Genomic DNA, 106,722 nt, shown 5'->3' with positions numbered 1-106,722 from the left:
CATCTACCTGCCTTCTGGAGGTCCTAGGGATAGCATTCTGTTGAGCAAACACTCTCTGAAGCATTGAATATGGGTCGGATTCTTCACAGCCACAACTTGGGCATTTCCAGACTCTCTCTATAGCAGATCTGTTCCTTGTCAATGAAACGACTGGGTCTTGATGCGGGCTCTGGGATATCCTATGTCCGAGAGCCATTTTCCCCATTCTAGAAGCATCATCTAATTGTTGTGAAGACTTCGTTCTTTTTCCAGGATTGTGAGCAACAGATAGCATGTCGACATAGGGCTCTTTCAGGTAGCTGAGGCTACTATCTTCTGTGGGACTGGGCATGCGGGAAAGAGAAGAAGTGGAGGTCACATCAGTGCTTGGAAGGGGCCCTTGGCCATGCAGTCGTTTCCGAATTTTGCTGTCTTGGCCCGTTGTCAAGGGGTAGTCTTTGGAATAGAGGTCAGTTGTCCAAGATAACTCTCCACTCTTGGTTGTGTGCTTAGGACATCTTCTCCCCATAAAACCTTCTTGCCACAAACTCACATCAGAGGTAGTTTGGAAGTGATATCCACTCTGGTGGGACTCTTCTCTCTTGGGAGAGGTCTTGTAAGTGGTGGCTTTTTCTCTCTCTATCTTCATGGCACTTCCATCAGGAAAATCTATGTGGACCAAGGCTTGTGGGGTCTGCATCTCAGGGTAGGAAGCCTTTCGGTCCAACGGAGTATCAATACGCTTCATGCAAACTGGGGGGTGGAGAAATGAAAGGGGTAGGGCGTGAAAAACACAAACTCTGCATCACAGCTACGGATGACGTCCCAAATTGTGTTTTACATTCGGCGGTGTCTTTGTTGGGCTGAAGTTTTCTTGCTCATCAGTTATGGGGCAGTAGCTAAGGGAGGGGCTGTAGAGCACATGATCCCCAGCACCAGGTAAGGGTGGAAAATTCCTATCTGAAACCCTAAAGGGCTAATAATAATAATAATATTTATTTCTTGCCCGCCTCTCCATTTTGATCGGCGGGTAACAACAATAAACGATAAAATACATAACACTCAATTAAAACGTAATATACAATGTTAAAAACATTCTAAAAAACATCCTAAAAACATTTTAAACACATCTTAAAATTCCACTGGATAGGCCTGCCAGAAGAGATCAGTCTTTATAGCTTTCTTGAATGCTAGTAGACTGTTAAGTTGACGAGTCTCCTCCGGCAGGCCATTCCACAGTCTGAGAGCAGCAGAAGAGAAGGTCCTCTGGGTAACAGGTGTCAATCTAGTTTTGGCTAGCTGAAATAGGTTTTTCCCAGAGGACCTGAGTGTGCGGGGTGGATTGTACGGGAGAAGGCGATCCCGCAGGTAGCCATGTAGGGCTTTAAAGGTGATAACCAACACTTTATACTTTGCCCGGAAAATAAATTGGCAGCCAGTGAAGAGATTTTAAAACTGGTGTAATGTGGTCCCTCCTAGGTGTACCAGTGACCGGTCAGTGTTGACGACGCTAGGCTCAATGGACCAACGGTCAGACTCTATAGAAGGCAGATCCCTATGTTCCTAACCATCTATAACGGACTCAAATGGGATGCAAACTCTGGGATGCTACACCGGGGGGCTTACATCTCTATCATATGTTACAATTATTGTTTACACAGTGCCACAAATCAAAGGATTCTATCCCCCCAAAATTTTTTGTAGTGTGTTTGCATTGTGTGCCAAAAAGCAAGCTGGATGCCATGGTTCATATGAGTAGATCAGGATTCTTTTTGTGTCAATTTTTACTGATGTACATGTGCATCAATACAATTAAATTCAGAAATTACAGAGGGGACCTGCAACAAAATGTTGTAGTGTGGAGTTCTTCTGTTTGTTGTTCAGGTCAATCAGTCATGACACTCCATTTCATTTCTCCTCACCCAGTACTCCATTACCCATCTTAACAGTCAGTCAGTCTCCCACCCTAGAGGCCTTCAAGAGGCAGCTGGACAGCCATCTGTCAGGAATACTTTAAGGTGGATTCCTGCATTGAGCAGGGGGTTGGACTAGATGGCCTTATAGGACCCTTCCAACTCTACTATTCTATGATTCTATGATCTCTTTCTTGTGTGGGGATGGTGCCATTTTGACTACATAGATTAGCACTCATTCCTGAAGATGGGAGACAGAGGGATTTATTGATTTATTGTTAGAAAATATCCTCATGGAACTGGAATTCAGGAAGAGTGGGATACATAGCCGAATCAGTGGACAAAGGAATGGAGAAATTATCTCGACAAGCCAACATCGCCTGTTTAAGCCAGAAAAATCTGCTTGGAAAGACAGAATACAACCAACGCACAGGATTCTTTGATGGCTTTTCATTCTGTCCTGTCCACTCACCGCATTCTGTTCTCTCAGTCCGATTGGATGCTGTCTGCTGTACACATGGGCTACCGATTCCATGGTCTCTGTCGGCAAAACATTGCTCTCGGTTGCCGCAGGCTCCGGTGCACCCAGGGGCCTCACTCACCCTGCCACTACTTCCCCTCTGACCGCGCAGTCGACCCAAGATTGGGCATTTCATTTCATTTCCTCTCTCCATCACGACAGTTTGACCTGCGGCGTTTACTGATAACTGGGCAACCAGCGGCCTCTGGAACCCAGATCTCATCTGTTCCACTTTGCATATTCTAGAGGCTTTACTTCTACAGCCACAGCAGGTCCCCCCTGCCACGTTGCCCAGGTCAACACCGGTTGTCATATTCTCCGTAACTGGAAAGCTGCAAAGGCTCTGCGGCTCTGCACGCGAGGTCCTCGTTTCGCTCAAGGACGATTCAGCCAGCTTGTTCGGAAAGATTTGCTTATTCTCCGTCTGGTTTGCACAGTGCGTGCAGCGGCAGTGTTTCAGACAGCAGCGAAAGCCGATCAGACACACCAATAAACCAAGGAGGAGCCCTCCTGGACACATGGAGAAAAAGAAGATAATCCATGTCAATGATTATTTGTTTGATTCTATTTTTATCTTCCCTTTCTTCCAAAGAGCTCAAGGTGGCAAAACTTAGGGCAGCTTTCTCCAACCTGGGGGCCTCCTGTTGTATTTATTGATTGATTGATTGATTGATTACATGTTTATACCGCCCAATAGCCGAAGCTCTCTGGGCGGTTCACAAAAGTTAAAACCATAATAAAACAACCAACATGTTAAAAGCACAATTACAAAATACAGTATAAAAAGCACAACCAGGATAAAACCACGCAGCAAAATTGATATAAGATTAAAATACAGAGTTAGAACAGTAAAATTTTAAATTTAAGTTAAAATGAAGTGTTAAAATACTGAGAGAATAAAAAGGTCTTCAGCTGGCGACAAAAGCAGTACAGTGTAGGCGCCAGGCGGACCTCTCTGGGGAGCTCATTCCACAACCGGGGTGCCACAGCAGAGAAAGCCCTGCTCCTAGTAGCCACCTGCCCCCCTTTGGCTCACGGAGAAGGGCCCCTGTAGATTGTATTGGACTACAAGTTCCATAATCCCCCATTTTAGTCCAACACACTTGAAGGGCACCAGGTTGTGGAAATAATAATAATAATAATAATAATAATAATAATAATAATAATAATTTGTTACCCGCCTTTTCCTCTGGATCGAGGCGGGGTACAACACAAATGCAAGCACCATAAAATAATATAACTAATTAAAACATATAAAACCAATACATGGTTAAAATAACAGCCAGACTTCTTAAAATTCGACTTGAGTAGGCCTGCCGGAAGAGATCAGTCTTTATAGCCTTTTTTTATATTCAGAAGACTGTTGAGTTGGTGGATCTCTCCCGGCAGGCCATTCCACAGTCTGAGAGCGGCAGAAGAGAAGGTCCCTCTGGGTAATGGTTGTCAATCTAGTTTTGGCTGGCTGAAGGAAGTTCTTCCCAGAGGACCTGAGTGTGTGGGGCGGATTGTACGGGAGAAGGCGATCCCGCATGTAGCCTGGACCCAAACCATGTAGGGCTTTAAAGGTAATGACCAACGCTTTATACTTTGCCCGGAAACTAATTGGTAGCCAGTGGAGTGCACAGCTCCAGCCAGGCTGGGAAGAGGAGCCTTGTTCATGGCTCGTAGTGGTGATGGGACAGTTTGGGCAGGAGGAGAAAACAGGGCCTTCGTTTCCTTTCCCACCCTCCTGAAAACTTCTCATTCTGTGCTACACAGCACTAACAGTGCAATCCAGCTTCCTTCAGATGTTTGGGATGACATCTCCCATTAGCTCAACCAAAAGGTGTCCACAAGTTATTGTTGATTTAAGTCAATATAGCGTGTCACTTTGGTTCTAGAGACATGTTTTCAAGCATTTACCTAGCAATCCATAAAGCAAGCTGAGGTTCAATGTGCTGGATGGTGAAGGGTGTGCAGCTGAGAACGAGGATGAACTCAGAGATGAAGATGAAGAAGCAGAGGAAGATCGAGGTGCACAACCTTCCAGGTTGACGCTCACCACTTGGCGTCCTGCAAGGCCGGGAGGTCTACTGCAAATGACTGTAGCAGGAGACTGGATTGTAGCTATCAGGGGCTCCATGGAGTTTACCAGCTGGCAGTTGCACTCCCATGGGTTTTCATGAAGATATAGGAAGGTGATGGAACCCGGAAGGATGGGCAAAATGGTCAACATGTTTTGAAACAACAGAAGGAACTTCAGTGCTTGCAAAGGCTGGAAGACCTCGTGGTTGATAAACAGGATTTTGTTGCTTGATAAGTCCAATTTGGTTAACAAGGGCAACCCATAAAACGTGTCCATGGAGAGATATTGGATGAAGTTGTTATGCACAACCAGTTCGTCCAGTTTGGCTAATCTTTCAAATGCCCTTGGAGGGAGGTATCCAATTCTGTTAACCCCAAGGAAGAGTTTTCTGAGTACCGGCATCTCTGAGAACCACGACCTTCTCAAGAGATCCAAGCTATTGTTCGTTAGAATCAACTCATCCAGGAACAGAAGGCCCGAGAATGCCATTGGTTCAATCATGCAGCTGAACAGATGGTTATTGCTGAGATCTAATATTCTCAGGCCGTTGACGTGATTTGTGGAAAACGTGAGGTCAGTCAGTGACAAAACCAGGAATCCAGTGATTGACAAGAAATGAAGGTTGGAGAACTTTGTGAAGGACATGGGAGGTATCTCACTGAGGTTCCCATACTGCAGGACTATCTTCTCGGTGGAACTTGACAAACCTTCTAAGACTAGAGGTGGAGAGGAGGAAATATTTAGAAAGTAAAATATAAGCAAAAGCAATACATGGGCTCCTGAAAGATTATTGGAAAAGTATGGAGCAGGGCTGTGTGTATTCTTGTTTTATTGATTATATTGGTATTCCTCCCTTCCCCTGTGCAACCCAGGGTCATGTATATTGCTTCTCCCACCTACCTATGTTTCTGGTACATGGTTGCCCAGGGAGCTTTGTGGTTGAGTGCAGATTTGAATCTGGGTCTCCCAGTCTTGGTCCAACAATCTAATCCAGATTTCCCCAACTTGGTGTCCTCCAGACATTTTGGACTACACCTCCTAACATTCCTGTCCATTGGCCAAGCTGGCTGGGGTTGCTAGGAGTTGAATTCCAAAACATCTGGAGGCTACCAAGTTGGGGGAGTCTGCTCAAACCACTACACCACACTAGCATTCATAGTAATAATTATAAAAGGAAATGTAAATAAACACATTAAGTTTGTAATCCTAAACAAGGAACGAGTAAATCCCATTGAATTTAGTGGGGCTGATTTTTGAATAAAGCTCGATTGAAGTGTATCCACTATTTCAGAATTTAAAGAACAACACACACACGCTCACACACTGAGCTTCTCTACATGAGTGATTTATTGCATGCTCATGATTGGCCTCCCACAGATGTTTGTGGGTTTTTACATGACTGTCAACCTCCAGGACATCTCACGGGCTTTCCCCCCAGTAACTTCGCTTTTTACAAAAACGGAAATAATGCGGTATTTAATTATTGTGGGATTTCCCCAGCATGTAAAGTCAGCGTAGTGCTATACTTTTGCCACTAGATGGCACTGTTTTATTTAACAGAATAGCTTTGCCCAGAGAAGTTTTCAGTTCAAAATCAGGTGGTTACCATGGGTCACTGCCTAAAGAAGCCCGTAGTGAACACGGAAAGACCCAAGAAAAAGAAAGACTGGTAAGGAGGCGGGTTTTTCCTTTAATGTAGAGACACCCATTGGCTCTCTTTTGCATAATATATTCTAATTTTATTTGTATTTTTTTTACCATTTTGCATTATTCGTATTGCCAGCTATGCACGGAGTAAAACACCTATACAGGGTACTGACCACTAGAAATCTTTGACAACTCCCCTGGCTTCTGAAATATCAGTAGGCACTGTCACATATTTCAAACCATGTTTGCCCTCTTTCTTTCTTGTTTTTTAAAAAAGAATGCTTTTCCAGCTCATCTGTGGAATTGCAGCACACACACAAGCCGATATATGAGCACCCGCCTTTCACTGCAGTGTCTTATGAAGGTCTATTCAAAAGTCAGTTCCATTTGTTCAATGGGATTTACTCACCAGTCAGTCAGTGTAGGATGACCAGCACCAGCACCTGGCATTGTTGGGCGGGTGCCAGTGCTAAGGTGTCAGACTGGGAGTCAGGAGATCCAGGTTCTAGTCCCCAGTCAGCCATGGAAAACCACTGGGTGACTTGGGGCCAGTCACACACTCTCAGCCCAACCTACCTCGCAGGGTTGTTGTGAGAATAACATGGAAAGGAGGATTATGTATGCTGCCTTGGGTTCCTTGGAGGAAAAAAGGCAGGATATAAATGTAATAAATAAATAAATAAAACTGATGCCTGCCCTTGGTTACCTTTTTATATCCCTTCCTCCCCCTAGTCTGGTGCTCTGAGCAGCACCAGGCAGGTGAGTCTAGCTGCTAATTTTCCACAACCCTCCTCATGTAACATCACTCTGGGGCGTTGTGGGTAATTAAAATGGCACCACCCAGCCACTGCTTCTACCAGCCTTCATAGCCACAAAGTAGGCCTTTCAGGTCCACTTTCCCCACGGCCAACAAAACTGGACCCTGTGGTTTTGAATTGCAACTTTTACATTTTCTTCTCTTCTGCCCTCCCAGCGCCCCAAGATAAGGGAGGGAAAAGAAGCCTCCCAAACCAGAGATGGCTTTTCCCGAGGCTGAGACGTGATGGGAGTGGGGAGAATGGTAAACCAAAATGGAGAGCCAGTGTGGTGTAGTGGCTAAAGTGTTGGACTGGGAGTCGGGAGATCTGGGTTCTAGTCCCCCACTTGGCCATGGAAACCCACTGGGAGACTTTGGGCCAGTCACAGACTCTCAGCCCAGCCTACCTCACAGGGTTGTTGTTGTGAGGATAAAAATAGAGTGGAGGAGGAGGAGGATTATGTACGCCGCCTTGGGCACCGAAATGTAACAAATGCCGAAAATGTGGTATTTCAACCCCAAATCTTCAAGTTGCAAATGCAGGCTGGTGCGTTGTGCGACGTCTCCACGGAGACAATTGCTACAGGAAAGCTCACCATCAGCAAGAGAAGAGACCTGTTCGCATTCTGCGGTATATTCTGAGCACAGTTGACACATGAGAGGACAGGGCTGGGCTGTTCCCATGGAATGAAGGAGCAGAGCAGCGAAAATTGACATACCTGTTGAATACAAAACACAGAGGGTGTCCATCTCATTTGGAACCTCTCCAAAGGGTCGGTGGGGATCCCATGAGTGGTGATGCTAGTGTGAGTAGGAGCTGCCAGATACGCTGCCCACGATGGGGCGTTGGATTTTACTGAGCATTAGCAGCACGGAAGTGCATTATGTGGGAAAATTCCCTGCATGTTGAAAAACAGCACAACAGGGGAAAAGCTGGGTAAGAACCTTTCTCCCTGGTGTGCTAAGTCTCTGTTTGCAGGGATTTGTTCATTTTTTTTTTATTATGGTGAAGCATTCAATCGACTTCCCCATGGTTCTGTATATTCTGTCTCCTCAACGGTCTGCCATCTCATTCATAGGCATTTGTAGACCGAGCCTTGTACTCATGGGACTTTACAATGAATCCTGCCATCCGCAGACACACCCATTTGCAGATGTTTCAGGAGTTTTATCTTGGATTAAACGCTATGTACAGTTTTTATACAGATCCTGGTGTGTGCATTTCCTAGTCCAAAACAAAGAACTCCCTTAGCTCTTTCAAATAATATAAAAAGTTGTGGATTTTTTTTTCTCTCTTGAAAAAAATTACGACCTGAAAATAACTTACATTTTTTTCTCAGAACTGTCCTTGACTTGGCCATTTCAAACTTCCCCTTTGCTTGACCAAGGAGATATACTGGTTGCCGGAATATGCGTGCCTCTCTGAGCCTCAGATCATAGTTCAACAAGTGGGCTGCTTGTCCAGATCAGAGACATGTTATAGAAGAACAATTTCCTGAGTAAACCAGACGCTATAATACTAAAATGAGATAAATTGGAGATAATGGGTCAGATCCAGGCATAGTCATGCTTACAGCCGACCCACTGAACTCAATGGGACTTAAGTTAGGCATGACTAATTTGTACCACTGATTTAGAAGGATGTCTGAAGGTGCTTCCAGGTGGAGGCATGCTTGTGGCCCCAATCCAAAGAGCTATTCTGTCTTTTCCTACTTAACAGGTTTTTTTAAAATGTGGAACGAAAAAAAAGATGGAAGTACAACAGTTAAAGCTGCAAGAGCCCTGCCCTCTTTTGTATCTGATAAAGTTAGGCAGGGCTCCTGCAGCTTTAACTGTTGTGATGAAAAGGGAATTTCACTGAGTGCTGCATGCATAAAAATGACACCTGCTCAATGCAACTGTTAAAGATACAGAAGCCCTGCCTAGCGTGATCAGATACAAAAGAGGGCAGGTTCCTGTGTCCTCTTTTTCAAATGGCACCGTAGCATAAGAGGGGTTCCTAAATGAAGCAGGGCTGGTAGATCACATCTTGATTCACCTTACTATCTAAAGGCTTCGGAGACAATTAAGTCCAGAGTCTAAAATTACCTACCTGCACCACTGACTACAAAATGCAACTTCGGGACAGTGAGTTAAATGAGATAACAAGCCAAAATTCATGCACCCATCCTCCAGTCCTAGGTGGATGGATTTGTTTTAACATCGTCCTCATTCCGTTTAGGATGAGAAAAGACGGAAAGGAAGAAATTTGCAGCCTTTAAAAAAACACCAAACATGAGTCAGAATGCCGGTGATGAGTATTACATGTTCCTTGCTATTTTTTATTAAACCAATGAGTTTGTCTCCTCGCAGATTTTATAACATAGAAATACACTTGTAACAGTTTAGACTTCAATATGAAAGCATGCTAAGAGATACAGATCAAACCTAAAATATGCGTTGAATCAACAGACATTATTAAAATACCAAGTAGATAAGCTACGCTGATTCCTATGTACATAAGGGACAAAAAAATAAGGATTCAGTTTTCCGCAGGGGAAGAAAACGGAACGGAGAACAACAGTCAATATTACAAGAAGAGTATTTGTAATCAGGATTACTGTGAACAAGGATTTCTGATGATACAGCCCATCAACTACAGCACAGTAAATAATTTAATAATTGCCAACAATATCATTTACAAAAATTTAACTGTCATGTCAACATAAATCAAAGAAGCCAACTGTGCAAGCTAAATAAAAGTTTCCATGGCTTTCTGGTTGTACAACTTGCCTCTAGCTAACCTTTTTTAAAAATGTAAATATTAGCCATTTTGCGAATATGTGTATTTCCTGGCTTCAGGATATAAATCTTGGGGACTTTTACTGCTCACCTCAAATCTGCCCAAGGTACTGTAGTTGCATCCGTCATTATTTACCTTGGGACTGAGCAGCAGGCGGGACAATGTCCTCCAAGGTCCCTTCCATCTCTAAAACTCTATGATTCTATTGAGGGAAGCATTATGTCCTCCAAGGTCCCTTCTATCTCTAAAACTCTATGATTCTATTGAGGGAAGCATTATGGGCACCCAGTTCTTTGCACACTCTGACTTTCATCTGAGTCAGAGAAAAATCCAAATCTTTCCCACCTTCCCGTCACCCAGATCCCAAACGAAGAAATATGTGAAATGCATAAAAGCATTTCATATATCTGTTGTTTTAAAAACTTAAATAACAGCCTTGAGCATGGGACACTAAGGCCATGACATCTAGATGCAAGGAGGCTAACCGTTTCCCCTCAAGCCATGGTCATAAGAACATAAGAATGTAAGAAGAACCATGGTGGATCAGACCAAGGGTCCATCTAGTCCAGCACTCTGTTCACCCAGTGGCCAACCAGCCATCGGCCAGGGATGAACAAGCAGGACATGGTGCAACAGCACCCTCCCACCCATGTTCCCCAGCAACTGGTGCACACAGGCTTACTGCCTCGAATGCTGGAGGTAGCACACAACCGTCAGGGCTAGTAGCCATTGATGGCCTCACCCTCCAGGAATTTATCCAACTCCCTTTTAAAGACATCCAAACGGGTGGCCATCACTATATCTTGTAGTAGCAAGTTCCGTAATTTAACTATGCACTGTGAGAAGAAGGACTTCCTTTTATTTATCCTGGATCTCCCACCCATCAGCTTCAAGGGATGACCCCTTTGGGTTCTAGTATTTTGAGAGAGGGAGAAAAATTTCTCCCTCTCCACATTCTCCACACCAGGCATGATTTTGTACACCTCTCTCATGTCTCCCCTCAGCCTCCTTTTCTCCAAGCTAAAAAATCCCAGTTGATGTAACCTTCCCTCATAGGGGAGATGCGCCAGCCCCTTCATCATTTGAGTTGCCCTTTTCTGCCCTTTTTCCAGCTCTATGATATCCTTTGGTCCTGAGGGGTGGAGGGAAATCCAGACTCCTAAGGTGTTATTCACTCTGGGAGGGGGATGCCATTGACACCAACTTTGGAAGTAGCAGGTGCTCAGCGCCAATGATGATATTGTGTTTGGCACATTGTGTGAATTTGCATGAACCATTGGGTGATGGATGCTAAAGTGCCCCCTCACTTAGCACAACTCAAGCCCACCACCCCTTGCTTTTTAAAAGCACCTAGTAATGATCTCCAGTGATGGTCCTTCTTGTCTGTCCCCACACCAAAGAAGTCATTGGTGGCTGCTGTAATTGGCAAGTGAGATAAGCAACTGTCCATCGTTCAGTAATTCCTGCGGAAGACAGGCATGTCCCCAAAACATATTTGAAGAACATCGCTCTACATCAGCGTTCCCCAACCGGGTGCCTTCCAGATGTGATAGACTATAATTCCCAACGGCCATGGTGGCAGGATTTGACGGGAGCTGAAGTCCAACCCATCTGGAGACCACCAGGATGGGGAAGGTTGCTCTACATCAAGGTTGGCCAAACCTCACTTTCCATTCCCAAGTTAATTTTGGAAGGATGCATGGTGAAAGGTAGAGTCTCCCAGAAGGCAGAAGACTGCGTCCCCGAAAAAGGTCATTTAGGATGTCCGGCACACAACTTCTCACCTTCAGAATGTGGCTTCAGAATATGCCCAAGACATTCTAGAATGGCATTGTGAGGAATTGTGCATTTGCTTCTTCAGTGCCAGTTTCTCTAAAGCCGCCAACGTCAAGAATCAGCTTTCAAGAAACCTCTTTGTTTTAAAAGCATTGTTTTGGAGTACACAGATTAGTACTTGAAGCATTACATTGGCATTTGATGAGGTCTACTTGGATTTGTTCAACTGATTAATTGCATGGATTCGATGAGTCTGTCTCCATCTCTCCCTGGTCCACCTCCCACGATTCTCCACAACTTCATGCAATAGATTGATGTAGTTATTATCGTTATTTTCCAGTAAGACAACATTGTCTTCGTATGGAGAACTTGTGAGAGCAACGTTAGCGGATGGCGGTGGAGATGGAGGGATTTCACGGCCAACTCCAGACTGAGAAGATACTGGTTTTGACGGCTGTTTATTTTTTACATCACTAGCGTATTTGGTTGCTTTGATTCCAGATTGTGAGGTGTATACACATCTACTAGCAATTGCTACCTTAGATTCTTTCTGAAGTGGACACTTCGGTTCGTTGGTTGGATCTTCTTCTGTGTTTAATTCGGTTCTGTCATCCTTTCTCGAACATTTAGAGAGATCACACTGCCTTTGTGGTTCTTCATTGAATTGCGATTTTTTGACGTCTGTTGACTCCCCATCAGCTTCTACATTTGATTCACTCTTAGACGGAGGCCCGGTTTCTTTGGCTAATTTTGCCACTTCGTTTAACTCGGGTTCACCAACGGTGCATAGCTGGTGCTCCTTCCTGGGAGGTATATGTAACCATTGCTCATTGGGCCCTGGTTTCCAGGCATCTAGTGACTCATCAAGGTGAAAAGTGGGCACAAAGTACTGTGCTATGAAAGATGCTCGAACACTGAGCACATTGGACCTTTGGCCCATGACCTCTGGCCATGTGAAAGTTCGCTTCAAAGAGACCAAGTGGTTTCCATCTGTTTTAGTAAGCACATCATTTTCGAATTGAGCATCAACTTGTTTTTCAGTTACGGTAGCAACACTTAAATATAAGAAGGGTTCGGAATTTTCAACGCTGTTGTAGCCTTTAACATCCTCCACCTCAAGTGTTTCTGAACTCCTACTATCCTGAAGTATTTGCTTTGTCGCTTCCGAAGGCACCTTGACCCTTGGTTTTTCTATACATACTTCGGTTAGGAAAGACTCAGCATCGCTGTGAGTTTGAAATTTCTTTTCCTCGCACTCCTTTGGTTTCTGAGAATGCCACAGCTCCATAAATTGGTGCAAGTCCTCACTGCCGTCAGGGACTTTGTCATTCAGTGACACGTAAGGCATTGTCAGTTTTGCATCAACCAAACCAGTGTTCTGCGGTTGTTCCTGGCGGAACGCTGCTCGCAACAGGATGGCAGAGGCAGAGTTGGCACGAGGTTTCAGCATTCTGGTTTCAGAAGCCGTGCCCATCTCCGTGGCTCTGATTTTTTCATCGGACTGTTGACACTCCGACATGGAATCCGCCTGGCTACTTGGTTTTGTGCGGATGCTTCGATCCGCAGCTTCTTTGCTCGGTTGAACTTGCTTAATATTGTGTTTCATCAGCCAGATCCAAAACAGCAATACAATGAAAGAAATGAACACTGCCCATAAAAAAGAAAAAGAAGTAAAAATCAAAACAGCTCAAAAACATGCATACATCCCCATAGAAGCAGCAATACAGTGACAATTTTCCAATAGGAAAAGATATCATGGAATACTCCAATCACTTTTATACTAGGAAAACTCAGATAACTTTTATACCCCAGAGTGTGCCCGCAATCAGCTTTTCTCCACCTCTGTTAAAGTCAATAGAGCAATCTCACTCCATTGATAGAGGTTGGAAAAAGGGTGCCCTGATAAAAAGTGGTCTGGGTAAGGTGCCCACCCACTACCAAGGGCCCTTGGGACAACACCACTTAGGCTAAAGTCCAGGGTCGCCTCCACTCTGGTCGGTTCCATGACCAACTGTTCTAGGGCACAGTCATTTAGGACATCAAGAAATTTAACCTCTTTGTCACGACTGGAATGTGCATTTATCCAGTCAATGTGAGGATAACTGAAGGCAGCCATTATTACAACACTTCCTCGTTTGGAGGTCTCCCTGATTTCGTTTTCCATCTCAAGGTCACCCTGAGCATTTTGGTCTGGGGGAACGATAGCATGTTCCTAGCACTACATTAGTTTTGGGGCCCTGTATTGTCACCCACAGCACTTCTGTGGAAGAGTCTTCCCTGTTTAGGTGCTCTAATCTACTTGACATTATACCCTCTTTGACGTACAGAGCAACACACACACACCCAGTACAGCCTTCCCTGTCCTTCCAGCACTGTTTATATCCAGAGATGACTGTATCCCACTGGTTCTCTCCATTCCACCAGGTTTCTGTAACGCCTACTATGTCCAGGTTCTCCTTTGAAACCAAGTACTCCAATTCTCCCATTTTGGCTCGGAGGCTTCTAGCATTTGCATAAGAACATCAGAAGAGCCCTGCTGGATCAGACCAAGGGTCCATCTAATCCAGCACTCTGTTCACACAGTGGCCAACCAGCCATCGGCCAGGGATGAACAAGCAAGACATGGTGCAACAGCACCCTCCCGCCCATGTTCCCCAGCAACTGGTGCACACAGAAACACTTATACACGGTGCCCCTCCCCAGATGTCTCTGCCGTATCCCTTTTTCACCATTGCACTTTAGCCTTTTGGATTGGCTACCATGTTCTATCCTGGACACATGGCCTATTTTCTCCCCTTCTCTTCTGGGACAATCTAAACCATTTTCATATTTATCTCCTTCAAATGATTTAACCCGAACCTGAACCGGATCCTTCCCAGCTACGGTCGGCTTGGGAAAACCCAACGTGTCCAGCATTAGATGTCTTCAGAGTTCTGTTAACCAAGTACAATTAATAAACATACCTAAACAGGCTAGCAAAGTGGGCAATCCGACTTTATGGAAGCTGTTCCCAACAGCTGATGTCACGATGTCTGGTGGGCAGTTCAAGTCTGAGATGTTCCAGACTTGAACTCCTTCCAGCCTTGGTGGACTGTGGCACACAACGGATGTAGCATCTTCAAGTAATGATGCATTGATCAGCTCTGGAAAAAAAATAACAACATACAACATAAAGATGGCAATACACTGAATGTTTGCAGCTATTCATTTGTGAACCCTGTGACGTTTCTCTAGACTTATTTATGCTTTCTGTGGCTTATTTAAAATGCTGGTATTGACCTCTACCACCTTAAACCAGCCTTCTCAAACATGGCACCCTCCAACATCTGTCTTGCTGCCTGGGGATGATGGAAACTGTAGTCTAACACATCTGGAGGGTACCAGGTTGGAAAAGGATGCTTAAACAGTTTGGGACCTAGTTAGCTGAAGACCTGTGTTCATCCCTATCAGTCTGCCTATATCCTACAAAAACAAGCCAGTTAGTGGCCTCATCAGATCACATCAGTGGCCTCATGTTTGTGGAATGTGGTACCGATTGGTTGGTGTTAGGTACTCCCATAGGAGCAGGATTTTATGTTTAAAGAAAAATTAAACAAATGCTTACATCTGCGTAAACTTTAAAGATAAAGACATCAAAATTGGCACAGTAATAGATATTAAGGAGAGCTTTAAGCATACCAAATTTGAATCAGATCGGGTCATCCATCGATTTTTTAATGATTTTTTTTTTACATTTCCCCCCTTAAACTTTTTGCAAAAGATCTTAGGAGCGCTGCCGCCTGTGATGTGATTTAGCAACAACAACACCAGCTTAGCGCTGTAGGGGATAATTCGAGGGAAACAGGTACATGGGATGAAGCTATTGGATAGCAGGCGGCTAGCATGATGGTAAAGCACATCAACAGTGAGTTGTTGTGTCTCTGCCTTTGGGAGCAGTCCTATGGGCCCTTGGAGGGTGACAGATTTCCTACATGGACAAACAGGACACCCATTCCATAGACCCAGAATTAAAACAGTGATCGCCAGCGCATTTACCTTGGAGGAACAATCCAAAATCCCGAAGTTCGCAGGAGCAGTTCCATGGATTGCCGCCAAGTTTCATCGCTGGGGGCGTCAGCGGCCCACGGAACGCGTCTCTTGTCAATGTCGTTAAACGGTTGCTAGAAAGGTCAATCAATCTTAGCTTGGACAAGCCCTTAAAACTCCCGCCGACGATCTGATCGATTTGATTGCTGGCCAGATTCAGCGTCGAAAGGTTGGAGAAGCCGGAGAATGTGTTTGGGTCTATTTTAGCAATGAGGTTTTGAGCTGCTGTTAAGTTTTCTAAACGCCCCGGGTTCGAAAGCCAGGATGCCATCACATTAGTTAGACTGTTCTGATACAGGCTGAGTTTGGTGAGGCTTTGGAAAGCGTGGAACGCTCCAGGTTCGATGTTTGTGATGCCGCTGTTTGCTAGAGCGAGGCTGGTGACCGACGCCAGGCTTGGGCTACTGAAGACAGTTGAGTTGATCACTCCAAGATTGGTTACCACAAACAGGACGGAAGTCAGCCCTTCTGGAAAGTCTAGAAGGGAAAAATTGCTTGAGGGTTATTATTTAATAGAGCCTCGTGTGGCGCAGAGTGGTAAAGCAGCAGTTTCTGCAGCTGAAACTCTCCCCACGGCCTGAGTTCGATCCCAGCGGAAGCTGGTTTCAGGCAGCCGGCTCGGGTCGACTCAGCCTTCCATCCTTCTGAGGTCGGTAAAATGAGTACCCAGTTAGCTGGGGGAAAGGTAATAATGGCCGGGGAAGGCAACGGCAAACCACCCCGCTATAAGGCCTGCCAAGAAAACGTCAGCGAAAGCTGGCGTCCCTCCAAGAGTCAGTAATGACTCAGTGCATGCACGAGAGGTTCCTTTCCTTCCTTTCTTCTTTATTATTTAATAGTCCTGATGCAATTGACAGAGCCCTTTCAAGGTCAGGTTTAAAATGCATGTAATGCATTTATTTCAAAGGTCAAGGTCCTGCCCCCTTTTTATTCTCACATCCACAGAAACCTTTTCCTTCCGGTTAAAAAAAAGTATGGATCTCTTACACGGAGGGTTTCATAGTATGCTGCTGAATAGATGTTCTGCTGGAAAGGATTGTTGTTTCACTGGTGGTCTGCAAAGAGGCATCTGACTAGCCACCATTCGAAATGGAACGCTGGACTAGTCGGACTTATGAGTTGGAAGGGGTTTTGAAGATCATTTAGTCTAACCCCCTGCGCGGTACAGGCTCTGCAATGCAAGATGCAGCCCAAACATTCTTGACAGATGGCCATCCAGTATTTTATAAGACATCCAGTAACTCCAATGATACCTAAAGCTGTCTGTTCCATGATCAGGCAGCTCTTATCATCCGGAAAGCTATCCTAAAGTTTAACTGAAATCTGCTTCCCTGCCATTTCCACCCCTTGGTTCTGGCTCCTGCACTGTGGACCAATAGAGAACAAACCTGCTCCGTCTTCCAAATGATGCACATCAGATATTTGGAGATCACTATCACGTCTTCCCTTCTCTCAAATACTTAAAAGGTTGTCACACAGAGGAGGGCCAGGATCTCTTCTCGATCCTCCCAGAGTGCAGGACACCGAATAATGGGCTGAAGTTAGAGGAAGTCAGATTCCGGATGGACATCAGGAAAAACTTCCTGACTGTTTAAGCAGTATGACAATGGAACCAGTTACCTAGGGAGGTTGTGGGCTCTCCCACACTAGAGGCCTTCAAGAGGCAGCTGGACAACCATCTGTCAGGGATGCTTTAAGGTGGATTCCTGCATTGAGCAGGGGGGTGGACTCTACTATTCTATGATTCTCTTCTCCAGGCTAAACATACCAAGCTCTTTCAACCATTCCTCACAGGACTTAGTTCTCAAACTTCTCACTACCTTGGTGACTCTTTTCTGGACACACTCCAGTGTCTCAGTGTCCTTCTTATAAAGGAATATATCGTGGCTGGGGAACATGTGGCCCACCAGATTTTGTTGGCTACTACCACCACAAAACAGAAGAGAATTTCTCAGGTGCCCGAACAAAATATTTTATTCTGCCCGACACATTGCGAAAGAAATGTCCTTCTTCGTGGGTTTCTTGAAGAACCTTCTTATTTATCTTCTATCTTGAGATACTCAAGATAAAAAGATACATAGGAAGTATTCTATTTGTGATATGTTCATGCCTTCATCTCTTGCTCTTTCTTGGCTACTGCTACCATCACCCCTGATAATCAGCCATGCTAGGTGGGGCTGATGGGAATTGTAGACCAATGACATCCAGAGAACCACAGAGTTCCCAGCCTTGGAATAGATTTATTCTTAGGAAATGTGAACCACGAGAGCCAAGAATAGAACTTCCATGTGCAGAGTACATCTTTCAGTGCACAATCTATGCACGTGGGGATATGTGGGAGCGTCTGTTGCCTTCATGGCCTGCTTCTGGCTTGTGGCTGCTTTGCAAAACGGAAGCTGGATTGGATGGCCCTTTGGTCACATGAGATGGGAATTCCTCCAGAATTTTCTCATAGGAACATAGGCAGACCATTGGTTCTTACATCAAATCAGACCATTGCTTCATCTATCTCAAGGGTGGGCAGAAGGTAGTTCCAGATCTATTGGTGAGTCACTGGATGATTTCCAGTAGATCAACAAGGACAGCCTTCTCCACCCTGGTAGTCCAGATGTTTTGGATTACCACTCCTAGTATACTTATCCATTAGCTATGATGGAAGTTGAAGTCCATATGGAGGTCACCAAGATGAGGAAAACCGAGCAAGGAATTATGACTCTGAATTGTTCAACAATAAGGAGAAAAGAGGGGGTCCCCCTTCTAAATCAGGCTGCTAGAATCTCTGATCAGCTGTAGATTTGTACTTATATACGGACTGGATATCATCCCAGCGTCTGGCTCATAGGATGCACTGGGGAAACGGTGGTACACCATGACTCCACCCATTTTCCAACTCCAGTTGGGAATCTTTGGATCCAATTTTTTTAAAAGTAGATCCCAGAAGCCTGACTAGCAGTGTTCTCTCCAGGGTCTCAAAGAGGCGTTTCCCCCACCCCTAACTGGGGATGCCGGGGATGGAACCTGGACCTTCTCAATGTAAAGCCACTGGGCTACACCCCTCCCACTATCAAGTTCAAACACACCATTTGGAATGGAAGAGCAGAAGAACTCCGTTTCGAGAACGCACTGAGATGCAGCAAGCTGGATTGACGCCCAAAGCCAAGCAAGTCTAAAGATCACTGCAACACCAAAGAGAGGCTTGTGTTAGTTCAGTACACTGAGAATGCACTTACTTCTTTAAAGAATTTTTTTCTCCCACTCTGCAGCCAAAGGAAGGCTCACAGAGCCTTCAATCAGCAGAAAAAACAGTCCCTATCCATAGGCGTTCAATCTAAAAAGACGCTACATAGGCCTATGGGGTGCAGGATCTCCAACTGGAGCAGGCCCTTTTATTTCCTTTGCCTGTCTCTTTCACTAAGGAAGTATTTCTGCACACAGCGCATAGCTGAACTATGGAACTCACTACCACAAGATGTCATGATGGCCACCCATTTGGATGGCTTTCAAAGGGGGTTGGATCAATTCCTGGAGGAGAAGGCTATCCAAGGCTACTAGCCCTGATGGTTGTGTGCTACCTCCAGTATTCGAGGCAGTAAGAGCCTGTGTGCACCAGCTGCTGGGGAACATGGGTGGGAGGGTGCTGTTGCACCATGTCCTGCTTTATTGGTCCCTGGTTGACAGCTGTTTGGCCGCTGTGTGAGCAAAACTTCGTGCAAAACTTTGGAGCAAATTTAGCTCTCTCGGGAGAATTTGGGAAATTAGACTTGAGCGATTTCAAAGCAAGCTCAAACAGGATTTGGCCAATACTGGTTGAAAACGATGGATTCTTGTTTGTCTTCAGCTAGTTATCTCAACAAACTTTCTCGCTCATCCTCTCTAACACAATATTAGAAACAAGTGGGACCTTCAACATGTCACAGTCTTGAATACTCTAGTTCAGTGTCCCAGTTGGCCAGCTAGACAGACATGACTTATTTTATAAGACATTCCATTCTCCCCACCCAAATTTCCAATTTTTCTTCCTCAATAGAAACTCAACCTCCTGTCACCACTGAGTTTGCTCAATCCTCATTGGGCTGTTTTGGGGGTTATTGATTTGGGGCTGTGTCTGGTTTTGCCCCATAGGGATTTTTCCTCTCTAAAACAACTTCCCCCAACCTGGTGCCTTCCAGAAGTTTTTGACTACAACTCCCATCAACCCTGTCCATTTGCCATGTTGGTTGGTGCTGATGGGACTTGTAGTTCAAAACAACATGGTGGAGGGCCTGAAGCCATTCATTCATCCATCCATCTATCTATCTATCTATCTATCTATCAATCTAGCAAAACTTGGGAGATTTTCCCCAGTCGTGCTATTTGCTCCAGCTATTGGGCGGTATAGAAATGTAATAAATAAATAAATAAATAAATAAATTTACCTTCCATTTACATCTCAGTAACCCTGTTTTGGCTATGTAGCGCTTGACGCTCAGCACCCAACTTTGCTATTAGTATATCCGATAAGTGTAATATCGCACAACTTACATTTCATGTTGGGCACAGTCTGCCTTCCATTCAGAGAGAAAGAAGTCCGCGCTGGCTTCTTTTGCAACACACTAAGAACGTTGCAAGAAAGATGGCATGTCATAAGTTGTAGGCTTGATGCTGCCTGCCTCTGTTCAGCCGCCAGACAAGTCAAAACCTGTTGTGTGTTGATTTGTCCCCTTCTAAAGGTGAAGGGGAGTCCCAATTTTCCACTGTGGCCACATATATCTCCATAGCATTACCATGGTGCTTCCCCATTAGTAGTGAATATGTTAACCATTTTACAGGATCAGCGTTAAGGGAGCACAGAGAGTCGTAAAAATAAGACAGTTGCTTCATTTCTCCCAGCCTTCTTTCCAGCTCTATCAGCTGATGTTGTACAGAATTATAAGAATTTGTCTGGTCTTAGAATGGAGCTATTAAACTCGGCACCAGCACCTTTCAAAACTTGCTCTTTGTAGAAATCAGTGTCAGACATACTGACACCCATACCGTCACCTAAACAACTGGGCATGTTTAGCCTGGAGAAGAGAAGATTGAGGGGAGACATGATAGCACTCTTCAAATACTTGAAAGGTTGTCACACAGAGGAGGGCCTGGATCTCTTCTCGATCCTCCCAGAGTGCAGGGCACGGAACAACAGGCTTAAGTGACAGGAAGCGAGATTCCAGCTGGACATCAGGAAAAACTTCCTGACTGTTAGAGCGGTACGACAATGGAACCAATGACCTAGGGAGGTGGTGGGCTCTCCCACATGAGAGGCCTTCAAGAAGCAGCTGGACAACCATCTGTCAGGGATGCTTTAGGGTGGGTTCCTGCATTGAGCAGGGAGTTGGACTCGATGGCCCCTTCCAACTCTACTGTTCTATGATTCCATGATGTTTGGCAAGGCATTTATTAAAAGGGAAAGGAAGTGACCCTCTAGTTAAGTTGAGGAACACCACCACCCTGCAAAGAGTCTGCCATTATAAAGTCCTTATGCAAAATGATACCGAATAACTTGAAAATTGTGGCTCACGAACTGTAAAGATCCCACCCACTTTCTCCTGCAGGTCAGCTGATTAGCTGGATGGTGGGTAGGTGGGTTTAGGAGGGGGGGAGAGAACACTGGTGATAAGAGCTGGCTTTCCTTGGACTCCCAAGTGTCCCTCTCCTGCAGTCCATCAGATAAGCTGGGCTGCTGAGGGAAAGTGGGCAGTGACCCCATGGCTCTGCAACCACATCTGGAGCAACCAATGACCACATGTCTGTTGGACCGCCATTTTAATTTTGTACCTCTATGCGTATGTATGTATGTACTTGTGCAGCTCCCGGCCTCTTAGCCAATAGCAGACCCTCTGGGCTGAAATGGTTATGCACCCCTGATCCAACAAAGAGTTAGATACAGACTTGGTTACGCTTAGAGTAGACCCATTTAAATCAGTGGGATTTCAGTGGTTCTACTCTAAGCATGCCCTAAGTTGATTAAAAAATTGCAAAAGAAAAAATGATTCCAAAGGAAACATTGGGTTCCATTGGGATCCAACCCAATGGAAGAATGTTTTCTTTGGGGTTTATTTTTTCATTTACAAATTTTAATCCATTAATTGGCAAGCTTGCACGACGAACTCACCAAGATTTCGTTAAGCAGATGGCAGCCTGAATAATTTCTTTTTCATTCCATATCCCTTGTAGATTGTAAGATTTGGGCATGGGCCTATATTGGTGGGCTGATTTTGCTAGGAAATGAGTGCATGAGAAATGTCCCCCTTGCACACCCATTTCCCAGCAGAATTGGGCTTTCGCTAGTCCACCAAACAGCAGACTGGTGGGCTGCCAGGAACCCTTGTACTTGTGTACAAAGCCCTAAACAACTTGGGACCAAGATACCTGAGAGAGAGCGCCTTCTCCCCTACCAACCTGCCCGGTCACTGAGGTCATCCGAGGGTCTGCTTCTGGTGGTCCCACATAGATCCATCCTCCGACTGGAGTCCACCAGGGGAAGAGCCTTACGTGTGGTGGCCCCCCTCCTGTGGAATTCCCTGCCTCTGGAGGTCAGGCTGCCAACTTTGTACTCCTTTTGGCGCCTCCTGGAAACATCATTATTCCAGGAAGCCTTTCCTTAATGTCCAGCCATGAGTCACTGTTATTTACTTCTTTTAAAATCTGTTTTAAGTGTTTTATTCTGTTTTTTATTTTTATTTTATCTTGTGCACTGCTCCGAAATTTTCAATGGGGAGCGGTATATAAATATTGTAAGTAAATAAATAAATAATCCTTATGTACCATGTGTTAGCAGGTCGTTGCACAGGTTGAGGACATTGGGGTGCAGGGCACTCGTGGCAGGTCACAGGCAGCGTGCTGCTCACCCATGCTGCACGGCACCTGCTGCACTATCACCTGCTCCATAAAAGTTGGATTAAGAGTGTTCAGTGCCTATTTTACTGAGCACAGATCTCCACTTCACACCAACAGTAGGGAGAGAGGCGCTGGTGTTGATGGTTCATCTACATGAGTCCAACTTATTGGCTTTCTGCACTCAAAACCAAGTCCTATGAGGAATGGTTGAAAGAGCATGGGGAAGACAAGATTTATAGGAAACGATAGCGGTCTTCAAATATCTGTAGGGCTGTCATGCAGAAGATGAACCAGGCTTGTTCCCTCTTGTTCCAGAGTGCAGGCATAGAGCCAATAGGTGGAAATTGTAGAGAAGGAGATTTCAGCTAAACGTGAGAAGAAATGTCGTAACGCTAAGAACTGTTTAAACAGGGGACCAGACTTTCTTGGGACGTGAAGGCTATCAATGGCTACCAGCCCTGTTGGCTGTGTGCGATCTCCAGTATCCGAGGCAGTAAGCCTGTGTGCACCAGTTGCTGGGGAACATGGGCGGGAGGTTGCTGTTGCACCATGTCCTGCCTGTTCATTCCTGGCCGATGGTTGGTTGGCCACCGTGTGAACCAAGTGCTGGACTAGATGGACCCTTGGTCTGATCCAGCAGGGCTCTTCTGGTGTTCTTAAGTATTCTGGCTGGAATGCAATCCACCAGGATTGCATTGTAGATCCTGCACTGAGCAAGAGGTTAAACTAAATGACCTCCAAGAGCCCTTCCAACTCTATAATTCTTTGATTGTGTACATGTGGAGGAGCTTTGTTCACCATGAAGTTCACAGATACAGACACAGCAATTCCAATGGTCACAACCACCAGGGAAGTCATGAGCTAACTAGTGAAGCTTAGCAATTGTGGATACTGGCCAGGTCCAAATACTCACGCATGTGGGTTATGCACCTGCACAGCTGAACAGAGCTTTTAGTGGGAGCCCTGCCCCCAGCCCTCTGCACATGCTCCAGGGCATGGTGCCCACCTCCTGCTTAGTTCCTGGTAGAGGGGGGGGAATTAAGAGATGGGCATCAAAGTGGTGAGGTTGTGTGAGTTCACAGACAAGGGCCAGATTTACACCAAGCAGGAAATAACACTTCGGAAGCGGTTTGAAATTGGTGTATGTGGAATGTGTCATGGGCCCCAACAGTTGACAATGCCATTACCACCAGAACCTGGACCACAAACAGAACCAGAACCTGAGCAAAAGCCAGAGCTAGAGCCAGAACGTGACACCAGACCCGGATCCTACCAGAAGCAGACTCTGGACCCATAAACCGGACACAGACCACAATGATGGCTTATGTCTCCAGATTCGGAGCACTTCCAGGCCTGTTATACCTCTAGAGTCCATCATTGGGGAGGCAGGAGCCACCCAAAAGGCGTGGCCGAGCCACATCATCAAGGCTGATGCTAGGGAAAGTGGAAGGCCAAAGGAAGAGGGGCCGACCAAGGGCAAGATGGATGGATGATATTCTGGAGGTGACAGACTTGACCTTGGGGGAGCTAGAGGTGGCGATGGCCAACAGAAAGCTCTGGCGTGGGCTGGTCCATGAAGTCACGAAGAGTTGAAGCGACTGAACGAATAAACAACAACAACTCATACATTGCAGGGATGGGAGCATGGCAAGTGCAAAGTCTTCACTTCACATGCTGCAGAAGAAACCGGAGAAGAGAAAGCTGCAGGACACTGTAAACTGGAAGTTGTTACGAACTGGCACACCAAGCATAGGAGCCCCAAACTGGGAACCAAGGACAGCAGTGGCTATTGAAGTGGCATGGAGGATGTGCGGATGAAGCCTCGGACCTCAAAGTGAAATGGATGGTCTATTATTATTATTATTATTATTATTATTATTATTATTATTATTATTATTATTATTATTATTATTATTATTTTATATAGCACCATTAATGTACATGGTGCTGTACAGAGTAATAAGAACATCAGAAGTGCCCTGCTGGATCAGACCAAGGATCCATCTAGTCCAGTACTCTGTTCAAACAGTGGCCAACCAGCCATCGGCCAGGGGTACTGGTTCCTCTCTATTCAGCCCTGGTTCGGCCTCATCAAGAGTATTGCATCCAGTTCTGGGCTCCACAATTCAAGAAGGATGGAGACAAGCTGGAGCATGTTCAGAGGAGGGCAACCAGGATGAGCAGGGGTCTGGAAACAACGCCCTATGAGGAGAGACTGAGAGAACTAGGCATGTTTAGTCTGGAGAAGAGAAGATTGAGGGGAGACACGATAGCACTCTTCAAATACTTGAAAGGTTGTCACGCAGAGGAGGGCCAGGATCTCTTCTCGATCCTCCCAGAGTGCAGGAAACGGAATAACGGGCTCAATTTAAAGGAAGCCAGATTCCAGCTGGACATCAGGAAGAACTTCCTGACTGTTAGAGCAGTATGACAATGGAATCAGTTACCTAGGGAGGTGGTGGGCTCTCCCACACTAGAGGCCTTCAAGAGGCAGCTGGACAACCATCTGTCAGGGATGCTTTAGGGTGGATTCCTGCATTGAGTAGGGGGTTGGACTCGATGGCCTTGTAGGCCCCTTCCAACTCTGCTTTTCTATGATTCTATGATAAGCAGGACATGGTGCAACAGCACCCTCCCACCCATGTTCCCCAGTAACTGGTGCACACAGGCTTATTGCCTCGAATACTGGAGATAGCGCACAATTATCAGGGCTAGTAGCCATTGATAGCCTTTGCCTCCGGGAATTTATCCAACCCCCTTTTAAAGCCATCCAAATGGGTGGCCATCACGACATCTTGTGGTAGTGAGTTCCCTAATTTAATGGTGCACAAATTGGTCGTCATAATGTCCGATACCTAACAGCATGTCCCTATGACAGCTCTCATGAACATACAATTGAGCTGCCTCTTCCATTACGATGACAGCGACGTCAACCTCAAATAGGAACATTCCAATGAACCTGCCGTTCCTAGAAGCTACTTTAAAAAAAATAAAACAAGCAGGTGGTCTGTATGCACAACAATGCAAAGGAACACGGATGGAGGCTTGGGTAGACATGTGACAGAAACAGAGCAGAAGATGGAAAAAGCCAATGTAATGTCAAACCATCACTTGATGTAACATGACCGTCTCTTGGCTTCCACGCTCCCATTCTTACGTTCTCTTTTGCAGAAACCAGAGTTTGGCTTTTACACCTCGGACCGGCAAAATAGGAATTCGCCCTCGAAATCAGAACCGCCAACGTTGAATAAACCATGGTTCATTCTGCTTTGGAGGTTAAGCACAGCCCAGGTTAGGTAGTACAAACATAAGAGTCAAACTATGGTTTACTCCATGACACCAAATCAGCACCAATTCCAATGTGCACAAATTCCTTCTTTTACAAAATTGCTTTGAAAAGCACACATGCTCTGATGAAGACCCTAAGAAGACACAGAAACAAAGAATACAGAAAACGGCCACTACATTAACATTTGGCTTTAAAGATGTGCCTTCCTCTTGTAACTGGGTTTAAAAATAAGGAAACTGCAATCATCAAAAGCCCAACACCAAATCGTTCTACCATTTTTGTTCCTCTTTCACGCCAAAACCATTTTGATACTAAAACATCGTGTACCGTAGATAGACCTGGCACATAAGCACATTAGGTGGCAAAACTGTCCCTGATGGGAACTTTGCAGGCAAAGCAATTGTATGATTGAAAACTCCCCTAGATTAAAACAACAACTGTCTTCATGTAGAAAGCTACATGCAAACAAGATTATAGAACCTTTCTCTTCATCCCCTGACCTATTGTTTGCATATAGACCAAAGGCAGGAGCCACACGAAGGATATTGCACCATGAAAGCGGTATATACACGTCAGGAGCCACACTTCTGCTTTATAGCGGTATTGAAGTGCACTGCCATACCATATACCACTTTCATACCGCTATATCCTGCTATAATCTGCTTGCTGTAGATTAGGCCCAGGTCTTCCTCTAGAAAGTGAAACAGGGGTGGAAGAACTTTCCAGTCCCAAAGGCCAGATAGCCTCCCACAACACTCCCCAGGGAATCAGATGATGTAAGACGGAGCGCCTGCTTACCAAAACTCCACCCGTTCACGAGGGTGACCATATGAAAAGGAGGACAGGGCTCCTGTCTCTTTAACAGTTGCATAGAAAAGGGAATTTCAGCAGGTGTCATTTGTATGTATGGAGAACCTGGTGAAATTCCCTCTTCATCACAACAGTTAAAGCTGCCCTCTTTTAAATCTGGTCACTCTACTATAGCTCCTGCAGCTTTAACTTTTGTGATGAAGAGGGAATTTCACCAGGTTCTCCATATATAGGTGACCCTATGAAAAAGAGGACAGGGCTCCTGTGTCTTTAACAGCTGCATAGAAAAGGGAATTTCAGCAGGTGTCATTTGTATATATGGAGAACCTGGTGAAATTCCCTCTTCATCACAACAGGTAAAGCTGCAGGAGCTATACTAGAGTGACCAGATTTAAAAGAGGGCAGGGCTCTTGCAGCTTTAACTGGTGTGATGAAGAGGGAATTTCACCAGCTTCTCCATATATACAAACGACACCTGCTGAAATTCCCTTTTCTATGCAACTATTAAAGAGACAGGAGCCCTGTCCTCCTTTTCATATGGTCACCCTAACGTTCACCAAAGTCTTTCTGCCATGTAGAGAGTCACGAAGCAATTCATCCTGGCTTCTCTCTGAGCAAAGGAAGGGGCTGCCTTTCCTTGCTCAACGGTAGAGAAAGGTTGGCTTTCTCTAGTGATGAGCACTGGGCAGGGCCTGAAAGAGAAACTATTGGGCCCAAGGTTCTCTGTCTCTGTTATAGAGACAGGAACTTCAGGACTGAAGGATTTTGAACAATGCAACTCAAGTGGACTGATAAGAGGTAGAAAATCTTTACAAGCGAAATGCTTATATGAACTTGTAAGACTGCATCCTAGCAGTAATGTATTTTTGTGTGATGCACACACAGACGTTCATGCACACACACACACTTCATGAAGGACTAGATTTACTTTTTTAAATAATCTGAATATTCAGGGAGGGATCCTAAAACAACCATGAAGGGAATAGCTCCCCCACCTTGTGGCTATGGCCGGTAAATGGAGAAAGCTATTTTAAAGGACACATCATAGCCTTAAGGAGATTTTAAACAGGCCAGTGTTATGTGATGAGTTCTTTATCCCATTATTTAAAGAGGGACTTTACTTAAGAGCACTAGAGAAATGACCAGTGTTCAAAACACAGCCTCTGCACTGGAAAGTGAATATATTCTGAAAAACATTGTGTTTTAGCTTCATTTTTGTAATTAGGCGACATTAAATACCTGGAGGTTGCAACACATGAATTAGGGAGTGCTGTGCATTGAACTTAGTGGGATTTACTTTTGAGTAAACATGCATAGGTTCACATGAACAGCCTTTCCCAGCTTGAAAATTGTGGATGATCAAGGAAGATGTGTTTTAACAGCGAGAGGAACACCACGAGGCGTATGCATATGGGTGGGCGCTTGCCCAAATCAATCTGAAAGGCACCAAGACGTAATGTGTATAAAATTTATACTTGGGGCAAACTAGTATTTTCTTCTGTTTCTGCTACAATCCTTGGGGGCTCAGTGTTACCGAGGCGTTTCAAAATAAATTCTTAAGAATGGAAAGGTTCAGGAAACACGTCCATATCAGCATATCTGAGGATGGAAGTGCCACACATATTATCTCAGGGGGAAGAGACGTAAGAGACATAAGACAAAATAGCAAATGCTATTTTGGGCTGCATTAATAGAAGTATAGCTTCCAAATTGCATGAGGTACTGGTTCCTCTCTATTCAGCCCTGATTAGGCCTCAACTTGAGTATTGCGTCCAGTTCTGGGCACCACATTTCAAGAAGGATGCAGACAAGCTGGAGTGTGTTCAGAGGAGGGCAACGAGGATGATCAGGGGTCTGGAAACAAAGCCCTGTGAAGAGAGACTGAAAGAACTGAGCATGTTTAGCCTGGAGAAGAGAAGATTGAGGGGAGACATGATAGCACTCTTCAAATACTTTAAAGGTTGTCACACAGAGGAGGGCCGGGATCTCTTCTCGATCCTCCCAGTGCCGGACACGGAAGAATGGGCTCAAGTTACAGGAAGCCAGATTCCGGCTGGACATCAGGAAAAACTTCCTCACCGTTAGAGCAGTACAATAATGGAAATAATGGGAGGTTGTGGGCTCTCCCACCCTAGAGGCCTTCAAGAGGCAGCTGGACAACTGTCAGGGATGCTTTAGGGTGGATTCCTGCACTGAGCGGGGGGTTGGACTCGATGGCCTTATAGGTCCCTTCCAACTCTACTATTCTATGATTCTATAAACGTTAGAACGTACGATCAGGCCAAGGGTCCGTCTACTCCAGCACTCTGTTCACACAGTGGCCAACCAGCTGTCGGCCAGGGACCAACAAAGCAGGACATGGTGCAACAGCACCCTCCTACCCATGTTCCCCAGCAACTGCTGCACACAGGCTTACTGCATAATCTCCCAAACCACTTCTGGATTGTTTTACTTCCACCTCTACCCCTCCTGGGCCTCCTTTCCCAGGAACCATCAGTGTACTTCTAATTAATAAGAGAAAAGTGAAATATTAGAATTCAACTCCGAATTGTTCAGCAGACCTCCATCAGCTATGAAGAAAATGGAAGCATTTGTTCCCATAACTCATAGTAATACACAAATGCAGCAAAGCACATCTTTAAAGCCTTGGATCAGTTTCTTAGCATCCAAAATAAAACAAAAAAAAGAGATGTGTGGAATAACAAAAAAATCAGCTGATGTTCTTTATTAAATTTCAGTGCTTCCATAAAATAAATATGTTGTATAATATCAAACAGTGAGAAATAAAAGTATGAGAAGCATGTAACAAAAAAAAATTACACTCATGACAGCATTTAATACTTAGCACTTATAGAAATAATGAAGCCTTTTCCTTATTTACAGGGTAGCCCACTATCAAACAAAATTTACAGCCGACCTATTTAAAAAGTACTGTAAGGGAATGAAAACTGAGAATGCAATGGAAGACCTTCATTCTCGTTTCTCTAGTTCGCGTTAAATATCCTATTTTTTCACCCTTTCTATGCAAAACTCACTTTTCATCCCCAATTCTTATTTTAAGCTCATTAAATAATTACAAAGGATTGTGTTTTAGAGTTTCCACTTTTCTCGCCTCTAGTCCTTTCTCTACATGAAACATATTCAAGTAACACTTCAAGTAGAAGTAAACATGTGCAAACCAGTGCTACAAACCCTACAAAGAAAATCCCAGGCAGTAGAATCAAAGTAAGATGCGCTATTAGGCTTGGTAATTGATTGAGAGACTGGAACTACAAATCTTAAAAGTTCTATAACAGGGTGGGCATGTTTGGAAACAGATACATGGTTATTAATCAAATCTGCTGTCATTAAGCCACCAGATATAAATAGGTTCATTTTTGAAGGGGGGGAATACACATTTTTAAAGGTGTTCACTCAAGATTTAATATTTCAAGATGAAGGGGTGGGGAACAAAACCATCAGAGTTATTTGAGCTTTCAAAACATGTGCAGGTTTCTTTTAAAACTGCTAGTATATGGAAATGGGTTTGTATCCTTATGTAACCCCCACCCCACTAAAAAAAAGATCACACCCTCCATTTTAGCACATGATGCTCACCCCCAACCTCCCTAAAAAGGACAAAGTAGAGTTACATTTCGGGACATGATTAAAAAAGCATTAGAATTTCTAATCGTTAAGTGCACCATCGTATAGGAATAACGTGCTCTGAGTGAAAACTTTCTGCTATTACTAGAATCTGTCTTTATTAAAACGACCAAAAAAAATAATAACGTTAGGATACTGTTTGAAACAGGAAATCAATGTTGACTGTACTCCGTTCCGCGTGCCTCAAGTTTCAAAGGGGTGGGGGAGGTATTCCAGCCAGTAGCACCTGTTTTCTTCTTCGTGATTGCGTTGCAGAAATGTTAAATCAGCCATTCTAATTTGCATAAATCCTCCATTTTAATTTTAAAAAAGACAGATTTGATATCTTTCAGTACATAGAAAGAATGGATACTATCGGTAAACATTGTTCTGAGCAGCAAGGGCTGGGTTGGTTTGCTTTTCCTCCAGAAGTCAGAGCCTGGTTGAATGTTGGCAGTAGGTACAGTACCAATATCATATGCTATCGCGTGCCCAGAGTTGAAAATAAAGTTAGCTTTTCCTAAAAGTGATTCCTTAAGAGCCTGCCACACACAGCCTGGTCCCCTTGTTGTTCTCCCGAAGTGCAGCATGCACTGTTCTCTGAGTCTGATTGCTGAGGTTGGGGAGAGAAAACCAGAAGAGAGGGGGAAAATATGTCCCAATTTGTACCAATGAAGAACTTCAAGTAAAAAGAAAATCCAATGCTTAAAGTCTTGCTACATGCACCTTCCCTCGTGTGAAAAGCCTCTGTCATTAGCAAGGGGTGTAACAGCCATTTTACCATTCATACCGAAAAGAAAAAAGCACACATGTTTTTCCTTCATTCTTTCCTTGCATCGACATTTTAAAAAGAAAACATTTTATGGTTTTGCTTGTTTCATACCCCCATCGTGAGCTCTAGAATAAGTCTCCCACAGAAACGTAGTGTCATTTGCGAGTCTGAGTTTTCTTTGGCACTGCCGGCCGCTTGGGTTGCCACAAATTGTTATGAATTGTCAGAGCGTCTACACTGACGGACATGGTTTTGGCTGGAATCAGATTGAACTGCTTTCGGTCTGAGCTGTACTTATAAAGCTTGTCAATCATTTTCTTGGTGATGCTCTTGGGGCCCGTTCCGGTCAGCTTGTAGATTTCTTCCGTGTCGGGGTAGTAGCAATAAAGTGCTCTGAACTGGCAGCCGGCATCACGGAACAAAATAATGTAGTGGTTGGCATCACACTTCTCAAGCTCCTGGAGGGGAAAGAGAAAAGTTTCTGGGACTGAGGACCATGGGAATCGGACCATTAAAGACGACTGTCACACTGCTAACCATATATAAGCATTAGGTGCCTAAGTTGAGGGGCAGGAGAGCTCCGGTATAGAAATGTAATAAATAAATAAATAAAATAAATTCAATGCAACTATTTTCAGGTTGTTTGGGGCATCCCCTAAATCAGTGGTTCCCAAAGTGGACGGTACTGCCCCCTTGGGGGCGATGGGATTGCACAGGGGGGCATTAAGAGGCAAGGGGGCGGCAGGGGGGCGCTCGAGGTGGTCTTTTCCGAGAAACGCCTCTCCAGAAGGTCTTAAAACCCAGAGACATTTTTATGGGAGAAGGTAGTTTGGTCCCAAGCCACATAGGGGAAGAATCCACACATGTATTAATACCATTTAAGAAGAGTCCTTTTAATGGTGAATTGAAGTGTTTCAAAAGCACCAGAACGCTAATGAAGAGACATACCCTGCTTGGTGTGCCCCGCCACGCTGGCTGCAAAACAGAGGCGTTTGCCCTCTTTTCCCTCCCTCCCTCGGCAAGCCTGCGGCGGGTGCTTCAGATTTTGAATAAATATTCAATTAATTGTTACTGTTTTGAATTTTATTGTTATTATCTTCCTTAGTGGGTCGTTGAAAACCATTATTCTGAATAACGATTTTTATAGGGTAAGGTAGGGGGCACTGGGCATGAGTTTGTGGAACCAAGGGGGCGGTTACCTGAAAAAGTTTGGGAACCACTGCCCTAAATAGTCATCCGTGGAGTTGACTATTAGCACAGGGTTCGCCCCACTCCCTGCTAACCATCTGGATATCGACTTGAGGTGATGGAAGCTCCTTCCATCCCCTCGAGCTGATATCCAGAAGGATTGCATGGGCTGGAGGGGGAGTAAGGGACATGCAAGTCCCTGAGAACACATGGGGCATCATGACTGGAGGCGCCCCACTCAAGCGACGGCACAATCGGCGGCTCCCCAAGCGCTTCCCGGGATGGGATTATTTCCCATGTCTATAGAGCCCCACTGAGCAAGAGCGGCAGGGGTTTTCTGCCACTCATGTCTCGTAACAGATTCCAGCTGGACATCAGGAAAAACTTCCTGAGTGTTAGAGCAGTATGACAATGGAATCAGTTACCTAGGGAGGTGGTGGGCTCTCCCACACTAGAGGCCTTCAAGAGGCAGCTGGACAACCATCTGTCAGGGATGCTTTAAGGTGGATTCCTGCATTGAGCAGGGAGTTGGACGTGATGGCCTTGTAGGCCCCTTCCAACTCTACTATTCTACGATTCTATGAACTCTGCAGGCACATGAAATAGTCAAATGAGCCTGCCACATGATACAATAATCAATAGTTGTGCAGACAGACAGTCAACTCTGCCCCACCGTTGATTATTTGCATCGGTTATTTCACAAAAATTACCAACCGTGGTGTGGTTTTTTTTAAAACTGTGGACTCTTTAGTCTACCTTGGACTATTTAATCAACCCTTGACTGTTGTGTTGTCCGAGCCCAATCACTGTATACAACGATCAACTGAACCTTGCTCTGAGAAATACTTGCCTCCAATATTGAATTCTTGTGAGGCTCATTCACTTTTCCAGCAAGACAGCAGTGGGAGATAGCATTGTGGATGATGGGTTTGTTGGACTTGCTACTGGGTTCTTTAAAGAGCTTTGGACCTGTGAAGAGACCATTTTTAAACAGGCAGCTTGCGAACTCAGTTAAAAATTAAGGCAATTTAAAGAGAGAGAGAAATTAAGCATCTAAACAATGTTCAGTTTTAAACCATTAAACTGACTCTTGAAGGGGAGTGTTACTAGGAGAGAACTGGAAGATGTAATTCAAGAAAAGCAAAACACAACTTTTCCAGAACACAGACAAGATTAGTTCCAATCTTAGATGTACTGAGCGTCGTCCCACTGAAATCAATGAAATTCAAATCAGTCATGATTTCAGTGGATTTACTCTAACTCTGGATCAAAGCCAGAGTTTATGCTATTCACACTGAAATATGAAACAAAAACCACATACACAATCTTTTGACTGCACAGCGGTTGGGACCTACATATTTTAGCGATCTTTTCTCGACCGATATAAGCTCACTTCTCTTCTGCTCAGCTTCACTAGCTTTAGAACAACTTGTGACCGTGTGGAGAGGAAGGAATTGGGGGGGCCTGCAAGGAGCTACCTTAACAGTGCCCCTCCCAATAGGTAAGAAAGGAGAGGCAGCCACCTCTTCTGGTGGGGAAAGAAGAGGCAGCTACCTTGTCCAATAGCCTACATACCAATCAGAACAGAGTTGGGGGGCGGGGAGCAGAAGGGGCCCAACCAGAACAGTTCAGGGGATGGGCCAGGCAGCTAATGAAAGGGGCTTGGGCAGCGACAGTCAGGCATTACATGTAGTGTAGTGGATGTAGTGATGGCCACCAATTTGGATGGCTTTAAAAGGGGGCTGGATAAATTCCTGGAGGCAAACACTATCCATGGCTACTAGCCTTGATGGTTGTGTGCTACCTCCAGTACCCGAGGCAGTAAGTCTGTGCGCACCAGTTGCTGGGGAACATGGGCGGGAGGGTGCTGTTGCACCATGTCCTGCTTGTTCATCCCTGGCCAATGGCTGGTTGGCCACTGTGTGAACAGAGTGCTGGACTAGATGGACCCTTGGTCTGATCCAGCAGGGCACTTCTGATGTTCTGGAGGAGGAGGAGGAGGAGAAGGAGGAGGAGAAGGAGAAGGAGAAGTCCTGCTTGTCCATCCCTGGCCAATGGCTGGTTGGCTGCTGTGTGAACAGAGTGCTGGACTAGATGGACCCTTGGTCTGATCCAGCAGGGCACTTCTGATGTTCTGAAGAAGAAGAAGAAGGAGAAGGAGAAGGAGAAGGAGAAGGAGAAGGAGAAGGAGAAGGAGGAGAAGGAGAAGGAGAAGGAGAAGGAGAAGTCCTGCTTGTTCATCCTTGGCCAATGGCTGGTTGGCTGCTGTGTGAACAGAGTGCTGGACTAGATGGACCCTTGGTCTGATCCAGCAGGGCACTTCTGATGCTCTTATGCTGTTTGGTGGCAAAGCTGAGCGGGCATCCAGAGCCTGCAGGCTGGTCTCCCACCTATCATAGCTGATGGAATTAGCCTCTGATCAGCAGCGGAGTTTGTGGCTGCACTGTGAAGGATTTTGATCTGTAACAATGCTGACATGGATAACGCTGTTCTCTTTTTAGGTTTTGCAGCTGCTTTCTTCCCAGACTGAGCCATAGCAGGAGGAGAGGATGAAAGTCATGGGGAGAAGTAGTAATTATTTTTAATAGATAGCAAAAGAGGACTAAAATGGAGGGGAAACTTTTCAACTTTACCAGTATATTCTGCTACTGAAGCGATTGAAGAAGCAGTTGAGGTGTTCTCCCAATCTCTCTCCATGTTTCGGCTTGCGTTCCTACTTAATATGGGTAAGGATTCCATTGACTCCACTCTACCGGAATAAACACAATTCACAGTTCATGAGCAGTGTGTTCGCATCTACCAGATATCTGGCACCCTTCCAAAAATAAATGACATCTAACATTTCTTCCCCGCCCCCCAACACACACATTTTATTCTCCATTCGAAACGAGACAAGCTCCAGAAGGGTAGCCATAATAATCTGTTGTAGAAAAAAATCAAAGGACTGGTCGTAACTCACAAACCATCAAGGGTATTCTGGTGCGAGTTTTTGTGGGCTACGGCCTATTTTGTCAGAGTGTGTGTAAAGAGAGACAGTTTATACACACTAATTCAAGTTTATATGAATTATATAAAGAGAAGCACGTGCACACAAACACACACGCCCACAGTCCACGCGTAATTTCATTGTGGAGAATAAATGAACGCAAGGTAAAGTCAGACAGCTGTGACTCACTCTCAGTTAGCGACCACGAATAGCAACAGTTAAAATAGCACCAAACATTTAAATGGGATATTCCTTTGCCTCTAATACTTGTTTAATTTAACTTATTTTACTTAGTGCATTTCTAATTTATCAAACTCTCAATTTCAATTTCTTTCTTTCTCAGATCTATAGGCAGTACTTTCAAAGCGGTTTAGCATTTCTTCCAGATAACCAAATACGAAATAAATACTGAAATTCTGTCTGTTTTGCTAAAAGTCCATGGCCACATAAAAGAACAGTTTGGCCCTGTTCAGAAGACACCTTAAAGCACGGCTTTAACCACGGTGGTTAAGCCAGAAAGCCGGGCTGTGTTCAGAAGACACCTTAAACCACAGCTTTAACCACGGTGGTTAAGCCAGAAAGCCAGGCTGTGTTCAGAAGACACCTTAAACCACAGCTTTAACCACAGTGGTTAAGCCAGAAAGCTGGGCTGTGTTCAGAAGACACCTTAAACCATGGCTTTAACCACGGTGGTTAAGCCAGAAAGCCGGGCTGTGTTCAGAAGACACCTTAAACCATGGCTTTAACCATGGTGGTTAAGCCAGAAAGCCGGACTGTGTTCAGAAGACACCTTAAACCATGGCTTTAACCATGGTGGTTAAGCCAGAAAGCTGGGCTGTGTTCAGAAGACACCTTAAACCACGGCTTTAACTACAGTGACTAAGGCAAAAAGTCTTATTCACCACGGTTAAAACCATGGTTTAAGGTGTCTTCTGAATACAGCCTGGCTTTCTGGCTTAATCACCATGGTTAAAGCCGTGGTTTAAGGTGTCTTCTGAATGGGGCCATTGCCTGCCTGTAACTGTGGTTCTTCAAGTGGTCATCTGTGCAGTCACACATACGGGCTCCACGCCTGTGCAGAGCCTCGTTCGGGAAAATTCCACAGCTGAGGATCATTTCAGTGAAAACCCTCCCCTACCATTCTAGGGCGCACGTCCCCACAAACTCCTGCCTTTCTCCTCCGTTCCTTGAGATACATTTACAGTAGGGGGCCTTCAGGGCCATGCAAAAAAACTCCTCAGTCACAGGGCGACGCAAGGACAGAAAAGGAGGGTGTTGTTTTTTTTTAACACTAAGAAAAAAGGAAGAAACGGAGTGAGAAGTATCAACGAGAAACCTCAGCAAAAGATTAGGAAAAAAGACACAAAATGAGAATAAGCTCGACAAACGCTTTCCCTTTGGGGCACCGCTAGCGGCGGTTGAAAGAGAGCTATGGGGAAAGACGGGAATCTGTGGGGACATGCGCAGTAGGAACGTGGGGCAGGGTTCCTGCCCAAACGATCCTCAGCTAGGGAATTTTCCCAAACGAGGCTCCGCGCAGGCGCAAAGCCCATACGTACGACGCACAGAGACCATGAAGAAGTTTCTTTGCAGGATGGATGCGGCATCCAGGGAACGTTATTTATTTATTTAGAATATTGATATACCGCTCCCCATTGAAACATTTCGGAGCGGTGTACAAGGTAAAATGAAAATAAAAACAGAATAAAATAGTTAAAACAAAATTTAAAAAGAAGCAAAAAATCAGAAATCCAAGGCTGCATGTTAAAGAAAGGCTTCTTGGAATAAAGATGTTTTCAGGAGGCGCCGGAAGGAGTACAAGGTCGGAGCCTGCCTGACCTCCAGAGACAGGGAATTCCACAGGAGGGGGGCCACCACGCTGAAGGCTCTTCCCCTGGTGGATTCCAATCGGAGGATGGATCTAGGTGGAACCACCAGGAGCAGGCCCTCGGATGACCTCAGTGACCGGGCAGGTGGGTAAGGGAGAAGGCGTTCTCTCAGGTATCTTGGTCCCAAGTTGTTTAGGGCTTTGTACACAAGTACAAGAACCTTCAACCTGGCCCGGTAGCGAATAGGCAGCCAGTGCAGTTCCCTCAGCAGAAGAGTTACATGTTGGAAAGGGCTTCAACCACAGATTGTGTCCGAGTTACTGTTGTCCCACCAAATCCCTAAAATCCCTGCTTAAGGCTTCTGTTACCGCTGTGAAGACATGCCACCAGAATGGACACTTTCAGGCTCAGTTGTTGCCGCCGATGCCAAGGACAGGCTCGAACCAGATTGCGCGCTGCTTAGATTATCCGCTGGCAAAAAGAGAAAAAGAGCAGGTGCTGCGTAAGGAAAAAAAAAGTTAAGATGCTCATTAAACTAATATGAGAACTAAAACGAGAGCAGCTGCTTACGAGTAGAAGAACATTTTGTTCCGGAGTCACTGTAAGACTCTTCGCGATGGACAGATTTCGGCCTGGGCTTCTTGGGCTTGGGTTTGGGTTTGGGCTTCCCAAGGCCTTGTTCTTCCAAGATCTGCTGCTGCTTCCTTCTTAAATATTCTTGTTTGATGAGTTCTCGCCTGGCTTTCTCTTCCTCTTTCCGTATTCGGTCCTCTTCAGTTTTGCGACTGAAAAAGCAAACACAGCTTTCACATCTCAGCACTGGCAATTTCTCAAGGGAGAGAAAAACGTAAAAAGTTTGCATCTGCCTACGGCAACGAGTTATCGTATTTACCGGGCTTCATCTCTCTTTTGTTCAAGGTGTTCCTCGAGATGTAGCCTTCGAAGCCGTGTTTCTTCGGCTTTGCGCTGCTGCTTTAAAAGGAAAGCTGCACGTTTCTTTGCAAGCTCGTCTTCCGCTTTCTGCTCATCCTGCAAAATTGAAATTCAGGTAAGAAACAGGGTACTGGAGGAAGGTGGAGAAACATTAGAACACTGCATCACATTAAGAAGAAAATCCCATCCCTCTGCAAAAATAAAGTTATGTTTAGGGGGGGTTGCCACTTCCCCCCCCCCCATTTGCAATGAATTATCACCTGGAATTGTATAGCTCTCAGCTCTGGCCAAGCTGGCAAACTTTTGTAACTATGGGGTGGTATATAAATGTAATAAATAAATAAATAAATACTTGGTCCCAAGGCTATTTGCCGGGAGATACAGAACAGCCTTACCAAGGTTAAGCAAGTCTGGGGTCTGCTCATTGTCCGGATGAAAAAGTAGTTGGGCATGCTGCTTTGAGTTCAGTCAAAGAAGAAAGATAGGAGATAACCCAGGGTCATCCCATGAAGCTGATGGGTGGGAGATCCAGGACAAATAAAAGGAAGGACTTCTTCACACAGTGCCTAGTTAAATGGTGGAACTCACTACCACAAGATGTCGGGATGGCCACCCATTTGGATGGCTTTAAAAAGGGGTTGGATAAAATCCTTGCTATCGAAGGCTACGAGCCCTGATGGTTGTGTGCTACCTGGGGAACATGGGTAGGAGGGTGCTGTTGCACCATGTCCTGCTTTGTTGGTCCCTGTTCGACAGCTGGTTGTCCCCTGTGTGAACAGAGTGCTGGACTAGATGGACCCTTGGTCTGATCCAGCATGGCACTTCTGACGTTCTTAATAAATAAATAAATAAATGCCAATTAAATCTCATGGACACCCCAAAGCAAGCACATACTTTTACTCTATTGTTTCTTTATTAACAAGCATACAACACAGGACACTAAAGTGGCCTACCAGGGAATCACAAATACAGCAGATAGGAGTACGGAACATACTGCCTTCACAGCTCATCAGACAAGGCTAACATATACCTGACGGAACGCCTCTCCCGACATGAACCTACCCGTACACTGCGCTCAACATCTAAGGTCCTCCTCTGAGTGCCTACTCCGAGGGAAGCTCGGAGGATGGCAACAAGGGAGAGGGGCCTTTTCAGTGGTGGCCCCTCAATTATGGAATGATCTTCCCAATTTATTTATTTATTTATTTATTTATTTATTACATTTTTATACCGCCCAATAGCCGAAGCTCTCTGGGCGGTTCACAAAAATGAGGCTCGCCTGGCGCCAATATTGTCATCTTTCTCTTTTCCCAAGCATTTAACATATGCTGAGTTTCTTAACTTACCCCAGAATAGTTGTTTTAAATGGATATTGTCTATTTTTGTTTGTATTTCATGCTTCTGACGGTTTTAAATTTTGTATATTTCTTTTTAATATTCACTGTTTTAACTTCTGTAAAGCTTCTGAGAGCTTTAACTTCTGAGCGCTTCGGCTGTGGGGCGGTATATAAATGTAAATAATAATAATAATAATGATGATGAACCAAGTCAGGTAATGCCCAAATTACCCCAATACTAGATATGATGTTCTTGTTTTTTTCTCTCAAGCTGTAACCTGTTGACCATAAATTATAGCTGACTTTCCTTGTGGTAACTTATTTCTATGCTGGCGAGTAGATTGTTACCACTTTCTTCTGACCACAATTGCTAGGAAAACTAGACATACGTTAAGGAGCACTGGTACACTTATGAACTTTACATGCATAAAATAAAATAAAAATCCATCTACTCATATTCCTCCGACCTGCACCTCCAAATCCAGCATTTGTAGGACAGGAAAAGTTTGATTTCAAGTATTTTATAAAAAAAAAAAAACTTTTCTAAACCGTTCTTCTTTGTGAAACAATACATTTTAGCCTATTCAGCACGCCCAATTTAAAAATAAGTTTTTAAAAATGAGAGATTACTGCTGTGCTAAATCCTCAAGAGATTCAATTACAACAATATGTTGCTTTTCTCTTACCTTAAAGAAAAAGCCAACTCCTGACTTCTGGTCAATTTCGCCGATTATATCCGTAGAACTGTCCGGGTTCTCAACCTCTCCTACTTCGTCTGGGACTTTTAAATCAGACAGGTCTACTTCAATAAGGCTACCTTTGCTTCTCAGAGATTCCTCTGCCGGGATATTCTCTTTTCCTGAGCCGTCAAAAGAAGCAAAATCTTCTATGTTGCTATTCACATCTTTGACAGGTTCAGAGAGGAGATTTGTGTCCTTGGAAGTGGACAGAATAAATCCGCCCCGCTGGTTGCTCTCGTCACAAAGTCTGTAGCTATCGAAGGGAAGTTTCTCCTGAGGAGCGCTACCTGGGTCCAAATTATTTTCGACCGCAGTTTCCGTCAGCATTTTGGAGGAATTGTTTAACGGAAACTGTCTTAAGTGTGGTAAGGTGTCAACGCTGGGAGTCGGGGTTTTGATGCGTATTGCCATTTGCGGACGGTCCTTAGCCACTTTCAGTTCAGACGGTCTCCCCAAGCGGGGACTCCGTCCTTGACCGAGACGAGGTGGTTTACGAAGGGTGCTCATGCCCGTGGGGGAGAGGGGTTCCACAAAATGAACAGGAGCTTTAATCTTTTGGTCCTGAGAGCCGCCTCTCAACGATGGCACCGCTGGCGTTTTCATAAGAAGCTCCTGCTGCTGAGAAATCTTCAGTATAGCCTGCTGCAAGGTACTGATAGTTTCATTTAGCTTCTCAATGGAAAGGTCACATTCGTTGATATCAGCGGACTCTATGTTCTCTTCTAGAAGGGCAGCAGAAATCATTTTGCTTTTCTCTATCTCGTTCATGGTGGCTTCTTTTGGATTGCTTTCCTCGACAAACGCAATGGTTTCTTGGGCCTTCACCTTGGGCGCTCCGTGGAAATCAAGTGCATCTTCACCCCCTTCCTCCTTCATGAGGAACGCCTTTGATTGAGAGTTCAAGCTATCATCATCCATGCCATCCCCATTGTGCCCTGAATATTCTTTCGTGAATTGTTCCGGCTTAAGTGACGGAGAAACGTCAGGGCTTTTCCCTTTTTTCACTACATGCAAGAACGCTGCCTTGCCAAGTTTTAGCCGCTGCCTGGCTGATAACGTTTCCATCTTCTTCTTCTGAGCCTCTATCGCTCTTCGCTTCTCCTCCAACTGCATATGGAGCTGCACCAGTTCAGACGCCAACAGATTCACGTGTTCCTTGTTTTGCCTGTTGGGGCTTTGCTCCCTCTTCTGTTTCCATGTGGTCAATGGCGCCGGACAACACTCGGACCCGTCGGGCGTAGTCTTCTGGGAGCTACTTGTGCTAGATTTTGTTTCATAGCTATTTAGCCTCTGAAGCTTTCGCTCGGCAAAGTTTGTCATCTTGGCACTCCCGCTGGTCATGGACACACTACTAATCTGAGAAATGGTACTCAGGCACGGACTTGAACGTCCACTGGCATCATCTTTATCTTCGTGCTCCTTGACCTTCATGTCTTCTTGTAGCTTTGCCGATTCCTCTTCTCCTATGAATTTGGCAATTATCGGGTGGTCATCTGCCACCAAATCTTGCTCGGCTTCCTCCATGTCTAGAATGTCCGTGTCAGAGTCTTGCCTGACCATCGTCCACGAGGTATCCGCAGCAGGCGAATTTGCACTTCTCACCGTGCCAACGTTGGCGCTGCTCAGCGCATCCTCATCGGCTTTAGCGTGAAGGAAGAATCCTCCAAAGGATTGTTCTCGAGACGAAGGTTCTAAGCTGCTACATGCTGGCGGCCGAAAGGGTTCTACTCTGGAATCCGAACGTAGTGCAGGATCGGCCACGCTGGAAACGGGAAGCGTTGTTAATTCGGAATTAGGAGTTACGTTAAAAGTCCTATTGAGGTTGCAATCTCCATGGCTACTATTGGCTTTCTTACGGACCAAAGCCACGTGCCCCTCAGTCACTCTCTTTGCTGCAAAGCCTCTCATCTTTCCTTCCCCACATTCATCCTCTTTATTGATTATTTGCTTTTCCTTTGCAGGCCGTAGCACAGCAGGCATTAAAGGCTCTAGGAAAAAGCTCTCGGGTTTACTTTCTGAGGCTTCGTTTTGCGATTTCGGAGCCCATGCAGTTGCAACTGGACCGGATGGTCTAGCTGGGGCGCTCTGAAGTTCAAGGTTGGCGTGGTTGGCTGTGGCACCCGGGTGAATGATCGCAACCAGTTCTTCGTCCTCATCCTCTATTTCAACGTTGTTCAGTAAGCTTTTCCCGTTGCTTTTCATCGGCGCATACTGAGGCTGCTGTTTGGGAGTGCTGTTGACGATGTTTGATGCTAGACTGTCTTTGCTGATCGACCGAGCCAAGCTAATACTATCGACAGAACTAGGGTCCGCATCACTGCTTGCAGCATGAAGAGCAAATGGCGTTGGTTGAGAAAGAGGCCTAGAAAAGATAACAGGCCATTAGAAGGGATGGAGGGGGGGGATACTTACGCAGAAGAGACTCATAGCGTTAACAACACATAAAGCCAAAATGTAAGGGAAAGGATCGTTATTAGAGTTGACTAATTCTGGATACAATAATCACGTATGTAATACTTTAGTTTCAAAAGTACTTTAGAGATTATTAGCCAATGAGTTAAGACAACCCAGTCTCTCCTGAGTAATCTAACCGCTTAGACCACTTGGTGCTATCCATGGCCAGCCCCGTGCTTTGAGATCTTCTGGAGAAGCCCTTCTTTCAGTCCCACCTTCTTCACAGGCACGCTTGGTGGGAACGTGGGAGAGGGCCTTCTAGGTGGCTGCTCCGGAGCTCTGGAACTCTCTTCCCAGGGAAGCTAGGCTGGCTCCCTCCTTGATGGGCTTTCGGAAGCAGGCTAAAACTTTTTTGTTCAAGCAGGCCTTTGGAGAATAATCCAGCCCTCCATCTATGTTAATGTCTTATAATTTTGTTGTGTATTTTTTAATTGTTTATGGTTATGTTTCCCTCCCCCACCCCCCGCCATGTATATTTTAAACTTTGTAAGACTGCCTTGAGGCCCAGCATTGGGCAAAAGGCGGGATACAAATAATAATAATAATAATAATAATAATAATAATAATAATAATAATAATAAATAATGCACTCTAAAACGGGCATTCCAAATTTCCTAGTCATTTGTAACTATTTAGGGGAATGCTTCCCCAAGTGTACTTTCACATACCCTAAGATGTGATCCTATTATTCCTATAATGGTTCAATTTCAGAATGCACATTTTAATAAATCCATAGCAAAGTAGTCATAGAATGGTGGACAAAGGGTTATGTTGACCCTTGGAACCCCCCAATTAGCTTGCCACAGCTTTCTGAGGCATATTTTAAAAAAATACCATGGGGCTGACTGTGTGAACACAATTATTGATCTTTTTCATCCCAAAGTCATGTTATATTTCAGCAACATGCTGAGATTAGAGATGTAAAATTTCCGGAAATTTTGAAGTCATGGGGGGGGGGGGGGAGGGAAGGGTTTTTTCTGGGGTGTGTCAGGGAAAACACAGAAATTTTCAGAAAAATTGAGTCACTTTGTTACTTTAGGAACATAAAATGTAATTATGTACAAGTTGGTTTGGCATAAAATTATCACATGTGGTATATTAAAAGTGCAGTGTATTCAAACAAGTATCACAAATTAAATTTGCTTTTTAAAATTTTTACTTTTTTTGGTAATACGTGGAGCTACAAACACCTGAACTGTAACATCTGAACTGTAAGGAACCTCTTTGGTTCTGCCAGTTTATGAGGAGCAGGCAAAACACAATACAAAAAACACAGAAGAAAAACATCAACATTAGTAACAAAGGAAATTATTTACAATAAAAATAATTTATACACATTTTACTCAACATGCTAAAATAAAACATTCCATTTTTCTTTATTTCCCCCCACAATTTTTCAGAAAAAAGAAGGCTTCAGAAAAAAACAGGGGGAAACCTGTCCGCCCGCAATTCTTTTGGTTTCCCCCCAACACACAAACCGTCACATTTTTAGTTGAGATTTTAAATTTGCTTTTCATAAAAGATAATCCGATACATATTACCTTTGTTTCTTTTCTGGCCATGCAAGAACAGAATCCCGAGGCTGCCCATCTACTTTAGTCAATGAATTAGAACGATGCCGTTGGTCTAAAAAATGGAAGTTTTTAAAAAACTTTTAAAACACATACTTGGTTTGAAATATCTTTGTTTTTTTCTGTTTGTTGCTATTACGAAATGTGTCCTAAACAACCACATGAGGGCAATATAAAAACTTCTGTCATAAATAGCGTAGATCAAGCTAGTTATACAGTACACAATTAAGCTTACCTACATTTAATTGCTGACCAGTACTGACATAAAGCTCCATCTAGAACAGGGGTTCCCAAACTTTTTCAGGTCACTGCCCCCTTGGTTCCACAAACTCATGCCCAGTGCCCCCTACCCTACCCTATAAAAATCATTATTCAGAATAGCGGTTTTCAACGACCCACTAGGGAAGGTAAGAACAATAAAATTCAGAACAGTAACAATTAATTGAATATTTATTCAAAATCCGAAGCACCTGCCACAGGCTTGCCAAGGGAGGGAGGGAAAAGAGAGCAAACGCCTCTGTTCTGCAGCCGGCGTGGCGGGGCACACCAAGCAGGGTATGTCTCTTTGTTAACGTTTTGGTGCTTTTGAAACATTTCAATTCACCATTAAAAGGACTCTTCTTAAATAGTATTAATACATGTGTGGATTCTTCCCCTATATGGCTTGGGACCAAACTACCTTCTCCCATAAAAACGTCCCTGGGTTTTAAGACCTTCTGGAGAGGCGCTTCTCGGAAAAGACCACCTCGAGCGCCCCCCTGCCGCCCCATTGGCTCTTAGCGCCCCCCTGCCGCCCCCTTGCGTCTTAGCTCCCCCCGATGCAATCCCACTGCCCCCAAGGGGGCAGTACCACCCACTTTGGGAACCACTGATCTAGAAGATACATCCTATTAATTTAAATGGAACTCAATTCCAAATAACTACGTGCAGGGTTACAGGGGCCAAAGTTGTGGATGGGGGAATCCTTGATATTAAATAACTGCAGTTGGCAACCAGAGTTTCTCTGCCCTAATACATACTAAAGTTCAATGCTCATACACATGCACAGTAGAATAGAACTGTGAAGGTAAGAAGATTACTTGCACCAAGGTTAGCCCAAGCAGGGTCAGCCACACAGGGATCCACCATCTCTACATCAAAATAGCTATGACCTTGGCAAATGGTGCTCCAAATTGAGAAAAACAATTCATCCTTCCCCCGTTTCCCACAATAAAAAAAAAGCCTACTACCTCTACAGAACAGAAACAGTAACATTCAACAGTATGGCTCAATGGCTCAAATGATTGGCTGCATCCATAATGCCCAAGTTGGTTTGGCAGCAGGAGATGAGATCTAAATGATCAGGGTTTGGACAAACCGAGGGGGGAGAACTAAGGTGGTCAAGATCTGGACTAACAGCCTTCACAAGTCTGAAATTACCATTGAAAATTAAGTAATTCACTATACAAACGGAAGCCTGCCAGCTACGGCCTTTCCTGGACAGGGACAACCTAGCCACAGTAGTGCATGCACTGGTAACTTCCCGATTAGACTACTGCAATGCACTCTACGTGGGGCTGCCCTTGAAGTCGACTCAGAAGTTGCAGCTAGTGCAAAATGCAGCAGCTAGACTGCTGGCAGGTACATCTTACAGAGACCGCGTAATACCGGTCTTAAAGGAATTGCACTGGCTGCCTATACACTTCCGATCGGAATTCAAGGTGTTGGTAATGACGTTTAAAGCCCTAAACGGCTTGGGACCTCGATACTTGAGGGAGCGCCTCTCCTTATATATGCCTGCCCCAGACTTGAGATCTGTGGGAGGAGCCCTTCTCCGCATCCCACCAGCACAACACATTCGCTACGTTGGGACAAGGGAGAGGACTTTCTCTGCTGTGGCACCCCAACTGTGGAATGCCTTCCCCTTGAAGGCCCGACTGGCGCCAACACTGATTTTATTCCGGCGCCAAGTGAAAACATGGCTTTTTAACAAAGCTTTTAATGGTTGAATTCACCAGGCACATTGTTTTAACTGTTTTAATAGTTTTAATTGCTTTTAAATTATATATCGTTTTAACTTGGTTTATGGTTTGTTTTTAGCTGTGTATATTTACTGTTTTTATACTGTATGCTTTTATCTGTACGCTGCCCTGAGATCTTACTGATATAGGGTGGGATATAAATGTTTTAAATAAATAAATAACTCCATTCAGGATCTGCTGAAGATTAATCACCTTGTGTTGATTACTACAGAGGCTTCTCCCTCTATTGCTGCATGTCCCAGACGCAGATCCAGGGCCTCAGACCTGCAGGGACAAACCCTGCTTTGTCCTACTGTAACGGTTTACTGTTCTTTGATTGCACAAGAGTCCCCTTCGCCTTCCACTGACCGTTAAGCAAAAGGAGCTTTGTGCTGCTCGTTTCAGAGGGGCCGAATTCCAAAAAGAGGCGTTTAAATCCCCATTCTACCACCATTAGTGTTTTGCACACCAGCTTGTCCACAAAAACGGCGCAAGAGAAACGACGGTCTACCTGAACTGTCCGTCCCCTGCAGAGACTTCTGCTGTTTCTGTCTCAAAGGCAGTAGTGGATGGGCTGGACTGAAGGCAGGGCTTCCTTTTCCACTGTTTTAAAAACACACACACACAAATGAGACCATTCGGATCAATGAGAGCTTTGTTTGCAGTTAGAAACAATACCAGTACCCTGCTATACTACTCCCAGCCCTTTTATCAAATGCCAAAACACACACAAAAAAACCCCAATTAAACCACTCAGACAGATTGATCCTAACACCACAGAGCACAGCTGCAGCAGCCGTCTGAAATTAAAAGGTCATGCTCAAGCCAATGAACCACATGATGTTAAAAAGAAGTAATATTTAAAAGACAGGAAAGCTAGGAGAGTGAATTTATAGCACAAGTCTCAAGTAGTCTAGGAAAAGAAAGGGAGAAATACACTGAACTTGGGCAAAAAGGATGATCAGGGGTCTGGAAACAAAGCCCTACGAGGAGAGACTGAAAGAACTGGGCCTGTTTAGCTTGGAGAAGAGAAGATTGAGGGGAGACATGAGAGCACTCTTCAAATACTTGAAAGGTTGTCGCACAGAGGAGGGCCAGGATCTCTTCTCGATCCTCCCAGAGTGCAGGACACGGAATAACGGGCTCAAGTTAAAGGAAGCCAGATTCCGGCTGGACATCAGGAAAAGCTTCCTGACTGTTACAGCAGTGTGACAATTGAACCAGTTACCTAGGGAGGTTGTGGGCTCTTCCACACTAGAGGCATTCAAGAGGCAGCTGGACAGCCATCTGCCAGGGATGCTTTAAGGTGGATTCCTGCACTGAGTAGGGGGTTGGACTCGATGGCCTTCTAGGCCCCTTCCAACTCTACTATTCTACGATTCTATGAAAATTGTGACAAGAGCATTTGAAAATGTGTGCAACTCAGAAATGATAGCTGATTAACATATTTAAATTCTGACAGAATTGAATCACGGGAACAGCCTCAAATTTGTATTTCAAATGGCAGCTGGGTGCTAACCTGCATGTAAGTATTAAAAGACGCACAGCCATGTGTACTTAGTTAAGGTTAGAAAGGGGGAAAGCATTCTACCATTATAAAGGGGTAATTGGGAGGGGGTCATTACTTTTTTATTATTATTTGCAAATCTAAAACTTAAATATTAACATAATACAGAAACCTTACATGCAAGTAATAATAAATTACAGGTGCTTTTTTTTTAAGAGAAGAAAATGCTATATAGTCCAAAAGTATAAATACACAGTCCAAATTATTTAATATTGGTTATTAGGCAGTTTTAAAGGAGGATAGACCCAAACCAAGGCTGTTTTTTAAATGATTATTATTATTTTTTCTCTAGAGGAACTATTGTAAGCATAAGCTTTTATATTGTATTTTATATTATGGTTTTATACTGTTGTTTTATACTTTGAATGGTTTTAATTTTTGTGAACCGCCCAGAGAGCTCCGGCTATTGGGCGGTATAGAAATGTAATAAATAAATAAATAAATAAATAAGCTGTTAAAGGCAACAGGAACCTAGATTGGTGCTGTTATTTTGTTTGTGTGTGTAATAAAACATGACCATTCTGTGGAAAAATTATCTGTGGCAAAAGTTTCTCTGAGAATGCTATTTATTTATTTATTTATTTATTACATTTATATACCGCTCCCACAGCCGAAGCTCTCTGGGCGGTTTACAAAAGTTAAAAACAGTGAACATTAAAAAGTATACAAAATTTTAAACCATCAAAAACATAAAAACAACGGTATCCATTTAAAACAACCGTTCCGGGGTCCATTAAAAACCCCAAACAACGTTGTTAAATGCTGTTAAATTTCCCATACTATGCTGTACCACTTCCTTATATTTAATCCTTTTGCCTCCTTCCAGCATTTAGCTATCTGGATACGTGCTATTAAAAGATACTCAATTTGCTTTTTATGTAATATATTTTGGTTTTGGCCATCAAATGCATTAAGTCATGCCAATTCTTGTGTTTTCATTGCTCTTATTTCTACTGTGATAGATATTTCTTCAAAAATCCCTGTCCAAAGCCTTTGAATGCGTTCGTAGTACCACCACATATGAACACAGGATTCCCAGACCCCACATCCTCTCCAGCACAACCGTGAGTAAGACTTCTCCATCTTTGCTGTTTGGGATGGCGTTAAATACCGTTTTTGTAATATTTTAAGCGATATTTCTGTACATTTAGCTGATGTAAAAAGGATGTTCCCCCACATTTATGTCCAGTATTCTTGATCTATTTTAATAGCCCAATCAGATTCCTAGCACGTTCGTAGCCCTTGTGATCCTAAATCCTGTTTAGGTAGTAATCTATATAGTCATTTGCCCTTTTATCTTTTTCTGCTGTGTTAACTACCGTTCTTTCAAAATCTGTCAAGTTTCTGGTGCCTTGCTGTATGGTGTACTGCTTTCTAATAAATGTGGATAGTTGATACCATGCTAACCATGTGATATTTGCATTGGTCCATGATGTCCTCCAAAGAGTCCCAGATACGGGCAATAAATCTGTATAATAATGCATTAATCTATCCAGTTGACAGGGCTGGTGCTACCATAGAGGCCACTCAGGCGGCCGCCTAGAGCGCCAAGCTTAGAGGGGCGCCGGGCGCAGTGCAGCACTCACGCGCGTTGGCTGTGAGCCGGCCCGGCCCAAGGTTTCAGCTGGGCCTGGGTGGGCGAGATGGCAACCCGCGCCCACCCAGCCGAAGCAAAGCCAGGGACGCTGGGGTGGGAGTGGGGCAGCTCCATGTTCGGACTTCCGGAATGCACCCGGAAGAGGGAGAGAGAGAGAGAGAGAGTGAGAGTATGGGTGAATGGGGTGCATGGGGTCTTTGAGTGAATGCATGCGTTCATGCGTGTGTTTGTTTGGAGTGAATGATGCTGAGTGTGTGTGTGTGCGCGTGTGTGAGTTGGGGGGATGATTTGGAGGTGATATTCCTATTAAATAATGCATTTTAGACCCATAGACGTTCCTTTCCAATTTGTTTGCTATAATTGGCATGACGTATTTCTTGCACTTTAAAATAAATTTAGCAGTTTCAAGTTTTGTGCTTCTTATTTTTTCCAGGAAACATACGTTCTTAAAAATCAAAGTTGGCATTTTTGGGGGCGGGGGGTGAAAGCAGTTCACCTTGCCTAGGGCGCAAAATAGTCTGGCACCGGCCCGGCCAGTTGATTGACTTTTAAATCCTTTTTATTTATCATTCTTTCTTTCAGGTGAAAATCCAGATGCCAGCAAATTGGTATCAATGGAGACACGCCAGGCATCAACGATTCATTTCTGTATTTCCAGACCTTAAATATGGAAATAACGTTTATGTATTGCTGTTGTATACCCTTAATTTATTTCCTAATGAAAGGTAGTAATGTGAGATCTGTATCTTGAAATACTTTTCTATATAAACCCAATGTTTGTCTTGTGAGTCATTAATTATAGTGAATCATTAATTATAGTCATTAAGTGTCTAAGCTAATAGGCTTCATAAAATAGTTTTAATTGGGGTATTCCCCATCCTCCTTCCTCTATCCTCCTATATCTTAATTTTTTGTGTGTCCTAGGTCTTTTACTTTTAAAGATGATTGTGTCAATTGTTGGTTGCCATATTTTAAAAAAATAAAAATAATGGTGCAATATCAGTAACACCTAGAACAAGTATGTAAATTTTGGCACCACCATCACGTTTATAACTGATATTCTTCTCAATAGTGACAAGTTCATTCTGTTCCATCTTTTAATATCTGCTATTGTTGGTTTCCAGATTCTTCCATAATTTAACTGGAAGGGTTGTTCATATTTTTTGAAATTTGGACTCCTAAATAATGACCAAAAAGAGTCAGCAATGGAAGATATTTGGGTGAATAAGTAGCATAGAGCCTCTGGCATTCCAATCAGAACCATGTTACATTTTCCACCACAAGCAATTTGATAGCAATGTATCCTGTATCAATGGCTTCCAATTATTTTCCCAGCAAGACTTTTAAGGGAGGGGGGGCGGTAAGGGAAAGATGAAATCTAATGCAAAACAAAGAAAAGATACCAGTTTTTCGGATAAAACAAACTGAAAGACAAGAGAGAGAACTGAGTAGTATAACCTAGGAGGAACAGAAGAGGGCGTCCCCCAAAATTAAACAATGTAAGCTGACATGCACAGAGTCCATAGAGCTGCTTAGTTTGAACTAATGGAAGGCGGTAATGGATCAGTTATTACTTTGTTCAAGACAGGTAAGGGTAATAAATCTGAGCCAGACACCAGCCAGAGATGAACCCGTGTCTCAACCAGGGCCTTTTCAGTGGTGGCCCCCCAATTATGGAATGAAGCTTGCCTGGTGCCAACATTGTTATCTTTTCAGTGCCAGGTCAAGACTTTTCTCTTCTCCCAGGCAGTTAACAACATATGCTGAGTTTTTAACTTACCCCGGAATAGTTGTTTTTATGCTTTTGATGGTTTTAGATTTCTGTATATTTGTTTTTAATGTTCACTGTTTTTAACCTTTGTAAACCGCCCAGAGAGCTTCGGCTATGGGGCGGTATATAAATGTAATAAATAAACTGCCCACACCTTGCCCTGCCCTCTGCCCATAGACCCCCGAAGAACTGCAACTGGTCACTTTTCATATTACAGAACTGTACAGATCACTGGTTGTAGCTCCCAAACCACTGAACTGGAAAACAAGACTGAGTGTAGAAATAGAAAGACAGACTTACAAATACTCAAATTCTTCAGGATGCAGGTTATACCTGTTGCAAGATTCCAGAGAGAACTGGATTTGGGGTTGCACGTCCACTGAACCAGAAGCAGGTGGAGTAGCCATGAAGCTTCGCTTGGTTGCGTTGGAAATAGGAACAGGTGGGCGACTGCTCTTCTGCTGCAACATTGCTTTAGCTAAACATTCATCGACAGTGTTAGCATTAACTTAAGAACATAAAAACGTAAGAAGAGCCTTGCTGGTTCAGACTGACGGTCCATCTAGTCCAGCACTCTATTCACACAGAGGCCAATTAGCTGTTGACCAGGGACCCACAAGCAGGACCCGGTGCAACAGGACCCTCCCACCCATGTTCCCCAGCAATTGGTACATATAAGCTTACTGCCTCGGATACTGGAGGTAGCACATAGCCATCAGGGCTAGTAACTATTGATAGCCTTCATCTCCAGGAATTTATCCAACCCCCTTTTAAAGCCATCCAAATGGGTGGCCATCACGACCATCCTGTGGTAGTGAGTTCCATGATTTAACTATGCGCTGTGTGAAGAAGTCCTTAAAGGAGCTACAAACAATCAAGAACCCTACCAGGAATTCTACAAAGAGAATTATTTTGCATCATTTGTTATCCTTGCAAAGTCCCCAAATACTCAGATAGCAACTTTCAAACGCAAGACATCATATCTGTTTTAACAGGTAACGGCAGAAGGCCTCATGACAGTGGTTCTGAAAACTTGTAAAAGCTTGCCCGTTTTTAAAAGGAGGAGCCAACTGTTTATTTATTTATTTTATTTAATTACATTTAAATAATTACATTTATATACCGCCCCACAGCCGAAGCTCTCTGGGCGGTTTACAACATTTAAAAATAGTAAGTATTTTTCTATACTGTTCTAAGTATTCCCTAAGCATAGTTCCAGAAATGGAGGTAGTCTACGGGTGCCAGGAGGCAGGGGATGGCGAGGACGTGAAGGCCACACAAAATGAAAAAATCACGACAAAAATTGAGCCCATTTCCATAGCAGCAGTTTCTGCAGCTGAAACTCTCCCCACGGCCTGAGTTCGATCCCAGCGGAAGCTGGTTTCAGGCAGCCGGCTCGGGTCGACTCAGCCTTCCATCCTCCCAAGGTCGGTAAAATGAGTACCCAGTTAGCTGGGGGAAAGGGAATAACGGCCGGGGAAGGCAACGGCAAACCACCCCGCTATAAGGCCTGCCAAGAAAACGTCAGCGAAAGCTGGCATCCCTCCAAGAGTTAGTCATGACTCAGTGCTTGCATGAGAGGTTCCTTTCCTTTTCCAAGTTAAACAGGAAATTCTGGATGCCATTAAGGGCTGCAAAATACATGAGACATAAGCTTCATCAAAGGGATATAACCTACTTCCAAGTTTTCCTGAGTGCTACACTGACATGATCTGCTCATGTGCCATTCCCATCCGTTGCAATGGGACTTTGGCAGGTGAAAGCTCTTGAAAGATTGCAGCCCACGTTAATTCGTGAAAGGGGTGGTGTCATCTGGACTGGATTTTTTTGCCTTAAGCAATGATTTATCTTGGGCACAGGCTGAGCATTTCCCTATGCTTGCTGGGAGAGGTGGGTTCAAACGTGGTCGTGCTGCAAATTGAGAGGAGACAGCCTGGCATTTTGCCTCTGCTTTAAACTACGAACAAACTTTGGTTTGGAGGCACAGGAAGGAACTTTAAACCTCTAGCAACTTCCTGCGTCTCCACAGTAATGGTTGTACTACATTTTGAGAAACATTGGGAATGCCACAGAACCTAGAAAACAAGTGTTTTGCCATAACTCTTTCTAGGCATCAGCAGGGAAGTTTCCTGTTTCATGCGACAACAGTTCAAATATCTCACCATCTTTTACTTCTTGGAAGTCTCTGGGTTGAACAAAGTCTGGCTTGACATTCTCAAACCACCAGAATAATTCAGCAATGAAGACCATTACGTTGGGCTAGAAAAAGAATGTTAACATTATTAGCTCCTCTGCATGCAGGTCACTTAAAATTATGAAATCCATTACAAGTTGCGCATCTAATAAGCTTTTTGTGCATTTAGCCCCTTCTTTAATAAATAATAATAATAATAATAGTAATAATAATAATAATAATAATAATGAATTTATTTGCTACCCGCCTCTCCTTCTGGATCGAGGCAGGGTACAACACAAATGCAAACATCATATAAACATTTAAAACAAATACATTATTAAAAGCAGCACATTATTAAAAGGCAAATTTAAAATTCAACTGGGTAGGCCTGCCAGAAGAGATCAGTCTTTATAGCTTTCTAAAATTCCAGAAGACTGTTAAGATGACGAATCTCTCCCGGCAAGCCATTCCACAGTCTGGGAGCAGTAGAAGGGAAGGTCCTCTGGGTAATACCTGTCAGCCTAGTTTTTGTTGGCTGGAGTACATTCTTAGCAGAGGACTTGAGTGTGCAGGGTGGATTGTACGCGAGAAAGGCGATCCCGCAGGTAGCCTGGACCCAAACCATGTAGGGCTTTAAAGGTGATAACCAACACTCCATACTTCGCCCGGAAACTAATTGGCAGCCAGTGATTTTAAAACTTTCTTTAACCTTCCCAAATATCTGGTTGATTTACCCTCTGTTAAGATGAGAACAGCCTTTTCCTGGGTAAGGTTAAATGTGCTCCCCTTGTCAGACCATATGGGGTGCCTTCAGGGTGTCCGCAACGAAACCAGAGGTTGTCCTTGCAACCTTTTTACTTTAGAAGATGTCACCCATTTTATTTTAGAATGCAAAGTCTACTCAGACATTAGGAAAAATTATATCCTTCCTTTGCTAGTTCGGATGAAGGGAAGATCATCCCTCAAAAAACTGTTTTTTATTGAATGATTTTAACAAATATGTAACTTTTAGAACTGCTAAATTTCTTGTGATGGCCCTGCTCTTGTGCACAAAGGCCAAGGGAATGAATGAATGAATGAATGTAACACATCTATGTGAAGCTGTATGGTAGCTGGTTGCGAAGTACAATAAACTTGACTTGGACTTGGGACTTGAAATCTATTCATGCATCTTACCTTTAGAACCAAAGGCGCATACAGCATGTCCTCCAACGTGAGGTAAAAGCATTTGTTTAGATATTCATTCGAGAATTCGCGAAGCAGCTGAATGTTATAGATGCTGTCGGCAATCGACGTTACTTCTTTCAGGCAGATTTCTGACAATTGGGGAAAGAAGTAAGATCGGTGTTATGAGGCAGCCCGAGAGATTATCACTCAATACAGTATTGGAGGAAACAGTCAAGAATTCCTTTTCTAACAGTGCTTTGCAAGAGCTATGCTATGAAAATGATATTCATAGAAGGCCCAGAAGCATCAGGCAGCAGAAGTCCCACTATGGGCTCATCTATACTAAGCAGGATATTCCACTATGAAAGCGGTATATAAAAGGCAGGAGCCACACTACGGCTTTACAGTGGTACTGAAGTGCACTGACAACTCTTGGGGCTCAGGACACATCTACACCAAGCAGGATATGAACGTGGTATGAAAGCGGTATATGGTCTGTGTCATGGGCCCAAACAGTTGTCAGTGCACTTCAGTACTGTTATAAAGCCGTCGTGTGGCTCCTGCCTTTGATATTCCACTTTCATACCATTTTCACAGTGGAGTATCCTTCTTGGAGTAGATGAGGCCCATATCACGCCATGGATACTGGGGATGATTTGTATCAGCAGTAGATGTTGGGATATTCTCAGCCAATAAAAAGCTACCAACAAATTGTGAGAAAACGTGTTTCATGAGCATGACTGGGGCAACAGGGGGACTATTAAAGCATAGCTCAGTATATACTTTCAATAAAGGATTGAAAATGTTAGACCATCAAGATGGCTCTGGTTTTAAGACATGTTAACGAGGAAGCTGTTAAGAATGTGCCCAAGTGTAGAAAAAAGGGGGAAGTGTTCCACAATCAGTATTTCATACCTACGAACTTTATTATCAAAGACATTCTATATATCCAAACTGGGGATTTCCTAGAAAAGACGGTTTCTCCAAAGGTTTTAGGCTGGAAGCAACAACCTTGCTTTATAAGCAGCAGCATTTCCAACTTAAGGTTTCTTGCCACCATGAACACTTAATTACCGGGGGGTTGATCCAACCAAGTTACGCACCTTGGGGCTTTGCTAGACCTGCCGGGTTATCCCAGCAGGGAGGCGGGGCCAAGGCACACTAACGTTAGCGTGCGCCGCCGCAGCTTCCAGACGGCGAACGTGCAGGGACGTCAGATCCCTGCAGCGTCCGCCATTTTTTTTTCAGTTTAAAGGGGCCGCGTGTGGCCCGAAGACTCCGGACTGGTAAGTCCGTTTTTTTTCCTGGGTGGGGGGGAAGGATGGCAGGGGGGGGTGGCAAGGGGGGGAGGGGGGGTGACAGAGAGGCCGGAGCTGGGGAAAAGGTGCACCATAAGCGACTTTGCTTATGGCGCGTTAGACGAGGCCTCAGTGCGGCCTGCCACCGGATTCCCCTGTGCGTCATCTGGACGCACAGCAGGGAAACCGGGTCTGAAGGCACGCTAAGGCCTCGTCTAGGAAGGCCCTTGGTTCCTTTTGTTTCAATCTGAGAGACTTTTCAGCAGGGCTGGAAAAAACCAGCTTTGGCTGGATCAAATCCCTGAACATAACTGGATTATTATCATGGATTATTAATATTTATTACATGTATATACTGCCCCATAGCCGAAGCTCTCTGGGAGGTTTACCAAGATCTCTGGGCAGTTTACAAAGATGGATTATAATGGATACCATAGTTAGATGTCGCTTCTAATAGCTATTTTGATATGTCCATAGCATTTTATTCAGGTTGTGTCTAAAAACAAGGTCAATTTTCTAAATTTCTTAACATACCATCTAGTTTCATTTGTTCGGGACAATAATAATGTATTACAGCCAGTAAAGCCGCCCCATCACTGCAGTCCTTCATCAGATCTTCAAGCAATGGGAAAAATGGTAACTGCCTATTTGAGAGGTGATCTCTGCGGTAACGTACCTGATAAGAGAAAGGCAGAGTTTATGCCGCTGTAGCAAAACCAGTTTTCATGACTACAGACCCAAAGTCCTTATGGCATTGTGAGTTGGTTAGACAGTATCTTCAAAGCCAGTATTGATTTTCATTGAAGCTAGTTTTGACTATCAAGTTACTAATCTTAGAACAATTTTACCAACAGCAGCCCATTCCGCCAGATTAATCAATAACCTTCTAAGAAAAATATATAAACTTTTATTTAGAGAAGTAGAAATATGAAGTCCAGGATGCAGAAAGGTGTGTAACTTAGATTATAAATAAATCTAATTGGCTACATGAAATCCAATTTAATTAGAAGGCTACTCCCATACCCGTCCCCCTTCCACTACCAATACATCCTAAGATTATGTAATGAGTTATCATAATCAGATATTTGCACTTAGGTACTGCTGTGCTCCAAAATCACCAATTGCTTGGGCATACAAGTATTTGATAACAAATCAAGCGTACTCTGCTCATGATTAAAATTGCAATAGTTTTACTGAGTGGGTGAAGCACCTCGGTAAGCCCTTCACCCACTACAGTAGAAGGTATTTCAATACCTTAACTAAAGCCTCTAAGGCTACTGCATAATATAGCATAAAACAGATGCAAGTGAGTTTTACCAATCCAGCAGATAACATAGCAAAAACAATGAAAATAAATCCAATATTTCATTTTTAAAAAACACCAGCGTTGTGACCATATTCAATTGATGAACCACGTTTGACTAATACACCACTATACTAAAAACTATTAGCTATTTTTATCCAAAATGTAAACACACGATTGCTAAGCCAGCTATGCAAGGCCACTTCTATGCATGGAACGTGTAGATATTTGAGGAAAGCACAGGCTGAGAAATTATTTCTGAAAACAAATCTTACTTGGTTACAAGTGCCAAAGAAGGGATGGACATGCAAAGCTACAAAAATTAGTTTTGAATTATGCAGTTTGGTTTAGTTTTAAAGTCGCCCATGCAGCAGGAATAGAGAGTTTTGCCAGGTACTGAAATCAGATTGTATAAAGGTTCAGAGGGGTATGTTCTACTCAATAGGCAAGGACCACATAAGAAAACTTGAATTGAGCAGTTTTATAACATGAGGCACAGGTTACTTCTCCACCAGCCTGAAACTCTCCATAAATATGTAATGTAATGTAATGTGAGTTATACTATACCACACGAGCATATTCCACTGGTTCCAGCATGCAGTGCGATAATGCATGCATCAGATCAGACTTATGCAAAAGAATAGCAAGATACAAGATGGCAATCAGAATCATGTAACAAATCCAAATACGTTAATACCCATTAAGTCCTGGATATGTTCATTTGAATAAAGCTGATTACTATATATATAGTCAGGTGATCTGGTTAGTTTAAAGTATACTCCCCACTGCTTAGGATGAAGCAGCAAAACAAGAAGACTTCTAAGTGGACTGAAGCGATCTCTTTAAACCAAAGTTTTCAATTTAATATATAGCACTGGCTTCATTAAGAAATTTTAACAGCTATTACAAGCTCGTGACTTTTGCCCTGGATTGAAGACTTCCTGCACTAGCCAATAAATGCTTAAGATGTACGCTAGGTGCTAATACTGCAACAAATGTTAGAGGAATATATTAAAGAAATAGTATACTAGTATTGCAGCAAGACGTCTGTGGTAATTGTGCTCAAGAGACCCGTAAAGTCAACTTTATTTCTAAGTAGGGATGTGTCTTCAGGATGTGTCTCTGACACTAGAGGCCTTCAAGAGACAGCTGGACAACCATCTGTCTGGGATGCTTTAGGGTGGATTCCTGCACTGAGCAGGGGGTTGGACTTGGTGGCCTTATAGGCCCCTTCCAACTCTACTATTCTATGATTCTATGACTGCAGCAATATTTGCAGAATGCAAGAACCCCTAGATTGCTATTTTATTCTGAATTACTCTTCGATAATGAGAATAACTCAAATACTTTATGTGCCCTAATATTCCAGCACCAACACTGTCCAGCACCAGACACTTGTGGGCATTTTAAGCCATGTACAGGTGGAAATCCAGAGCCTTCCCTTAATTACATTAGAGCAGCAAATGCAGTTTCTACCATGCATAGGAAGGTGCCGCATTGAAATAGTCCTATTATATATCTGTGTGCTTTCATGAAGGAAAAAGAACAGACTCACATATAGAACCAAATAAAGAATTCATCTTATCCATAAGAATTTGAACTGAAACACTGAAGAAACGTTTTGCTTTTGCAAAGCATTAAGCATTCATAGTATATGGTCATAAGCACAAGGAGAACACCTTTCATTGTAAACCGGCTTCCCAATGCCACCCAACCTAAATCGAAGCGTGGAAATCTGTTTGCAAAGGGATATAGGCAGCAAATGACTTTAAACTGACCAGCTTCACCTCAGCACTTACATCAACTGAATTTTATGAACAGTAATGCACAAATCAGCAACAGATTGTTCCTAATATTTGACTGGTTTCCTTGTTTCTCCATCTTCAGATTTTGAATAGCAACAATTCTGAAACTTTGTATAGTGATGAGTATGCTGTATGTATAGTACGTGGAAATCATGTAATGGAATCTACATTTTCTTTTTCTTATCTTTGCCCTAAAATAATGCCTTAAAGCAGAATAACATTGCAAACTGTGAAAGCTGCGTTTTAAATGAAAGCAAACACGGATAAAATAATTATTAAAAGCCATGGTTTTGTGGATGACAACTGTCACATAGAGTTAATTCACTTACAGGTACTAATTTCCAATACCATTTGGAAGGAGACTGCTCAGGAAGCAGGGTAGGGAATATAGGAACAGGAGAAGGAACATCAGCAAAACACATTATAAGCAATACTTTAAATGCACCTAATCCACAGACACTTTCATATCGTGGAATTATTCTGGTACAGAAGTATTCAAAAACTTGAATGGACAGTATCCACTCCGAAACAAGTATTAGCACCAAATTAAGAAATCTCAACAGCACTCACTCTGCAGTAAGGGATAGTCACAGAGTAGGTTCTTCAGTGCCAATTAAACAGCATTTAGTGATACATATCCACAGCTGTACTACTGCATCCAGTGCAGTTTGGTTAAAGCATTCATAAATCAACTTTGATGTCACATAATATCTGGGGGAAGTTTACATTCTCCAGTAATGAAAGTGTAGCATTTCCTTAAAATATTAGTGCATTGGAATAGTTAAAGAGGGGGAAAGAAGAGGAGAGCTACAAACATAGATTGGGTTCGGACGACACGATAGCCAAAGGTGGGTTAAATAACCAACGGTGGGTTGAATAGTCAATGGTGGGTTACTGCGTCATCTGTCAGGAGTTTTTCACACCAGGGTTGTTATTTGGCTGAAATAACCAACGCAAATAACCAACACGGCAGATCCACCATTGGTTAACGTGTCATGCGGAGGGCACTGGTGACTATTCCGCACACACCGTTGGTTATTTTGGGCGAATGCAGAGTCCCCTAGCAAGAGCGGCCAATACAGCAGCAGCTGCTTTAGTCCAACCAGCAGGATAGTTTTTCAGCAGCAATGTCTGATGGGATACTAGTGGGAGGACTGAGGGCAAGAGGAGATGGGGCAGAAGATTGTCAAATACACTGCTGACTAATAGTCAACTCAACACTGGCCATAATACACATCACGGTTGACTATAATCATGTCATGTGGGGAGTACCCACTAGATAATCAATCATGGAATTGACTATTAACCCACCATTGACTATTGTGCTGTCCGAACGTGACCATACACTTCTAATTCTGCACTGAGCAGAGAGGGTTGGGCTCAGTGGCCTAAATATTTTGCACATGCGCTAATTAGTACTTAAAAGAGTTTCTGAATTTCTTCAAATCAATGTGCAATGCAAATGTGACCCTGAACGATCTTCAGAATAAATGCTTAACACCTTACATTATTCTAGCATTTAAGGCTACGTTAAGGATACAGCATTCAAACGTTAAACAAGATATAGCACGGACATTTTAACACATCAGAAAAATGTGGAGTACAGACAATGGCTCTAATCCAAAGTACCAAAGCAGCCTTCAAATGGCTCTCCATTCACTTTGAAACGAAGGAACATCTGTGTGCACATGGCAAGCTTGAACAGAGCTGACCTCCACTCAAGTGAACAAGATAACTCTTGACCATTTAGAAGCTATATGAGCACATGGACTTGTAGGATAAGGGAGAATGAGGGAAAAGAAAAAGAACCCAGATGCATCACGCATAGTGTAGAATTATATGAAGAGGAAGTGTAAGATAGCATTGTGACTCTTCCAATCCTAAGCACACTTATTTGGAAGCAAGCTCAACTGAAAAACAATTAGATCTGCTTTCAATACACGCGGGAATAAGTTTAACACCACAATTCATCTTATTGTGTAATTGCATTTTACCTTTTGGTGACCTGGGCTTTCCAGTAATTGCTGTTTTAGTTTTATCTCTTTTTCCGTTATCTCTCTCATTTTTAGGTTCACCTAAATGCAAAAAAAAGGTAAGAACAATTACACTCCTTTTCTTAAAAACCTTTTTACTGCTTAAGTTTATCATCATTTGGTTTGTTCTATCAGTGTCTGGATGCTGTAATGGGCTGGATGAGGGCTGAATCCTGGTAAGATGGAAGCTCTGTGGATTGGTGGCTCCCGAGTCCGGGAATGGGGTAAGCAACCTGTTCTAGATGGGGTTGCACTCCCTCTGAAGGAGTACTTGGAAATACTCCTAGACCCATCCTTGTCACTGGAGGCCCAAGTGGACCCCGTGGCTCAGAGTACTTGTGGCCAGCTTCGGCTGATCCGCCAGCTACGGCCTTTCCTGGACAGGGATAACCTAGCCACAGTAGTGCATGCACTGGTAACTTCCCGATTAGACTACTGCAATGCACTCTACGTGGGGCTGCCCTTGAAGACGACTCAGAAGTTATAGCTAATGCAACTCGCAGAAGCTAGACTCCTAACCGGTAGATCCCACAAAGACCTTAAAGGAATTGCACTGGCTGCCTATATGTATCCAGTCAGAAATCAAGGTGCTGGTAATGGCATTTAAAGCCCTAAACAGCTTGGGACCTCTATACTTGAGGGAGTGCCTCTCCCTATAAATGCCTGCCCGAGACTTGAGATCTGTTGGAAGAGGCCTCCTCCGCGTCCCACCAACACAAGACATACACTATGGTGGGGCGTGGGAGAGGGCCTTCTCTGTTGTGGCACCCTGGCTGTGGAATGCCTTTCCCTTGGAGGCCCAACTGCCGCCGGCGCTGGCTTCATTTCGGCGCCAAGTTAATGGTGATACTAGGTACTAACAGCGGGGATGGAAAAGTATTTCAAATTATAAAATTATAGTTACCTAACTTAACCAGGATTTTTCAAGTCAGTTTCCCACGTGTCTTTGAGGCTGTTTGCATGACACGACAGGTATTTAATCCATGGTGAGGCTACGACATCTGCAGGGTGCGTGCGGCCACCATTTGAATATGCAAACCCTGCTCAGGAGTTGTTGAGTCATGCAAACCCAGCGAGGAGTTATGCTAGGATTAAACAACCCACACTCACTGGGTTCACACAACACAACAATCCTTGAGCAGGGCTTGCATATTCAACTCGGCACCCATGACTCATTGTGGGCTAAAATAAGCCACTACGAGCTGTGGCATGTTATGCAAACCTGATCTTTGGTTCTCATCCCCTATTCTCAAGTACTTCGAGTGATTCAGAAGCTATACTTCTATTAATGCATCCCAAAATAGCATTTGCTTCTTCTTTTTTTGCAGCTACATCACACTGTTGGCTCATATTCAGCTTGTGATCTACAATAATACCAAGATCCTTCTCGCTTGTAGTATTGCAGAATCATACCAGCAAATGCTGTTATTCTGGTGCTATAGGTCACTTACACTAACTAGCACAACGTAATTTATGTTATCGCTAGCACTGAACTGGATGCGGCCCATTAATGGTGGAAAGAGCACTGAACACGTTTTTCCCCCACAGGGATATTTATCAATTAAATTCCTACATTGTTTTGTTTTCTGCTCCTCCTGAAAATATTATTGTTCCAAGAAGCTTCCCTGAATGACCAGCCGTGGTTTTATTTGAACCTTGTCCTTCAAATGTCATTTCAACAGTGTTTTTATTCCGTTTTAATTATTTTATTCTATTTGTTCACCGCTCTGAAATCTTCAAAGAAGGAGCGGTATATAAATATTGTAAATAAATAAAATACATAAATTCGCTCACATCTACATATTAGAGCCAGTGTGGTGTAGGCAGCAGTTCTCAACCTTTTTTGCTCCATTCCCCCCTTTCCCCATTGTTCAGAATATAATTCCCCCCTTCCCAAGATAGTCGAACTCAAAACGTGCATTCCAAATAATATGCATATAATATTGAAAATCTTTTATTTTTTCTATATTAGTTCCATTTAAAGGGGCAAAGCAAAGCATGGCTGCTTTTACATTCTCAGCTCCCATGCTTTGCGTTGCCCCTTTAAATGGGAAGCTTGAAACTTCTAGGATTGCGAGGGAGGGAGGGAAAAGAGAGCAAAGGCCTGGCTTTTGCAGACGACATGACACTTTTCTGGGACGTTTTTAATAACATGTGTAGGAAGATATAGTCTACAGGACATCATACTTTGCTGAATAGTGGTCCCAATTCCCCTAATTTCCCCTAAAACTCCCCCTTGTTGAGAACCCATTGGGCTAGAGTGTCAGACAAGAGATCCGGGTTCTAGTCCCCATTCGGCCATGGAAACCCACTGGGTGACTTTGGGCCAGTCACAGACTCTCAGCTCAACCCACCTCACAGGGTTGTTGTTGTGAGGATAAAATGGAGAGGAGGAGCAGGGTTATGTATACTGCCTTGGGTTTCTTGCAGGAAAAAAGGTGGATATAAACGCAATAATAATAATAACAACAACAATACACTATTTTATGCCACCATTTTACCTTATTAATCCAGAATATCATTGCGTCCTCCAGATCATAGGGCAATTCTTTTGAGGCACTAAACGTAGAGAAGCATTTGACACTTGCAACCACTTTTTCAATGCTGATCATTTCCACAGTGTAGGCCATCATAAGAGCATCAATCATTGCCATGTGAGGACTCTAAGGAACGAAGAAAACGGTCGGATCAAACATCTCTCAAGAAAACTGGGACATTTGGCCAATTCAAACAGGACAGAGATCAGGGAGCTAGGAAGTAAAGAAAGAGGGCGGGGGAACCCTAAAGGGCACCGTGATAAATAAAAGCTAAGCTCTCTTTTCTTAAGCTAACCATTTTGATTGGCACACAGCTGAGGTCTGATTCAGACACAGGTGTATCATCGCTCTCCATGACATAAATCCCTTTCCGAGACAGAGCCTGGATGACCGATTGGTGTCCCTGTAGAGCGGCCACCTGATCCCCTTTCAGAATGAGGCTGCAGACACGGCAGTAGAGCTCGCTGGACAGTAACAGCTTGATGACAGGTGGTTTAATATGTTCTTGCTCATACTGGTCTATATAAAACGGGTCTTTCAGTTCCTCTGGGATGTTATCTGAAACAGAAGAAAAATAAACTCAAAACATGGAACTTAGTTACAAACAAAACACACATGTTTACAGAATCTAAGCCAAGATGCACAATGCCAGAAACAAACTATAGTCCCTTTATCTATATTGTTCTGCTAATAAACGTCTCAAATATTCTTGTGTATCTTGTCATAGCACCAAAGCAACCTAATCAAGAAAGGGTAGATGTGGGAGGTCAGGAACGGAAAAGGACAACCTTAATCGATTAGAACAAATAATTTGTGCTAAACTTCTAGGCTGCTTTCAGACATCTAACCTACTTAAAACATGGGCACAGTGACCAGATGGTGTCTAGAAATAACCTTAACGTGAAAACGTAGTCAATAGCAGATTGGCATATTCCTTTTCCAGCAAAAACATTACTCCACCATGGTAGCTTGATGACCAAAATATTAAACCTTTATTAAAACCTTTAAATCCACTACGTCTTCCACACTGTCCAAATTTTATTATTCAAAAGTTTCCCAATATGTTTAGAAGCACGGAGTGATTATCACCCAAGCTACTCATTGAAACTAGACATCAGTTTAATAATCCTGAGAGTTTTAGCATGCGTAAGCCCCATTGAATGAAACGTAGGCTGCAATTCGAAAACACATTTACCTGGAGGTCCCATTGAACTCGGTGAGACTTCCAAGTAGACATACATAAGAACCAAACTGTTCAGCACTTAGCTCACCCATTCAAATGGAACTTAAGCATATTTAATCAGGTGCTTTATTTTCCCCAACTTGATGTCAATTAATTTCTATAGAAAAACCTTCACAGATAATGTGTAACTCCACCACGTTTAGAGGTGAATGATCAGACACTGACTGGGTTGCAGTGCCCGTGGGCACCAAGTTGCATATCCGTTCCCCGCTCACACTGTTGCGGTGTAATGTGAACCCAGTGAGCACGAATTATGCGACGGTTAAACAACCCTCACATGACCTTAAAAGAGACCATGGGTTATGCACCGGCTTCAAAATGGCAGCTGCATGCACCTGGCAGCCACACTGTGGGTTAAATAACACATGATAGACAGTCGTGTCATGCAAACAGCCCCAGTGTTTCTGGCAATAATTAGGAGCATATATACCTATTATTATTATTATTATTATTATTATTATTATTATTATTATTATTTCTTACCCACCTCTCCGTTTCGATCGAGGCAGGGATCAACAATAAGTATAAAATACATAAAGCTGAATTAAAAATTATTATTATTATTATTATTATTATTATTATTATTATTATTTATATAGCACCATCAATGTACATGGTGCTGTACAGAGTAAAACAGTAAATAGCGAGACCCTGCCGCATAGGCTTACATTCTAATAGAATCATAATGAAACAATAAGGAGGGGAAGAGAATGCCAACAGGCACAGGGTAGGGTAAAACTAACAGTATAAAGTCTGCACAACATCAAGTTTTAAAAGCTTTAGGAAAAAGAAAAGTTTTTAGCTGAGCTTTAAAAGCTGCGATGGAACTTGTAGTTCTCAAATGTTCTGGAAGAGCGTTCCAGGCGTAAGGGGCAGCAGAAGAAAATGGACGGAGCCGAGCAAGGGAAGTAGAGGCCCTTGGGCAGGCGAGAAACATGGCATCAGAGGAGCGAAGAGCACGAGCGGGGCAATAGTGTGAGATGAGAGAGGAGAGATAGGAAGGAGCTAGACCGTGAAAAGCTTTGAAGGTTAACAGGAGAAGTTTATATTGGATTCTGAAGTGAATTGGAAGCCAATGAAGAGATTTCAGAAGCGGAGTAACATGGTCAGAGCGGCGAGCCAAGAAGATGATCTTTGCGGCAGAGTGGTGAACAGAAACCAACGGACTGATGTGAGAAGAAGGAAGGCCAGAGAGAAGAAGGTTTGTTGTTGTTTATTCGTTCAGTCGCTTCCGACTCTTCGTGACTTCATGGACCAGCCCACGCCAGAGCTTTCTGTCGGCCGTTGCCACCCCTAGCTCCCCCAAGGTGAAGTCTGTCACCTCCAGAATATCATCCATCCAAACATAGTATACATTATTAAAACATCCTAAGGTCCTGTCTTTCTTGACCAGGTTTAATGTGTTCGTTAGCCATGAACACATTAAACCTGGTCAAGAAAGACAAGACCTTACAATGCTAGAAGTGGCAGACCTAACCCACTTAAAAATAAAACATTGTGAAGAAATCCTATCATACATGAGGTTTTTGCACATGTATTTTTTGTGAGACCATGCCATGTACTTTTTGGGTCACTGGATCAGAAGCTGGTAATTAAGTGACCGACAGAAACGGATCCTCTCAGGCATGGGGAAGAATTTACTATCACCAAATAGGGGAAGCCAAGGACAGCATCATCTCAACAGATTTGTGTTGAGTCATTTCCACTGTTCTAAAAAATTCTCATCTATCTATCAACGTAACTTCAGACATAATTGCCTGGTTCAGACAACACGCTAAACCATGCTGCTTAAGTACAAAATGGTGAAGGGAATGCTTTAACCTTAACGCATTCCATTAACCATTTTGTGGTTAAGCAGCATGGTTTAGCGTAATGTCTGCACCAGGCCACAGTGGGACAGAAGACATCCCTCTGGTCAGTAGGAAGGGTCCAACAGCAATGATCCTCTCCAGGATGGAGAGTTCTTCCCAGAATGGAAGAACTCAGGCATAATGCCCTCCAGAAGTTGCTGAGAAGAATTCATGGAGGGAAACTTCCCTTTCTCCTATATCTTCTGGAAGGTGTTCAGACATATGGGATGTTTCTCTCTCTCTCAAGTTTTTATTGTTTATAGCCAATGGCCATCACAATACAAATACAAAGCACACAAGTATAAAACAGAAAAACATTTGATACAATAAAGCAAGAATGCAATAAAATGATCAGGATTTAAAACATTGCTTCTGTTTAACTCCCTTAGGATTTGACAATGGTATGGTTTAGAAAGGCTGCTCTTGGGATGTAGAAAAGCAGTCCCACTCTCGGGCAAGCATATTTTTTTTCCCACCCCAAGCTAGTAGATTACCTTATCTGTACCATACTTTACAACAGAATATACTTATTTAGTGAGACTACGACTGCATTTTACCATATTACACAAAGAAATGAGACGCACTAAGACATTTGATGTAGTTAATTTAAAAATAATTTCAAGGTAAGCAGCTTGCAAGGTTTTACAACTTTATAACATAAGCTGTGAACAGCATCCCGTGTAAAAACAAAAATACAAAGAAAGACTGCAGACTAAATGACTGAAAATGTTCCCAAAATTGCACTTCAGCTTACAATTGCATGAAGCGTTAGATAAAGGGCAAAGGCCTTGGCCTAATTTCATGTGATCTGTTCAGACCTTTGCTAAGAGTAATCTGTCCTGTCCCTGGCAGTCCGCTTAGTGAGAAAGGAAGAGGCAGAGAGAGAAAACCCACTTTGGGCTCTGGATCACAAGCCAGATTACCTGCGAAAGAATGCAGCCCTTGACAGAGGAAAAAGTTCAAACGATATGCAGGCAATGCGATGCACATGATACAGGACATTATAGAGCTGGGAAAAGTGCAGAAAAGGACAACTAAAATGATTAAGGGGCTGGAGCATCTCCCCTACAAGGGAAGGTTACATCAACTGGGATTGTTTAGCTTGGAAAAAAGGAGGCTGAGGGGAGACAGGATAGAGGTGTACAAAATTATGCACGGTCTGGAGAATGTGGATAGGGAGACATTTTTCTCACTCTGACAAAATACTGGAACCCAGGGTCATCCCATGAAGCTGATGGGTGGGAGATCCAAGACAAATAAAAGGAAGGACTTCTTCACACAGCACATAGTTAAATTATGGAGCTCACTGCCACAAGATGTCGTGATGGCCACCAAACTGGATGGCTTCAAAAGGGGGTTGGATAAATTCCTGGAGGAGAAGGGTATCAAGGGCTACTAGCCCTGATGGTTGTGTGCTATCTCCAGTATTCAAGGCAGTAAGCCTGTGTGCACCAGTTGCTGAGGAACATGGGTGGGAGAGTGCTGTTGCACCATGTCCTGCTTGTTCATCCCTGGCCGATGGCTGTTTGGCCACTGTGTGAACAGAGTGCTGGACTAGATGGACCCTTGGTCTGATCCAGCAGGGCTCTTCCGATGTTCTTATACAGCACTCCAAAGATGAAACAACCACAAGTAGCGTATGAAGTTTATAATTTAAGTTTGTTTGTTTTTATAAATTTGAAAAGACTTAAGGAGAAAAGGTTGCCTACTCCTGCATTAGAACTACAGAACTCAAATATTCTCTCACATATATTCAGGAACTCTACACAGGCTTGAAGTTGAGCTGCCAAGTTTAAATGCGTCAAACAGCGTTGGTTACCATTTCCCTTTAATTGTGAACAACAGCATAGAATTTTAATTATGTCTGGTGTGGAGAATGTGCATAGGGAGACTTTTTTTGGCTCTCTAAAAATACTAGAACCTGGGGTCACCCCATGAAGCCAATTGCTGGGAGATTCAGGACTGATAAAAGAACATATTTCTTCACACAGCGCATAGTTAATCTATGGAATCCGTGCCACAAGATGTAGTGATGACCACCAATTTGGATGGCTTTAAATGGGGGGTAGATAAATTCCTGGAGAAGGCTATCAATGGCTACTAGCCCTGATGGCTATGTGCTACATCCAGTATCAGAAGCAGTACAGCTATCTGTACCAATTGCTGGGGAACAAGGGCAGGAGGGTGCTGTTGCACTCACATCCTGCTTATGGGTTCCTGGTCAACAGCAGATTGGCCACTGTGTGAACAGAGTGCTGGGCTGTTCAAGAATGGGTCTTCTTATGTTGTTTAAAACTTATCACATGCACCAAATCCCTAGGAGTAGAGGAAGGCACTCAAAAGATAATGTGTCACCAAGCATAACAATGATGGCACCAATGATGGAATGATGGGAAGTTCATTCCAAAATTGGCAGGGGGTGGTGGTGCCACTGAGAAGTCCCTCTCCCTTGTTGCCACTTTCCAAGCCTTCAGAGGAGGCACCTGGAGAAGGGCACAGTGTATCGACAGATTTGTACTGGAAGAGGTATTCCATCAGGTACAGCTGTCCTGAGCCGGGTAAGGCTTTATAGGTCAAAACCAGCACTGTGCATTGGACTCAGAAACACATAGGCAGCCAGCACAAGTGGGTCTGAATCAGTGATATACGTAAAACCTTCTTGCCTCTGTTAGCAATCTGACTGCCATATTTTGCACAAATGAACCGTCTTTAAGAGTAGCCCAACATAAAGCACATTTCAGTAATCTAACTTGGAGATTACGAGAGTATAGGTGACTGAAATCAGGTTATCCCTGTCCAGACAGGGGTGTAGCTGGGCTATCAACACAAGCTGATAGAAGGAACTCCATACCACTGAGGCCAACTGAAATTCAGCTGACAAAGATGCCTCCAGGAGAATCCCCAAGCTACAAACCTGCTCCTTCAGGGCAAGTGCAACTCCATCCCAAACAAGTTGAGCACCCTCCATATGCTCAGAAGAACCACCCACTAACAGCATCTCAGTCTTGTCTGGACTGAGCTTCAGCTTATTAACTCTCATTCAAGTTCACTGTCGCAGCCAAGCACCGATCTAGCACATGCACAGCCTCGCCTGATGTAGACAAAACAAGAGTCTAAAACTCTGGATGACTCCCACTCAGTTTTCTCGTGTAGATATTAAATAGCATGGGGGACAAAACCGACTCCTGTGGAACTCTGTACAGAGCTGAGCAATATCCCCCAAGCACCACCTTCTGGAGCCAACCATCCAAATAAGAGTGAATCCACTGCAATGCAGTGCCTCCCATTTCCAAGTCGGACAATTGTCCCAGAAGGATATGATGATTGGCAAGCACTGAAAGAAGCCAAGAGAATCAAGAAGTTAACACACCTTGTCTCTCTCCCAAAATAGATCATCATACAGGACTACCAACACTCTTTCTGTGCCGAAACTAGGCCTGAACCCCAACTGAAATGGATCCAGATAATCAGTCCCATCCAAGAAAATCTGGAGCTGGTTGTCAACCACCTGCTCAAGGACCTTGCCTAGGAAAGGAATATTTGCCAGTGGCCTAAAGTTTTTATAAGTCGAGAGGGGCAAGAATCCAATATGAAGTGGTTGCATGAACCTGCCCGAGTATCTTGTCAATGTCGTTGAGCTTTACCAACTGAAAATCATCCAAGAAGCCAGGACAAGGCTGTGCTCTGGATGCCTCAACTGATTTACCTGCTGTAACACTGGAGCGTTACAGCAGGTAACACCAGCAGGTACAAGAGATTTTATCTTGGATAAAAGCGATAGATGCAACAGTAACCCCAGACTATGAACCTGACCTTTCAGAGGGGAGTGCAATCACGTGCAGAAAAGGCAAAACGCCCATCAACCAGACTCGAGAACCACCACCCACCGGGCCTCTTGTCTTTCCAGGATTAACAGCTTTAGTTTCTTGGCTCTCATCCAGCCCACTGCAGAGTCCAGGCAATGCTCCTGGACTTGCAGAGCTTCACCTGATTCTGATGACATGCAGCTCTGTCTCCCTGTGACATCAGCATACTGATGGCACTTTGTTCCAAATCTCCTAATGACTGCTCCCAGCGGCTTCATATACAGGTTAAACAACATTCAGGACAAGATACTCCCCTGTGGAACCCCATATCTCAATTGCCAAGAAGCCAAGAAATAGTAATCCAATGTTATTCTCTGAAATTGCATCTGCAGTTAGGACCAGAACCACTATACAACAACATCTCCAATGCCCAACCCATGGAACTAGGAGGATGGTCAATGGCATCTAAAGCTAATGAGAGATCAATCAGAATTAACAGGGTCATCTTGCCCTTGTCCGTCTTCTAATAAAAGTCATCCATCAAGGCGACCAAGGCTAATTCAGTCCCATAACCAGGCCAAAACACAGCTTGAGATGTATCTCGCTATTGCATAAGCAATATTGACAACTACAAAATTATTTAAATTGTAACAATCCCTGGTGCTTCCCTGGCAGTTCTGTTGTTTTCATTTATTAAATTTATGCGTCGCTTCCGACAGCAAAAGCAACTTTGAAGCAGCTTATACATACAATACAGAAAACCATGACTAATATAACAGGGGCGGGGGCGGGGAAACACCAAAAATCAATATAATCCACAATCAGCACAAAAATACAAATAATCTAAAAAAAACCAAGATTATGGCAACCAGCTTGATTGGTAACTGGCAAATAGAGGGAGAAAACGTGGAGGCAGTGACAGACTTTGTATTTCTGGGCGCAAAGATTACTGCAGATGCTGACTGCAGCCAGGAAATCAGAAGATGTTTACTTCTTGGAAGGAGAGCAAGGACAAATCTTGATAAAATAGTTAAGAGCAGAGACACCACACTGACAACAAAGGTCTGCACAGTTAAAGCAATGGTAAAGCAATTCCGCGTAGTAACCTATGGCTGCGAGAGCTGGACCATAAGGAAAGCTGAGCGAAGGAAGAGAGATGCTTTTGAACTGGGGTGTTGGAGGAAAATTCTGAGAGTGCCTTGGACTGCAAGAAGATCAAACCAGTCCATACTCCAGGAAATAAAGCCAGACTGCTCACTTGAGGGAATGGTATTAAAGGCAAAACTGAAGTACTTTGGCCACATAATGAGAAGACAGGATACCCTAGAGAAGAGGCTGATGCTAGGGAAAGTGGAAGGCAAAAGGAAGAGGGGCCGACCAAGGGCAAGATGGATGGATGATATTCTGGAGGGGACAGACTTGACCTTGGGGGAGCTAGGGGTGGCGACGGCCGACAGAAAGCTCTGGCGTGGGCTGGTCCATGAAGTCACGAAGAGTCGGAAACGACTGAACGAATAAACAACAAAAATGAAAAGTGTCCATCCACAAATTCACAAAATCTCCTGTTCACAGTCTAGGATACACACCACAAAAGCAGGCCACAACTAACATCCAAATGCCTAGGAAAATAAATATTTGCCTGGCACCAAAAAGATGGCAGTGTCGGTGCCAGGCAAGCTTTCATGGGGAGAGCATCCCATAAACACGGGCCTGTCACGGAAAAGAACCACTCCTAAACTGAAAACACCAGCCCAGCGTCTCCTAGAAGGGAGCACACACAGAAGGGCGTCTGAAGCTGAGCTCAGGGACTAGGTAGAAGTGGTAGTCCTTGAAGTACTGGGGTTCGGAGCTATGTAGGGCTACATGAGTGAAAACCAGCTCTTTGAATTTGGCTCAGAAACAAACTGGCAACGACTGCAGCCGAGCCAGAACTAGGCTTATACGTTGACATTGCTTAGCCCCAGTCAACAACATGGCTGCCAATTCTGCCCTAGCAGTAGTTTCCAAACCATCTTCAAAGACAGCTGAAAGTACAATGTATTGCAGTAATCTAACCTAGAGGTTACCTGAGCACAGACCACTGACGCCAGGCTGTTCCCAGGCAGATAGAATTGCAACTGGGCTACCAGCCAAAGTTGACAGAAGGCACATCAGACACCCCAAAGACTACTTCAACCTCCAATGACAATGATGTCCTCAAGAGTACCCCCAAGATGGGCACCAGCTCTTTCAGGTGGAGTATGACCCCATCCAGTGCTGGTTGAACTTTCCCACCCATCCTAACAGAGAAACCACCCACAAGCAGAGCCTCAATCTAGACTGAGCCTCAGTTTATCGGCTCTCGTTACCAAGGCCAGAAAAAGATTCAGTACCACCACGGCCACAACTGCCTGAGGTGAAAAAAGAAGTGGAGATGCATACTGATGACAACTCCAGATGACCCCACAGAGCAGTTTCATGTAGATGTTAAACAACATAATCTGGAGCGCTGGGCTGAAAACAACAGAATGAAACTTAATAGGGATAAATGCCAAGTTCTACATCTAGGAAATAGAAACCAAATGCAGAGTTACAAGATGGGGGACACTTGGCTCAGCAATACTACAAACGAGAAGGATCTTGGAATTGTTGTAGATCACAAGCTGAATATGAGCCAACGGTGCAATATGGCTGCAAGAAAGGCAAATGCTATTTTGGGCTGCATTAATAGAAGTATAGCTTCCAAATCACATGCGCTACTGGTTTCTCTCTATTCGGCCCTGGTCAGGCCTTGTCTAGAGTACTGCGTCCAGTTCTGGGCTCCACAATTCAAGAAGGACGCAGACAAGCTGGAGCATGTTCAGAGGAGGGCAACCAGGATGATCAGGGGTCTGGAAACAAAGCCCTATGAAGAGAGACTTAAAGAACTGGGCGTGTTTAGCCTGGAGAAGAGAAGATTGAGGGGAGACATGATAGCACTCTTCAAATACTTGAAAGGTTGTCACACAGAGGAGGGCCAGGATCTCTTCTCGATCCTCCCAGAGTGCAGGACACGGAATAACAAGCTCAAGTTACAGGAAGCCAGATTCCGGCTGGACATCAGGAAAAACTTCCTGACTGTTAAAGCAGTACGACAATGGAACCAGTTACCTAGGGAGGTTGTGGGCTCTCCTACACTAGAGGCATTCAAGAGGCAGTTGGACAACCATCTGTCAGGGATGCTTTAAGGTGGATTCCTGCACTGAGCAGGGGGTTGGACTCGATGGCCTTAGAGGCCCCTTCCAACTCTACTATTCTATGATTCTATATCGTGTTGTCCTTTGGGGCAGCAGAGAACGAGCATTTGCAGTACGACAATGGAACCAGTTACCTAAGGAGGTTGTGGGCTCTCCTACACTAGAGGCATTCAAGAGGCAGCTGGACAACCATCTGTCAGGGATGCTTTAGGGTGGATTCCTGCATTGAGCAGGGGGTTGGAGTTGATGGCCTTGTAGGCCCCTTCCAACTCTGCTATTCTATGATTCATGGGGGATAGAATCAACCCCTTTCGAACACCATGTAGTCAAGAAAAAACCCAAAGCACCACACTTTGGAAGTGACCATCTGGTTAGGAATGGAATGACCGCAAATGAGTGTCTCCAACCCTCAACTCAGACAGCCACTCCAAAAGGATACCATGATTGATGGTATCAAACACTGCCAAGAGATCAAAGACTATCAACAGGGACATACTCTCGGTTTCCCTCCTAACTTAGACAAGGAAACCAAGGCTGCCTCAGTACCAAAACCAGGCCTAAACCTCGACTGAAATGGATTGAGAAAATTAGCCAAGATTTGCTGGATCTGGCCAGCAACCATCTGCTGAAGGATCTTGTCCAGGAAAGAGATCTGTGCAACCAGCTTAAAACTGTTCAGATCTTCCAGATCCAGAGAGGCTTCCGAATGTGTAGTCCTAGGTCTTACTGCTGCGTCTTTCAAGTGAACTGGACCACTCCCTCTCATAAGGAGGCATTTATCACCTTCCTGGCCCAAACAGCTATCAATTCCCTGCTAGATTTCACCAGCCAAGAATCCAACATGCAAGCAATCACACCTACCTATCTAAGCATCTTGTCCACATCCTTGTGCCATACTAACTGAAATTCATCCCATAACACTAGACCAAGACAGCACTCTGGACACCTCACAAGATTGATCTGCCAAAACACTGGAGTCGAGGTCCCAACAGATGCAAGTGATTTTATATATTTTTAAAACATAAAGCAAAAAAATCATTAAGAATAAAAACACAACACAGCAGTTAAGAGAAATCAAGTAAGCATGTAACTCTTTAGTAATATAAGTGAGATAAAAGTGGGTTCTGTTTTAATTTAAGGTGTTGTTTTTCCACACCCATCAACCTCAAGTAATACATGCACATCAGTTGAGTTAAAAACTTCTTACGCTAAACTGAATACTTCTCGTACCAACAATATTATGATTGGATTTTCAATTTGTTTATGGGAGATAATAGGACTTTTGTTTATTATTATTCCTTTTCAGTGTCTCTGACAAAGCAACTCACGAAAACTGGATTTATAAACCAGTAGCCTGTTAAAAAGATCCATAAACACTAAAGAGACTAATTTGTGACTTTACACTGTAAATTCCTATTGTAACTACATTCTATTGTATTGTTCATTAGGTTTTGAAATATTGAAGAGACCTATCCGTGTCTCAGTACTATTGATTATTACAATTGTACAACATTGCAATTGTTTATAACTTTTATGTTATCTGCTAAACATTTTTTTGTTACAATAATGTTGTATTTTTGTTCTTGTTATAAAACCTTCTGTTTGTTATAACTGTTCACCCCATCTTTTACTTTAATATTTATACTATAGTAGTTGTGTGCCTTGTGCACTATTTTGTCAATAAATTTGTATTTATTGATACAAATAAATCCTGTTTGTATCAACTACTGCCTTCTCTATTTATACACACATACCCACCCGAACCACATCTTTTAGCTTCCAGTCACTAGTGATATGATCCTGTTCCTAATGTATATGCTACCCAGAACACTATTTTTTATTTCATCTGTTTGCTCTGAATTTGCAAATTTGGCTTGTAATTCAGCATAAAAATATTATCAATCCAAATGGCAGACCATTTGTCTGTCATCTGATGGTCATTCATTATTATATTCCACTGAACAGATGGGAATTTTAAAGACACAGATTTGGTTGAATCATCACCACAACATATACCCTATAGGTAAAGCACCTGTCTCTTGTCCCAGTGCATCCTAAACATGGTGCTGTCTCACTGCACAACATTTGTACCAATTCATAGCCAAATTTAAAATGGGTAAAATGGTGCATTGGGTATACCATATTTCTTCGATTGTAAGACACCATCGATTGTATGACGCACACTAATTTCAGTACCACCAACAGGAAAAAAAAAACCTAAGACACACCCGCGATTGTAAGACGCACCCCATTTTTAGAGATGTTTATATGGGGGGGGAAGTGTATCTTAGAATTGAAGAAATATGGTATTACATGCAAGAGACAGTAAGGAGGAGCATGGCCGGTTGCTTAAATAGTCCACAGTTGACTAACATGTTGTCTGAACAGACCCACTGTAATATTTAAATTATATTAAGTGTGCTTTAATTCTCCGCCCCTCAAATATTTTGGGTCAATTACTTGTGGCGTACTGGGACAAAATTTAATATGGGGTACTTCTTTTAGCTTTGTGTTTACTAAATACAAATAAACTAAACATGCTAAATTATATCTCTTTAGCGCAGGAATAAGCAACTGACTGCCCTCCAGATGTTTTGGCCTATGGCTCTCATTAGCTCTAGCCAGCATAGCCAATGGTGAGGAGTGATGGGGGTTGGAGGCCAAAACATCTGGAGGGCCATAAGTTGCCCACTCCTGATTTTCTGATATAAAATAAACCGTTTCCTATGTAAACTTTAAATTAACCAAATTTGCACTGGAAAATTCAATTTTTTCCAGAAATCCCACATCACTGCTAATTGCTCAGAAACTGGAAAAATTAACTTTGTCTTATAAAGTAACAAAGCCTTATTAAAAGCCTCTGCAGAATATGTTCTACAGGAAAGACATCATTACACAAAAACATCAAATTAAAAAAAAAACACCCACAAGGATGGCTTCAGATATTGAATGAATCTGAAGTAGAGCTTCAGAGTACATAAAAGAGAAGTTTGTATGTCATCAGACATTTACCAAGACTTTTAACAGTGGACAAAGTTTACAGTTTTCCATCTCCCCCCCCGTCACTCATCTCAACAAGTCCTCCAAAGTCCCTTGCAACACCGAACCGCAGTGTTCTCTATGATAACAGAAATCATGTCTTGCAAAAAGGCTAGATTATATGAAGATGCCTTCTATGCATCTAACATATTTAGGAAGAGCATTTGTTTTGAGAGAGTATTATCTTATCAGATACTATGAGAAGTGATCCACGCTATTTAATGACATCAACAAGTAGTTAATTTATAAAGTGAAGCTTATGCTAGATTTCACAGCAGTAGGAAGAATGCAAAGCACAAGAGTATTAGCCGAACACCTATATACTGAATTAGTTAACGTGTTTTAAATATGGAACAGAACAACAACCATCATATCAAACAAGTATTTCTAAGATTGATCTTGAAAGCAAGTATAGATATGTCTAGAACCTGCCTTCACTTGCTTTTGCCCAGCAGTTCCCATGGAGGTTACAAACATAAACACAGGCTACACAACTATTTTGCTCTTCACAACGCTGCACATTATACTAAGCGATTACAATACATTATATACTGCTTGATCAAACAAAAACTATTCTAAGAGCCAAATCACAGTAACGACAGAGTTGCCTATCAGAGTTCACTTATAACGCTTTTAAACTGTAGTTACAGACTGTGCTATGGTAAGAAATTAAATTTAACGTTGATGCTTATTTAAATTGCAGTATACTTCCATAAACAGCAGAACTGAACAACAAAAAACTTGGACCAAGCTCTGGATTTCATTACACCGTGACCATAATATTAACCATTCTAGAAGCAAAAGGAAACACTTTAGTTGAAAACAAACTAAAGCCATGTGGTTGCAGGAATACACTGAATTACTTAGCACTATCACCAAGCAAGCTAATGTTAATCCATTAAGCATATTAGGGTTTGGCAAATTAAAGCTGGTTAAGAGGGCTATTTAGTTTTCTACAAAATGATTACATCTTGTTTTGGTTAAAAGCATAATATTAAACAAGTAGCTAACAATCCTTGCTCAAAGGACCAAAACTAAGAACTCAAAATAGGCAAGAAGGATCTACTAGAATGCAAAAACTGCAACAACAAAAGATTGGCAATGGTGCTTTAGAATATATTTTTTTTGGAAAGTTCCCAATTTAGCACTTTTGAATTAAAACTGGAGTGTCAAACAAAATACTTTCTACCACAATTTATATCTATTCGTAATATACATAGCACACCACACAAAAGAAATGCAGGTGCCTCAAAAAATATTGATGAGGGAAATGTCTGCAGTCCACTATATAAATACTACTAAAAAAAATTATATCTCTAATTATGATCCATGGAAAAGTGGCATCGAGGATCTACACGTTTGCCAAAACAACTCACACGGTAAGACCTTAGAGGCCTACAAGTGCTCAGTGTTGGTAGGTCTCATGTGCTATGTGGGAGAGCACTATTTGGTGAAACAAAAACAGCACCGCAGGGTTTCATGCATTTGCAACTACAAACCATTCACAACAATGAAAGAACTGTGCTCTGACAAGGCCCCTGGCAGATATTTAATATCCTGGTATCAGAAAACATGGCAATAGACAAGCAGGCATATCAGTTTGACACACAATTGGTATTTAAAACATAGATCATTTCAAATCCATTTAACATCTGAGTGGGAAAGGCAGGAAGAATACACATAAGGAAAGAGAAGTAACAGAATTATTCCCCCAATTGGGGATTTTTTTACCTATTCCATATGCTTTAGCACAGATCCATTGTAGATTAGCAGCTATTTTTGCTCGGGCTGAATCATAGAGTTCCAACGGAATGATCTCAGCTGCACTATCTGTTAGAGCATCCATTTTTCTTCTGGTGCTATCTCCACAAGCACAAACATCAACATCCACCATCTGAAACAAAAATAAAAGAGACCCAGCCTAGTATCTACACTAAATATATCTAACACCAAGTATCAGTTTAGTAATCTCAGAAACACTGGGGATTGTTTTTTTTTTTAATGTTAGGGTTTGGTCTTATAGCGAATTCAGCTTGAAATCTTTGCCCCTTCTAACAGTCAGGCTGCTTGATGCTTTGATATAGACAGATAGATGTTAAAACTTAACAGAAACAAGGTAAACCCATTGTCTTAGCCATACGAGGGAATATAAGAGCACTATCTTAGACAATTCATATTCATCATCATAGGCTTGCTGTAGATATCTCTCCCCAGGGTGTTAACAGCCAAGCACTTTACTGAAGGGGGGGATAGCTACTATCATCTGATTTCCCCAACAATGGAATGGGAGTGGTAAGCATAGCAGTGGAAGAAGGCAACAGAAGGCAGCAGCAGGCCTGGACTTTCCCATTCTTGTCAAACCCTGGTCCCTTTTCTTCATCCTACGCCTAAGAGGGATCAGCAGCTGACTAAGACCAACAGAAGTACCGGACACCCTGAGGCAAGAGGATAAGGTAGAGAGCAGAATCTAGAAGTCCTTCCACCAACATCTCCCTTACCCCTTTCACCGGCATATTCTGCTACATGCCAAGATTAAGATGGCAAGAGAAAGGCGTGTCGACCTACCTTTCCTGCCAGTATTGCTCCCCAACAAAGGACATCCCCTCGGCACCTTCCTCCTCAATCATCACAAGTCCTTTTTTTGCTGTTTCACTATTTTCTTCCAAAATCCTCCCGGCTTCTTTTCATTATTATTATGGCCTACTCCTCCCACACACACACCTCCCAATCTTAGCCTCTCCCCAATAGATACCCACATCTCCTTTAACAGCTCTTCAGCCAGACCGCTCCACTTCTTACCCCATATCCTCACTTCTAACTACCCCCTTCCCAAATCACACACCGAACTCCTTATCTGCTGTGAGCTCCCTCTCACATCAGACACCCTCCTCATCCTTTATCCGAAGCTTGGCCCCTCACACACCTCCTAGACTTGCCTTCAAATTCCTGCTTCTCAACCATTTTCAAACCATTTGATTTTATATTACCCCAAAGTAGACTGTATACATGATGCAGAATGACATGAATTGACTCAGTAATGTTACTTTTTAATCCCTACACTTTCCTACATTAAGGGGACACACACAGAGAGAGATTTTTCCCTCTTCACATTGTTCTAATTGCTGCCCCCCCCACCTAACCCTTGCCCCGACCTGCCCCATCTGCACCCCTTCCTCAAGTGGACCCATAACTCATATTACTCCACCACCCACCCACAATATCCTGGTCCACCCATTTCTTCATCGACATCCTCCTATTGACCCAATCAGCTCCTGTTATCAATGATAAAGGACACACACACAGAGACACATGATCTTGGTCCAGTTCCCTCACATACATCAATCTCCAACCCTTCCATACACCCCATAACGTATCAGTCATGCAATAACTACCTCCCCTCCCAATTCTGGCCACCCCACCCCTCAGCCCAATCCCTATTCCCCATCTCTTACTCATCATAAAGACAATGAAATAAAATCCATGCATACTCCCCCCAAAACCCTAGTCGAGACCCACACAGACACACCTATACTCCTTGTCCTGCCCAGCCCTAGATACCCCCATAACTCCTATGTGTGGGACTACTAGGAGTTATGAGGATACCTGGTTATGGGGGTTACCTGGTTAAGGGTATGTCTAGCTATGGGGTTACCTGGTTATGGGGTAACCTGGTTAAGGGGATGTCTAGCTATGGGGTTACCTGTTTATGGGGTAACCTGGTTAAGGGGATGTCTAGCTATGGGGTTACTTGGTTAAGGGGGTTACCTGGTTAAGGGGATGTCTAGCTATGGGGTTACCTGGTTATGGGGTAACCTGGTTAAGGGGATCTCTAGCTATGGGGTTACCTGGTTAAGGGGGTTACCTGGTTAAAGGGATGTCTAGCTATGGGGTTACCTGGTTAAGGGGGTTACCTGGTTAAGGGGATGTCTAGCTATGGGGTTACCTGGTTAAGGGGATGTCTAGCTATGGGGTTACCTGGTTAAGGGGATGTCTAGCTATGGGGTTACCTGGTTAAGGGGATGTCTAGCTATGGGGTTACCTGGTTAAGGGGATGTCTAGCTATGGGGTTACCTGGTTAAGGGGATGTCTAGCTATGGGGTTACCTGGTTAAGGGGATGTCTAGCTATGGGGTTACCTGGTTAAGGAGATGTCTAGCTATGGGGTTACCTGGTTAAGGAGATGTCTAGCTATGGGGTTACCTGGTTAAGGGGAAGTCTAGCTATGGGGTTACCTGGTTAAGGAGATGTCTAGCTATGGGGTTACCTGGTTAAGGGGATGTCTAGCTATGGGGTTACCTGGTTAAGGGGATGTCTAGCTATGGGGTTACCTGGTTAAGGGGATGTCTAGCTATGGGGTTACCTGGTTAAGGGGAAGTCTAGCTATGGGGTTACCTGGTTAAGGGGATGTCTAGCTATGGGGTTACCTGGTTAAGGGGATGTCTAGCTATGGGGTTACCTGGTTAAGGGGATGTCTAGCTATGGGGTTACCTGGTTAAGGGGATGTCTAGCTATGGGGTTACCTGGTTAAGGGGATGTCTAGCTATGGGGTTACCTGGTTAAGGGGATGTCTAGCTATGGGGTTACCTGGTTAAGGAGATGTCTAGCTATGGGGTTACCTGGTTAAGGAGATGTCTAGCTATGGGGTTACCTGGTTAAGGAGATGTCTAGCTATGGGGTTACCTGGTTAAGGGGAAGTCTAGCTATGGGGTTACCTGGTTATGGGGCTAATAACCATACCCTCACCCATAAATAAATAAATAAATCTCTAGGCTAAACGTCCCCACGCCCCAATCCCTGCCCCATAAGGCTTACCAGCCCCTCATGCACAATAATCAGAGCCCCCCTTCCCTCCCTCCCTCCCTCCCCCATACCAACGCCCCCTCCTCCCAGCCGCCACCCCCCCAGCCCTTCAGATGCCAGAGCCCCCCACCCCACCCCACCCCACCCCACCCCCACAGACCATCACGTCACTTCATTCCTCCCCCCACCGCGTCAAGCTGACAGACGCTTCCCCAATCCTTCCCCCACCCGCCGTGTCAAAACTGCCGCACTCCTTCCTTCCTTCCTTCCTCCCTCACCTTTTCTCCCCCAAAGCCGCAACTACCTCATCATCGCCCTCGTTGTCGTCGTCGCCGCCGCCGCCGCGTCGGAGCCACCGGCGGCCGCGCCCAGGCCTAGGCCCGCACGGCTGGTCGAGGCAGCGAGGAGGAGACGGAGGATGAGGGGGCTGAGGAGAAGGGGGAGGAGGAGGACGGGGCGTGTGAAGACGGCGGCTGGGTCCCCGCCGGGCGGCCGGCTGAGGGGGCGGGAGAGGGCGGGGGGGAAGAAAGGGCGGCGAGCGCGCCTCCCGGGAGGCTCGAGCGCCTCATAAACAGAGAATTAATTAAAAGGGGGGGGGAGAAGAAAAGAGGAGGCGGGCGGGCGCTTCCAGGGGAGGAAAAAAAATAATAAAGGGAGGGGGCGGAGTCCTTTCCCGACGCTCTAAATAGCGTAACTCGCGCCTCGGTGGCTTTAATGCGCCTGCGCGCAAAATGGAAGGGGGGGGGAGGAGGATGGGAGATTGATGTTCTGTCGGCTGCGGCTCCGCCTCTTCTCAAGGAGTCTCGCGCCCGGTCTCTAGCTTCTAGGGCGCATGCGCCACTATGTTATTGTTGTTCTGGACGGTGGTGGGAGGGGTGCGTTCCTCCTCCTCCATCTCACCCTGCCTTGGCAACTGTCGCCTAGGAAATGAGACGAAACTGGGGGAGATTGGCAGAGAGAGAGAGAGAGAGGGAGGGAGGGTGGAAAGAAAGCGAGGAGGTTGAGGTCTCGCCTAACCAATAGGGTGTGCAGCGGTCTCTGAGTGACAATGCTGAATTTGGAAGCCCGCCTCCCAAAGTGAGAGGCTGAGGCCTGGTCTACACCAATCAGGATATGGCGCTATGGAAGCGGTATATAAAAGGCAGGTGCTGCAGCAAGCAGGATATGGTGCTATGGAAGCGGTATATAAAAGGCAGGAGCCACACCAAGCAGGCTAGAGTGGTATGGAAGTGGTATGTAAAAGGCAGGCGCCGCACCAAGCAGCATATAGTGCTATGGAAGCAGTATATAAAAGGCAGGCACCGCACCAAGCAGCATATAGTGCTATGGAAGCGGTATATAAAAGGCAGGAGCCGCACCAAGCAGCATATAGTGCTATGGAAGCGGTATATAAAAGGCAGGAGCCGCACCAAGCAGCATATAGTGGTATGGAAGCGGTATATAAAAGGCAGGCACCGCACCAAGCAGCATATAGTGCTATGGAAGCGGTATATAAAAGGCAGGCACCGCACCAAGCAGCATATAGTGCTATGAAAGCGGTATGTAAAAGGCAGGCACCGCACCAAGCAGCATATAGTGCTATGGAAGCAGTATATAAAAGGCAGGCACCGCACCAAGCAGCATATAGTGCTATGGAAGCGGTATATAAAAGGCAGGAGCCGCACCAAGCAGGATATAGTGCTATGAAAGCGGTATGTAAAAGGCAGTAGCCGCACCAAGCAGCATATAGTGCTATGAAAGCGGTATGTAAAAGGCAGGAGCCGCACCAAGCAGGATATAGCTCTATGAAAGCAGCGTATGGTATGTGTCAATGGGCCCCAACAGTTGTCAAAACTGTTATAAAGTGCTTTAAAGCATTTTAAAGCAGTAGTGTAGATCCTGCCCATGTCCTGAATGTATCTGCTCATCAATGCTCCCTCTGGTTAGCTATAATTACAGTCTTGAAAGACAGCTAAGAGATACATTTTAATGAATGAAAAAATAAATAAGAAAGATATACATATTTTACATAAACAAGAAAAATTAAAAACATAATTTGCTGCTACATAGTTGAATGATATATTTATTTTAACTGGCTTATTTTAAAGCTGTTTAAAACTAAGGAAGTTTTATAATTTGCTGATATTGAAGTTTAAGTGTTTTATATTGTAAGCCATCTTGGGAAGATTACAGGCTTGAAAGACAGCTAAGAAATACATGTTAGTGAATGAATGAAAAAAAAATAAGAAAGATGTACATATTTTACATAAACAATAAATGATGTCTGAGAAACCTCTTGCACACAGGGCCAGTATTTTGTGCCCTAGGCAAGGCGAGCTACTTGCACACACACCCCAAATTGCGCGGAAGTCCGAACGTGTGCGCCGAGTTGAGAGCTGGGACTGCCTCACTTCGATTTGGCACTGAGCCATCTGGAATTCACCGGGACTTACTTCCATGTGAATGCAACCCACTATGCAGCCTGGCATCCCAATCCCCTCCGCACGTTTACTCGGGGGAATAAGGCTTCCGTGTAAGGACACATAGGCGGATCAGGCTGCACTGGTGCCTCCCGGTGCAACGCTTTCTTGGATGCAAGTCTCATTGATCCACGTGTGCAGGATCGGGAAGCAGGAGAGTTTGCCTTGCGAGGAGTCCACAAGTCCCTAGCTTTCCTGGGGGAAGGGAGAGGGAGTCCCGCTTGCCCGCCTGCCTGGACATCGTGGCCTGTTTGAGGAGAGAGGCAAGGCGACCGGTGCCCTTTCCTCGGGAGTAAGGCAGAGGCAGGCTTGGGCCAGGGTCGAGCTTGCCACGTGCTTTTTCTTCTTCTGGTGGCGGCGGCCTCCCGGCTCTGGGAGGGCAGCTTCCAGGCAGAAGTCCGAACGTGGAAGCCCACCCCACCCCAGTGTCCCTGGCTTCGCTTCGGCTGGGCAGACGCGGGGCACCACCTCGCCCACCCAGACCCAGCTGAATCCTTGGGCTGGGCCGGCCTGGCTCACAGCCAACAACATGCGTGAATGCTGCATGGCACCTGGCTCCCATCTTAGCTTGGCACTCTAGGCAGCTGCATGAGTGGCCTCTATGGTAGCACCAGCCCTGCTTGCACACACCCATACAAAGGATTGCTTGTTTGTACAGCACCTAGTGAATACCGGACACTTTCGTAATGTGATGGTGGTGGTGGTAAATGGGTTAGATTTATGTAGGTTGACCATATGAAAAGGAGGACAGGGCTCCTGTATCTTTAACAGTTGCATAGAAAAGGGAATTCCAGCAGATGTCATTTGTATATATAGAGAACCTGGTGAAATTCCCTCTTCATCACAACAGTTAAAGCTGCAGGAGCTATACTAGAGTCACCAGATTTAAAAGAGGGCAGCTTTAACTGTTGTGAAGAAGAGGAAATTTCACCAGGTTCCCCATATATACAAATGACACCTGCTGAAATTACCCCGCTATAAGGCCTGCCAAGAAAACGTCAGCGAAAGCTGGCGTCCCTCCAAGAGTCAGTAATGACTCAGTGCTTGCACAAGAGGTTCCTTTCCTTTTCCTCCATCTATACAAATGAAACCTGCTGAAATTCTCTTTTCAATACAACTGTTAAAGATTCCTCCTTTTCATAGGGTCACCCTAGGTTAGGGCCACTTCAAGAATGCCCCCCCCCCGACCCCCCTATTCAAGGCTTGGAGAGATGTGGGTTGTTAGACTACTTCAATCTCAGCCTAGAGCGGAACCTTGTGTGCCCGGGGAGCGGTTTCCGGGAGGAAAAGAAAGCGAAGCGCAACGCGGCGCCCTGAGGGGGCGGATACGGGGACGGACCCCCGGCCGTTGGGCGGCAGACGGACCCCGAGGTTGTGGGTGCCGCGAAATGTTCGCCGGGTTGCAGGAGCTCGGGGTGGCCAACGGGGAAGACTTGAAGGAGACGCTGACGAACTGCACGGAGCCGCTCAAGGCCATCGAGCAGTTCCAGGTGAGTGGGCCTTCCTCCTTGCCCTCGTTGCCATAGAGATTTACGCGCGTTCCCGAACCCCCCCCCCCACTCGCCCTTTGCAGCATATGCAAGGCCCGGAAGTCTTGCCTGGCCTAATAGAGTGAAGACAGTAGTGCCTCTGAGCATGTACAAAATGCTTTCTCTCTCTCTCTGCCCCACATCATATGAAGCTGGGCAGTTATTTTATGTAAACCGCTTTGCTTGATTTTATCTCAAAAAGAAGTAATTAACTAGGGTGGCCATGTGAAAAGGAGGACAGGGCTCCTGCATCTTTCACAATTGTATTGAAAAGGGAATTTCAGCAGGTGTCATTTGTATATATAGGAAACCTGGGGAAATTTCCTCTTCATCTCAATAGTTAAAGCTGCCCTCTTTTAAATCTGGTCACTCTGGTATAGCTCCTGCACATTTAAATGTTGTGATAAAGAGGGAATTTCACCAGGTTCCCTACATATACAAACGACAGCTGCTGAAATTCCCTTTTCTATGCAACTGTTAAAGATACAAGAGCCCTGTCCTCCTTTTCATAGGGTCACCCTAAATTAACTTAACATCTAGCTCAGTATATTGCCTGTTCTGACTTGCAGCTGCTCTCTGGGGGCTCAAGCAGGATATTCCACTATGAAAGCGGTATATAAAAGGCAGGATCTACACTACTGCTTTATAGTGGTTCTGAAGTGCACTGACAGCTGTTGGGGCCCAGGACACGTCTACACCAAGCAGGATATAACACTATGAAAGTGGTACCGTATGTGCCAATGGTAGGGTGACCCTATGAAAAGGAGGACGGGGCTCCTGTATCTTTAACAGTTGCATAGAAAAGAGAATTTCAGCAGGTGTCGTTTGTATATATGGAGAACCTGGTGAAATCCCCTCTTCATCATAACAGTTAAAGCTACAGGAGCTATGCTAGAGTGACCAGATTTAAAAGAGGGCAGCTTTAACTGGTGTGATGAAGAGGAAATTTCACCAGGTTCCCCATATCACGGCCTGCTCCTGTTGGACTCTTCCCCCACTCCCACAGGGCAAACTGTCATCTTGGCCCTGTGGGGAAGAAGAAGGACCAAGGGGACAGGAGCAGGCGGAAGAAACATCACAGCCTGCTCCAGTTGGACTCCCCTCCTTCGGGAGCAGGACAGTCCTATTAGCCCTGTTCCCAGTCCACTTAATTTCTCTCTCTCTTTCTCTCTGTTTACCTCTTCCCTCCTGGACTCCTTTTCCTTGTGTGTCATGTCTTTATTAGACTGTAAGCCTGAGGGCAGGGACTGTCTTTTTTGCTAAGTGTAAGCCGCTCTGAGAGCCTTTTTTGGCTGAGGAGCAGGGTATAATTATTATTATTATTATTATTATTATTATTATTATTATTATTTATATAGCACCATCAATGTACATGGTGCTGTACAGAGTAAAACAGTAAATAGCAAGACCCTGCCGCATAGGCTTACATTCTAATAAAATCATAATAAAACAATAAGGAGGGGAAGAGAATGCAAACAGGCACAGGGTAGGGTAAACAGGCACTGGGTAGGGTAAAACTAACAGTATAAAGTCAGAACAAAATCAAGATTTAAAAGCTTTAGGAAAAAGAAAAGTTTTTAGCTGAGCTTTAAAAGCTGCGGTTGAACTTGTAGTTCTCAAATGTTCTGGAAGAGCATTCCAGGCGTAAGGGGCAGCAGAAGAAAATGGACAAAGCCGAGCAAGGGAAGTAGAGACCCTTGGGCAGGCGAGAAACATGGCATCAGAGGAGCGAAGAGCACGAGCGGGGCAATAGTGTGAGATGAGAGAGGAGAGATAGAAAGGAGCTAGACAGTGAAAAGCTTTGTATTTATATGATAAATAAATAAATAAATACAAAGGACACCTGCTGAAATTCCCTTTTCAATACAACTGTTAAAGATACAGGAGCCCTGTCCTCCTTTTCATATGGTCACCTTAGCCAATGGGCCCCAGCAGTTTATTTATTTATTAAATTTATATACCGCCCCATAGCCGAAGCTCTCTGGGCGGTTTACACTGGGTTGTCAGTGCGCTTCAATACAGCTATAAAGCAGTAGTGTGGCTCCTACCTTTTATATACTGTTTTCATGCCGTTTTCATGGTGGAATATCCTGCTTGGTGTAGATGAGCCCCTAATCTCAGGCAAAGAGAGATCTTTCCCAATACCTGTTACTGTCGCTAAGCTGATGTGTTATCCCATAATAAAATGGCCAAGATCATACTCTGTTTATACAAATCTATGGTGCAACCACACTTAAAATACTGTGTATAATTCTGGTCACCGTACCTAAGAAAGGATATTGTAGAGTTGGGAAAAGGCAGAAAAGGGCGACTAAAATGATCAAGGGGCTGGAGCAACTCCCCTTTGAGTAAAGGATACAGCAGCTGGGATCGTTTAGCTTAGAAAAAACGTGAATGAGGTGTACAAAATTATGCACGGCGTGAAGAAAGTAGATAGGGAGACATTTTTCTGCCTCTTGTCATAATACTATAACCCGGGGTGATCCAATGAGGCTGATTGGTGGGAGATTCAGAACAGATGAAAGGAAGGACTTCTTCACACAGCACATAGTTAAACTATGGAACTCACTTCCACATGACTTAACACGGTGCATGATGTTTACAGACGGAAAATGGCATCCTGCTACCCTCTCTCCAGTCTGCTCTACCGTTCTTGGACCTCCACGGCACCCCCAGACTGGAGTTCCACCAGTCCGTGTTCGATGAGCTGAGGGAGAAACTACTGGAGAGGGTCTCAGCCATTGCTTCTGAAGGAAAGGCCGAAGAAAGGTGCGTTGGTAACGCGGTTGCAGAGAGGGTGTCTTCGTCCCGATGGGTGGCGGTACTGCAACAGTGCTAAAAATGGTTTGTGCGTCTGCTTTGTCCTCCCATGCTCCAGGTACAAAAAGCTAGAAGATCTGCTGGAGAAGAGCTTTCCCTTAGTCAAGATGCCGTCTGTACAGCCTGTGGTGATGTGTGTCATGAAATATCTGCCCAAGGTAGACATTGACAATGGCCACCATTTAACCTTCAGTGTCACCAACTCTTGGTAATGGGTGTCAACAATCTTCCAGGCACAGGAATTGGTATTGAGCATGGAATTCAGTGGTAGAGCATATTCTTTTCATGAAGAAGGTCCCAGGTCCAATCCCTGACGTTTTCAGGTAGGGATGGGAAAGACCCCTGTTTAAAACCTGGAGAAGCCACTGCCGGTTAGTGTAAATGTGAAAGAGGGCCTTCTCAGTGACTGTTCCCGGGCTGTCACACTCCCTGCAGAGGGATACCAGTTTCGCTCCCCCTCTGCTGTCCTTCTGCCCGCAGGTAAATACCTTTCTACTCAAGCAGGCCTTTGGCATGTAAGTGAGTCTCTCAGGTTGGATTCCGTTTTTACTTTGTCGTTGTATTTTAATTGCGTTTTAATGCATTTGTTTTATTATTGTTTTGACCAAGTTTTATTTAGGATTGTAAGCCTCTTTGACTGCCATTTTTTCTTGGTAGGAAGGTGAAGTACAAATCAAATAAATAAATAAATCGGGTGGTGAGCCTGTGGCCCGTCATATGTTGTTGGACTTGAGCTCCCATCATGCCTGACCATTGGCCAGGCTGGCTGGGACTGATTTATTTATTTATTTATTACATTTTTAAATAATAGCCGATAGCCGAAGCTCTCTGGGCGGTTCACAAAAATTAAAACCATAATAAAACAACCAACAGGTTAAAAGCACAAATACAAAATACAGTATCAAAAGCACAACCGGGATAAAAACCACGCAGCAAGATTGATATAAAATTAAAATACAGAGTTAAAACAGTAAATTTAAATTTAAGTTAAAATTAAGTGTTAAAATACTGAGAGAATAAAAAGGTCTTCAGCTGGCGACGAAAGGAGTACAGTGTAGGCGCCAGGCGGACCTCTCTGGTGGGACTGATAGGACTCGGAGTCCCACAACGTCTGGAGGGCCACAGTTTCCCCATCCCTGGTATAAACAGTGCTGAACTAGATGAATGAATGCTATGTGTAAGGGAGCTGGCTATGTTAACACTTAAATATATATTTGGAGAAGGGGTGTAGCTCAGTGGTAAGAATATATCCCTTTCTCCCCTCCATGGAGGGTATTATCGTGAGACAAGGCCCAAATTCTGTGCCAAGAATAGCTGGATTCTGAAATCTGCATACATTATGCAGATTAAGCCTGTCTGCATATCTCTGCAGGTTTGCACAATTTATTTTGCTACTCTTAATTGTGAGGTTGAGCGCATGGAGCTCTGTGGGAGACTGAAAGCTCTGTTGTCATCCGATCCCCCGCCCCTTAACTTGAGAGAGTCTGGCTGGCACGGCCATGATGTTTTCAAGGCCATAGTTGCAGGAGACAGAAAATACCCAGCATCATAAACAGGCATGCACTACTATGGCTACTTGTTTCAGGGACAGGGAGGGTAGGATTTCAAGCCATCCTGGAATCGTAAGCGATTTGAAGAAATTCGATGCGTGAAGCACGATGCGATTTGGGAGGTTAGCTCACCATCCAATTCTCTTCCAACCACGTGGCCGGCAACAGGTTCCGGAAAAGAAGCTGAAACTGGTGATGGCCGACAAAGATCTGTACAAAGCATGTGCCATGGAGGTGAAGCGTCAGATCTGGCAGGATAACCAGGCCCTGTTTGGTGACGAGGTATCTCCGCTGCTTAAGCAGTACATCCTGGAAAAGGAGAACGCCCTGTTCAGCAGTGATCTCTCCGTCCTGCACAACTTCTTCAGCCCTTCTCCCAAAATGAGACGCCAGGGAGAGGTAAGAGCCAAGGAAGGCAGACTGCCGGCTTTAGGTCTGAGCTCGGGGGTGAGGAACAAGATTCTAGCCCCTGGCATGCTGCTATGATAAAGTGGTTAGTGTCAAATTATGAGCTGGAATACTTGGGCTCAAATCCCCACTCAGCCATAAAGCTCACCGGGTGATCCTATGTCAGTGGCACTCTCTCTCTCTCCCTAACCTGCTTCACAGGATTGTTGCGAGGAGAAAACAAGGAAAGGGGAGAACTACATAAATGTAATACTAAATAAATAAACCATGTTCAGCTCTGCAACTCTCAGGATGATTGGACAAGCTATAGCATGGTGTAGGTCATGGAATCATAGAATAGTAGAGTTGGAAGGGGCCTATAAGGCCATCAAGTCCAACCCCCTGCTCAATGCAGGAATCCACCCTAAAGCATCCCTGACAGATGGCTGTCCAGCTGCCTCTTGAAGGCCTCTAGTGTGGGAGAGCCCACCACCTCCCTAGGTCACTGGTTCCATTGTTGTACTGCTCTAACAGTTAGGAAGTTTTTCCTGACGTCCAGCTGGAATCTGGCATCCTGTGCCTTGGAATCATAGAATAGTAGAGTTGGAAGGGGCCTATAAGGCCATTGAGTCCAACCCCCTGCTCAATGCAGGAATCCACCTTAAAGCATCCCTGACAGAGGGTTGTCCAGCTGCCTCTTGAAGGCCTCTAGTGTGAGAGAGCCCACAACCTCCCTAGGTCACTGGTTCTATTGTCGTACTGCTCTAACAGTCAGGAAGTTTTTCCTGACGTCCAGCTGGAATCTGGCTTCCTGTAACTTGAGCCCATTATTCCGCTCTGCTTCAAGTCCCCCACTCAGGAGGAATACAATCTACTAAAATGTTGCTGCCCTGTCCTCTTTTATAGGGTTGGTTCAGATGTCACGATAAGCCAGAATTCTTTAAAATGCTATGGTAACAAGCAATGTCCTTGTCCACGCTGCTTGATCAGTCCTGCTTGGGAGCCGCTAAACAGACTGATGAGTCTCTGTCCATGGTTTGTTTAGCACAGGCTCATGATGAATCTGGGTTGGTAAGAAAGCAACAAACTCGGAATCCTGGTTTGGGCATTATGGCAAGGAAACCATGGACAGTGGGCGTGGCTAAACCCTTGTTTAGCCACGCCCACTGGTAGGAGGAGCCAAGCGGGAGGAATTGGCCCACCGTGCATCATCCTGCTTACTCGTTCACAGTGAGCCAGAATTCAGAATCGGGCGTGCTGTTGGTACTCTGATCCCCAAAGTTCCTTGTTTCTTTGCGGGGCTGAAGGTGGTCCAAAAGCTCACCCAGATGATCGGGAAGAACGTGAAGCTCTATGACATGGTGCTGCAATTCCTGCGAACCCTGTTCCTCCGGACGCGCAACGTCCATTACTGCACGCTGCGGGCGGAGCTCTTGATGTCGTTGCACGACCTGGATATCAGCGAGATCTGCACTGTCGACCCCTGCCACAAGGTATGAGTGCGAAAGCTGGGCCTGCCTGATACTCTTGAAAATTGTTAGACAGGAAGTAAGTCTCTCTCTCTCTCTCTCTCTCTCTCTCTCTTTGCTTTCTTTCAAGATTGTATGGATTATTATTATTTATTATTATTATTTATCCCATTTATATACTGCCCCACAGCCACAGCTCTCTGGGCGGTTTACAAACGTTAAAAACAGTGAATATTAAAAAGTAATATACAAAATTCATCCGAATTTTGAGGTCATCCGAGGGCCTGCTCCTGGTGGTTCCACCTAGATCCATCCTCCGATTGGAATCCACCAGGGGAAGAGCCTTCAGTGTGGTGGCCCCCCTCCTGTGGAACTCCCTGCCTCTGGAGGTCAGGCAGACGCCAACCTTGTACTCCTTTTGGCGCCTCCTGAAAACATCTTTATTCCAAGAAGCCTTTCTTTAACATGCAGCCTTGGATTTCTGATTTTTTGCTTCTTTTTAAATTTTGTTTTAACTATTTTATTCTGTTTTTATTTTCATTTTACCTTGTACACCGCTCCGAAATTTTTCAATGGGGAGCGGTATATAAATACTCTAAATAAATAAATAATAAATAATAAAATTCAAAACCATAAAAAGCATGAAATACAAACAAAAACAGACAGTATCCATTTAAAACAAGTATTCTGGGGTCAGTTAAGAAACTCAGCATATGCTGTTAAGTGCCTGGGAGAAGAGAAAGGTGTTGATCTGGCGCCGAAAAGATAACAATGTTGGCGCCAGGTAAGCCTCGTCGGGGAGATTGTCCCATAATTGGGGGGCCACCACCGAAAAGGCCCTCTCCCTTGTTGCCACCCTTGAGCTTCCCTCAGAGTAGGCACTCGGAGGAGGACCTTAGATGTTGAGTGCAATGTACGGGTAGGTTCATGTCTGGAGAGGCGTTCCGTCAGGTATGGTGGTCCCAAGCCATGTAGGGCTTTATAGGTCAGAACCAGCACCTTGAATTGGGCAAGCGGGCCAGAATCGCAACCTGTTTGTTCACCTGGGAGATCGTTCCATAATTGGGGGGCCACCCCTGAAAAGGCCCTCTCCCTTGTTGCCATCCTCCGAGCTTCCCTCGGAGTAGGCACCTGAAAGGAGGAGGACCTTAGGTAAGTTCATGTCGGGAGAGGCGTTCCGTCAGGTATTGTGGTCCCAAGCCGTGTAAGGCTTTATAGGTCAAAACCAGCACCTTGAATTGGGCTCGGAAACATACAGGCAGCTAATGCAAGCAGGCCAGAGTCAGCCTTATATGCTCGAACCTTCTGGTCCCTCCTGCATAGAAGGGAATCTGTTTCTGTTGCAGTGAGAGAACCTGTCTGTGCTACGTGCGCGACTTTCTGTAGAGCGTGTCCAACTGTTTTGCTTCCCTTGCAGTTTACTTGGTGCCTGGACGCCTGCATTCGGGAGAAATTTGTCGACAACAAGCGCGCTCGAGAATTGCAGGGTTTCCTCGACGGAGTGAAGAAAGGGCAAGAGCAAGTCCTGGGGTGAGCACTCTTCAATCGCCGGTCCCATCTTTCTCCTCTCACCCTCCGCAATGTCCTTAAACTCACAGAGAACTCCCCCAGTGCCGTTAATTAAGACCAGGCAATGTCTATAGTGTTGTTGATACAGAACCTCTGACCGTTGTTCTTATGTGTTGTTTGATGCAGTGTTGTTTTCCGGTTCTCTCATCCCCCCACCCACCCCCACCCCATCCCCAGGGATTTATCCATGATTTTGTGCGACCCGTTTGCCATCAACACCTTGGCGTTGAGCACCATCCGACACTTGCAAGAGCTGGTTGGGCAGGATATGTTACCCAGGGTGAGTGGAGAACTTGGTGTCTCTCAGGCAGGGTGAAGGGGGCAACTGGAGATCCCACGGCCGCATCTGGCCCTGCTGAGGAATAGTGGCCGACCTCCCCCAGTTGCCATCCGAAGGCCAAGAGAAGCAGGGCTTGGCGGCTGTGGAAATGGGGCTTGTTTAATAATGTATACTATGTTTAATAATGTATACTAAGTATAAATACATAAAATCAATTTTATGTATTTATACTTATTGGTGTACCCTGCCTCGACCCAAACGGAGAGGCGGGTAAGAAATATTATTATTATTCATTGGAAATGGGATCAGCCCGGCCTCTCCTCCTCCATCCCCTTCTCAAACTAAATCTAGTTGTTGGCCAGACACCTAAGGACTTGTGCTGCCTAGCCCAAAGCAGAAGTGGTCACATTCTCTCTTTTAAGAAACTACGGAGATAGTCCTGGTTCTGTAGGTATATCATAGAATAGTAGAGTTGGAAGGGGCCTACAAGGCCATCGAGGCCAACCCGCTGCTCAATGCAGGAATCCACCCTAAAGCATCCCCGACAGATGCTTGTCCAGCTGCCTCTTGAAGGCCTCTAGTGTGGGAGAGCCCACAACCTCACCAGGTAACTGATTCCATTGTCGTACTGCTCTAACAGTCAGGTCACTCAGATCTCTCTGGTCTAAATCATGAAATCATTGAGTTGGAAGGGGCCTACAAGGCCATCGAGTCCAACCCCCTGCTCAATGCAGGAATCCCCCTTAAAGCATCCCTGGCAGATGGCTGTCCAGCTGCCTCCTGAAGGCCTCTAGTGTGGGAGAGCCCACCACCTCCCTAGGTCATTGGTTCCATTGTCATACTGCTCTAACAGTCAGGAAGTTTTTCCTAATGTGCAGCCGGGATGTGGCTTCCTGTCACTTGAGCCCATTATTCCATGTCCTGCGTTCTGGGAGGATCGAGAAGAGATCCTGGCCCTCCTCTGTGTGACAACCTTTTAAGTATTTCATATCTTCCCTCAATCTTCTCTTCTCCAGGCTAAACACACCCAGTTCTTTCAGTCTCCAGGCTAAACACGCCCAGTTTCTTTCAGAAACTAGTATGTGTTATTTCAATAGCAGCACAATAACCTGAGTCCTAGAATCATAGAATAGTTGAGCCGGAAGGGGCCTATAAGGCCATCAAGTCCAACCCTTTGCTCAACGCAGGAATCCACCTTAAAGCATCCCTGACCGATGGCTGTCCAGCTGCCTCTTGAAGGCCTCTAGGGTGGGAGAGCCCACCACCTCCCTAGATCCTTGGTTCCATTGTCGTACTGCTCTAGATCGTAATGTATTTTACACTGGAGGGCACCAGGTTGGGGAAAGCTGGTTTAAAGTACTGAATTACGACTGGGAAGACCCAGGATCAGATCCCCACTTGGCTGTGACACTTTTTGGGTGACTTTAGGCCAGTCTGCAATGCTCAGCGTAACCCATGTCAACAGGGTTGTTATTAGGCTAAAATTAGAGGAGGACTACGTACACCACCTTGAGCTCCTTGGAAAAAGGCGGGTTGTTAATGACAAATAAATAAGCGAACTATGGATAAAGTAGCAACCCACGGAGAACTGACAAGGGAGATAATTATGTGTTTTCTCTTTCAGGAAAGCCCTGATCTTCTGCTTCTGTTGAGGATGCTGTCCCTGGGTCAGGGAGCTTGGGACATGATCGACAGCCAGATCTTCAAGGAACCCAAAATGGTAACATGCCCCACGTGAACTATTTGCAGCTGCCTGGGGTGTCTTAAGCTCTCTGGGCGGTTCACAAAAATTAAAACCATAATAAAACAACCAACATGTTAAAAGCACAATTACAAAATACAGTATGAAAAGCACAACCAGGATAAAACCACGCAGCAAAATTGATATAAGATTAAAATACAGAGTTAGAACAGTAAAATTCAAGTTAAAATTAAGTGTTAAAATACTGAGGGAATAAAAAGGTCTTCAGCTGGTGACGAAAGGAGTACAGTGTAGGCGCCAGGCGGACCTCTCTGGGGAGCTCATTCCACAACCGGGGTGCCACAGCGGAGAAAGCCCTCCTCCTAGTAGCCACCTGCCTCACTTCCTTTGGCAGGGGCTCACGGAGAAGGCCCCCTGTAGATGATCTTAAGGTCTGGGCAGGCACATATAGGAGGAGGTGTTCCTTCAAATAACCTGCCCCCGAACTGTTTAGGGCTTTGTATGCTAGTACCAGCACTTTGAATTGGGCCCAGACCTAGACTGGTAGCCAATGAAGTTGTAAAAGGACTGGCGTAATGTGATCTTGCCGGCCAGTCCCTTTTTCTAATAGTATAACCAAATCAGTATTTTTTAATATATATAACTGTAAAAGTAATCTGAAAAGTTGCTATTCTAAAAATGAAACCTTCATCTGGTTGTAAATATTACGGTTATACCAGCAAGAATGAGTCTTTGGTAACTCTTAAGTTGTGTAAAATATAGCGAGGAAGAGTGCACTTTGGAGGGGGGCGGAGTCACGTGATTAAATCGAGTCTTTCTGAGTAGTGATTTATTAAATCAAATTGATTTAAATCGAATCCACCCTGGCATGTTGCCAGTTGGTGATGTACGTGCTAGCTGAGCCCGGGCCGACGGCAGGACAGCTAAAAGGAAAACTGGTGGTCAGTCTGTGGTTTGTGACAGAGCGAAGTTCATTAATCTGCTGTTGGTTGTACTTTTCCAGATATATAATATGCTTTTCGGTCTTCGCTGAAAGAGCTGTAATGACCTTGAAATATTCTACCGTTTGGCCCACAGTTTCTGTCTCTCTTTCTCAGGAAGTGGACTTGATCACCAAGTTCTTACCGACGCTGATGTCCTTCGTGGTGGACGACTACACGTTCACCGTCGATCAAAAGCTGCCTTCAGAAGACAAGGGCCCGGCGCCTTACCCAACTGCCATCCCGGAAATGTTTCCGAAGTGCGTCGTCTCAACTGTTAAGCCTTTGCCAGCGAGGTCCTACTCATGGACAAGGCAGGGGGCAGCGGCAGTTAAAAGGCAGAGGCTGAAGAAAATAGAGGTCCACGGCTGCCTCTGGTCAGAGGGGAAAATAAGCGACGTAGGGGAATGAGCAGTGCAGGACTCGTCCCTCTTCCTCTAGTTGAGGCCAAAGAGAGACTTAGGGTTTGCCCCAGGGCCAGCTCCAGGTTTGGGGGGGGGGATTTTCTCTCCCCTCCACCTATGCAGAAACTGCTCCTTCCCTTTGCAATCCCATCTATGGGATTTCTTATTTTTAACAAATGCTTGCGGGCCTAAGGAACTTGCTGCTGCTATTATTATTATTGTTGTTGTTGCATTTATATCCCACCTTTTTTCTTCCAAGGAACCCAAGGCGGCATTCATAATCCTCCTCCTCCTCCACTCCATTTCTGTCCTCACAACAACAACCCTGTGAGGTGGGTTGGGCTGAGAGTCTGCGACTGGCCCGAAGTCGCCCAGTGGGTTTCCATGGCCCAGTGGGGGACTAGAACCCGGATCTCCCGACTCCCAGTCTGACACTTTAACCACTACACCACACTGGCTCTCACACTACATTGGTTCTATTATAACTTGGAGTTCCACAAGCTGGACCTTTCCCAGTGCTGCCAAGTCTCTTAGGATATTTTAAGACCGTCTAGTAGCTTGGCATAAGGGCCTCAGACATGAGATGGGCAGCAACACTAGAGACAAGAACTATTAATTTATTAAGGGGTTATTTTGTACATAAGGACATATTAATATTCTTGGTCAGGAGAGGAGTGGACCCAACGACAAAGGATTAAGTCCTCCAGGTCGAGAAGACAGGGCTGATGAAATTTCCCTTCTGAAGAAGGGAACCCATCCCAGTCTTGGCTCTGTCTTTGCCGAGAAGAGTAGAGTTTTCTTCAGCAGCCTGATAGTTTAAAAAATAAAGTAATGGTTTATTGGGCGGTCCTTTTCCTCATCTCCCTCCTGTCAGTGTCCTAGACAAGATGTGGGGAATTTGGAGGTTCTTTGAGGGGAAGACGCTTGGTGTCTTTTTCCTCGGAACTTTTTCTTAAGACTCCAGAGATACTGTTGCCTCATAAGGATTTCTTTTACCTCAGACCAAATCCTCGAACTCTCCAGCCCTGCCATATGCATTCACAACCAGGTCCCGCTCTTGGGTACGGTCGGACTGGGAGTCGGGAGATCTGGGTTCTAGTCCCCCGCTCGGCCATGGAAACCCACTGGGTGACTTTGGGCCAGTCGCAGACTCTCAGCCCAACCCACCTCACAGGGTTGTTGTTGCGAGGATAGAAATGGAGTGGAGGAGGAGGAGGGTTATATACGCCGCCTTGGGTTCTTTGGAGGAAAAAAGGCGGGATATAAATGCAATAATAAATAAAATTTTAAAACGTCTGCCTGAGATCAGTGAGGCGAGCCAGTGTGGTGTAGTGGCTGAGGTGTTGGACTGGGAGTCGGGAGATCCGGGTTCTAGTCCCCCACTCGGCCATAGAAACCCACTGGGTGACTTTGGGCCAGTCGCAGGCTCTCAGCCCATCCCACCTCACAGGGTTGTTGTTGTGAGGATAGAAATGGAGTGAAGGAGGAGGAGGGTTATATATGCCGCCTTGGGTTCCTTGGAGGGAAAAAGCGGGATATAAATGCAACAATACATACATACCAAAGCTCTTCAGTCCGCTTGGGTAGTTTTACCTGGTTATTATTATTATTACTATTTATTTATATAGCACCATCAATTTTCATGGTTGCTAATGCCTGTTGGTGTAACCTTTCCTTTGGTAAGATATTAGGGCAGCCGCCTGGCATAACACAGCCCCCTGCTTCCCCCCCTCCTCTTCTTCACCAGTCGCTTGCGGTTATCACATAGAGAAGGAATAGTTGGCCTGAATTAATATTCTGGCCTTAGCTATTCTCTTTCTCCTCAGCTTTCATCCTTCTACAACCCTTCCCACCAGCCTGCAGGCCTTCTCTCTCTGACTACCCACAGGTCCCTTCAATCCCGAACTCTGCAGAGCCAATGTGTGCAGCTGACATGGCGTTGCTTGCCCTGGTCTCTCTCTCTCTCTCTCTCTCAGTCTATAAAACAAGGATGGGGCACGGGCCAAATTAGGCCCGCGAGGCCTGCCCATCCAGTCCACCGAGTCTTTCGGAGAAAGGCGCTCTGATCTGGACGCGGAGGAAGAACCAGGTCACGCCTTGCATGACAACACGGCTTGTGCGTTTCTCGGCGCGTGAAGGGACGAAAACGACAAAGATGTGTGTGGCTCTGAGCCAGGGGAGGTTGAATCCGTTTCATTCACGTAAAAAGCAGGGGCAGCAGCTGAAGGTTTTTGCTTTGTGCGCCCTAGGTTTCTGCAGGAGCACCGGATTGCCTGCGAGATCGGGCTCTACTATGTACTCCACATCATGAAGCAGAGGAACAAGAGTGCCTTTCTCCGGCTGCTCCCAGCCCTGGGTGAGTCGATGTTTTCAGCAGCTGCATCTCGCTTCCGACTAAAAGCCTACAGCCCAGTGCTCACGGCTTTGCAGCCATTGGCGGGGGGGGCGGGGGAGGCATTTGACGTAACTTTCTACCATGGCCCCCACGGTTGGAGAGGTCACGAAGGATGGCAGGCTGGATCTCACAGCCTTGGGGGCTTTTTCATTTAGAAGAAAGGCAAGACTAACGACGCTGCCCTGCGTGTGTCTAATGGGACTAATGGGTGGGTGTAATAGCCTCCCTCAACCTGGCATGTACCAGAAGCGTTGGATTAGAACTCCAGTCGTGCCCAGCGGGTTTGGCCAGTGGTCAGGGATGATGGAAATCGTAGTCAGGCCAGTGGCAGATTCCAACAGGTGCTGGGCATAGCGCTGCTAATGAGACCATGCCTCTGCTGAAGCCCCCCCCCCCGGCTCCAAGCCCACCCACCGCCCATCTGCCTGCCCCCCTGCAAAAGAACCCCACCTGCCCAAAGCAGTTCCGTTTCTTCCTTACCAGCCGGCCAAACCTGCAGGCAGCTTTTAAAAGAATCATGTACATTGATGTACATGTACATTGATGGTGCTATATAAATAAATAATAATAATAATAATAATAAAATAGTAGAGTTGGAAGTGGCTTACAAGGCCATCAAATCTACCCCCCTACGCAATGCAGGAATCCACCTTAAAGCATCCCTGACTGATGGTTGTCCAGCTGCCTCTTGAAGGCCTTGAGTGTGGGAGAGCCCACGACCTCCCTAGGTCATGGGTTCCATGGTCATACTGCTCTAACAATCAGAATGTTTTTCCTGCTGTCTAGCTGGAATCTGGCTTCCTGTAACTTGAGCCCGTTATTCCGTGTCCTGCACTCTGGGGTGATTGAGAAGGGATCCTGGCCCTTGATGTAACTTTCTACATCAAGGGTGAGGAGAGAGGGAGAAACTAGGTCCTTTCTACATCAAGTAGGAGTGTTAGGTCCTTTCTACATCCTGGTCCTTTCCACATCCTGGTCCTTTCTACATCAAGGACCGGGAGAGAGCAGCCGTGCTCTGAACCAATCAGAAGCTGCCCTGGCAGGAGGGTGAATTTCTGTCCCGCCCAAGGGTCTCTACTTCTCTTGCTCGGCTCCATCCATTTTCTCTCGCTGCCCCTTACGCCTGGAACTCTCTTCCAGAGCATTTGCGGATCACGAGTCCAATGACTTCTTTTTAAAGCTCAATTGAAAACGTTGCTTTTTCTCTACCGCTTTTAGAACGTGACTTTGTTCTTACTTTCACACTGTTCGTTTTATTGTCCCCTGGGCCCGTTTGGTGCCTTCTCTTCCCTCTCCTATTGTTTTATTACGATTTTATTAGAATGTAAGCCTATGTGGCAGGGCGTTGCTGTTTTATTCTTTTACTATGTACAGCGCCATGTACACAGATGGGGCTATGGAAATAACTTGTTGGGCGTTTCTGCCCTGCAGTGGAGACCTTCAACGACCTGGCCTTCGGGGACATTTTCCTGCACCTGCTCACCAGCAACCTCACCCTCCTGGCGGACGAATTGGCGCAAGAGGAGTTCTGCGCCAGCCTTTTCGATGGCTTCTTCCTCGCCGCGTGCTCAAGGTCAGAGCCCCGCTTCTAAAACGACCTGACGTGTGAGGCCTGCTCGCCCGAACAGGGCGCTTGGCCAACCAAAGAAGCCTCTGGCCCAGCCCTCTCCGGTCAGCCCCAGGCAGCATTGCCCAGTGGTCAGTGATGCTGGGACTTGTAGTACCCAAAAATCTGGAGGGCACCAGGTAGAGATGGAGCGAGCGCCCAGCTGGGTCCGCGAGGGCAGCGGACACACCCTGTCTGGCCCTTGCGGACAGATCCACCTTGGCTCCACACACCCCACTGCCCGCGTTAATGACGAACACCATTAACGCAGCGGGGGGAATCCAGACTTTCTGAAGCCTCAGGAAAGTGCGTACACACACACACACACACACACGTCAGTGAGGGCCTGTTAGTAGGCAGCCCGCCTACTAACAGGAACTGGCCGGCGAGATCATATCACGCCAGTCCTTCTACAACTTCGTTGGCTGCCAGTCCAGGTCCGGGCCCGATTCAAAGTGCTGGTATTGACATTCAAAGCCCTAAACGGCTTGGGATCAGGTTATTTGAAGGAAAGCCTCCTCCCATATGTGCCTGCCCGGACCTTAAGATCATCCATAGGGGTCCTTCTCCGTGAGCCCCTGCCAAAGGAAGTGAGGCAGGTGGCTACTAGGAGCAGGGCCTTTTCTGCTGTGGCACCCCGATTGTGGAACGAGCTCCCCAGAGAGCTCCGCCTGGCGCCTACATTGTTTTCCTTCCGTCGCCAGCTGGAGACCTTTTTTATTTTCTCAGTATTCTAACACCTAATTTAACTTAAATTTAAACTTTGCTGTTATAATCTCATATTTTAACCTATATCCATTTTTGCTATAGCTTCGGCTATTGGGCGGTATAAAAATGTAATAGATTAATTAATTAATTAAAGGCCCTATTGACACAAGGGTAGAGGTTTACTTTTGCGTTAATAGGGCCTTTAAGGCCTGCATTGGCGTGCGTGGGGGGGGGGGCACATGCGATTTCCAGCAGCTCCTGAAAGTGCGGATTTCTACCTTCTGTGTTAACGGCGGCCCCTCGGCGGTAGCTCCTGCAACCCATTTCGCAGGGCGCCAGGCTCCAGGGCACGCGGGCGCTGGTTGAAGAAAGCCTCCGTCACTGAAATAGGGGCACATCCTTCCCCCTTTCCCTCTTCCCGTGTCCTTTTTTCCCCTAGAATCATAGAATCATAGAATAGCAGAGTTGGAAGGGGCCTACAAGGCCATCGAGTCCAACCCCCTGCTCAATGCAGGAATCCACCCTAAAGCATCCCCGACAGATGGTTGTCCAGCTGCCTCTTGAAGGCCTCTAGTGTGGGAGAGCCCACAACCTCCCTAGGTAACTAGTTCCATTGTCGCACTGCTCTAACAGTCAAGAAGTTTTTCCTTATGTCCAGCCGGAATCTGGCTTCCTGTAACTTGAGCCCGTTATTCCATGTCCTGCACTCTGGGAGGATCGAGAAGAGATCCTGGCCCTCCTCTGTGTGACAACCTTTTAAGTATTTGAAGAGTGCTATCATATCTTCCCTCAATCTTCTCTTCTCCAGGCTAAACACACCCAGTTCTTTCAGTCTCTCTTCATAGGGCTTTGTTAATGATAAGCAGAGAGCTTATCTGCTTATCATTATTGTTAATGATAAGCAGAGAGCCTCCCTCTTGTGAGCCGCCTTCGCCAACCCAGTGGCCCTCCACAGGTTTTGGACTTCAATTCCCAGTTAGAACAGGCAGTGAGGCACGCTGGAAGTGGTCCTGCAGAAAATCTGGCTGGGGAAGGCCTAAGGGCCTCGCTCCCCAGCGCCCGCTCGCCTCTGCGGGCACGACCTCCGGAAAGGACGGACAGGCGTCGGAGCGCCAGGGCCCCGGTCGAGAGAACCACTTCCTTTCAAGGCTCTTCATTCCAAACGGAGCTGGGTTCAGCGAGGGCTTTGGGCCGAAATCTGCTTCTTATATCCCTTTCTCCCGCTTAACAGGAAAGAGAACGTGCACCGACACGTGCTCCGGCTGCTGCTTCACCTGCACCACAAAGTCGTGCCCGCAAAGTTGGAGTCTCTGCAGAAGTCCTTGGAGCCCACCAAACAGGTAAGGAGGAAGAATCGCTGGCCAGTCCCTCCCCTCCAAGCTGGGCTACTGCAATGTACTTTATGTGGGGCTGCCTTGAAAAAAACGAAAGGGGAGTGGCCCTCACGTAGAGAAGGTAAGAAAAAGGACCTAAGAAATATGGTTCAATTTCCTACGTTAACAAGGAGGACTCCAAAATTGTTGTTCAATATTGTGTATTTACACACTAATCAGTGAATATCATAACTCTCAACCATGGTCCAATTTACAGACGACAGTAAACGGTTTGGGATTACAGATATAGTTATACAACCAATATACATAGTAGTGACACAGCAACATAAATCAAAGGTCCAATTTACAGACGACAGTAAATGGTCGGGATTACAGATTATTATTCACTGATTAGTGTGTAAATACACAATATTGAACAACAATTTTGGAGTACTCTTTGGGCTCCCTTGAAAGACTGTTTGGGAACTTCTGTAGATGCTGATGGGGGCCAAACAGCCTGACTACAGCCCCGTTCAGAAGACACCTTAAACCACAGCTTTAACCACAGTGGTTAAGCTAGAAAGATGGGCTGTGTTCAGAAGACACCTTAAACCACGGCTTGAATAAGGCTTTTTGCTTTATTCACCGTGGTTAAAGCCGTGGTTTAAGGTGTCTTCTGAACACAGCCCAGCTTTCTGGCTTAACCACCGTGGTTAAAGCTGTGGTTTAAGCTGTCTTCTGAACACAGCCCAGCTTTCTAGCTTAACCACCATGGTTAAAGCCATGGTTTAAGGTGTCTTCTGAACACAGCCCAGCTTTCTGGCTTAACCACTGTGGTTAAAGCCATGGTTTAAGGTGTCTTCTGAACACAGCCCAGCTTTCTGGCTTAACCAACATGGTTAAAGCCATGGTTTAAGGTGTCTTCTGAACACAGCCCAGCTTTCTGGCTTAACCACCGTGGTTAAAGCTGTGGTTTAAGGTGTCTTCTGAACACAGCCCAGCTTTCTGGCTTAACCACTGTGGTTAAAGCCATGTTTTAAGGTGTCTTCTGAACACAGCCCGGCTTTCTGGCTTAACCACCGTGGTTAAAGCCATGGTTTAAGGTGTCTTCTGAACACAGCCCAGCTTTCTGGCTTAACCACCGTGGTTAAAGCCGTGTTTTAAGGTGTCTTCTGAACACAGCCCAGCTTTCTGGCTTAACCACTGTGGCTAAAGCTGTGGTTTAAGGTGTCTTCTGAAGAGAGCCATCGTAGTAACACCACAGCTTTAGGTCAGGAGTGCAGAACCTCTTTCAGCCCTGAGGTCCGAATTCCATTCTGGAGAAACTCGCGGGCTGCATTCCCGTTCTGGACAGGCCCCCAAAACAAGGAAGATCAGCATATTTTAGCTTAAAGCTCTTAGTTTCGGTAGCTGAAACCTTAAAAGACCCAAAGAACTGCATGAAAGCTACGAGACCACCAAGCGATTGGGGAAGGGCTGGGTCCATGGGGACTGGGCAAAGCCTTATGGGGAAACCAGAGGATTAGCTTGGGACCTCAGAGGGCTGGATTTGGCCTCCAGGCCTGAGGTTCCTCACCCATGCTTTAAGCGTTGTTTTTCTTGTCGTTTGGCAGAGTGGCGAAGCCGTGAAAGAGCTCTTCAACCAGCTTGGGGATAAACTTGAACTCCGCAAGCCCAGCCCGGCCCAGGTGGCCGACTCCCAATCCATGGACGTGTCCCTCCCAGCAGTGCCCACCCCGGCCTCGCTTTAGACCACGCTTCCCCTGGTCCTGCAGAAGAGAGTTAACTTTTCCTCCTCCAATCACACATTTCATTCCGGATCCCAACTGGCTGGAACCCTTGGCCGTCTTATGGACACTTCTCAGCCTGCCTGGACTGCGTCATCTCATCCAGTTTGTCTCCGCAGAAGTCAGCTTTGCCAACAAAGAAGCTCTTCCGGAGAGACTCTGGTGTGTCTTGGGGGCTTTCCGGCCAGGGGAACGGGGAGAGGAGGAAGGACCGGATATATTTTTTCTAAAACACAGATGTCATGTTAGATGTGTGCATTATTATTATTTTTAAAAAAGTCTGGTAATTTAATTGATGAATTATTTGTGAAGCTTGGTTTCTTTCCAGCAAGGGCAAAGAAATAAAGTTTCACAGACTTAACCTCTTCTCAGGTTCTCTGCCCATTACAGGTCCTTCTTGTGGAGTGGAGTTGGGGTTCCTTCCGAAGGTGTTGGAGACCTGGTTGGGAGCCTGGAAGCAAATGTCCAGCAGGCCGGCACGCACACAACTGTGTAATAATTTTAACAATACTTCTATAAGAGCAGAGACACCACGCTGACAACAAAGGTCCGCGTAGTTAAAGCAATGGTATTCCCCGTAGTAACCTATGGCTGCGAGAGCTGGACCATAAGGAAAGCGGAGCGAAGGACGATAGATGCTTTTGAACTGTGGTGTTGGAGGAAAATTCTGAGAGTGCCTTGGACTGCAAGAAGATCAAGCCAGCCCATACTCCAGGAAATAAAGCCAGACTGCTCACTTGAGGGAATGGTATTAAAGGCAAAACTGAAGTACTTTGGCCACATCATGAGAAGACAGGACACCCTGGAGAAGAGGCTGATGCTAGGGAAAGTGGAAGGCAAAAGGAAGAGGGGCCGACCAAGGGCAAGATGGATGGATGATATTCTGGAGGTGACAGACTTGACCTTGGGGGAGCTAAGGGTGGCAACGGCCGACAGAAAGCTCTGGCGTGGGCTGGTCCATGAAGTCACGAAGAGTCGGAAGCGACTGAACGAATAAACAACAACAATATTATATAGTACTATCAAATAGACCAATTCAAATATACAAAATTATAAAGATGACAGAACATCTATTAGCCTGTTGTTGTATTTTATTGCCAAGGTATTACAAGAAGCAATCATTTGCCTTGTTTTGTCATCTTTAGAATTTTGTATATTTGAATTGGTCTATTTGATAGTACTACGGTATATAATATGGAAGTCATTATTTTGACTCCGTACGCCATCATTGTCTGACTGTATTGTTAAAATAGTTACGCAGTTGTGCGCCCGTTGGCCTTCTGGACATTTGGTTGTTGGCAACTGCAGGCTTCGTGTGTTTTGGGAGCTTGGAACAGCAGCTGCTAGCTGCCAGGCTCTGGGGTCTTACCTTACCTCTGGCCCCACTAGCGCTTTCCGTTCTTCAGCCAACTTAGCCATTCGAGCTTTGAGTTGCACCATCAAAAGTGTGGTTGCAGCCTGCTTGAGTGTTCTGTCAGCTAACCCTGGCTGGCCAGTCCCTGTTCCTATAAAAACCTGCTTCTCAATCCGAGCAATTTCCCTATGGCTAAGGCCCTGCTCCCTTTTCCTGACTCCTGCCTTGGATCTTGACGCCGGCCTTGCTTTAGAATCATAGAATAGTAGAGTTGGAAGGGGACAATAAAGCCATCGAGTCCAAACCCCTGCTCAATGCAGGAATCCACCCTAAAGCATCCCTGACAAATTTAACCTCAGTACACTGCTCCTTCTGGCCCATATGGACAGTGAGCTAGTTCCCCCATGGATTCTGGAACCCAGCTGCCTTGGGCCTGCCTGTGCGGCGACCTGACGGAAGGTGGCTGTTGCACTCACCTCTTGTGGCACTTGAGGATCAGCAAAGAAAAGGCGTTCCGTATTGCACAAGCGCAGGATGCCCGGCTGGTCAGAACTGCCGAGCAAACCTGTCCTGGACACCTGTGTAAGGGTCAGGGTGGCTATTGCCTGGCCTATTGGCATGAGGAGGATTCCTTGGCTGGCTTCCCTGCAGTTCCCTCCTTTGGCCAAAGTGGGGAAGAGCAGTTCCCTCCTTTGTCCAAAGCAGGAGAGAGCAGCTCCCTCCTTTGGCCAAAGCGGGGAAGAGCAGCTCCCTCCTTTGGCCAAAAACGGGGGAGAGCTCACTTACTGAATCCTAGCCCTCCCCCGGGACATCCCTCAGATCACCAGTTCGAGACTCGCTGCGGGCTTGTCTTGAGACTGTTCTAGAAGAAGGCAGGCATAAGCTGAAATATAACAGAAGCCCCATTCGTGATGCCACTGAGGAAACCCGCTAAATGAGGCCCTGCAGGATCCAATGATGTCCTACTGCTGGCAGACAGCACCATCAGTTCCGGTTGCATATGTGGCCAGCCCTGCAGGCGGGTGGCGGTGATGTCACACTTCTGGGGGCAAGTCCCCAAACGACCAGGACCTGCCCCATCCATAAACTGGTCCTTTAGGGGCTTGTTCCTGGAAGCGTGTCACCGGCAGTAGGGTCCATGTGCGTGTGCCGCTGGCGGAATGGCCAGCCGCACGCCCGTCCAGAACTAATGGTGCTGGCCGCCAGTGGTACGGCAACATTGTATCCCACCCCATGTACCCAGTTGGTC

General features: G+C 45.0%; 2 protein-coding genes across 3 annotated transcripts; one reads left to right on the top strand and one right to left on the bottom strand.

Annotated features, from left to right (window-relative positions):
• Positions 1 to 29,215: 29,215 nt before the first annotated feature.
• CAMSAP1 (calmodulin regulated spectrin associated protein 1) lies at positions 29,216 to 81,481 on the bottom strand. Of its 2 annotated transcripts, XM_063144765.1 has the most exons (19): positions 81,466 to 81,481; positions 78,094 to 78,256; positions 63,505 to 63,767; positions 63,174 to 63,335; positions 60,634 to 60,714; positions 58,969 to 59,001; positions 56,066 to 56,207; positions 54,243 to 54,382; positions 53,053 to 53,149; positions 51,191 to 51,368; positions 46,467 to 46,558; positions 43,926 to 44,010; positions 39,877 to 42,292; positions 37,813 to 37,949; positions 37,491 to 37,705; positions 37,289 to 37,391; positions 34,739 to 34,854; positions 32,956 to 33,074; positions 29,216 to 31,375 (listed from the first exon to the last, which is right to left on the bottom strand). In XM_063144765.1, the coding sequence occupies exons 2-19, from the start codon at positions 78,254 to 78,256 to the stop codon at positions 31,073 to 31,075; spliced, it is 4,845 nt and encodes a 1,614-aa protein (XP_063000835.1). In that variant the 5' UTR covers positions 81,466 to 81,481; the 3' UTR covers positions 29,216 to 31,072. The 2 variants fall into 2 exon arrangements, with proteins under 2 accessions (XP_063000835.1, XP_063000836.1); XM_063144766.1 differs by lacking the exon at positions 58,969 to 59,001 and having other exon boundaries at positions 81,466 to 81,480.
• A 3,498-nt stretch (positions 81,482 to 84,979) lies between these two features.
• On the top strand, positions 84,980 to 104,480 carry NELFB (negative elongation factor complex member B). The gene is made up of 13 exons (XM_063144782.1): positions 84,980 to 85,110; positions 87,755 to 87,918; positions 88,028 to 88,127; positions 89,688 to 89,918; positions 91,214 to 91,399; positions 92,793 to 92,905; positions 93,122 to 93,224; positions 94,849 to 94,944; positions 96,024 to 96,166; positions 98,560 to 98,666; positions 100,137 to 100,278; positions 102,251 to 102,359; positions 103,946 to 104,480. The coding sequence occupies exons 1-13, from the start codon at positions 85,009 to 85,011 to the stop codon at positions 104,081 to 104,083; spliced, it is 1,734 nt and encodes a 577-aa protein (XP_063000852.1). The 5' UTR covers positions 84,980 to 85,008; the 3' UTR covers positions 104,084 to 104,480.
• Positions 104,481 to 106,722: the final 2,242 nt, after the last annotated feature.

This window comes from Elgaria multicarinata, chromosome 19 (assembly GCF_023053635.1).
Source record: "Elgaria multicarinata webbii isolate HBS135686 ecotype San Diego chromosome 19, rElgMul1.1.pri, whole genome shotgun sequence".
NCBI lineage: Eukaryota > Metazoa > Chordata > Lepidosauria > Squamata > Anguidae > Elgaria > Elgaria multicarinata.
The sequence above is the reverse complement of the archived record's forward strand: the minus strand, read 5'-3'. Positions and strand labels throughout refer to the sequence as shown.

Bases quoted from the DNA above. Each gene is read 5' to 3' on its own strand.
- CAMSAP1 (XM_063144765.1), bottom strand. From the start codon at position 78,256: ATGGTGGATGTTGATGTTTGTGCTTGTGGAGATAGCACCAGAAGAAAA. The intron at 63,768-78,093 runs GTAAAAAAATCC...CTTCTGTTTCAG, and splicing joins TGCTAAAGCATATGGAATAG to ATAACATCCCAGAGGAACTG. The intron at 37,392-37,490 runs GTAAGCAGCTGC...TCTTTTTGCCAG, and splicing joins AACAAAATGTTCTTCTACTC to CGGATAATCTAAGCAGCGCG.
- NELFB (XM_063144782.1), top strand. From the start codon at position 85,009: ATGTTCGCCGGGTTGCAGGAGCTCGGGGTGGCCAACGGGGAAGACTTG. The intron at 88,128-89,687 runs GTAGACATTGAC...GGCCGGCAACAG, and splicing joins TCATGAAATATCTGCCCAAG to GTTCCGGAAAAGAAGCTGAA. The intron at 89,919-91,213 runs GTAAGAGCCAAG...GCGGGGCTGAAG, and splicing joins AAATGAGACGCCAGGGAGAG to GTGGTCCAAAAGCTCACCCA.